We start from the raw sequence: 144,179 nt of genomic DNA on the forward strand, positions 1-144,179 counted from the left end.
CTTTCAAAAATGAAGGACCAATGACTTGCACACGTCAACATAGACAAGGAGGGAACTGCACTCAAGATTATTTTATTGCATTTCTACTATGTTAGTTAGCACTTAGTATCTTTTGTTAACTGTTAGACGTCTCCTGATTGCTTAATTTTTTTCCCCATCTGGGTGGTAGTGTTGAGCCCATCTCTAAAAGTACAAAAATATTTATAGCAGCTTAAAAGTGGAAACTAAAACGGTGTTCTATTGGGGAATGGCTAAACAAATTGTAATTCATAAAGGTGATGGAATATTATTGTGCTCTAAGAAAGAATGAAATGAACAATTTCCATGGATGCTGGGAAGATCTTATGGACCAATGACCTACAAAATGAGCAGAGTTAGAGCAATTTGTGTAGGAATAACCTTTGCAGAAAAAACAACTTTTAAAGACCAGAAGTCTCATCACATGTTCAAAAGAAAGAAGAAATATACCTGTCACTTCATGACTAGAGGGGTGATGACCCCCCCCAAAAATGCAAAAAGACATGTATTTTAAAATATATTTGTTCACTGGGGAAGGTTAGAAGGATAAGGGACATGACCAGAAGGGTAAATTAATTTTTAAAATATCTATTACTTGCAAACTAAATATAAGTATGTATATAAATATATATGTACTTTTACTTACATACATGTCTGTGTATATATATGCATATACTATGCAAGTGTGTGTGTGTGTATATATATATATATATATATATATATATATATATATATATATATATATATATATATATATATATATATATATATACAGCTATCACTTTAATTCACGCCTTCATTACCTCTTGTTTTAGGCAATGGTATATTAGCCATCTAATTAATTGATCTCCCTGATACTGATTTCTTTTTTAATCTATCCTTCGCACAACTGTAAAATGAATGTTTCTAAAATGCAGATGGGACTATGTCACTTCCCTATTGGAAATTTTTAGATAAACCCCAGTTGCCTTAGGTTATCATTTAAAGCTATCCATAATATGTTTCTTACCTACTTAACTAGTTCTATTTCATCATCATATGTTCATTATTCCAAATTGTTTGACCATCTGCCCTCTACACAAATTCCATCTCCTAGCTGTGTCTCAGAGGAGATTGTAAAGGAATCTCTCCTCACCTCTGAAGCATCTCTAACATCCTTGTTTTGATCAAGAAGAAGGTGTTGAGGCTTTTTATGATTACTCCTCTTCCCCCCTCCCCAGGTATGTTAATTGTATTCACTAGTATTAATAAAAACTAGTATGTTACAATGGACAGAGAGCCAACTTTCGAGTGAAAACCTGGGTTCTAGGCTTGCTTTGGATACATGCTGGTTGTTTGACTACACTTAAACATTCAGTTCCTCCAAGTAACTCTAGATAATGAATTGCAAGAATATTGCTAATTAGTTTTGCTAATTAATTAGATTGCTAATCTAGATAAATTATAAGGATAGAATTGTAGGCCTATCTAAACTCTCTCCAATGTCTTTTTTTTTTTTTTTTTTTACATTTTACAATTTACAAGAATTTACAATTCTTTACATGAATTAGCACTCTGGGAAACTGAGGAATGAGGACCTTGGGGTTATTTGGGGGTTTGTTCCTCTGTTCCTTTAATGGGTCTAGACCAATGCTTTCATTGATGTCAGAAATTCCTTCATTCAAAGTGGTTCCAATTATTATGCATCTTAAGGAATGGGTTGGGGATCCTGAGATATTGGGTGACTACCCATACTGAGATAGCTGGCATGTTTTAGGTCTTCTGATTCTGAAACCACTATTCTCTACTTTTATTCTGTCTCTCACTTTACAAATAGAAAATTATAAATAAGTGTTTGTTGAATTAAGTTGCTTTAAGTCACACAGATAATGAATTGACAAAGTCAGGAGTTGAGTTCATGTTGCCTGATTCCCAAATACAGAACTCTTTCCACTTCATGTCTATAGCTGGTGATGAGCACAGCAAATTTGATCAACTGCTTCATAGTATCTTTAAAGGGACCTTTTAGTTTCTTGCATTCTGCCCTAGTTCAAGCCTTTATTACCTCTTTGTTAGATTGTTTTAATAATCTCCTAATTGGTCTCTGCCCTCTTCCTTTTCATCTTCAAAATAATCTTCCTAAAACAGTTTTGAACACACCCTGCTCAAAAAACCTTTCATGGTATCCTGTTGCCTTTAAGATAAAATACAGACTCCTTAACTTGGTTATGAGGCTTTCAGAAATCTAGTTTCAACTTACCTTTCCAGGCTTACTACATATTTGTCTCTCATTCACACCTTCCATGGGTTAGCCAATCTATCCATTTTGAGTTCTTCCCTGGATTTTCCATTCTGTTTCCCACCATTCTACATTCACACAAACTGTCATGCCCAGAATACATTCCTTCCTCTTAACCTTTCACAAAAGCTTAGTTCAAGAACTACCTTCCCATAAGGAGTTTTTCAGGATATCCCTACTTATGAATACTCTCCTCTAAAAATATTTTGTATTAATTTTTCTCTGTAACACATCTTGCTCATCCTCATCACCAGTAGAAAGTAAGCTCCTTGAAGGCAGAGGCTATTTCACTTTTGTCCTTCTACCCTTCAAGCCTGCACACAACAGGTAGAAATACGCTAGACATGTCATTTTATTGGATCACAGAACCACTTTTGACAATTTGCACCCACCCATTCTTCTATCTCATATCTACCATTCCTTGGATGGGAGCATTATGGAGGAGTATTCCTTGCCATTTCTAGAAATGAGGGGGTTATGCTAGATGATCTCAAATGTTCCTGTCAATTGTAAGTCTGCACAAAACTTAGGAAGTTGCTCAAATGTTTTGTGGGTGGCTCTACCAAAATCCTACACATAAGAAAATGACTATCCTTCTATGGAGGTAACATCAGGCCACATTTCCCCACCTTGGTTCTTATTTCTAATAGAATTTCAGGCATAGCAATATTAGCAATTGAATCTTTAATATTATGTGATTGAAATTTCTGTATAATACAGAACAGCAAGTAGCTAATCCTTATATACTTCATGCTTTATGGTTATAAAGTGCTTTATATTTGCTATTTCTTTGGGCCATCAAGAGGGAAAGGATAGACCAGACCTGTGATTTCACTAGCATAGGTAAGAAAACTCTTTCTTCTAATGCAGACCTTTAATTTCTCTGTAATTTATAATCTTTTAGAAATGCCTTGAACATTTGCCCAAGGGAAGAAAAGCATGGAAAAATGGCACACACACACAAAATTTTTACCAACACTATTTCTTTAGAGTAATTTCTACCCAATCTATAAGAAAAGAAAGCTTTACTCTTCTCAGGTATTTCTGCAGTTTTGAAATGATCTTTTATTGAGGGTTCAAAAACAGAAAATGTACCAAGCAGGGGAAATAATTAGTCCTTTTGTACATTCCTATTAAAAACACTAGAGAATATAGGAATAAATAAATAAACTTTTCCTTCAAATGGTCAGTAGCATCTATTTAAAACCATCAGCAGGCATCATATTTTAATGAGGATAAACTAGAACCATTCTCAATAAGATCAGGGGTGAAACAAGGTTGCCCACTGTAACGTGCTGTTGTCTCCAGACAGTTGCCATTAATTCTCGTCCAGAGAAGTGACTTCCCTTCCTGCAGAGAGCCGAGTCAAGCCTGGTCTAAAGCAGAAACTCCCTATCTCCTCCATAGCTGCCCTCTTTATCCTCCCAGAGAATGAACATGGGATAATGCAAGGGCTTCTGGGAAGAATTACTCCAACCAATGAATTTGCTCCTCCTGAGCATTCAAGCTCTTCTCCAGGAATTCACAAGTAAAAACTACCAGGAAAGGCCGGAACTAGAAAATTGTCAAGTACCGACTTAGCACTTAGTAAGAATCTAACATCTCCCCCTTTCTTTTGATTTAGAACATAGGATAGTCATGACCTTGAAACATAAATCCATCAATATGGGAGGCATTATACATAATTACATAGATTACATAAACACATAGTAACATAATAACATAGTAACATTTTACATACTAGAAGTATGTAACAAATAACATGATCAAATAATCATAAATTGAGAATTTATAAATGTCCATAAGTCCATTGTCCATTAGTCTCATCTTGTGTTAGGAAGTCCAATGATTCCTGCTGGTTTTTAAAGTTCTTTAACAGTCTTCTTATTAGCCATGCTCTTTCAGTATCAGATGTTTCTTAGATTTTCTCCTTTGTTTTGAGGTCTTTCTCTTTTTCTGTCTCTCTCCAATGGACAAGGCGAATATGACTCCTTGGCACCCATCTGATTCCTTCTCCTTCTGAAGAAATACAAGCAAACACTCTCCCCCAGGCAGTTAACCTATCTTGTCCCTTCCATTCACCATTTTCTGGATCTCTCCACATTACCTGGCGATTATCTAAGGACAGTGGAGCTGCTTGCACTGGACACTGCCCTTCTGGTGGGTTATAAAACCTGTCTTTTGGAGCCAGTGCATCTTTGTCAAAAATTAAAAAATTAATGGTATAGAGAACTAAATTTAGAAGTTCTCTAGGGTTACCCGTGGCTCCCCCTTTCTTTTGTTTTTGGAGGAGTGTCTTAATATCTCTGTTTCTTCTCTCTACTATTGCCTGCCCTTGAGGATTAAAGGATATGCCCGTGGTATGTAAAATCTTATACTGTGCACAAAAGTGTGTAAAATGTTTGGACGTATATGCAAGTCCATTGTCTGTTTTTATTGCTTGTGGCACACCCATAATTGCAAATGCTTGTATAAGGAATTCAGTGGTCACTGTCTCTTTTGCTGCTGGCATTGCAAATGTGAATCCTGAAAAGGTGTCTACCACAACATGAATAAAAGGTAGACAACCAAAAGATTTATAATGGGTCACATCCATTTGCCAGATTTCACTGGGTCTCAAACCACAAGGATTCTTCCCTGGAGGGAGTGTAGGAGCGTGGAAAGGAAGACAAGCTGTACAGCTTTTTACTATGCTCCTAGCTTCCTCTCTTGTGATTCCAAATTGTAAACATAAAGCTCGAGCAGCCTGATGATATTTAGAATGAGATTCTTGTGCTTCCTGAAATAAAGGACTACTGGCTAACATGGTTAGAAGGCTATCTGCCTTTAAATTTCCATCAAAAATAGGACCTGGAAATCCACTATGTGAGTGGACATGCAAGATATAAATCTTGCCTGGATGTTTTCTTACTTGCTCTTGAAGTTCCTTAAAGAGCTGATAAATATTAGAGGCTGCAAATTTTATTTGGGCTGTGGCAATTCTTTGTACTACACCTACTGAATAGGCTGAATCAGTAATTATATTTACATCTCCTGGGTAATAAGTAAGAGCTAGCATGATAGCAAATAATTCATTATGTTGAGTGGACTGAAAAGGAGTCCTGACTACTCTCTTTATGGTTAAATCATGAGAGTATACAGCACAAATATTTTCTTTCGAGGGGTCTGTAAGGATTGTTGGTCCTTTAAGAGGAACCTTAGAAACCTTTTCTTCAAAGATCCATCACCAATTATGTAGTAGCCGGGTTATCTTTAATGGAGATCTATGTGCAAAATTTGGAGCAGTGGCCAATAAAATTTGCCATTCTGGGATGGTCTCACAGCATACATTAATTTGTGCATGAGTATAGAATGTGTATATTTTTTCAGGACTTATTCCAGATAATTGTATTACTCTCTTAATTGCCCTTAATAAAATTCTAGCCACAAGCACTGGGTAAGGAGTAAGGCTTTGTTCTGGTTGTGCTGAGAGGTTCACCCACTCAATCACACTGTCTCCTTGATGAAGGACTGCTGTGGGTGCCTCTTTTGTAGCAAAAACTGATATTTCCAAGGGTTTTTGAGTGACTCTTTCAACCACATTAGATAAAGCCAGTTCAACTTCTCTCAAAGCCTCTTGTGCTTCTTTTGTAAGCTGGCGTGGTGAATTTAAAGCACTGTCTCCCCTTAAAATGTCATATAGAGGTTGTAGTTGATTGGTAGTTAAGCCTAACACTGGACGCATCCATTGGATATCTCCTATTAATTTTTGAAAATCATTTAAGGTGTTCAACTTCTCTGTTCTTAAAGAAAGCTTTTGTACTGTGAGTGTCTTAGGATATACTTCATATCCTAAATATTGAAAAGGAGCATGCCTTTGAATTTTTTCTGTAGCTATATGCAGTTTGTAGTACTTTAGTGTTTCCATGGTCTTTTGTAGACATGCTTCTAACATTTGTTCCTCAGGTGCACATCCCAAAATATCATCCATGTAATGTAACAATATTACTTTTGGAAATGCTTTTCTTATTGGAGCAAGAGTAGCAGCAACATACATTTGGCACATAGTAGGGCTGTTTTTCATTCCCTGTGGCAAAACTGTTCATTCATATCTTTTATAAGGCTCAGCCAAATTAACACTAGGCACTGAAAAAGCAAATCTTTTCATATCCTCCTTACCTAGAGGGATAGAATAGAAACAATCCTTAATGTCTATAACCCATAGAGGCCATTCTCTTGGCAACTTAGTAGGAGATGGAAGTCCAGGCTGAAGAGTTCCCATAGTTTCCATCTGTTCATTTACTCTTCTTAGATCAGTTTACATCCTCCATTTTCCAGATTTCTTTTTAACCACAAATACTGGGGAATTCCAAGGACTTAGAGAAGGGCGCAAGTGTCCTTGGTCAAGTTGTTCTTGCACTATGTCTAATAAGGCCTGAATTTTATCACTTCTTAAGGGCCACTGTTCTACCCACACTGGTGAATCAGTCTTCCACTGAATAGGAACCGGTGAAAGTGCAGGTAGGCCTTCGACAGCAGCCCTGCCTAAAAAGCCGAAGTGCTTATTTGTAATCCTATCTGCTATAAAATGTCTCTTCCCCACAGATTGATGGGGATTTTTTTCAACCACAAAAGGAGTAAAAACTCCTGTTTCTCCTTCAAATATCCATCTCAAAGGCCTAGCACTAACTTCTGCTGCTATTGATCCTCCTACCCCAGACATGTAGGTGTCTGCCTTAATCTTTGGCCAATGACTAGGCCAATTGGCACCTCTAATAACTGTACGATCTGCACCCATGTCTACCAATCCTTCAAATGGTATTCCATTTATATAAATAGTAAGCATAGGTCGGTCAGCTGTCACAGCTGCTGTCCAATATATTCCTGGATTTTGTTCATTGGAGTCAGAATCTGGGCGACTATCACCAGGTTGCTTATTAGGGGTACATAACAATAAGCCTGATGCTACTACTTCTCCTGGTTGATAAATCACACGTTGTCTACCTGTGTTAGTGACTGGGATATTAGCTACACGTTCTCCAGTTTCCCACATCAGTGTATGGATAGACACTGCTTTGTAGGCACTCTCAGAAGGTGAAATGGTCAAGCCTATTGTGCCTGGAGGCAAAGGATCCATAGGCTCAACAGGAATAGATTTCACTTCTCCAGGGAGTATCTCGGTAGTCTCTACTGCACACAACTCTATTTTTCCTAATTTCAATCCCTTTCTTCCATCTGATTGCCTTTTGGCTTATTGATCATGTCTTAAAATTCTCTGGATGTAACCTCTGCTGCCATCATGCCCCACTTGGGGGGGCTGAAGCTGGGCCCCACCTCTCATTTCCCTGGGTCAATCTACATTTGGAGGCCCAGTGGAGACCCTTGTGACATTTTGGACATGGAGTTTTAGGTCTTCTCTCACCCTGTCTTCTCACTGTATCTCCATATCTACACTGAGCTCTTAGATGTCCAATTTTTCCACATTGAAAACATCACCAAGTTTCTCTAGAAGTCCCTTGCCAGGAGGGACCCTGTCTTTCTATGTTCATCATTGTCCGGGTGTAAAAAGCATTTGTTCCCACTGTAGGACAATGTCTTATGATCTCCTCTAAAGGAGCATCTTTGTCTAATCCCCATATAATTCTTTTGCAAATCTCATTGGCATTTTCCTTAGCCAGATGTCTGGTCATTATTTCTGTAGCTGCATTTTCTCCAATAGTTCTTTTGACAGCAGTTTGCAAACGTCCCACAAAATCTGCAAAAGGTTCATTGGGACCTTGCTCTATTTTAGTGAAAGCCTCTCCCCAATCTTTCTGTCCAGGGAGGACACCCCAAGCTTTTATTGCAGCCTTAGCAATTTGCTCATATATTGTTATGGTATAATTGATTTGTTCTGAATTCTCTCCAGCTAAGTGCTCAAAAGTGAATTTTGTGTTAACTCCTATTTCCAAATTGCATCTGACTTGGATTTTGCATAATTCATGAAACTCCGCAAGCCATAACAAATTTTCTCCAGGTTCCAGGCATGTCCTTGCTATGGATTTCCAATCATTCAGGGTTAGGACTTCATAAGGCAAACCATCTAGTAACATTTTAACATAAGCTGATGTAGCCCCATAAATGATACAACCTTTTTTCAAATCTTTAATTTTATTCAAATCTAAAGGTGCATATTTTCTCCTTTCATGACCTACAGAGTCAATATCTTCAATCATAGGATATGCTTGTATAAAATCACTTATATCCTGTCCTTCTCTCTTAGCTTTAACCAATGCTTTTTCTAATCTTGTCATAGGCTGCTTCACAGGCAATTCTGTTTGTATTTCTGCCTCTTCCCCTCCTCCTTCTTGCTCCACCCCTGAAGGGTTAATTGAGGGAGGAGATGAGCAATGCTCCTGTTGCTCAGAATTGTACTTAACTTCATTGTTATATGATTCATCCTTTTCACCTAGTTTAGTTGACACTTCCCCATTTTTCTCCTTCTTCTCTTCCTTTAGAATAACAATTTTTAAAGCCATTTGGATTAAATTTTAGGTATGAAGTATGTCTTTGGAAACTGAGTTTGGTCTGGAATTGTAGTGTTCACCTAATTGCTTTCCTACTAATTCCCATTCATCTGGATCCAATTCTTCTTCCAGAGAAAAACAAGGACATATGACCTTCACAGTTTTTAAAAGATTTAAAAAATCTCCTCCAAAATTATAATCAATCCTTGGCTTTTCATAACCTTGATAATGCTCTCCAAATATTTTCCTTGAACAGAAGGCGTTTGCCCCATTTCACTATAAGAGATTGCTGGTTTAGCCCTTAGCAAGTTAAGTTCCTTATTTATCTATTAGCACACTCACTTAATCTTTAACAAAGTTTCCTTGTTACTCATGGTTCTGGGTCAGAGAGACTGAGATCTGGATGGGAGGGTTTTCCACTGGAATCAGGACCGTGTCTGTGTCTGTTCGGGCGCCAAATTGCAAAGGTCCAGGCTAGCTCCTCTGAAGGGCTCAGAATAAGTCCTTGTCAGGATAAAGAAAAGTCCTTGCCCCACATTGGGCGCCAATTTGTAACATGCTGTTGTCTCCAGACAGTTGCCATTAACTCTTGTCCAGAGAAGTGACTTCCCTTCCTGCAGAGAGCCGAGTCAAGCCTGGTCTAAAGCAGAGACTCCCTATCTTCTCCAGAGCTGCCCTCTTTATCCTCCCAGAGAATGAACATGGGATAATGCAAGGGCTTCTGGGAAGAATTACTCCAACCAATGAACTTGCTCCTCCTGAGCATTCAACTCTTCTCCAGGAATTCACAAGTAAAAACTACCAGGAAAGGCCAGAACTAGAAAATTGTCAAGTACCGACTTAGCACTTAGTAAGAACCTAACAGCCCACCATTGCCATTACTATTCAATATTATAGTCAAAATACTAGCTTTGGCAATAAGGGAAGAAAAAGAAACTAAAGGAATTAGAGTAGGTAATGAGAAAAGCAAATTATCACTCTTTGCAAATGATATGATGGTATACTTAGAGGACCCTAGAGAATCAACTATAAAACTATTAGAAGTAATCCAGAACTTCACCAAAGTTGCAGGATACAAAATAAATCTACATAAATCATCAGCATTTTTATACATCACTAACAAAATCCAACAGCAAGAGATACAAAGAGAAATTTCATTTAAAATAACTGTTGATAGGATAAAATCTATCTGCCAAGGGAAAGTCAGGAACTATATGAGCAAAACTCCACACAAATAAAGTCAGATCTAAACAATTGAAAAAATATTAAGTTCTATTGGATAGCTCCAGCGAATATAATAAAGATGAAAATACTACCTAATCTATTTAGTGCTATACTAACCAAACTCCCACGAAACTATTTTACTGAATTAGAAAAAAATAACAACAAAATTCATTTGGAAGAACAAAAGGTAAAGAATTTCAAGAGAATTAAAGAAAAGAAAATCAAATGAAGGTGGTTTAGCTATACCAGATATAAAACTACATTATAAAGCAGCAGTCATCAAAACCATTTGGTATTGGCTAAGAAATAGACTAGTTGATCAGTGGAATAGGTTAGGTTCCAAGATAAAATAGTCAATGATTATAGCAATTTAGTATTTGACAAAACCAAAGACCCCACCTTTTGGGATAAGAATTCACTATTTGACAAAAACTTCTAGGAAATTTGGAAACTAGTGTGGCAGAAACTAGGCATTGATCCACACATAACACCATATACCAAGATAAAGTCAAAATGGATTCATGATCTAACCATAAAGAATGATATTATAAACAAATTAGAAGAACATAGGATAGTTTACCTCTCAGATGTGTAGAGGAGGAAGGAATTTGTGACCAAAGAAGAACTAGAGATCATTATTGATCACAAAATAGATAATCTTGATTATATTAAGTTAAAAAGTTTTTTTGTACAAACAAAACTAATGCAGACAAGATTAAAAGGGAAACAATAAACTGGGGAAAACATTTTTACAGTCAAAGGTTCTGATAAAGGCCTCATTTCCAAAATATATAGAGAATTCATTCAAATTTATAAAAAATCAAGCCATTCTCCAATTGATAAATGGTCAAAGGATATGAACAGACAGTTTTCAGATGAAGAAATTGAAACGATTTCTAGTCACATGAAAAGGTGCTCCAAATCACTATTCATCAGAGGAATGCAAATTAAGACAACTCTTAGGTACCACTATACACCTGTCAGATTGGCTAGGAGGACAGGAAAAGATAATGCTTAATGTTGGAGGGAATGTGGGAAAACTGGGACACTGGGGGAATTGTGAATACATCCAGCCATTCTGGAGAGCAATTTGGAATTATGCTCAAAAAGTTATCAAACTGTGCATACCCTTTGATCCAGCAGTGTTACTACTGGATTTGTATCCCAAAGAGATCTTAAAGGAGGGAAAGGGACCTATAGGTGCAAAAATGTTTGTGGCAGCCCTTTTTTGTAGTAGCTAGAAACTGGAAACTGAGTAGATGCCCCTCAATTGGAGAATGGCTGAATAAGTTATGGTATATGAATGTGATGGAATATTATTGTTCTGTAAGAAATGACCAGCAGGAAGACTTCAGAGAGACTTGGAGAGACTTATATGAACTGATGCTGAGTGAAATGAGCAGAACCAGGAGATCATCATACATGGCAACAACAAGACTAAACAATGATCAATTCTGATGGACGTGGCTCTCTTCAACAATGAGAGGACTCAAACGAGTTCCACTTGTTCATTGATGAAGAGAGCCATCTACACCCAGAGAGAGGACTGTGAGAGCTGTCAGTGAAATGACAGGTTTAGACTCTGCCTCTTATCAAAAAAGAGCAGAGAGCTCCTTAACATACTCTCACTTCTGCATGTACATCTCAATTCCTGATTGCTAAAGCATTCCAGATGCTGTCTCCTGCATGACACATTTGACTAGTTTTTAGCTTTGGCAAGTTCAGTTGCTACAAATTATCATTATGATTTTCATGTATGTTTATGATTCTTTTTCATTGAAGGCATTCAAGCAAAAGCTGAGGGACCAATTCTTAGGAACATGAAAAAGTGGATTGCTATATTGTTGAAGAATGTGGATAATATATCTCTAAACTATCTTCCAGATCTAGAATGCTGAGGTTTCAAAACATTTTTTGTTTACCAGCTGTATCAGACTTTCTGTGTTTCCTGTTTAAAACACTAAATCCAGGTTTTTGAAAATGCAGATGGCCTTTCCACAAGGGTTTTGTTTTTCAAGGAGCATTGAGCTAAAGGGGTCTGTCTACTCTTTTCACAAGAGAGCACACAGACAGAACATCATCTGGTCCCCTAATTGGGGTAGGTGCATTGTTTTGTGCTTGAGATGACGTGAACTCTGCACAGAATTTCAATATTGTCCTAGTAAGGATACAGGGAAGCTAGAAGAACTAGCTTTGTACTAAGCCATCAACATTTGTCTGAACTTGACTTGTTTCAAACAACATTCAGAAGTGAAAAATTTAAATCAATTATTATTGAAAGAAAAACTTATATGCCCCCTCTGTTTCTGCTGACATGTATCAAGTCAAATTGGTGAGTATTTATTAGGCACTAAGTGCTAGGCACTGGGCTAAATGCTGGGAATTCAAGGATAAACAAACAAACAAACCCAAAAAACAGTCCCTGCTGTCAAAGAGCTCACATTCTAAGGAAGGAAGGTGATAAGTGAAGTGAAAGAACAGGTTCACAAGGTAAGAATTAATAAGAGACCAGACTACTTTCTCAAAGGAAGGGGCTTTCTTATCATAAAAACAAATGGAACAAAGCAGAATCAGAGATCTAGTTTGTCTGAAGAGATAGCTTGTAATTAGTATTTATTTCTCCTCCCAGCAGAGATTACCCTTCACCCATAGGCCGGTTCTTAAAATTAACAAGACGCTACTGCAGACCCAAATTTGACAACTTTATCCTATATCCCACATCCCAAAGCTCCTGCATCTGAATGGTTAGGCAACCATATCCTGCTTTTCTGTTTCCTGTGGCCAAAGACCCATGCAAGAATCCATAAATGGCCCTGCTGGGACCCACTTCAATAAGTATTATTTATGCACCAACTATGTGCCAACTTAAGTTCTTTACAAATGGTATCTCTTCATTCTCACAAAAACTATGCAGAGTAGGTCTTATTATTATCCCTATTTCACAACTGAGAAAATTAAGACAGATATTAAGTGAACAATATATAAAAGAGAGAGAAACTAAAGGGAGAAGGGAGAACGATTTCTAGCCATAAGAAGGCCACGGATTAGAGACATGTTCCAAATTGAGAAGACTGCTGAGATATGGTAGAGAAACCTAAAAAGTTAGGAGTGAAGCTAAGAAGGGAACGTGGACATATTATCATACATGCTTTAGTCCTCTGCTACAGCCTGACTTAGCTTTGTGGCTACATATAGCAAATTCTGCCTCCCATTTTCCCCAAGTTGTGGAATTGTACTAGTTGATGTATTAAACAGGCTTTCAAGAGCCAGTGGAGTCAAAGGAGTTATGTATTGCTCTATCATTCATTTTACTTTCCAACAAAAACACTTTTTAGAGATTTCAGAGAATATTTTTCCAGGTTCTTCATCTAATCCCCTTTCCCACATCCCTCTTCCCAGAAAAGACAGAAGAGCTGTTTTTTTTCTTTTGTCACTGGCCCTCTCACCATCAGAGAAAAACCCTATCCCAATCTGCTTCCTTTTTCTCACTTTTTTCTCTGCTTTTCTTCTTCTTCTGACTCCTATGTTTCTTATATTTCTTGAATTTTGCTCAATGTTTCTGGCCTATTAAAACTATCAGTAGACAATTACAGGACTCTTCTTCTAGCTGGTTAAGTGAACTTACTAATAGGGTGTCAGGATATAATTTTCACATGTGGATTTGCTGTGTGTGTGTGTGTGTGTGTGTGTGTGTGTGTGTGTGTGTGTGTGTATGTGTGTGTATGCTATGCTGTTTTGGTACTGAGTACTCCCAAGAACAGTAGAGGTGAATTTCCCCTTAATTTATGTCAATTCCTGCTTCTGTAAGCCCCAGCTTTGAACAATGGGACCAGAATAAACTCCAATATGATGTATTTGATTAGATGTGACCTTGGACAAATCACTTTATCTCTACAGACATGTCTCCTAATTTCTTTCTCCCTCTATACTAATTCATTCAGTTATTTCATCAATCCCCATGGATTCAATTATCTTCTCTATGCTGATGATTTTTAAATCTATTTATCCAGTGACCTCCAGCCTAGTATTTCTAACTCCTATTGGACAAATGGACCGTAGATTTCTCATCCCATCTTTTTAAAGAAGCACTTCCTGATCCCTTTGAAGTCTAATGCATTCCCTATGAAATTATCTCTAATTTATCTTATATACATCTTATTTGTCCAGAGTTATTTTTATGTTGTCACTCCCTTTGAGATTATGAGCTTGAGAGCAGAGGCTTGTGAGTGTGTGTGGTTTTTTTTGTTTGTTTGTTTTGTTTTTTTTCAGTGCTAGGAATACAGTAGGTGTTTAATAAATGTTAGTCAACTGCCTAATTGTTTCCCAAATATAACATTCTACTTTCTATCTCTATGCCTTTGGAAAAACTATTCTGCTTTCCTGAATCTACTTCCTCCTTTCCTAGGCTGTACCTGTAGGAAACTTATTCTGATTCTAAAATAATCATGCCCTCTCCTCAGAGATGACTTTCTATTTACTTTGTATATGTTGGGTTTTCTTTGCTGTGTTCACTTTGTTTCCCTTCAATAGAATTTATGTTGCTTATGGGTCGCCACAATTTTATCTTTATATTGACAGTGTCTGGCACATAATAGGCATTTAACAAATGCTTGTTGAATGAATGGGTGAATACATGTATTAATAAAATGAGGATGTTATATTATAAAATCCTTGTTCAGTATCCCTTTCATCTCTGATATTCTATTGTTCAGATAGTTACATTTTCAATTAATTCTCCAAGGAAATTTCATAGGACAGAAAGTTATAATGAAAAGGATTATTATGTATATTTATAATTTCTTCTCAAGGAACTTATATTTTAACTATTTTGCTCTCCTGCCATCCCTTGAGGGGTATAGCAGAAATTACTCTTTGTAGAGCTGAAAATGCACATGGTAGTGAAGAGAGTACATAATATTACCAGGGTTAATATTGTGGAGAAAAACATGGGACAAATGGCAGTGCTGATAGGACAATTCCTAACTTTTCTCTTTCAGGGCTAATCTGAGTATATTTCTTGGGTGCAGGGGAAGACAAGAGGAGAGGAAAGTTTGAATCTCAATTTGGACACTTAGACATAAACTTTAGTTATGCTTTAAAGCATGCCTATATCTGCTGAAATTATTTTATGTCTTGTTATTCTTTGACTTTTAGCAGAAAAAGCTCAAACTAGGAGTTATTAACCTTTAATATATTATGGACTCCTTTGGCAGCCTGGTGAAAACTATGGACCTTTTCCCAGAATCATGTTTTTAATTTAAATGCCTAAAATAAAACTCATAGGATTATAAAACATTAGTATGAACAGATTTTTATTCACTCCCCCAATACTGAAATAAAGATAGGCTTTTTCTTCCAATCAAAATTTACAGATCTTCTAAAATATATACCTAGAATTCTTGGAGGGGGTGATCTGTGGCTTCCAAATTATCCCAGGTGGAGATGGGGAGAAATGAAGGAAAAAAGTTACAAGATAACTTTATTATATATTTAAAAGATAGCAAGTTGTACATAATAGATTTGTAGTTTCATATACAATCACTCCCCCCCCAATTCTGTTGTGTTATGGAAATGTTTGCTTTATTTCTTAAGTTTAAAATAAAATAAATAATTAAAAAAATCCAAATCCCTTAGGCTAGACTCTGTTAGATTTTTTGATTTCACAGTGAATGAAAGTTGCAAGCAACAGAAAATATTTTCAGTTTCTCTAGTATTCAAAATGAAAACATTAAGAGGAAAAATATTTTAAGTTTTCCTAGTAATCAAATTCCTAAGGAGCAGATAAATGATCTTTCCTTTGAAATAACTTTAGTTACTCTTTTCTTCAGTACCAATAATAGATAAATCTGGTTTTCTTCCAATAGATGGAATACTGGCAACCTCATGACATTTGAGTGTGTGGTAAGCATTAGGCCAGCCAGGGTTAAATGGCTTTTTGGAATTCTTGTTCCGTTCTTGTGGCAACCTGAAAAAACAGAGCCATATAAAAATGTAAATTAGTATGAATGACATAGGCCAAGACCATAGGAAGCCTATTTCTTATCCTTAGCATTATCTTCCCAAATAATCTCCTTCCATGCCTTTCCTGTTATAGAAATAGTCATCAGTAGCTGTGGAAAAATAGCCTTGGCTATCACTCCAATGACCTCTTATTTCCTTTCCCCCCCAATCATTTCAATCTACCTTGAAGAACAATTGATTCTTATTGCTATAGATTCTTATTTAATACCCTACTAGATTCCAAGAAAGTCTTTGCATTCCACTAAAATTTCCATGATAGTTTTCATTAACCTCTTAAGAATCTTTATCTTAGAGTTTCATGTGATACTTTTGATCATTTCTTTTTCTGGATATGTTCCTTAAAAGCTGTAATATTCTATAGTTTTGTCTTTTACTCATTGATCTTTATTTCTTCAATTTCTCCTAGAGACTCCTTTAATCTATCATTTCCTTTTTTCCTCCATATTTCCTAATTGAGGTGTCTTTCATAAACATATCTTTGATCCTTACTTCATTCATTCAATCAAATCAACAAGCATCCATTAAGCACTTATTAAATGCCAGGCACTATACTAGGTTCTGGGGAGACAAAGACAAAAAAAAATGTAATTATATCTGATCTCAAGGAGCTTACAGTGTTATGCATGAGCTATCTCATTTGAACTTTATGGCAATCTGGATGAGGAGAACCATGCCATAGCAAAATAAGGATTTGAAGAAAACTAGGCTAAAATGGCCTTCAAGTTTTTAAAAGGCTATTATGTAAAAAAGAAACTAAAGTTTTTCTAATTGGTTCTAGGACCAATTATAGATCCAGGAGAAGTGGGTATAATTTGAAGAAAGATTCATTTTATTGGAGAGTTAAATCCATTATCATTTAAAATTGCAATTACTGAGTTTATGTTTTACTTCATTTAAGTATTTTGCATTGACTTTGTTCTTCTCTCATTTAAGGAACCACTTGGTCCCAACATTTTGTTTTGTTTACATTACTTTGAGATCTCAGTTTATTCCCATAGACTTTTCTTTCATCCTTAAGGTTCTATTCTACCACAAGTTCCTTAAATTTATTTTATGTTCTTATTCTCTTTTTCTTTTAGCTCTTTTCTCTTTTGTTGTTGTTGGTCAGTCATTCCATCATTCTTCTTGATTCCATGTGACATACTGTCTGGAGGGTTTTCTTGGCAAATAAACCATTGAAGTGGTTTGTCATTTCTATCTCCAGTGGATTAAAGTAAGAGGTGAATGAATGACTTGCTAAGGGTCACACATCTGGCACAGCACCTAGCACAGTGATCTATACACATAGTATTAATAATAGCTAACATTTACATAGTGCTTCAGGGCTTGCAAAATGCCTTACAAATATAATATCATGCCATCCTCACATCAACTCTAGGATATAGGTGTTATTATAATTCTTATTTTTCACATGAGGAAACTGAGGCTAAGGTTAAGTATGTTAGGCATGACTAGGATCACACAGTGTCTAAGGTGGGATATGAATTCAGATCTTCCTGACTCCTGACCCAGAATTCTATCTACTATGTCACCTAGCTACTTCACAGTAGACATTTATTAAGTACATACTGGTTGTCTAAAGAAAAAATGGGCAAATGTTGGTGAGAAATAAATGATATATAAAAAAAAATAAATGGCCTTCGCCATTCACATACTTTGTCCCTTAAGATTTCTATAGCCACTGGTAAGACTGAACAGGTGCTAATAGCCCCAGGGGTTTTATATATGAGGCAATAAAATGAATGTTCAACAACTTTTTACCAAGTCAGAATTATTAGTGAGGGGGGAAAACAACCCTAAACCAAAGATCAGAACCTGTGTTTGGGGAACTTTGAAGGCTTTTAGAAGCCCAGGATGTTTGAGGTTTTTTTGTTTTTGTTTTTGTTTTCACTTTGTATTTACTCACCTTGTTTGCTGAGGAGCTTGCATGTGAATTTCTTTGTCTATTTCAAGATCAGTGGAACGATCTTCAAGGATGCTGATGCCCAAAGCCTGTTCAGGCTAACAGAAGGAATACAAATCTCACCATTCCAGTATCAGGGAACATGAAAAAGCCTTGAGGTATGTAGATGAAAGCTGGAGCATTGTGGTATGTGATTGTATTGTCATTTCAATCTATCAGCTTCTACATGATATAGTTTACCAGTCAATTGTTACAGTAAAGTGAATTGCATTGAGTACATTTGGAGTCTAATCCTAGTTTAGCTGCTAATTCATTGCATGACTCTAGGCAAATGATTTAACATCTCTGGCTTAAGTTTCCTCTGGAAAACAAATAGATTGGAATTCGAATAGAGAATTTCTTACATATGTCCTCAATTTGAAAAAAAAATAGGATTTTTTAATTCTAAATGCAATCTTCTTTTCCAAGGGAATAATCAGAAAATACTAATCTTCCTGCCTCAATTCTGGCTCTAATATTAGGGGATTTACACATACATATTGATGGTCCCTCAAGGACTTCAACTTTCCAGTCCTTCAATCTGTTCAATTCCCAGGATCTCCCTCTTCCACTCCACCTCAGATACACAAAGAGATGGTCAAAACCTTGACCTTGATAACACACATACATTTTACTTTCACATTCATAAACTTTGAAATCAATTTATTTGATCATAACCTTTTAGCATTTCATCTTTCTCTCTGCCTTTAAACCCCTTGTTCTTCAAGCTTACCATGACTGCCAATCCTTTCATTCCTTAATTCTTTCCCAGGCCATTACCCCTTTCCTTGGCTGCTCTCTGCTCATTTCTCTGTCTCAATCCCTTTGTGAACAAAGTCAAATCTACACTATCTTTTGTAATCCCTTGTCCACTTGTCTCATCACTGATGATATCCTTTCAAATGCCAACATAAAATTAATCTTATCATTTTCTTTTATACCCATATTGCTAAACTAATCTGGAGAAAGCCATAAGAATAGCTGTCCTCAAGCTTTCACCCCTTCTATTCTCACTCCTCTCAGTTAAGGGCCATCATATGTTACTGGAAAAATATGATATCATTCAACAAGAGCTCCCTCTTCCTCCTTATTTCATACATCTCAGACATCTGTTTAACTGGGTTTGTTTCTCTGAAGGATGTATGAGATTATAATTCTGTTTAACAAGTTTTTTCAATTTTTATGGCATGAAAGGCTATATTGTATTGCTGTATGTTAAGAATTACTTCTCTGTCTCCCTGTAAAAAGCATCCTTGAATACTAATAAGTGTTCAGGGTCATTCTTCTACCTCCTGAACATGTGTTAATACCTAAATGTTTACCTCTGTAATATCTGCATTGTTATAGGTTTACTCAGCAGCAGGAACCTATTACATGAACTCAAAAAGGAGGTATTTATTTTAGAACAAATTAAATATCCTAAAAGTATCTCAAACTGAATATATCCAAAACAGAACTCAATACCTTTACACCTAAATTATTCCCTTCTCTAGATTTCCCTATTGTTGTTGAGGGTACCACTGCTGTCCCAGTCACCCTGTCAAACCCAATGCCATCCTTAATTCCTCTCTAACTCATTCCAATCTGTTTCCAAGGTTTTACTTCCCATCATTCCCTACTCTCTGCTCACAGTTACCATTTAGTGTAGGACACTATGTAATGTTCTGTGGTCTCCAGAAACTGCCAATTGCTCTCTGGGAGGAGATCTGCTGTCTCACCTCAATCTCTTGGCCGCCAACTCTGACCTAGAGCCGAGACTCTTCTCAATCTCTCGAGTGCCGTCCTCTTTTATCCTCCCACAGAATGGGCGTGGGATAACGCAAGGTCTTCTGGGAAAAAATACTTCCACCAATGAACTTGCTCCTCCTAAGCATGCAAGCTCTTCCCCAGAAGTTCAAAGGGGTAAAACTCCCAGTAAAGGCCAGAACTAGAGAATTGTTAAGTGCCGACTTAGCACTTAGTAAGAACCTAACAACATTATTACTTCATATGTGTCAAACAGTAACTTGCCAGTTAGTCTGCCAGCCTCAAATCTCTTTCCACTCCAATATATCCTTCATTGAGCTGCTAAAGTGATTTTCCCGAAGTCTGCATATGACTACTTCTTCTCCTTACATACTTCTCATGCCTTCTCTCTGAGTATATCTAGTATACATATTCAATCAATAAATTGACCAATTAGCATTTATCAAGCATGTCTTATGTGCTGAGAATACAAAGAAAGGCAAAAAAAAATGTTCTTTGTTCTGAAGGAACTCACTGTGTCTGTCATAGAAGTTTAAGTTCCTTCAGGGCAACAATGAATTTTTGCCTCTTTTTTTTGCATCCCCAGTGTTTAGCAACAACAATGACAAAAAATCATTTAGCACTTATTATGTGCCACATACTGTGTTAAACTCTTGGAAATACTAATACAGAAACAAAAGCCTCCAAGGAGCTTACATTCTAAAAGGAAAGACACAAAAAAGAAGCTAAAAAGCCCTTGAGGAGGCAAGGTAACCATGAGAGCTATGATGGGAAAAAAAGTGCAGCAAGTCAGGAGCCAATCCTGAAAGAAATGAAAAAGTGAATGTGACTGCCCTGTGTACCTTTCTTAAAATGGAGTTTCCAAGAGAAAACTGACCAATTGACTGACCAATGAGAGAAAGAGACTACAGGGATGCAGTGACCTTCCAAGATTAGAAGATTTCTGGGTTATTAACCCAGGATGATAAAGTACTTAACATGCATTATTCAATGCATCACAATAACACTATGTTGTTCTATTACTATTCTTATTTTATATATATAAGGACATTGAATTGAGAAAGACTTGTTTAGGCTCACATAGCCTTTAAGTGTTTGAGAAGAGACTTAGAGCTTCCTGATCTCTCCAAGTTCAGTATTCTTTTGACTAGGTCATGTTGCTTCTCTATTTTGCCATCTTTAGAAATTAAGGGTCCTAGAGGTCCAAGATTGCATAGCTGATTAATTAGGGACAGACTAGAATTTAGTTCTTTTGATTGTCAGGCTATATACATTAATGTTTTTTTTTCTTTCTTGTTAGAAGAGATAGATTCCTAATGACCAAGCCAACTAGTTCTAATCAGAGAATGATTTTAAATAAGAATATTTCATTTTTCTTTACTTTTCTTTGGAAGGAATTTGGAGAACGTTCCTGAGGAACATCAGGCCAAATTGGGCAGAACATTGATGTGATTCATTCTGTTCATAGATTCAAAGAATTTCAGAGCTTTATTATAAAGCACCTCAGGAACCTGGTAGCCCAGTAAGTATCAGGACAAAGGTCCCCTCTGCAACATCCTCAACAAATAAATCTTTGATTGAAGGCTTCCAGAATCTACCTATTCCATTTTTGGATAACTCTATTAAGATGTTTTTCCTTTCTGTCTCTTATACCTATTTGTATAGGACAGGTCTTCCTTAAGACTTTTCAAACACACTTAGAGACAGCTTTTCCATCCTCCCATGTCTTTAATTCTCTAATCTAAATATCTCTCATTTTTTCAACTAGTGCTTTTATGGAAACAATGGCGGTCTTTTGCCATTCTGGTTATATTCCAAAGCAAAGGCTCTCAGAATGGCTTATCCATCAATCCATTATATTTCTGGCAAAAAATTATAGAAATTATTTATAATCTAGTTATATGACTCCCAAACAGGGACAAGAAAAAACGACAGCATTTGAGAGCTTTTTGTGAGTAGGATCATTTTCCCAGAGTTTCTTCAGAAACATATGGGGAAGGAAAGGGAGAAGAGACCCAGTAAGACTTTTTTAGTCGAGGTAACACATCAAAGGGCCAAGCCAGGAGACTAATGAGAGACTTAAATGTCTGTTCTGACTACTGTCCTCTTCTCTGTTTGAAAGTTTACCTCCATGACATCTCACAAGATCAATACCTGCTATAGTGCTACCCAGAGGTGATAGCGCTGCTTGCATTCCTCATTGTGTGGACTCAGATAACAGCAAATGCACAAACTTACTAACCATGCTGTGGGGGAAAACAATTGCATCTAAAACAAAAAATGGGGAATTGTTAAGGACCATGCCTAAGTGAAGGGGCAGGTCAAGTCTCCGAGAGTCTCCACAGCTGTGGATCATAAGATCTGAAGGAGTTGCAAAGCAGCCTTTACTGACCCAGGTGTTGCTTGTGGACTGGGAATGAAATAAATTGGAGATAGAGGAAGGAGAGAAGTCAGACAATGCAATTGCCTCTCAGTGGAGAGAATAGTCTCCTTTTATGGTCACCTTCCTCTCACATGAAATCATCCATTCTACAGGTCTGAGTTAGATCTTCAGCAGCCACTGGTAGATGGCTCCCATATCACAACAGTTATGGAGACAAAACTTAGAGGAACACCTGGGTCCTGAGGTGCTTTATAATAAAGCTCTGAAATTCTTTGATTCTGTGAATTAAATGAAAGCTGGTACATTAAATGTAATTGCTGAAATTCTTCTCTCTAGCTACAACCTCCTTTCTCACTCTTCTAAAATATGTTTGAGTTCCAATTTTTCCCTCCCTTCTCTATCTTCCTCCCCACCCCAAGACAGCAAACAAACTGATATAGGTTATACATGTGCAATACATTTTAAATATACTTCCATATGAGTCATGTTGGGGAAAAAAATCAGAACAAAGGGGAAAAATTACAAGAAAACAATAACAAAAGGTGAAAATAATATGCTTTGATCTACATTCAGGTTCCACAGTCCTTTCTCTGAATGTAGAAGGCATTTTCCATCCAAAGTCTATTGAAATTGTCTTGGATCATTACATTGCTAAGAAGAGCTAAGTGTATCATAGTTGATCATTACATATTCAGTTGTTAATGTCTACAGTGTTTTCCTGATTTTTCTCATTTTACTCAGTATCAGTTCATATAAGTCTTTCCAGGTTCTTTCTAAAATTAGTCTGTTCATCCTTTCTTATAGAACAATAATATTCTATTACATTCATAAACAACAACTTGTTCAACTATTCCCCAATTGATGGGCATCCCCTCAATTTTCTAATTCTAATTCTAATTCTAAACTCCAAGATTTAGAATAAGCTGATCTCATTCCTGGAATGAACCCCCTCCTCTTCTTCTCGATTTCATAGAATCCTTTCTGCTTTATTTTAAAACAAAGGTCATGTGCTACTTCCTATGTGGAACCTTTCTTGATTCATCAGTTATGACTGTCCTCTATTCTTTTTCCTATAATAACAAATATTTTTTCTATTTACTGACTATATCCCCTAGTAGAATATAAGGTTTTTGAAGACAGAGTTTGAGGGTTTGTTTGGGTTTTTTGGTTTTTGCATCCCTAATGTCCTGCAAAATACTTTACATATTGTAAACACTTATTAAATTCTGCATATTTGGTCTTTACTTAACTATTTGGCTTCATTTTTTTCTTTTTTCTTTTTGCTTTTAAATCAATTCTTTCATTTGAATTTGTTATCTAGTTTTCCTCAGGCCTAGTGTATTATAAAGCTGTTCAAAGTGAAAAGTTTATTAAGAAATAAAGCCCATAATTTGACTAATTCTGTTTAACCCTTGCTTGTGCTTATTCAGAGTTTCTATTTTTTGTCTCTTTCTCTTCACCCTCTCTTCCCCCCCCCCCCATCCTGTTTTTAATCTGTTCTGGTCTCCACCTCCCAGCCTTTTTTTTTTCTTTTTTTTTTCCTTTACTTTCCTTTTTTCTTCATTTTTTTCCTTCTTTCTTACAACCCACTCTCTCTCCCTCCCTACCCCTCTATATCCCTCTCCTTCTTCTTCTCTCTCTTTTCCTCCTTCCCCTTCTCTCTCTCTCTCTCTCTCTCTCTCTCTCATCATCATATTTAAAATATAAACGCTGTCCATAGTGTTGCATACACAACTTCTCAATCTCCTCCACTTCTTTTCAACCTTGAGAAAATGTCTTAAGCTTGGCATTATCAAGGGTGCAGTGTATCTGATGAGTTGGTAGGTTTTCTTAAGCTTTGCTTGCTCAGTAACTTTGTTTCCTATTTTGACCACGTTTTGGGCTCCTGACAGAAACACACAATCAAGGTACACTCTGTGATCTGAATTCCAGAAGGCCACTTCACAGTATACTCAAGAAAACTAAAGAAGCATATATATTTTTGCTTTGATATGCAGTACAAGTGGAGAGGACCAACAGCTTGTAAAATGACCTTCTTTGCTGTCTAGGGTTTCTTGAAATTTCTTGAAAAGCTGATATGAATTTAAACCACTAAATCTATCCAAACCCAATTGTTTAGTTGTTTCAGTCATATATGATTCTTATGACCTCATTTAGGATTTTCTTGGCAAAGACACTGGAGTGATTTGCCATTTCCTTCTCCAGTTCATTTTACAGATGAAGAAACAGAGATAAGCAGGATTAAATGATTTGCCCAAGGTCACACAGCTAGGAAGTATCTGGGGTCAGATTTTAAGTAAGAAATTGAGTCTTCCTGTCTCCAGACTTGGTGTTCTATCCACTGTGTCCATCTAACTGCCTCATCCAAATCTAGAGTCCTCTTTAAAAAGTCACATCCCAGCTTTTAGCTCTTCTATAACTAATCTGACAAAATTTATAATCTTGACACAGCTTAACATTAAGATTCAGTCTATGTATACTTAATATTTAATTCCCTGAGTCAGAGACCTTGTATTAAGTCTTCTTTGCATTCCCTACTCTGCCTAGTGAGCTCGATACCTAGATATAATATACATTAAATAAATGCTTGCCTATGATGTGAGAACTCTCTTTGCCAATATGGGAACTCCTTCAATCTACTGCATGCAGATCTCAAACTACCAATAACTTATAGCTTTAGACTAAAGACTTTAACTTTTTCTGAATCATGAACTTCTTAGGTACTCTGTTGAAGCCTAGAGATCCTTTCTCACAACTGCATTTTTAAATAATTGAAGAAAATGTTAAAAAGTTAGTGAAAATAAACATCTTTTTTTTTTTTTTGCATTTAAATTCAGGAACTCTCTGAAATCTATCCATGACTCTTTGAGGGTGGTGGAAAAAAAAGATTCTATGAACTTCCTTTTCAAGCTACTTATCTTTGAGGGATGACTGAGTCACTGCAAAGTTTAAGTGCCAGATGATTAGATCTTCCTTACCCCAAGTCTAAAACTCTATTGATGTTTATTGAATTAAAAACTGAATGAATTGAGTGATTGATTGGAAATGTTCATTCTTGGTAGGAGTCCCCATTTCTATATTGGTTTAACTCAGTTGATTTAACATGGTGTTAATGAGATGTCAGGGTCATGAATATACTCCTATGTAAAACTTTTAAGTTTCTTCTTCAACAGAGTAGTAGGCCCTAGCTTACAATCTCACCAGGAAGTAAAAATTGTCATCAGGGAAATTGAGCAAAAGAATCCCTAGTATGAGAAAAATGACAGGAATCATGCGAGCTACTGATGGTGGATTAGTAATTATATCTTTGTGTAGCAGCAGAATTTGTTTGGATCTATGATCCAATCGGTGAAAAGAATCTGTGCTGTAGAAACTCCCTTTCTGAGGCATATTAGTAAGGTACTTGTCACTATAGCCAATTATAGCTTAATGTGGATGTTCGGTAGACCTGCTGTTGCAGGTCTTCCCATGGCCCTGCCCCTTCTGAGGCTCGGCAGCCTCAAAGCCCACCAAGTGAAGGCTGAATCTAAACTGCTGCTGTCACCTGCAATTTGCCTATTTGAATTTACCTTAAGTGAAAACCATCTTGTTAATAGTATTGGAGTTGCCTGGGAGAACTGAAAGTAAAATGATTTGTCCATAGTGAGTACATGTCAGAGACAGGACATAAATTCAGGTCTTCCTGATATTAATGTAAATTTCCTCTATGCTTTACCAGTCTGACTCTTTAAAGGAGTGACCTAGTGTGTCACTGTTCTGGAGTCAGGAGGATCTGAGTTCAAATCTGACCTCATACTTACTGGCTGTGTACTTTGGGTAAGGCACTTAATCTCAATTACCTCCAAATAAAGAAATATTTGCATAGCATTTTAAGATTGATTTTATACATCTATTATCTTATTTGATCCTCAAAATAAACCTCTGACATAAATGGTATTTTTAACCTTATGTTACAGATAGGGAAACTTATGGGATTAAGTGACTTGTCTAGAGTCACACAATTGGTCAATGTCTGAGATAGAATTTGAACTCACAGTCCAGTACTCCACCAACTATCTTCTGTGATATAATACTAATTATAAAGTTTCCCTAAAGTGAAGACAAGAAGCCTGGAAGTTCGAGGACCAACCTTAGTGCTGGATTTCTCCTGAATTATTTTGTCTTTCTCCACGTAATTAATTTGTAAAGTTGAGACATCTTCTGCTAAAATTTGGACTGGCATACTCTGTGGATCCATCAAGATTTCATAGGGCACCATAGGATGTTTCCAGGAGGCAGATGTAAAAACATCCCAGAGCTCACTCTGCCCAAAAGTCCCTAAGAGGAAGAAATATTATTTAATAAGATGACAGGAAATCATCTACTCTTTAATTGTAGAAGGCTCAGTGCTAAGATCCCATGTGCCTCCTTTATAATCCATTAAGGTTCATTATTTGACCACATGGAAGTTTAGCATATGTGCTTCTGTATTTAAAAAATCCCAGAAAAAATAGTCTAAGAACACCATCATAGTACACTTCACTTACAGATCAAGTCTTTCAACATGTCTGCTGAATAACTATAGCATTAATGTAGTAGAACAGAACAAAGGCAGGACATCAGGAGATCCCAGGTACTATATGTCACTTAACCTCTCAGCATCTTAGTATCTCATTTGTAAAATGGGAATAATAAATGATCTTGTCTGCCTTATGGGGTTGATAAAAGGCTCATAGAAGGTGATGCTTGTGAAAATTGCTTTGCAAGCTATAAAGTGCTACACAAATATGTGATTATGATTATTCTCAGTGGGATGTGATAGTGACAGATGTAGTCATGCAGCCAGGCGACAGAAAGGATAGAGTGATGGATCAGAAGTCATGAAAACTTGAGTTCAAATATGACCTCAGATACTTACTAGATGTATGATCCTGAGCAAATCACTTAACCTTGTTTTCTTCATCTATAAAATGTGGATAATAATAGCACCCACCTCCCAAAGTTGTTGTGAAGATCAAATGAAACAATATTTATAATGCCCTTAGCATAATGCCTGGCACATAGTAGGCATTATATAAATGCTAACTATTAATAAAGGAAACAAGACAATCTACTTTCAACATGCACACAGATCTTCCACACCGAGTTAGCATCTTTAATTTACCTTAGTCACATCATTCTCTTTTCTACCTCCTTACCTTTGTAACTCTTTTATGCTCTCATTTGCCTATAACATTGCATTATTTCTATATATATATATGTGTTTTCTCTCAGTTCCATGAAGATATTTTATTTGGTTTTGTATCTAGCATAATACCTTACATGTAGCAGAATTTAAATATTTTCTAAGTTAAATACTGTAGTAATTAGGTCAAGTATTGCATATATTTGAAAAGGGGCAGAATTAAGTAAGGAAATCTTCCTAGACAACAAACTTCTAAGAAATTAAGGAAAAGAAGAATGTGACATGCTATACATTTATAAAAGTATGAGGAAAGATCCTAAGGAAAACAAGAGGCAAGCTAGGAAGCAAGAGAGTTTGAACTTGGGCATAAGAATGAGAGCAAATATGCAGAGCTGTAACAAGTCATTATGGCAAAAGTCAAAATTATCTCAGGGACAAGCAGCATAGAAAGGTACCTTTCAAATGAACTTTAAGACAAAATTCAGTTGGAGTGTGAGGTTACTTAGAAAGAGATTTCAACATTAGATTCAGATAGATGGTACAGTGGATAGAGAGCTAGACCTGGAGTGAGGAAGGCTTTGAATTCAAATCCAATTTTAGACAGTTACTAGCTATGTGATGCTGAACATGTCACTTAGCCTTTGTCTGCCTCAGTTTCCTCATCTATAAAATGGGAATAAAAAGAATACCTACTTGATTACTAAGAGGATCAAATTATCTGTAAACCTTAAAGCTTTATATAAATGCTATTTGATACTATTGTTTTTATCATTGTTACTCCAGGACACTGCCTCATGGGAAGCAAGGCCTATAGAGGAAGATAATTAAAGATACTAAAAGACACTTTTGGGGAAGTTGTAGCTTAGTTGGGAAGGCCAGCTCTGGGGAATGCAGTAGAGTGGTGCTGGGTTGCTGAGAAGATCAGCTAGAATTTTTGATAATCAGTTTCTAAACTCATTGAAGAATCTTATGTGCTGTCAATGTCATCTCAATTTCAGCACCCATGGGTAAAGTTCCAGTAGACCCACTTTAGTTATGGTTCTGCAGATTACTGAAAACTGCCATTATTAATTTTAAATCTATAATTCCTTGTCTACTTTGAAGATGTTTCAGATTAACTGAAATAGCAACAAATATTTACTAAGTGCTCCCTATTTATACTGTGATGGATTTTAGAAGAGATTCAAAGATGAAAGAAGGAACTTATACTCTAATGGAAGAGGCGGTGACATATGTACACAAATAAAGATGACACAGTATAAAATATAATTTGACAAAGAAGTAATCAAGTCAAAATTTCAAAAGTTTTTATCAGACAGACATATCAACTTCCCAAATAAGATAATGGTTTTAATAAGATGTTTTCTTAAGTTCTTTCTAGGTTTCAAATATTGTTATCTGGAAAAATATAATTACTAGCCAAATGTATCACTATCAGTCTAGCTGGATTTCTCAGTTTAACAGTCCAAAGAATTTCCAATTTGGCCAAGTGAAATTAGATATTTTTTCCCCAGGAAATAATTTCCTCAGATCATTTTTGATTCTTCTTCCAGGAAAGAATGTATGTGTGTTCCACACTATACCTATGCAGAAGATTAGGTAGGTGGGGAAATTCCATACCTATATACTCTCCATCCATGCTCCAAAGACGAACTGTACAGTCAATGGAGGAAGACAATAGAACCTTTTCTTTCTCCATCAGTTCTAAACTAAGGAAACAAAAGAAAACAGATGATAAATTCACTACAAGAAAAGAGAGTGATTTTCTAGGATGATGACAGTCCACTAAATTGCATTGAGAATCAGAGGATCATGAAGTCAATAGCTCAATAGCCCTTTAACAATAACAATAACAATAATCATGGCTGAAACAAAAATAATGCTTTAATCTTTGCAAAATGTTTTCCATACATAATCACACACGAGTTTCCAAGGACTCTGTGAAGTAGTCATCCATTAAAGTTGTCATGATCTCCATTTAAAAGATAAGGAAATGGAAGTCCAGAGATTAAGAGATTTGTCCATGTTCACACACAGCTTAATATATCCCACAATACAAAGAAACATAGGCCAGTTTGTGCAATTTGCTTCCTCCAATTATATCCTGACCTCAAATTTCAAATGATCAAGGAAAGTACACCAAAACAGACTATAGTTGTTAGCCAAGAAATGGTCTTCTTGACCAGTGGAAAAGATCCAGAATTGGGAATTAGTTAAAGCTTTGCCACTGACTCTTTGTATAATTCAACAAATTTCATATAGCAAACATTTATTAAATATCTTCTATATTTGAATCCCATAAAATAGTGGAGAATACAAATGTTCTTAAGGAGATTAACATCAAATAAGGGAGATAAAATAAATCACTTAAAATGTCCAAAGTTAAAATGAGATAATATTTGTAACACATTTTGTAAACATTCAAGTGCTATATAAATACTAGATATTACTACTATTACTTCTACTACGGCTACTATAACTACTACTACTGCTGCTGCTGCTACTTCTACAACTCCTCCTCTTATTCCTATGCCAATTACTACTACTGCTACAACAATAATTAACTACTATTACTACTATTACCATCACCATCATCAAATATCTACTCATTCAGAGTGAGTCAGGGAGATAAAATACATTGTTAAACAAGGAATTTTAATGTAGAGAAAAGTTTTTTGTCAATTTCTTTATCAGAAAAATAAAGACTAACCCCTCCTCCCACACACACACACACACACATGTTTATTGCTGTCATTCAGTTCTTTCCAACTCTTCTTGACTTCATTTGGGATTTTCTTAGCAAAGATATTGGAATGGTTTGCTATTTTCTTTCCCAGCTCATTTTACAGGTGAGGAAATTAAGGCAAACAGGATTAAGTGATGTGCCCAGAGGTCACATAGTATCTGAGGTCACATTTGAATTCAGGTCTTCCTGACTCCAGGCTCAGTGCTCTAGCCACTGTACCACCAAGATGCCCTTCCCACAAGAGAGATTTTGAAATGATAAGAGACAAGCTGAGACCATTCTTTTAGCTGCTAGCTAGTTGGTGCAGTAAAGTATGTGACCATTGTAAAATATGGCACCTACCTCCCAGGATTGTCATGTGGATCAAATTAGATACTATTTATAAAGGGCTTATCACAGTATCTAGCACACCTAGTAATCACTTAATAAATGCATGTTTCCTTTCCCTCCTCGTAACAATAGGATATTATTTTCTCTAGCTTTTCTAAACTCTAGATAGATACTCACCAAGTGACTGCATTAACATGGGCTCTCCAGATCTTGACATCTGTAGCAATATAAAGAATAAATCTATATAAAACCCTATCATTTTATTTGTTTCTTTATTACAATCATCACATATGGTCATTTCATATACTTCATCTTTGGCTCTAAAGGCAAAGAAAAATGGAAGTAAAATCTGGACAAAATAAAAAGAACAGAATATTAAGATTCAGCTTCTTTAGAGAAGATTTGGACTTACATGGACTTAAGGTCTAGTCAGGCCTTCCTCATGGACATCGTGATCAGAAACAACAATCACAATTTCCCAAGCAGACTTTCTGGGCTGAGCCTCTGAAATTCAGGGTCCATCCATGAGAGGAGCCTAGGGCCATAATCTAGGATTCCTAGACCATATTTAAATTGTTACTCTGAATCTGCAAGACTTGATCAAAACCAAGTGAGTATATAGGGGGAATAGCCAAGGAGATAAGGGCAGGGATTAGGCAAATGATAAAATTCTCCTACATTCTCTTCATTCAACATTATTTATTTATTTTGCATATGTGTATGTGTGTGTGTGTGTGTGTGTGTGTGTGTGTGTGTGTGTGTGTGCTTTATACACAACACATAGAATGAGGTCAGAGAGATACAAAGAAGTATGCAAGAAATCTCATGTTCTCAAGATGCTCAAATTCTAATTCTGGTCAATGATGGATTTTTTTCATTACACATTAAGTTGTCATTTAACAAAAATTTCTATTTCAAAAATAATCTTGGAAATAGCCATATGCCAGAGGTGAGTGAGGGTGAATGACAGAAAAAAAGGCAGAATTCTAAATTCTAATTTGAATAAGTATTAGGGATAGTCCCTAAATTACATAACTGGATAAAAAGTGAAATGAATAAACTGGGAAAATAATAATTACAGTGGTTAAAACTATACACACATACACACACACATATATATATATATATATATATATATATATATATATATGTACATATATATATATAAACAAAATAAAACAATAAACTTTAGTTATAATAAGAAAGTTTGGGCCTAAACTAATTTAGAATATGTTCCTTTCTCCTTTCTTTGAAGAGGTGAGAGACTACTGTTATAGCACATAGCATACACCATCAGACTTAGTTAATGTATTGGTTAACTTTGCTGAACGTCTACTCTCTCACTCCTTTCTTTTTCTACCGTTTCTGAGAATAAATATTTAGGTAGGGGAGGGGAAAAGATATATTTGGAAATGAAGGTTATGTAAAAATAAAATATTAGTAAAAACTTATCAAAAACACTATGACTATTTTCCTTGAAGAAAAGAGGAAGATAGGAATGGCAATTATAAGAAAGAGAGGTCTGAAATTCAGTGTTCTCATCTCTGCCCTGGTTTATTGCAATAGATTTCTAAATTAGATTCCTTGCCTTGTCTCTTCACGTTTCAATGTGTCCTCCACTCAGCTGACAAAGTGATTTTCCTGGAGTGCAGGTCTCTCTATGTCAATGCACCCTCCCCCCAATTCAATAAATTTCTTTGACTCCCTATTATCTTCAGGATCAAATATAAAGTTTTCTGTTGGACTTTTAAAGCCCTTCATAACCTGGGCCCTTTTTTACCTTTCCAGGCTTTTTATACTTTATTCCATTCCCTATAACTTTGATTTAGCTATCCTGGACTAATTGTTATTGTTTGTATAGAATACTCCATCTTTGATCACCATGTTTTTGCAATAGTTGTCCTCCATGCCTTCAATACAATCCCTCCTCATTCTTCCTGGCTTCTGTCAAGACTCAGCTCAAATATAACCTTCTACGGAAGGTATTTCTAGCTCTCCTCCTTCTGGCTGTTAGTCCTTTCCTTTCTGAGATCACCTTCCATCTATCCATATTTTGTCAGTATCTAGATATTTACATGTTGTCTCCTAATTAGACAGGGAAGGAACCATGTTTTTGCCTTTTTTGTATCTCGAGGACTGGAACATAAAGAGGACTTAATAAATACTTCTTGACTGACTGATAATCTGCTATTTCCTTTCAAAAACTACTTGGACCAGACAATTCCAAGAAATTCAGGCAGGAAAGTGCCATTCACATCCCAAGAGAGAACTATGAAGATTGAATGTGGATCGAAGCATAGTGTTTGTAGTTGTTTGGTTTTTTTCTTATTTTCCCCCATTTAGTCTGATTTTCTTACACAGCATGACAAATATGGAAATACGTTCAAAATGATTATACATGTATAACCTATATCATATTACTTGCTATCTTGGGGAAGGGACAATAGAGAGAGGGAGAAAAGTTTGGAACATGAAATCTTATAAAATTAATGTTATAAACTATCTTTACATGCATTTGGAAAAATAAAAAAAATATATATTGAGAAAAAAAAAACTACTTGGACCATAATATTCTTTTAAAAAAAATAAGACTGTTGGAAAAAAGTAAAAGCCCTACTTTTGGGTGGTTCTTTCTCAGGTCCCTCCAGAGCATAGTCCTTGATGTCATAGGTATACACATACCCCTGGTGGTCTGCCACATAGGCACAGGTATCTATTGTTGTCACCACAATGCTACTGATCTGGGATTTTCCTCTGGACTAGAATGAATACAAACACATGGTGATTATTAAAAGACTGTTCATTTTACCAAACAGTGACATATTAAAACTTTCTGAAACCACTTAAATAATAACTCATTGCTATGTCTGTATAAGTGCTGAGGAATCAGGAAAAATACTCTCAAGTTCAAATAAAGCAAGTAGTCTATAGCCTCCTGAAGGCTGTTAAAAGCCAGGCAATTCTGATTAAAAACAACAACAACAACATTCTTTAAAATGGTTTTGTCCAACTTACAGGTATGAAGCTGGCTAGGAGCTGAGCCCCACCGAATAGACTCCAGAAGATAACAGAACCTGTGACAGAAGGGGAATAAAAAATATCAGATGAATTTTTATGAGTTTATACAGAATGACTCTAGGGTGAGCAAGCATGGCACATTGGGCAAAGTGAAAGTTTCAGAGTTTAAAGATCTGTGTTCAAATCTTGCCTCAGATTTTCTGGCTCTGTGGGCCTGAATAAGTCACTTAACCCCCTCTCAATCTCTGGTAACTCTAAAACATCAATTATAGACAGGCTCCAATCTATAGAAGAGGAAGTTAGTTCTCTCCCATGTGGATGAAATTCCATGTTCTTGACTTAGTGGAATACCCCCTTACATTGTATGACACTGAGCAGTTCACAGAGTGTCTTGTTCTTCTCTCACAGTATCCTCACTACAGTTCTATAAGGTAAGTATTATAATTTACATATCAACTTAGAGATGAGCAAATTGGAGCTTGGAGGGAATAAACATCTGTCTATAGCTAATACACTAGATAGCTAATATACAACAAAGCTCTTTCTAGAACTCAGGTCTCCTGATTACTTCCTCATCTAGGGTGCTTTACCCTCATGTGATTATTGAGTTCCTACAATGTGCAAGAGGTTATTATGAATAAATGATACCTGGGCCTTGTTAGTTCCTAAGAAGCTTATATTCTAATGAATCAAGATGGAGAAGAACCTCCTTTGTATTTTTGGTTTATGTTATGATTTTTCTTTTTTTTTTTTTTTTTTTTAATAAATAGAATTGGAGTATAGACAAGCTCTTTATCACTCATGATATGAAATTCTGAATCTCTTGTCCCTAATCCTCACTCCTAAATATCTTGGTGCTTTTTGTTACTGTAGGCTGTTACAGAAAAACTCACTTATCTATATATCTATATCATATATATGACATCTATCTATATCATTTATATATAAGTATATACATACATCTATTTGTGTATGTGTATACACATATGTACAGGTGTACTCATATATATATATATATATATGTAAGTATATATATATATATATTCATGTATGTATATAAAAATACTGTTATCCCTTCACGTGATTTTTTCCCTTTACAGTTTTGATATATCTCAAGTTAGCATAAGAAACTAAATGGGAATTTGGGGAGACTTTTGTGTAAGCCATGTGAAGATAAGTAGGTGACAAAAAGTCTAAAATCAAATAATAACCCAAATTTTATAATAAAGTACTGTAAACACCCAATAAGAGAAAAATAAAAAAAATTGAGACTTTTTTCTTTAGTACAAAGGGAGGGACAACAAATTTTACATGGATTTTCCAGGTCTAGAAACACCATACCCTTAATCTCTTTGACATGGAAGGTATACCTGTTCCCTTACACATATCTATCTATCTATTATCTATCTATCTATCTATTCATTTACTCACTCGCTCATTTACTTATTCATTCATGCATATCACAAACATTCTCCAGATGGTTTTGTTCAATTGTAAACCTTGGAATCAAACACCAAGCATTTACTAAATACTTACTATATCTAGTCACTGCTTGACAAAAGTGAAACAGTCCCTGCCCTTGAGAAACTTCCAATCTATTTAGGGGAGACATTGTGTACATGTAAAAGTATAATCAAAATATACAGAATATCTTAAGTTGCAGTTTTAAGTAGTAACTGAACTAAGACTTTTGGAACACTGTATATAATTATGAGAGGTATAAGTTAATATACCTTATGTTGATAATGGAGATATCAGAAAAGGCTTCCTTAAGTCAACTTTATGGAGGTTGTCCAAGCTACTTCTTGAAGAAAGCTAGGTATTAAAAGAGACAGAGATAAGAAAGGAGGAAATTCCAGACATGGAGATATAGAGTGTCATAAAAGGCAGAAAGACAGTTTTGTTAGATTGTAGAATATGTGAAGGGTAAAAGCCCCAGAAAGTAGAATGGGCACATGTAGTAAATGATTTTAAATGCCAAACAGAAGTTATAATTTATACCTACAGGTAATAGACAACAACTGGAGCTAGTAAGTACGGGAATGCCAAAGTCTGACATGCATGTTAAAAAAAAATCATTTTGGCACATGTGAGATGGTGGGTTGGAGAGGGAAAGACAGGAGATTTCAGGCAGGAGAATTAAAGATGAAGGCAACTCAAAGGCAAGGGTAGGTGTAAGTAGACTGCAGCATATTTTCCATGATAATCCATGCACAGGAAGTGACATAAAGGATATAATCCAGAAAATGTATGTTGGGAAAAGAGCTGAGTTCATAGCATATTGTGTACAAGAGGTAATAATAGAAGGACACCATAGATGCTGAACTGGCTTCCATAGAGTGAAAAAGAACTAGAGGACAGCCTCCAGCACTATGGGTATTGAACAAGTATTATACAAGATGAAAAGCATAGAGAAGTGGCAATTTTACCATTGGAAGGCAGGTGCTGGCATATACTCCCAATTAATCAGGATATGTTTCCAGAAGGAGATAAGTTCTACAATAAGTTTCAGTTAGAGGCATATAAGAGTGGGATTAATTACCTGACATTAGTTTATTTTTACAGTTTCTTACATAAATGAGCTTTTCAGTTGTGTTCCAGAAATGATGGTATACTTTTAATTTTTTATCACTGATCATTTTACTTCCTCTGCCTGGATCTTAGTTTCTTCATCTGTTAGATGAAGATACTAGGACAAGATTTCTAAGGTCCCTTCCAGCTGGCATTCTATTACTTTGCATTTCAAATGGAGAGCTTGCCCTCCAAAGAGGAAACTCTTCCTAAAGAAATCCTCTGAAGAAGCTTTGAGACTAATTAGCCTTTTATTTAGGGTTTTATTTATCAGGTTTTTCTGAACAGGAACAATTCCAACCCTGATACATGCTCAGTGTTTAGCTGGTCATTCTTTACCCTCATGCTACATAAAAATTCTCTCCTCTTTTTAGGATAAAAACTATTCTTCCCAATTCAGGTTGGGCAGAAATGCTACAGAGCAGGGACTGGAGCTCAAGCTATCTCTGGCATATACAATTTGTGCCTCCACCAAAGAGTAAGTGCTAGCTAAAATCTCCAGCCCTAAGCTCTCCCATTATCGCCAAGACAAAGAACCATGATACCTTGTTACTTGCCTCTTTTATGTTCATTCCTCAGGATACTTTTGGTCCTCTTGTCACATCTTTCTCCCTGTAAGTCTACCCTTTATGCTATACAACTTGGTATTCAATTCACTCTGTTCCTGCCCAAGGATAACCGGAAGATAGATATATGATTCTAAGGCAATTGGACTTGCTCATCAAGAGACATTTGATGTGAAGGGATGTCATGTGAACAGGCCCCTAGAATTAACTATCTTCTTCCTGTTAAAAGAGGAATCTAGCCAACCATGATTCCATCAAAATAGGATGGGCCATAGCAGGAAATCAGTGGGGAACTAAGGTTCAGGGCTGTTCCTTGTAAAATGTATATCTGTAAAAGTGTCTTTGGTAAACTGCTCCAAAGAAAATCAATTTATAAGAGAAACACAGCTATATTGATGACAATTTCTGTTTTTACCTTGGGGCCCATTGGAAATGAGAGAAGCAGCTGCTGATTCAAATTTGGCTGCACGGGTCTTTAGGAATATGAGATGAGAAACACTTCTGTCTGTAACATAAGAGAGGGGGAAAGGCATTAAACATACATCTCTCTGTAAACAGAAAAATTGCTTCCAGAATTTCCTCCTATAAATATGATAGCTATTAAAGCTGAGGAATGGCTCCTTTTCCAATGCTGACAGATCTAATAGTCTGACCAATAGTTATTTGCCTAGTAGCCATGGGGTAGAGCCAAAATATGAATGTGCTAATGTGCAAAATTGGGTTGAGAGGCATTCCTAGCCCCACTATTACCATCCTCAGTCCTCGTGCGAAGGCTCCAGTTTTGGACAATTGTAATTCCCTTGGATTTTTTCTTCCTTCAATGGAAAAAAGGGATAGAATTCAAGGGATACTATAATCAGTAGTTGAATTAATGTTCAATACAAAAGATAGAAATCCTTCAGGCTTTTCAAATTTCTTTTTTAAGAATGTAAAAGAGACTGAAATTTCTCTGGTTGATCTCAGATGGCAGAAATAGGAGCAATGAATCAAAGCTTCAGGAAGGCAGATTTAGGCTCCATGTTCAAAAGTGACATGGGGTGCCTTCGAAAGAGGTGGGTTTTCTATCATCAAAGGTCTTCAAGAATATTGGAGATGTTGAACCCTGTTTGGGTATGGGTTGAATTAGAGACAGAGATCCCTTACAAATCTGTGATTTTCTGAGATCCTGGTTCATGAATAAGAACTTGGATACTTTCACAGATTATAAATTGCTGTAGAAGGACCTGGAAAAGGCCCATCTTGATTTGGATGCTTTTGTTTTTCTACAAATAAAAACAATGATAAAAGCAAACCAACTTCAAAAGTCTCTTTCCTCAAAACAAGTCTCTAATGTGGTTAATGCGAATATTATTATTTCTACCTTGCAAATGAGAAAACTGAAGCCCTGGAAAGGTTGCCATGATCACTTGTTTAGTAAGTATCAGAGCTGACGCTCAAACCAGATCCTGGGACCCCATGTGCAGTGTCTAATTCACTATACCATAATTTGATTGGCTTGGGACCCATAATAGGGCCTTCAAAATTTTCTTAGACCTGCGGATTCTTTTCAGAAGAGAACTAGTCATGGGAATGGAAATTTAGGGAATGATAGCAAGCATTTATTAAGACCTTACTCTTCTCAGTATTTTATAATTATTATATTTGATCACAAGAACAACTCTATAAGGTGAGTACTATTATTATCTTCATTATACAGATGAGGAAATTGAGCCAGATAGGTTGTGTCATTTACAGGGTTACACATAGCAAATGTCTGAGGCTAGATTTGAACCCAGGGCCTCATGACTCCAAGTCTAGTGTTATGTACCATGCTATCTAGCTGTGTTATCACCCCCATTTTATTAACAACTGTCATATTTTTTTCTTTTTCTCAGTTTTTTAAAACTAATTTGAGTTTTCTAATGAGTCAGTGCTCTGACTATTCACAGATAGCTTACTCAGGGATAACTCCCACATAAATAACGAGTCTTTTCCTGTTTGTTAATATAATATTAAATGTAATGCATGATTATATTATCACTTTAGTAGAGTGTTGGTTAGTAGGAGATGGGGGGTTAGAACTTTAGTCCACCCAGGGAAGGTGGAGTAATATGGTATATCATGAGTTGGGGGAAGAAAGTACTAACCAAATGAGCTTCTACTAATGAGAGATCTCAAGGGGCAGGGCAGTAACTAAAATAGAATGCAGCAAATAATGAAGACAAATTTCACCTACTTCACAGTAGTGTTAATAACTCTTTATCTTTTGAGGTTTTTCTCCCCTTGTGTTTTATTATATAATATAATTTTAGCAATAATATAATAACTTATATTTCTTCATTACTATAAGGTTTATATATACCACTTTCCTTACAACAGCATTGGGAAATAGGTCTTGTAAAGATAGCTACTTTTTATACATGAAGGAGACTTAGAGAGATGAAATAACTCCAAGGTGACTCAGGTAATAAATAGCAAGGTCAGGACTACAAGCCAGATCTCTGTACTTTAGAGGCATTGACATTTTTTTTTAAATCTCCATTAAATTTATGAATTTTGTCTTCTCCCTGACAGCTACTGTTGCCAGATATGGGCTGTCAGTCAGTCAGTGAACAAGCACTTATTAGGAAGTTGATATGTACTAAACATCATGCTATGTGCTAGGGATACAAAAAAAGGGCAAAAAATAATCCCTGTTTTCAAGGAACTCCCATTTTAATGTAGGATAAAACACACAAACAGCTATTTACTAGAATTTGAGCTAAGATTTAAAGAAAGTCAGGAAATCCAGGAGATAGAGATGGGGAGGGAGAACTTTCTAACAATGAAAATTCCTGAAATTAGAAGATAAGCTTGTATGAGGAATAGCAAGGAGGCCAGTGCCATCATATTAGAGTGTGGTGGGATTGAAGGGGTAAGAAGACTGAAAAGATAGGAGGGACAAGATTATAAAGAGCTTTCAAAGCCAAACAAAAGACTTTATATTTGATCCTGGAGGATAATAGGGAACCACTGAAACTTATACTGACTGCCTTAATCTCACTTTTCTCATGAGGCTAACATTCCTGCCACCTCCTTCACCATTGTCCAGGTATGAGGTGATGAGGGTCTACACAAGGGTGGTTGCAAGTATCAGAAAAGGGTCTATTTCAGAGATGTTGTGGAGGTAGTTGGCAACAGATTGGTTACAGGGAGTAAAAGAAAGAAAATGAAGATGACCCTTAGATTGGAAATTTATGTAAGTAGGAGAATGGTAGTATTATCAACAGTCATGAGGAAGTTGACTGGACTCTACAGAAGGTCCTAGTAAACCAGACAAATTTGATCCAAATCTGAATCTTAAGAGGTAGCTAGTTGGTTCAGTGAATAGACCACTAGATTTGGAGACAGGAAGACCTGAATTCAAATCTGATCTTAGACACTTCCGAGTTAAATGACCTTGGATGAGTCATTTAACTTCTCCCATCTCAATTCCATCGCTCATTAGTGGGAAGAGTGATAACAACAAAGGATTATTTTGAAGATCAAATGAGATAAGACATATAAGGTTCCCAATAAAACCTTAAAGCACTGTATAAATCCTGGTATCATCTTATATTCAAACACCAGGCTTTGCTCTTAAACATACCTTCTGAGTCTTCAGAGCAGAGAGTAGGGACAGGTATATTTAGCTTACAATAAATGTGTCCTGAGATCATATTCCAAATTATAATTTCTCCATCATAACTAGAGGTAGCAAGAAGAGAAGGTGGGCACTGAGCCACACATAAAATATCATCCTTATGTCCCCGGATCTATAAGAATAGGTAGAAGACATAAAAAGTGAGACTGACCAAATAGTCCATCAATTCATAGACATTTATGAAGTGACTATTATGTGCTATGCCCTGTGCTAAGTACTAGGGCTACAAAAAGAGGCCATATAGAAGAGATTGAAGAAGATCAATCTCTTTCAAAAAATCAATTAAAAAAAAAAAAAAGAAGATCTCCTTTTACAACTAGCCATATGTTAAGACAATGATTTTAGACTAGAGACAACTTGGTATGAGGGAAAGAGAATTATAATTGGACTCATAGCATCTTAATTTAACACAAGTATCTCTGGGCATGGAGATGGTCTTGAGGGGCCTTTGAGCATGATCAGTTTGCTTAATGTGGAGCCTACCATGGTGGGGGGGGTTGGGTAACTTCCTTTGATTGGCTGTCCATATAAGCTTAAAACTGGTAAGACTAAACTATTTACTCTTTTCCATCTTTTTTTTTTTTTTTTTTTGCTATATTCTTTTGAGCAACTTGTATTTGCTTTTCCCAGCATGGATACCATGAATTGAATGATTAGGAGGGGAAAGGAATATCTTTTCTATACTTCCTCTCTTTTATCCCTGTTCCAAGAAATGGACTTGGGGATATTGATGTTTGATGTTATTTGTCCTCAGTTTCAAGTCAAATTGGCAATCAATCATTAAAGACCTATGTGTTTGAACCATGATGATATGGGAGTCATTGGGGAAGGAAGATTATACTTCCACATGTTGGGGGAGTTAAGTTCTTACATTTGTGATAATTTCTTTTAGTACATATTCCTTTGTAAAAGGTTCTGTGTTACATGTGGGAACTGAACGTTTTCATATTAGAGCTTGGATGCCCAGATTTGAATTCTGCCTTTAGCTATTTACCTTCTACTACCTCTATAATCTTGTGGCTTAACACCACTCTGGACCTCAGTTTCTTCATTTGCAAAAATGGAGGTACATAGAGGATTTCCACAGTTCTTCCTAGTTCTAAATCCCATGATATGCCTTAATCTCACTTTTCTCATGAGGCTAACATTCCTGCCACCTCCTTCACCATGTTTGCTGACTTGTAGTATTCACAGGGCACTTGAGCTTTTTGCACAAAAAGAATGAATGGAAATGAAAACTCAGCTGCCTTCTTTTCCCCCAGCTTGGTTGGCCATGATTTGTCTTGCAGACTGCCTCAGAGCAACATACATGGAACTCTCCAAGGTAGTCCAACTTTCAGAAAACAACCTCAGCCCTTCATCTGCATGCAAAATCTTGATTACTAAATCTTTTCATCCTTTCCACCTGGTCACCATGGTGGTGAGTGCATGCTGATCAGAATTCAAATGATCTGCCCTTTTCAGAAGATGACTCTCAGGAAGCTATTAATTATCCTGGGCTGAGCCAGATGGCAGGCAGCCCTTAAGAAAGAAAAGACATTTAAAAATGATCTTTCAAGATTGTCACTGCAGAGTTGTAAAGATTTCCTATGACATCAGGTTTAAACTTTAGCTTGATTTAGCTTATGTCTTCTTTTCCAATAGAGATAAATTGAGTTAGGTTATTATATGTTAAGTTATTATATGTCTATGAAGATCTTATTGGTTCTGAAGAGACTCCAATTTCTTTCCAAACACACTAAAAGTCTACCAATGATTGATAACTTACTGAGTATTATGGTAACCGGGTAACAAGTTTTGATTCATTTCTGCCACTAACTTGTGTTTTTGTGAATGACTTTTCCTAAATGAAATTTTCCCTCATCTATAAAAGTGAATGAGTTGGACTAGTTGATCTCTAAGGTATATTCATGTCTATAATTCTAGTTTGGGGTGGGAATGGAAGAAGACTAAAGAAAGAAAAATGGGAAGAAGAAGTAGTTTATTTATTTTCACTCAGCTTCTATACATCTCCTTATTTCAGTGCTTCCCCCTTCCCTTCCACTCCATCTTCCTCTTGCCCAACACTGCCCAAGTTTATATGAACAGCCATGTTTATATCCCCTGATATATTCATGACTTCACTGGACTTGAACATCCCAAAAGGAAAATTAATCATTTGCTTCATAGTCATGGGTCAATCTGTATTTTTTTCTAAGAGGAAAGGACAGGTAAAATGAGGGGAAAATTGGGAAGGAGAGAGAAACAGAGACAGATGGAGAGACAGAGAGAAAAAGGCAGAGACAGACACACATAAAGAAGCTGAAAGAGAGAGACAGAGGTAGAGAAACAAAGAGAAAAATTTATGGGAGAAACAAAGAGAGGGAGGGAGGTAGAGAGAGAATCAAAGAGACAGTAAGAGTGAGAGTGAGAAACAGAGAAATGGAGAGACAGTGACACATAGAGAAATAATGTGGCAGAAACAGAGAGAGGTAGGGAGAAACAGAGACAGAAAGACAGACACACAGAGAAAGAGAAACAATATCCTGTTCTCCTTGGGACTCATCTTAATGGTATGATATTCCCCTGTGGTAGATTTCCCCTGAAGAGTAATAATGTTACCAACTGAGAAATAAAAGGGGCCTACTATTCTTATAAAGGAGAAAACTGCAATACAAAGTTTGGTGACTGAGTCAAGGCTATACAGGTGGCAAGTAGAAAATAAGTTTCTCAAGGGCTAGTTCCATATTGCTTAGAACAGTGCTTAACAAATATTAAGTCCTTGATAAATGCTATTTGGTTGATTGAATAGCAGAATCTCTATTGAAATCTGGCCTTCTTATTGCCAAATTCAGGACACTTCCCACTGGACCACATTGCTCCTCCTCAGATGGTCAGCATGAAGGTCATTTTATTCTTCTAGGAACTTGGGGATATTTAGAGTCCTTATGGAAATCATAAGGACTTTCTCTGGAACTGGGCTATTGTGTCATGGGGTCTAATATTTAGAACTGGAAGGAGCTTCCAACAACATCTGGGTGCAACCTCTGAGGACACTGAACTTCAGAAATGTTAGAAGACTTGCCCTATTTCACACTAATAGTAAGTATCAAAACCAAGATTTGAACCCTCATTTTCTAATTCTGAATCCAGTGTCATTCCCAGTATATTCTGTGACTCTAGCAAATGAGCAGGCAGCCAACTTGAAATTCTTGTGCCCTATAAGTTTGGGCAACTGTTAAAGGGTAGAACATTGAATTGTTGCAATTGTACCCTTGCTGGGGAGCCTTGAAGTGGGTATGTATACATATATATATATGTAGTTCATAATTCACCTAAGACATCCTCATCATTAGGTTCTAGTTCTGTCGATCAACACAATAGGTCAGTCCATTTGATCTTTATCTTACTAGGCAACAGCTCAATGTGAACAATTATGTTCAAAGATAAAATATATTTAGCAGAAGCTTCTTTTAATAATAATGTATTTGGATTTGGATGACAAGCCATATGTAAGGAATCCTATTAAGTAAGGAATTTTAAGTAAGTCTCAGCAGTCTTTTGTGTAACTTTTTATTGAAAACATGAGAACGTGCTTGTAATTATCTAATAGAATTTCAGGAAAAGCATGAAGAAGGGTAGGCCATCCTTTATTGTGCATTAATCAATGAATATCCTTTATTGCAGAACTGTGTTTATCCCAGAAATCTGGCCAGTTCTTTGAGCAAACACAGTCCTCTCAAAGGAATGAACAAATATTCTCCTTGGTGGGCTTCTTATAATGGCATATCCTGTACCTGGAAGGTTGCTAAGTCTTAAGAATCACATATCAAATGAGTCTATTTAGTGTAGTACTCTCTTTGTTCTCAGCCTATTAAAACCCCTTAGTGGAAAAGGACTTTGAGGATTTGGGCTAGGAAATCTGGCACAAACTTGCCTGGAAATGCCTCCTCCCAGATCATTATACTTCAACAACAATACTGTATGAGGATGGATTCTGATGGAAGTAGATATTCGTTAACAAAGAGAAGATCTAATTCAGTTCCAATTGATAAATGATGGACATAATTAGCTACACCCCAGAGAAGGAACACTGAGAAATGAGTGTAAACTGTTTACATTTTTTTCCTCCCAGGTTATCTTTACATTCTGAATCCAATTCTTCCTGTGCAACAAGAAATTAGGTTCTGCACACATATATTCTATCTAGAACTACTATAACATATTTAACATGTATGGGACTGCCTGCCATCTAGGGGAGGGGGTGGAGGGAAGGAGGGGAAAATTCAGAACAGAAGTGAGTGCAAGGGATAATGCTGTAAAAAATTACCCATGCATATGCACTGTCAAAAAAAGTTATAATTATAAAATTAATAATTAAAAAAAGAAATGACTCATACCCAAGACCTGATAGCTGTGACTGTCCTCCCCGCCAAGGAATTCAGATGTTGGTGCTTCCTCGGAATGGTGATGCTATATGTTGTATGTTTGTTTTTTTTGCTATAGTGGCCACTGTGTTTGTTAATTATGTATTACTTTTGTGCTATGACTGCTTCTTTTATATTTGTGCTTCTCTTATATCTTATTTAAAATGAAGATTCTGAGCAATAATAAATGTGTGCCCATCCTCTTTAAGACTATGCCTGTTGAATGCAAATTCCAAACCTTATCTTATACAACACCACCATATCAATTCTTCTTGGACATTTTTTCCTTTCCCAGGTGAAGTTCTAAAGCTCTTTTAGACAAAGGAAGCATTCCTTTTTATTCCTACTTATTAGGGAGTAAATAAGAACACACAGTATAACTTACCAGATCATCTGGCCAATGTGGCTGAGGCTTCCAAAAGTGACGAAAGTCATGAGGAGAATCCTGCACCAAAAATCAAATGAGACAAACTGTCTATTACTAGAATGATGAGCAGTCAACATAGTTACAAGATAGACAGAAGAATCTGTTCCGCTTCCTGGGTCCCATCATTGATTTAAATTCTCAAAATGTCAAAGGAAAGTCCCTTTGAGCTCATGCAAATGAGAAGCAAAGCAGCACAAAAGCAATAACGTGATTGTATTTCAGTAAATCATATTTCTGGTGACAGCTTTTGCTAGGATGCTGATGAAAGAGTGAGCCAGTCACTGTTCAGTCTTCATTTAAATAGCCTATACCTATTTTTTGCACTTCGTGCTACTTCAAACAAAAACCCAAAATACATAACTGAAATATTAGTTTTACACTAAGAAAAGCTGGATAATCAGCTTCCCCAATAAACCTGAGAACAAATGTAAATTTGTTTCTCCTCAAAATACTATTTGCCTTACATGTTATGTGAAGAGAGAAATGAAGTATTCATATCTTAAAATAAAGGAACATTTTTTCAAATGAATAATTAAGTTAAAATTTGGAATTAATTTTCTATTATATCTGATTGTGTTACGAAACCATGGCATAAGAGGCTAGACATTTGTTTTGGTCATTATTTTTAACCTCTCTCATTTTCTCTACTTAACCTCACTGGGTCCCACACACAGAAAAAAATGGACAAGGCTTTGTTCTTGGCTATTAATGAAGCTATTAACTGCTGGAAGTGGTGGAGAAACTAACATATATGTGTTTTCTAATTCTCTTAATTTTTAGTGATTCCTCCCAGAATCTGGAGTCCCCTTGGCCACATTGTTACCCATTTAAAAAATGAAGGAGTTATACTCCACGGCCTTCTTGATCCCTTCTAGCTATAAATCCATGATCTACCTCTCTCCCTGCCCTTACCAAAAAATATTAAAACAAGAAATAAAATGAGCATCTTTATCTCACAGCTGCTACCTAGTGGCTAATAGATTTATTTGAGCTTACTTTCTTCATCTTTTCTGGGACCATCTTCTGATAGTGGGAACAGCAAGCAATAATATGAACAAGAGGAAATAAGGAAAATTAAAGAGCCCAGATAAATTATAGTCTTGATAATAAACCTCTGAATATTCTTCAGTTGGTTATGATCAAACGAGAGGCAACTAAAGCTGGTCTTGTCCCTGAGAAAAGTGAAATACTGCCCTCCAGCTCACCAGTTGCCTTGCCTTTGATTGAGATTGCCTTTGGATAATGGAATGGGCAAGTTCAGAGCCCTCTCTCAGGAAATTCTTCTTTGCTGACTATAAAGGGCTGAAACTCTGAGTCAATGCACTGAGATTGGACAACGGAGCACTTAAGGCTAATTGCCAATTGGACAATACTCTATTAGCATATGCTTGAAAAATGGCCCTTCCCACTATTCTGTGCTGGTTGAATCTTTTGGTGTATACAAAGAATTGTGGGAAGGATTAGGGGTGGACTAAGACAAGCCAGAGTCATTTTTGGCAGTAGACAAGGAAGAAGGAGGCCATGGAGATCCTATGTCCATACAATTCACTTCTACCCCTAAAGACCAAGAATAAAGACCAAGGACTTTTGCTTATCTTGACTCCGGCTGATTCTAAGGTATCCAGGGTGCTAACTCGGTCTTCACAGTTGACCCAGATAGTTTCTGTCTTATATTTGATTTCCATTCCACCCTTTGCCCTCACCCTGTACCAAGTTGTTGTCATTTTATCAAAATATTTGAGATAGAAAGACTGTGTCTTTGACTGTGTTGAATTCCAAAAAAAATTCATAGTTATTTCAAAGAGAAAAAAATTATTCTCCTCACTTTTCTTGCACCTGCTTTCCATCAAGACATGTATGAGCACACAAGTAGGTAATATACATATGTTTTCTACTTAACATTTACTGAGTATATAATATGTGCTAGATTCTGTGCCAAACTATGACAGAGAGAAAAAGATGGACAAGGGTTTTGTAGGAGAGGGGACCCTTCAGCTCAAGCCTCCACTAGCTATGTTTCCCATATTTTAGGGGGTCATTAATTAAGACCCAATTTCCTTTAATTATTTGACATTGGGTAAACTTTGACAAAGAAATATTTACTTAAGTGTTATAGCTAGAACAAAGTACAAACATTTTCACAAACACTTTGGGGGCATAATCTCCCTTTTATTCCCCTATATATAGCAAGAGGTCAAAATATTAGACTCAAAATTGATCTTAGTTCTTACATAGCATTGATCCCATGCCAAGTTGAAACAGGAGTACTGGATGAACCTGCCTCTTAGCTGCCTATGGGATAGGTTCCTCAAAGTCAATCAGCCCAATCAACTAGAATTTAAATATCTGGCACTGTGCTAAGTCATGGAAGCAAGCTCACTCCCCAACACTACATGTTCTTAAAGACACAGATACTGAAAAACTGAAACTCTGGAATGACAGGATTCTGAGGTTTCCTCTATGACTTCAGAGTGTACCAGATCACAGACTACACTCTCCTTAACTCCTCCACTCCTTCCAATAAAGTGTTATAAAGATAAAGAAGTAGAAGATGAAGATGAGAGGCCATTTTTAAATTAATCTATATTCAATGAAGTACCTTTTCTTCTTCATGTGGTAAGCTGACTGAAACCAGTTACTACACATGTTTCACAGTCTACCTTTACAAGATGATTCTCAAATTATCGAAGCAGTGCCCTGGCATTCTCCAAGTGAAAAGATGTCATTTGCTCCTTAGTGGCCTCTATGTTGAGATGTCATCTGAAATAATCTGAGCATGCACTAGATCATCTTTATATTTTATAGACATATATCTAGGATGTTCCATGAAAGACAGTGCTGTGATACTACATATTATCTCATTTAGGATGATGTGACTCCTGACTGGCTGAGAAACTGCTGAAAGAAGAAAAACAAAAGAGAAAAGAAGACTTTGAATGGAGAGTGGAAGGCCCCCCAGAGGCATAGGCATTTAGGGAAGAGCTGGGATTCCATTATATTCCTCTAAAGCTGGTCTCTGGACCTCAGGGACTGCTAAGAACAGGCTTTTTAAATGAGGTCATTTATTCTTCAGTTGGCTAAAATTTCATCTTACTCTCTGGGCATAGAGCCCCTTTTATTCTTTCTTGTGTGAACTAATCTCTATAGCTCCCTTGTTATGGCTTTCCTTGTTTGCTGTGGTAAATATGCTTTTATAATAATCATTTGATAGAAGGGTTGAGAAGCTGGTCCTGGCTATGTTAATCGTTACTCTCCATGTCTGAGATGGAATTATTTCCACTCTCTACCTCTACACATTAATCACAGGGAAAATGGCTATCATTCTAAACTCCCCCCCCTTATATCCCCAGACTACAAATAACTGATGTGTAATAGATATAATTCTTAGTATTTATAAAGTTCAAGTTTATCTCTCTCTTAGAGGAAATGAAATATTGCATTTCTGCTCTTTAGGTTTTTGAGTAGAATGAAGTCTGTATTGGAAGAATGGAAGAGTTTCTTGGAGGAAATTAAGAAAATGTCAAAGGGCAATCCTGAATTATGTCAGGATACTAATGATGGAAGAATATGGCATAATAATGACCACTGAATATTTAGAGTTTAATAATAGTGTTGGGTTACTTAACATGGAGAGGAGACACAGATCATTTCAGGAAGAAGCACCTTCCTATCCTACAAGAAAAAAAAATTATATAAACCATAGATATTAACTGAAGAGGAAGAGTGGTTGTTTATGACTCCCAAATAAGGGATATTAAGGATATAAATAGTACTAGTTGTCTTGAAGCATATTTCTGGTTCATAATGGAAATTTTTAAAAGTTGTTAAATATGATGAGCATTATCTTTTTTATGATTTATGCTTGAACAAACTATACTACCAAGAAGCATCTATAAACAAAGACTAAACATTATGAAGGTCTGGGGGAAAAAACTAAAGGTCTTAGGGACAAGGTGATATTTTCAACAATATTACCTTTTAAAGGTAGGGAGTCTGGAAGATGAATGTAGATTTCAGGAGTGAATAGAAGATTTAAGAAGATAGTGTTTAAGAATGAAATTTGGATTTTTTGAATTTTATTTTAAACTTAGGTATTGAGAGATGAAATATGCCTGATTAAGTTATTCTAGGCTCATTTTCTTAATTGATACTATAAAAATCAAATTGGGTTCCCCCCAAGCATGTCTGACTACATATCTTTATAGGATCCTAAAGATAACCAGAGGGATTAGGGTATCTTTCTATGTATTATTGTTCATGATCCTCCATCTACCTAATATCTTCTCGGTATCAATTAACCAATCATTAATACCATGATATCCCCAATGATCTTCCTTGGTAACAATGCATCAATTAATATTAACTAGCTTTTACAAAAGAATATTTACAGAGGTTATAAAGCAAGACCTGAAGTACAAAAACTTTTAAGACCTGGAGTACACTTTCCCCTCCCACCTCAGCCATTAGAAATCTATATTTTTTTTCTGACTTTTCAAAGTTCACAAGGTCAGGGCCTGATCCATTGAGTCTGACACTTATATATCTAAAACCAAGAAAGAAGAGACAGAGCAGATACAGAAGAAATAACAGGTCCAAGTGTTTGGTTCTACATAGCAACTAGGTAGAGGAAGGACTCCCCCATCCATAGGTTTACAGGATTTTTCCCTCCTCACTCAAAAGTTACCAGGAGAAAAAAAAGATCATTGGTCTATTTGTGCTTTTGAATGTACACACTCAGTTCCAGCAAAGAGACTTTTCTTCACTAGGAAATAGTCACAGATGACTTATATGTGATTTGAATCAGGGTTCAGATTTCTATTATGTACAGACTCACCAATTCTTCACATAGATACATATCAAGTAAAGAAAGTGCACCGTGCATGGTCTAAAACTGGGTTCTTCTTGGCCAGTCATACATTATATTTCTAAATCTGTTTAGGACTTTAAATTGAAAGTTGAGAGAGGAAAGAAAAATGTTCAAACAGATCTAGATATTATAGAGATATATTATAGATATTCCTAGTCACAACTAGGAAGGATAGCAGAAGAACCACTAATTTACAAGAAACAACATACAAAAAAGAGGAAGAACAATAAAACTCATGGCCTCAGATCCATAAATTCACAAAATATGAGTAATAAATACAGTGAATTAGAGACCCCAATGCAAGATGATAAATATGAACGCATATAGACCATTGAAATTTAATAAGATATGACATGATTGGACTACTTTACTCAAAAGGAATAAAGTAGATTTAAAAGGTAGGGTAGAATGGCATTGTTTATTAAGAAGATAGACTGATTTCAGGAAATATAGGATGTAGGAAACATACTGAAATTTGGGCAAGAATCAATGGAGGTAGAAACAGTATCAACAATGTGATAGTATTATCAGCTGGACAGAAGAAAGAATTAGATAAGTTTGCAAAGCACATCACAAACTTAGCATAGACATGGGAGACTTCAGTTAACTATATATCCTCCAAAACCTCTCTCTCCCTAACAGTAGAATATCTGACAGAATACCGATTTGCCTTAATAATAACTTCATTCTTCAAAAGATAATGAAAAGCTGTAAGAACAGACATTCTGGCTCTAGTTAACCAAAAAGAGGGTATTTGTTGCTAGAGTAGACATGGTTGAAATTCTGGCAGTAAGAAATAATTCCATTTTAAACTTCATTATAGAGAAAGAGAAGAAAGCTAGACATAATCTGACATGCAAAATGTATTTTAGGACAATGGATTTTAAAGGGTTCCATGAAAAGATAGGTAAACAAGTTAGCAAATAAGCATTTAGTAAATGCCTACTATGTGTCAGGTACTGGAGATAAAAAGATAATGAAACAATTTCTGCTTTTAAGGATATTACAGACTAAACAAGGTAAACAACATGCGTATATATTTATATATATATATATAATATTACATATGAGAGAGAAAGAGAGAGAGAGAGAGAGAGAGAGAGAGAGAGAGAGAGAGAGAGAGAGAGAGAGAAAGTTGTCTAATGACAAACATCCATAGGGCAGGAGTCCTTAACTTTCTTTGTTTATGGATCCTTCTGGTCTGATGTGACCTATGGATACATTCTTTAAAGTATTTTTAAATACATAAAATAAAACACAGAAGATTACAAGAAAACCAATCATATTGAAATGGTTATAAAAATATTAAGCATAAAAAGTTTGCAGACCACAGGTTAATAATTTCTGTTTCAAAGTTGCTCAGATTCATCTTTTCTTGTGGGTTATAAAGCATACACAGATGTTCTCTTTCTAATTTCAATTAAATATGTAGAAATTTGGAAGTTTGTTTCCAGCCACAACTAAGAAGCTAGTATTATATGATTGATGAAAATCATCTAATTGGTTACAAAGCCAGAAGAACCAATGACCCAGAAAATGTGAACTGAAATTGAGTCCACATACAAAAAGGACAATCCACTGGTATCTCAGTCTCTTTCCTTCCCGGCAACAAAGAAAGTAAGAAATTCTATGAGCTACTGGATGGGAGGTTGCCCTATCCCACATGGCTACTATGTGAACACAAGAATATGGTACTGCTATTTTTTGTGTGTTTATTCATTCCAAATATTAGGTGAATGACATTTCTGATATGGTGGTACCTTGGCAACCTCATCAATTTAGGTGATCCATCAAAACCATCAGTAATCTTCTTGGAATTTGAAGTCAGACACAATTCTAGATCTGGAGCTAGGAAGATCTGAGTTCAAATCTGACCTCAGACACTTATTACCTATGTGACCTTGGGAAAGTCATTTAACCCTATTTGCCTCAGTTTCCTCATCTGTAAAATGAGGAAACAATAAACCACTCCAGTGATTTTGCCAAGAAAATCCCAAATAGTTGGACATGACTGAAGAGACTAAACAACAATAAAAATATAGAGTCTAATAGTAGTGCATGACAATAGAGGTAATATCATTTTACTCTCCTACATGTACACTGTTTCAGTCAAACTGACTTTCTAGCTCTTCTTCATTCTTTACCTTTCTGCCTTTGGATACAAATAAAGCTACTTGACCATGCCTTAAAACCAAATCACTTTGGCTATCACCCATTGGCCAATAATATGTCCCAGCTCAAGCCTCACTTGGTCATTTTTGGGGTTTTAGTGGCTCAGAATCAATGTAAATAGCAAATGTTTCTGTTCTAGACAGAAACTCTGGGGTCTTACTTTGATTTTGTTTTTGGGAAAGCAAACTAGGCCATCTTATGCATCATTTCTTACCTAGACTTAAATAACAGATTCACTGCATGGGTATTGACTTAGAACACCTGAGACTTAGAAAATACCTTAGCTTAAAAAAGGCCAACGTCAGGGGTCATCTCCAGTCATCCCGACTTATGTCTTTCCACTAGACTCAGATGACTCTGGAAGAGTAAGGCTGATGACTTTGTAAAATCCTGCTTCACTTACATCCAATTCACTTGCAAGTCAAGACAGCCCCCTCCTGATGTGATTGGTCCTCTTCAAGAATGAGGGAGGAAAAGCAATATATAGTTCTCATGTCTGATATGTATTGTGAGAAATGCTGAAAAGTTGGGTTTCTGCAGTGTTTCAAGCTTTGAGGTAGTGTGGGATAGTGGATACCAATGACCAAGAGGTTTTCAAAATGTGAGAAGTTAAGGAAGGTTAGGATTTATAGAACAGTTAAGAGCTCAATAGAAGCCTTGAGCAAAAAAGAAACTGAGGGCCTAGGAAGGCACAGGTGGATTCAGCCAATCAAAAAAGACTCTTGTGGTTTTGAGTCTTAAGATAACAGCTGATCCAGCCCAAACTAGTTGGGGTTAATGTATGATGGGGGGCATATTTTATACATATTAAGGGAAAACATGTAGGGGCATATCAGAAAAACTGTAACCCGGATAAAACGGGCCAATCTGTTCTATGAAGGGAGGAGCTGCATCACACAAGGAAGTATAAAGTTTCCTCCATTTCTGTACTCCCTGCTCCCTCTTCCCAAAGAAAAGTAGGACCCCAGAAGCGTTAAGAGGATTCCTTAAAATTCTTCTTTAATAAATTTTCCTTGATATCTGATTTTTCAATGTTAAGAGTATTATTTCTAACAGTATCTATCTGGTGCTTTCAACTGATAGAATTCTTAGTTTCTTCAAAGCTTAGGTACACTCTCTATATGAAGACTTTTCCTAATTTCCCCAATTATTTGCATTTTCTCCCTCTTAAAACTATTTTTAATTTATTTACTTGGATAAATATTGTATTCCCTTAGGAAATAATATAAGTTCCTTGAGATCAGGCACTCTCCCCTCTCTGCCCCACTATAATCTCAGCCTTTGTAACTGTGCCTTCCATAAAGGGTTTAATATGCATGTTGTGAATGGAGAGTATTAAAAAGTATAAGATTTTAAGTAGGGAGACCAATTAGGATAGTAGAACTTGAAGGCAGGAACTATGTATCTCATTGATTTTTTTTTATTTTCTACTGAAACTATCTCAGTGTCTGCCATGTAACAATTCAATAAATGGTTGTTAAAGTGAATAGATTCTAAGGGTGGCCCAATGTGACTCAGCCATGTCTGCCACTTACTGTCTCTGTAATCTGTTTTCTCCTGCACCCAACTGAGACCATGAAGAACAAACAACAGGAGTAAAACCAGAACAAGAAAAATGTTTCCAGAAGAGAAGCTAAAGAACTCTTTCCTCACTCAATTTCTGCTTCACTGGCCAGGTATGTTACCAGGTTAAAAATACTAAAAAACACCCATATTGGCCTTTCCCCAATATTTCTTTGTAAAAGGAAAATAGTCAACTGATACAAAGTTTATTCTGAAGCAGGGAGGTGAAACTGTTTTATTTTGCTGTTCACTTACAAAATACATGTTTATTCTTCTGTCCCATCCCACAGCTATGATGTACCTAGAACAATAAAAAATTCAGAAGTCAGATATTTAAGCACTTATGAATTGCATTAATAAATCAAGGACCCAGGATTTCATCACACTAATATGAATTGCAAAACATCTATAACTTAGTGGTCAAGTTTTAGAAAGTTGAGTTTGTTGTACTAAATGACTTCTAAATATTAAATCTAAAATCTTATGAACTCTAACTCCAAAGTCCCAAGTTAACAGACAATTACTTCTTTCACATTACAGAATTTGGGGAATTTGTAAGTCTCAAGTAGAATGCTGAGCTTAAGTTACTCTGGGATGGTAAAAAAAAAAAAAAAAAGCATTTGAAGGGGCATATTATCCCCTAGTAACTTATTCATATTGAAAACAGGCAATGGTGTTATTATTTACTTTTATAGTATTTTATGGTATGGTTTCTCTTATTTGATACTTATAAGTTAAATATTACCTTATAAGTTAGGTTATTAGCCCCATTTTATAAATGAAAGAAAAGAGGCTTAAAAAGGTTAAGTAACTTTTTAAGTTCATATGCCTAACAGGGAAATAAGATTCAAATCTCAGTCTTCTGACTACAAGTATTCCTTCCACTATTCCATGATATAATAAATTGTTCAGAAATATGTTGGAAATCCTGGATTAGAGAGAAGAAGATTGGAAGTAGAGAGACCAATTAGAATATAGTATCTGAAGGCAAATTGTTCATGGTAATCCTTGAAATATTTGAGGACATTTGTAATGTCCTGTCCCTTCCACCAAGTTAACATTTCTGAAAAAAAAAGTCTTAGTGCTTTTGATATAACTTACTTATTTTGAAAAACTTCTACATAGGTACAGTCACAGACTTCATTGTGTTTTTCATCTGGAAAAATAATGCAATCAGCTTGTATTCTCAAAAACACATTAAATCAATCAGTTGGTCAACAAGCATTTATTAAGTGCCTACTATTTGCTAGGTAGTTATACACATTAAAGATATATAAACATAAAGAATAAAACAATTCCTGTTCTCAGGACATTTTCATTTCCACTATATACACTTGAATTGTTTTGATTACTTTGGGTCTGATTCTACTTGTGAATAGAGTAGAAACCACTGACTTTTTAAAAAGTTAATGATAACTTCCAGGCTCCTATTCAAAGACCCTGCAAGTCAGTAGAGCTTTGTCAGTTTACCAAACTGGACCTTAAAATCAGAAAGCTAATTTTCTGCTCTTCACAGTACATAGAGTCCTGGGCCTGGAATTAGGAAGACTCGAATTCAAATTTGTCCTCAGACAGATACATACTGGCAGATCTTTTGCCTCATTTTTTTCAACTTCAAAATGAGGGAAATAATAGCATCTACCTTCCAGAGTTGTTGTGAGGATCATATAGCTCATAGTACATAGAATTAAGCCTAGTGCTTTGCACATGGTAGGTACTCAGTAAATGTTTATTTCTTTCTTTCTTCCTTCCTCATGAGTAGGTCTATTACCTAATAGCAAAAAAACCTACAGCAAAAAGGAGGATCAAGATTTATGGTTTCAGGATATTTTTCATGCACACCCTCCCCAAATATTTTACAAAAATTCTTGTAAAACTTTAAACAAATCTTTAACTTCTTTTCAGTAGCCATTCATCACAATATTTTTATCAATAGACAAAATAAAAATATATTTGTAGTAGAAAAACATGACAATGATTGTAATAATAATGTAAAGAACCTATCTTACATTATTAATTATCTTTAAGTCTTTTAAGAAGTTTAATGGTATCCACAATATTGATATAAATAATAAGAATCATGTTTACATCAATAGATGCTGAAAACGTTATTGACAAAATTCTATACTCATTTCTTTCTTTCTTTCTTTTTTTTTTTTTTTGAGGCTGGGGTTAAGTGACTTGCCCAGGGTCACACAGCTAGGAAGTATTAAGTGTCTGAGGCTAGACTCAAACTCAGGTCCTCCTGCATTCTAGGCTGGTGCTCTATCCACTGCTCCACCTAGCTGCCCCTCTACACTTATTTCTATCAAGATTATATAAAGCATAAGAATAAATGAATATTTACTTCAAACAATAAATTTATCTAAATCTAACAACAAACATAACATGTAAATAGAAAAAAATTAGAGGCCTTTCAGTAAAATCAGGGGTAAAGCAAAGATGCTTATAATCACAATTGCTATTCAATAATATAGTGCTAAAAATGCTAACTATAGCAATAAACAAGGGAAGAAGAAGAAGAAGAAGAAGAAGAAGAAGAAGAAGAAGAAGAAGAAGAAATAAGCACAAAGAGAAAATTATTACTTTTTGCAAATCTACCAAGATTCATCTAGAAATTATACAATATTCTTTGCTAAATAATTGTGAAAAATTAATCAATAGGATGAGCTAATATCATGACAATGTTATCTAAATGAATTATTTGGTGCTATATCAATTAAACTAACATATTTTATAGATAGAAAAAATAATGAAATTCATGTGATGAACTAAAGATTAAGAATCTCAAGGCTAATAAAGGGAGAAAAATAAAAAGAAAAGGGGTTTTATAAGGACCAGATTTCAAATAACACTACAATGTAGTAATCATAAAAACAATTTTATATTGGTAAAAAGGAAAAAAATTAAAAAGAGAGAGGTTGATCAGTAGAACAAATAAAGTACATGACATGCACTAACAAATAAATACAATGGTATAGTATCTGATAAACACAAAGAACTCATTCAATAAGGGAAAGGAATTACCATTGGCAAAAATGCTGAGAAAATTAGAGTTATGTGTAAGAAATTAAGTTTAAACCAACACCTCACACTATACACAAAGAAAAGATACAAATGGATAGATGACCTAGCAATTTGGAACCATGCCCCAAAAGTTACCAAATTGAATATACCCTTTAATCTACTTATACCATGACCAAGTCTAGACTTCCAAGAATTTTTTAAAAAGAAAGATCTCTGTATGCTCAACTATTTATAGCAGCATCTTTTGTGGTAACTAAAAATTGGAGATTAAGTGAATGTCCTATGGGGAATGACAAAACCACTTGTGTTTTATTAAGGCAACGAAATATTATAGTACTATAAGTGGACAATTTCTGAAAAATAATTGTGAATATCATTATGAATTGATACAACATTATAGAGAAAAACAATTTTGAAAGACTTTGGAACTCTAATCAATACATCAATTAATATTAGAACAAAAGAAATGCTCATCTTCTGACAGAGGTAATAAATTTGATGCAGAAACATATTTTCAAACATGACAAATGTGGGAATTTGTTTTGCTGGACTCTGTTTACATGTATTATAGAGTTTGTTTTCCACTTGAAAAAATTTGCTTATAGAAGAGAAATTAATTAATTCAAAAACAAAAAATTTGAACAACAACAACAAAAAAGAAATCTGGTTGTACAAAGGAGAAGGAGAGACAGAATGATTGAATGAATTAGAAATAGCTATCATATGCATTCATTTAAAAGTAACCTCTCTTATTTAAAAAATAAAAAAGTTCAAAGTCACCAAGGGAAAGGACACGATAAATTCAACAGAGGTTATGCTTATGACCATTGTAAAAATCATCTAGATGAAAGGAATCTTAGAAGAAGCTATTTAAGAATTAACATGGACCACAGTTAGCATAATGGAAACAGGAAGAAGTTAAGAGAAAATTTTATCTTTAAGTCAAAAAGTAAAGTAGTGTGAGGTCCTGGTAGCTGAACAAAACGAAAGGAATTAAAAGGGCAGACAATGCCCTTATTTGATTAGTTATGGCCCAGGTATGAATTCAAAGAGCTGAGAGGCTCTAAAAGAATTAAAAGAAATCATAAACTCCTGTACAGATCAGACCTTATCAAAGCTAAAGCCAGCACTGCCAGCAAATGATATACCAAGAATAATCCCATTCACAGAGAGCCAATAGAAGAGAGTAGAGAGCAAAAAAGAGCCTAACAAGATTGTTGGCAGTTCTGCAGGAGAGCAGCTACATTAGAGCTGGAAATTCACTGGGAACTAATCCTAGTAATATGAATTGTTCCACACTGTGAGCTCATCTGTGCATGATCCTTAGATATACATCTTCCCTCCCACCTATGACATGGGGATCTGTGAAAAAGCCACTCCCAACTGGAAGAGGAAAATTTTTCTTGTCATTAATTTTGCTGGGCTGTCTTTTGCTTTGACTTGAGAATTTAGTTGGTCTGGTAAAAGAAATATTGGTGGGGGCTCAGAAGTTTTAGTTTGTTTTGCTTTGTGCTTTTGAACCTGAAGTATCTTTCCATTGTAGCTTCCTTAAATTTTCTGGGATTTATTTAAGATTTTTATTTTTTTTCTAGCTATGATTTTTTTAACATATGATTTTTAGTGATTTTAAAAACTATTATTCTGTTCTGTGTCAAGATGTTGCTGTGTTATTTTTGCATTGTATTATAGCACCATCGTTAGTCAGATATTGAATATCTTGTACACAGCAATACAACTTGACGCTCATTAAGTATTGTTAAGATAAGTATGATTTGACTATGAGACAGATTACATTGCAAAGACTCTGCATCATACTATGGTCACGGAGGGGGTAATATAAGGGATATGAGGATGAAGAAATAGAAGCTATAGTTTGTAAACTGAAACAGCAATACATTCCAGCTTGTTTAAAGTAATAACTGTTAATGAGATTGTTTGATAACTAGTGTCTTGACTTCCTACCCCGAGATGGTGAACATGGTTAAAGACATCTTAGTGAGAGGAGATTGGATTGTGGATGATATGAGAGGTTTTCTAGTAGAAACAGCACAAATCCCAGCAATTAAGGATACAAGAGTAGTAGTTATACCATCTATAAAGTCAATGACCAGGAATATACACCTTTTCTCCACAATCATTGATCCTGTGGTAGTTGTTACTCATGAAGTCTGTCTACTTAATAGAGCACTACTACATGGGTCTGAGATGTAAAACAGTGATCCATCTTAGAGGAGCATCCCTTTCTACCCAATGTGAAAACCTTCAACGTCTTGCTAGAAACTTGCACACAGATGGCATAGAGCCGACATGAAATTGGTATAGAGATATAGGGACAATTACTAGGGATCCTTAGAAGACCTTTTTATGACATTATGTTTTATCACCCCAAGTTCATGGGTTTTTAAATGTCTGTGGAAGTGGGGTAGCCAATTTGGCAGTATGAGAAGGAAACCTGTGTGAAATACTGTCGTTGACTATTTTTTAGTCATTATGCTTAGAATATAATGCTAAACACTCTAAATAAGTTAAATCAAGTCTTTCCCTCAAAACACTGATCCACAGAGAAGTTGAGAAAGAGAATAACACTTGACACTTTCATAATATTTTTAATCCTTTTGGCCCATAATACTCACTAAGTGCACATACTCTTATATTATGAGGCCCAGAAAAATGGAAATCACTTGCCTTGAGTCAGAGTTTTCAGACAGTGTCCACTGTTATAGTTCCAGATTCTTAAACATCCATCTCTGCCACCAGTGATCAGTCTGAAGTGGAATTATTATTTATTAAGATTCAAGACCAAAAGGTTCAATGCAGTTGAAAAGACAATTGAGAATGAGTGTACCTTCTCCCACTGGAATCAAATGTCAAGCAGGTGATTTCTGCATTGCCATGAGCTGCAATAAATTCAGACAGAAACATTCCTGTTTCAAAATCCCACACTTTAATAACCTGTGTAAGAGAAAAAGGAAAACTCAGCAAGTATTTGAAATAGGGACTATAATGATTATGAATATAAAGGATTTTTCCATTTAAAGACAAGAATCAAGTATATCAAAACAAAAAAGAGATACCACCTTTATCTATAGTTTTTCTGGGATGGTCTACATCAGTAAGAAGGTTGGAAGGTTTTAGTCATTTTTTAAAGAAACCATAAAGCAAAAGTGACCAAACTTTATCCTGCAGAGACAGAATTTGAATAGATTTGAACCAGTACAATTGGGTAGTCATCTTCCTAATGAAGATTTAAAGAAATTAGAAAGCTTCTCATTTTAAAAATTTTATTCTCTCCATTTGTATTTTTCATTATCTTCATTATCTAATGTATTCCTCATTCCCCTAATCAAATGACATATAGATAACACATATAACAAGTTTTAAATCAGTTCAGCAAAACTGATCAACACATCAACCAAGCAGGACAATGTATGCAATGTTCCAAACCCATAGAGCTCTAGTTCTATAAAGAAGAGAAAGAGATGCATTCTCATTTCCTCTTTGATATCAACTTTGGCCATTTATTATAAAATGTTCAGTTTCATTTTTTTGTTATTCTTTCCACCTATTTTATTATGAGGTTTTACTTTTATTTGGAGTTTGTATAATTCTTATGATTTTCTGTATTCACCACTTTTTACAGCATAAGTGATATTTAATTACAATCTTATAAAATAATTTGTTTAGCAATTTTCCAATTGATAAATTTTACTCTGTTTCTAGAATTGAGAAAAGTTCTTGCTTTTCAAAAAATGATAGTGGTGGGTTTGTGTTTTGGTTTTAGTTTTTTGGTTGGTTGGTTGGTTGGTTTGTTTGGAATGGCTTTTGTGGAAATGGTAGTAGCATTTTCTCCTATAACTTTTGACACTGTTCTGCCATTTGGCCATATCTATTTCTGATTAGATGTTACTATCTTTTTTCATTATTTGATTTTTTAAAAAATCCACTAAAAGAGATTAGCAGGTCGAAATCAAATAGGTTTAGGTAGGATCATTTCAAAAAGAGTTGGATGGCCACTTATTTTTAACTGGGAAAGGAATTAGCTATCTTCAAGACCAACTTCCCCAAGGTAACCAATGTGACCAAAGACTTCAAGACAGTAATTTTTTTTAAATTAATCTTTTATCAGTTCAAATATTGTCATAAATGTTAATAGCCCAATTCTCACCAGTGATTTTATAATACAAGCATGGCCTCCAGTGGTATTCCAAATAAGAGTTGTATAAATTATTCTCTTTCTCATACATGCATTGCAAAATGCCATGAACAGATCTCCAGATGAGAAAAGTTTCCTTTTCTGGGTTACCCTATAAGACAGGGACTGCCTTGGCAGTGGTTATACCTATAATAAATTCTTTTAATTCTTTTACTCTATATGTTGTGAATTATACCATTAAATAAAATAATTTCAATAATATGATACATTCCTAAAACTCAAGAATGGATTGGTTTAATAGAAAAAAGTCCCGGCTCAGAATCAAAAGACATGAATTTAAAATCTATTCCCACATATAACTTAAAATCTTACTAATAATAACACACATAATGCTTAAAGTTTAACAAAATGGTATCTCACAACAACCACATAAAGTAGAAAATGCAAGTAATCCAAATTTGTAACTTATTATCCATTATTTTCTTTTACTACTCTACCTTCCAGACAGATTAGGCTTCTTGCTGTTTCTCACCATAATGTTCCTTTTGTTAGTCTTTTCAAAGAACCAGTTTTGGAACGATCATTTCTATATCTAATTTATCTATTTTTCCTCTTTTTTTTTTTTTTTTTTTTTTTTTTTTTTTTTTTTACTATTTATCATTTCTATTTGTTAGTTTTCCAGTTTTCTTGAAATTAATATTCAGTTCATTAATTCTCTTCTTTTCTTTTCTTTTTTTTAATGTATAGGGATATAATTTATCCTTCTCTAAGGACTGCTTTAGCTACATTCAAGAAATTTGGAATATTGTTTTATAGCTTCCATTTTCTTTCAATCAGCAGATAATAATCAAATAACACTTATCTACTTACTCTGTGACTATGCTAAATACTGGGGATATAAATGCAAAAAAGACACTTCCTGACTTCAAATAGCTTACAGTTTAATGAGAGAAGACAACAACAAAGGGAAAGGAAATGGGGAGAAGGACTTCATGAGAGAGCATGGTAGAAAAGTCACAGAAGTCCCAAAGTAGTGCAGGCAGTTTGAAAATGAGATATCTGTTCCAAGTGTCTCTCTTAAATGGATGTTTTGGAGTTCAATACTCTGCCTTTTAATCAGAGGATAATAATGATAAATATATATAAAATTACTGAAGTCATTTGATCTAAGAAGTACCAATATAGTGCCAACTGGGAAATAACCATTAATTTTTAATAATATTATTTTTTATGATCTATTTTTATTTTGTGAGGCAATAAGGGCTAAATAACTTGCCCAGGGTCACATAGCTACTAAATGACAAGTGTCTGAGGCTGGATTTGAACTAAGGTCCTTCTGACTGAAGGGTTGGTGTTCTTGTCACTGTACTACTTAGTTGCCTTTATGATTTATTCTTTAACCTATTCATTATTTAGTATTTGCTAAATCTTCATTTGTATTTGTTTTTTGTTTTTGCTCCCTGAACTGACCAAAAACAAAATAAAACAAAACAAAATAACAACAACAACAACAAAAATACAATTACAAATGAAGATTTTTGAGGGTTTTTTAAATTTATTTTTTCACTATTTTTATTGTGTTACAATCTACAAAGCATATGTTTAGTCTCCTTTTTTTCATTTCGGCTTTTTAAAATTTATTTGAAATATATCTTTGCCTTACTACAGTCAATTTTTGTAAAAGTTCCATATTTTCCAGGAATTGTGTACATTCTTTAGCATCTCCATTTAGAAAATGCCAAAAGCTTTTTGTTTTAATTTCTCCAACAATTTGTTTAATTTTCCTTTTTGATTTTCTTTCTGTCAAATTTGTTCAAAACTGAGATAAGGTTCTTTAAAGTTTCCTGTTATTTTTATATTGTCTCTTGTAATTCAGTTAATGTTTCTTTTATGAATTTGATATTAAGGCATTTGAAACAATAGGTATATTGGTTCATTGTCTTATAGTTTCCTTATTTATCTCTTTTTTATGTTTGGAAGTTTTGTTTTTGCTTTGTCTGATATAGTGATTATAATGTGTACTTTTTTTGGATTCATCTAACAGATAGTCAGTTTTTTTTCAGCCCCTCCTTTTTATTCTGTGTATATCATTTTAGTTCCATTTTTTATCAGTAACAGATTGTGGAATTTTGTTCTTTCAATTACAATTTGTCACTTTCTCTTTATCAAATGGCTTAAATATATTTACATTTAAAGTTATGAAAAGTTGGTCTATATTTTACTTCTTTAGTCTCTAATATTGTTTTGTTTTATTTTCTTATTTTATTTTTGTTATTTCTGTTGTGTAGAACACAAATTCTACTTTTACAATTCTTATTTTTCTTGAATCATTTGGGAACATCTTCCTGTGGTCCCATGTTTTCTTTGGAATACATGGGTCCTCTACCTCATCAAATATTGATTGATTTTCCTTCATATTCCAATATTCATTTTGAGATGGTGAATTTATTTAGAGGCTCTCTAGACTATTTTTCTTTTTTTGTAATTAATATTTTGTCTACTGGCTTATGTGTTTGTACTTGAGTTTTTGAACTGATTTGTCTTCCTTCTGGGATTTTTTGAAATTTCTATCTTTTTCTCTTATGTTTCCTTATTGCTCAGTTCTAATTCCTTTCTCTTTCTGGATAGATTCCTGCACCTCCTCCCCACCCTCACTTCTACCCCAGTCTGATTCTCAGAGTTATCTCAGTTTACTCTCATGTTAGGGGAGTAAACTGGCCTCAGTCTCTGTTCCAGGTGACTGCAGAGGAGGGCAGAACCACCTTTAACTGGATGCCAGTCCTCTTTCCTTCACGTCTTGTACCTGTTGGTACCTGTCTTATGTGCTTCTATTCCTTAGTGCTCTGACTGTGCACTATCATAGAAAAATATGCACTGCCACCCCCAGTAGAACAAACTCTCTACTTTTCCTATATCACCACTCTTTTTCACTGAGTTGAATTCTGTTGTTTGTTGCCACAGAATTGTGAGGAGAAGGCAGAATTGGATGAAGGGATTCTGGTAGAGACAATAGCTGCAGGAAAGATCCTGAGTAGATCCTAAAGCATAAGCCCATGGATGCTGATGTAAAACGGCTAAAGCATGGAGGCCAGTAGAGGGTAAAGGGGGTTATACTGAGTGAACACATTAGTGGAATATTGCCTTCTCTATTAATTTATTAGAGTATTAACTCATTAAAGATCTTAGTGTTTTAGTCTATGGAGATAACTATAATTGCTTTATCTCTGCATAATTCTTATTTTGGAAAATTCTTTTTTTGAAAGGATGTAAGGACTGAATGTCTAGTCTCCCACCTTTTTTACAATGTGACATAGAAGTCTACAAAGAGCTCTAAAGGATAAACAGAGCTTATATTTTACAGGGAACCATTGGGGTTTAATGTGTGTGTGTGTGTGTGTGTGTGTGTGTGTGTGTGTGTGTGTGTGTGTGTGTGTGTACGTGCGTGCAAGCATGCAGAGTAGGGGGAGTGACATGGTCAAATCTCTAGGAGAATCATTTTCACAGTTATATAGAAGCTGGAAGGAAAAACTTGAAGTAGGGAGATGACCTAAGAGACTATAATAATAGTTCGAAAAAACGAGTAATGAGGGATTAAATTAGAGTGATGATCATATAAGTGAAAAAGAGGACACATGTGAGAGATACTTTGGAAACAGAAAAGAAGAGATTAGACAACTGATTGGCTACACAGGGTGCGTGAGAATAAGGAGTCAAGGATGACATTGAAGCTGCAATGAATAGGAGACAGTAGTGAAAATCTGGGAAACAGTAAAATGGAAGTTTAAGAGTATGCATTTCAAAGAAAAGATTATAAATTCTATTTTGAACCTGTTGATTTTGAGGTATCTCAAATCCAGTTTGAAATGTCCAATTTTGTTATTTTGTGTTATCCACTGTCATCTAGGAAGTCTCATACCCGGAACTTAAACGCAGGCCTTCTGATTTCAATGTCAGTGATTTTTTGATGATAGCAGTCTCCTATCCTATTTGAATATAGGAATCCATTTTTAAATAAAAAAAAAGAATTCTGAGCATTATCCCTCAGAAATTAGCTATACTATTATTATTAATTATTGAGAAAATCAATGATGACAAAAAGCTGCCATGATATAGTTATCTTTAAGTTTTTCTTTTACTAATTAAAATATTTATATGTATTTTAAAATGCATATATATATATATATATATGAAAGAAACAGTATTCAGTCTACAAAGGTATTACAAAGGCATATTGGTCACTCTACATATTTTGTTAGAGCTAAAGAAAAATCAAAATGACAATCTTGTTGCACCTAATGGATTGTCTGACCCTTGCTCTGAAAGACTGAAGGCTGACGAATTCTGGGTTCTATAAGGTTCTTACATAGTAAGAACTCTATAGAATTCAGTGACCTTTAGCCTTCAGCCTTTTGCTTATAAACTACTGCACTAAAGCATCCTGCTTCTATAAAGGACAATACTTAAGGCATAAAACAGTATAAGACTGAATATAATCATACCTCCCCTTCACCACTAATTGGTTTAATAACCACAAAAAACTATTTTAAATGTATGTTAAGTGAAATAATCATGTAGAAAACATTTGGCTGTGATCATTCAGTTTGTCTTGTTAGCATGGCATAAAAGAAAGGGCACAGAATTTAGAGTCTGGATAATTCCAATTCTACCATCTACTGCCTTTATGACCTGCCCAAGGTCTCTGAACCAGTTTTTGTTTTTTAATCTGTAAAATGGAGAGGCTGAATTTGCTGAACAACTCTAAACAAGTCAAGTGTTGAGTGTCAATAAGCACTATGAGTAGCTAGCCTGATGACATCACAGTGGATTTTAGTAATAGTGTATTAAAGAAAGTATTAAAGTATATTTTTAAAAAGTAAAAACTACTGATTGGAACAATTACTTATAGTAAATGCTCAAATATGTAATATAGTACTATCTAAAAGCAGGAATAGGGAGAGATTGGATAATGAGGGTTAATCATGGAAGGCTTCATGGAGGGTATGAGACTTCAGCTGGACCTTCAAGGTTCAACAGGATTTATAATGAAGAAATGAAAGATGAGCAAGCACAAGAAAAGGCATGGAGGAAGGAATGAGCGACAGAAAGCAGATCATTTCACTAGAACTGATTACTCATATTAGATAGTAGTGGGAGAAAAATAGTTTATTGTATTTATAACCTCAAGAATGTACTAGAAAGCCACTGTTCTAGGATATATAAATCACCTCCCATTTGAATGTAAGCTCTTTGAAGGCAAAGCTTATATTTATATTTCTAAACTTTAGCACCTGGGAGCACCTGAATGATATTAAGTGCTTAATAAATGTTTGCATTATTTTTGTTTTGGGCTTTTAATTTTTTCATACTACTCTGAATCTTTCCTATAAACATAAGTTCTTACTTGTATTTTAGATATCAGTGAAGGTATTTTTAATATTTTTGGTTTGAGAAAATTTTATTATTTTAAAATAAAAGTTATTAATATTAACATGTAATGGGTTTATTATTATTTTTAAAATAATAAATAAAAAATTTCAAATTGGTACATTTTATTTGCAATATGGTAAATATTGGTAGATATAACCCAAATAAAGAAAAGTTCTTTTTTAAGAATATAAAGGAATCCTCAACAATATTTAAAAGTATAAAGAAGTTCTGACCCCAAAAAGTTGAGAACCTCTGTAATACATCATATTGCTTCTCTAATGTATCTACTGTTAAATAAATAAGATGTGTGAAAAAGAAAATTGTCCCAAATTACTCACTTCCATTGACATAATGGTAAAATACTGAGATCTTGAAAGACAGTACTACTCTATTTCTTCTATTCTATTTCTTTCCTTTTTTTTTAAAAATATATTTCACAGAGGGGTAAAGAGTGAGTTCATAACAGTTGCTTAAGAAATAATTCCTTGGTTTCCTCTAATTTAGTCACTAAATATTCATGCTCAGGTTTCTAAGGGGAAGTTTGGCTGTGAGAGTCTATGCTGGCTACCTTCATCCCTTACTCTAGGTATCTCACCAGTCAGAGAAATCATTACCATTTTTGGAATGACTTGATACTTACAGACCCTTTTGAGCAGCTAACCACATGTCCAAATGTCTTGTTGTACCTGCAGCACACTACAGGTTCCTTATGAGAAACCACCAGGTGAGGCTCAGGGCGAGCTCTAGTTCATGAAAAACAAAATTAGCTCATGATAACCAAAACCAATCTCGAGGCTTCCGTCCACCATCATGTTTACCCAGTGACTTGGGTCACCCTGCCATCCACTTTCAAAATGAATTGGAAAATACTGGGAACTGAGAAAATGCATGCTTTAAATACTTTGTACTTGTTAAATAGTATGAGACAAAAATCTGAATTATGACCTTTTCCCTTGATCTCTCTATAGAGACAAGGAGATATAGATGGGGACACACATACACATACATATACATACAAACACAGAGGGAGGAAGAGGTGTGTGGGGGGGGGAGGGAGGGAAAAAGGGAGGAGGAGGAGGAGGAAGAGGAGGAGGAGGAAGAGGAGGAGAAGGAGAAAAAGAAAGAAAGAAAGAAGAACAAGAACAAGAAGAGGAGGAGGAGGAGAAATAAGGGAGGAAGGGAGAGGAGAAAGAGAGAGGAGAGAGAGAGAGAGAGAGAGAGAGAGAGAGAGAGAGAGAGAGAGAGAGAGAGAGAGAGAGAGAGAGAGAATGTATGCCTGTCTATGATAATGAAGATGGGGAGAATCACTAATTTTCACTGTATCCATTCTCTTTCAGATCAAGACTCAGTGCACAGCCAGGAATTACTTCCCTTCTCATTGGCTCTGGTATATACATTGACCTACTTTCTCCTTCATTCTTCCATATATACTCTGTGAATTCAACTTCATCCCAGATTCACTTATTTTTCTACTCCTTAACTCTCTCCATGATCCTTCCATAACTGCTGTATCTCTGTGTTCTATGTATAAACTGAGTCCTTCTTATACCCCTTAACTAACTCTTATTCCCACTAGTGTTCCATGTCACTGTGTCCTGACAAAGGCACTGTGACCACCAGAATTATGTCTCAGTCATTGTTCCTTCTTGAAGAGCTCCTATCCAGAGTACTCTCTTAATTTCTGAAAACCACACATCAGCTCTAAAATTTCTTCCTGACTCCATAAAATAGGCTCACCGAATAGCAATCTCTCACTAGGGATACAAGGTGATATTTAGTGCTTCTGAAACTTTAGGCAGATACAAAAATGATTTCTACAGGGATCCACTCCAAGAATTTTATATTGGTTAAGAAAAACTAGGCAAAGGCTGAGGAGAGAAAAGGTTTGAGCAAAACATCAGTCCAGAAAAGTCTGCTAACTAAGCAAGTTTTATGTTAAAAAGGTATGGTTTTAAATTTGTCCTCTTAAGCATTAATAATAGCCTGCATGTATCCTTTAAAATTTGCAGGTCATTTTAATATGCTATTGTGTTTGATCAACACAACAACCTTGTGAGACAATTTAATTTTATATATGAGGAAACTGAGGCTGGGAAGAGTTAAAGGATTTGTCCAGAGTTACACAATCAGTGTCTGAGGCAAATTTTGAACTTAGATCTTTTTAACTCCACTGTTCTAATTAGGTAAGTATAGGGTGAAAATCTGACAAGTAGAGAAATAAAGGCCTTTCTATGAGAAACTGACCCATTATTACAGCAGATATCTATGAGGGGAACATTAATGGAGAGATAGCCACAAAAAGAAAGCCATAAAAAGAATGTATCATCAATGAAACCCAAGGTAAGATTGATGGCTAGAAAAGAAACTCAGTACTAGAATGAACAGAAGCAATCATCTTCTAATCTTGACCAGTATCCAAGATAGGACATATGCAAAGCTATGCAAATTATAGCAAGTAGCAACTGGTTTCTGTCTGCTACAGAAGAAAGGAAACAATCATTTAAAAAGTTCCTACTAAGGAGTCCTGTGCTGAATGCTTTATAGCTATTATCTCACTTGATCTTCAGAACAACCCTTGGAGGTAAGAGTTATTATTATGCCTATTTTATAGCTAAAGAAAGGAGGCAGACAGGGGTAAAGTGACTTGTCCAGGATTATGTAGCTAGTAATCATCTGAAGCCAAATTTGAACTCAGATTTTCCTTACTCCAGGCCCAGAGCTCTATCCTCTGCTACCTAGCTGCCTCAAATGTTTAAGTGGAATTTAGCCAGGAGTGAGGGAGGGGTGATCTGAGAACATCATCATCATCAGACAGGAGTGAGACTGAAATCTTGGAAGGGTAGACTGTACCCAATATTCTCTGCAGGAGACCTGAACTCTTTGGGTTGACAAGCCAAGTCACATACCTCATCCTTAGATGCAGTAGAGAGACAGAATCCGTGGCAACACATAATACTTTGATGTTGGACAGGTAATGACAAGCTGTAAGCTCCCCCTGGATGCCGGTGGCTTTGGGGCAAGCAGTGAACAAGCAGTTGTGGTTCTCGAGATCCCAGATCTGGGTGGGAAGACAGAGGGAGAGTGTCATTTACAGCCATATGCCCCTAAGGGGGTGTTCATCTCAGAAGCAGGCACTTTGTTCTGGAAAGGCTTCCACTGTGTTCATACTTATGCAAAGCAGCCATCTGTTATATAGTAGAGGTGAAGGTCTAGCCTCTGTCATAAATTTGCATTTATAAACCCCCCTGCCCAAAAAAGAAAGAAAAATCAAATAAATAAAAAATGTTCCCTTAGTTCTTGTCCATTGCAAATTGAACAGATTTCTGAGATCTTCAGTGGAGAACTTTACTCTCCATCCACATTCCCACCTTTTCATCCCAAACTCTGAAGAATTCCTTTACAATGCTGAGATTACTAGGGATTACTGACATTTAAAGGTCTAGTTCAATCAAGCAATTTACTAGTACCTATTGCATGCCAAGCACTATGCTAAGCACTAAGCATTATGCTCTCAAGGGGCTTTCATTCTAATGGTTGGGGAGGGGACAAGTAGGTGCATTAAGATGATATATATATATACATATATATGCACATATGCATATTTATATAATATAAATATATATACACATATATATGCACATATGCATATTTATATAATATAAATATATATATACAGAGAGAGAGAGAGAGAGAGAGAGAGAGAGAGAGAGAGAGAGAGAGAGAGAGAGAGAGAGAGAGAGAGAGAGAGGATAAGTATAAATAAATACAAGGCAACTCAAGAAGAAGATTTGGAGCAATCACTTAGGCCATAAATTTAATTTTTCATCATAAAGAAGTTATTAGTTAACTACCTCAAATCTAGAGAAATTATTAGTGTTTTCTTTCTCTTTAAATGATTCCATTCAGAAATCCTTGATGCAAAGGCTACTTATCCACCTACTTGCCTCACACAGATTAGATTTTTAAAACTTGGTATATTCTGGAAATAAGTTTTGTATGACTGAATATGAATAATCTATATCAAATTGCCCACCTTCTCAAGAAGAGAGGAAACAGGAGAAAGGGAAGAAGAGAATTTAGGACTCAAAATAAAAATTTTAATACAGATAAAAAATTGTCTATATAAAAAAATCTGATATATCCATTTTAATTATTCCCCTCTATGCACACTCTCTAATTCAACCTCTCTGAATATATGATATTCTTATGCCTTGAGGCTTTTGATTGTGTTGTTCCCAGTTCCTGGAATGCCTTCCCTCCTCCTCTTCTCTTGTTGAATTTCCATCCTTCCTTTAAATATCCGTTCAAAGGCCAACTCCTCCAGAAAGCCTTTCCAAGTCTGTTTATCCCCCTTTTTTCCCTCCTCCTCCCAACAACTTCCCCTATTCAGGCTTCATATAACATTTTGTTTTATAATTCTCTAATGAACTTAACATGATTACTCTAGAGATAGCCAGTGGTTTAGTATAAAGTATATCCCACCGTTGCTCAGCTGTGGACAGAATGGGAATCTAGCGTTATATCCCTGGCTTGTCCTCAATTCATTCTCTGAATTATCGATATTTTATGTCAATTGACCAAAACACATTGGTGGTTGAACTGGAGTGTCAAGGGAAAGTTAATGCATTATAGTTATCTGAGTTACTGTCTTATCTCTGTGCATGACTGGAATCTTATTGAAGGCAAGAACAGTGTTTTATTTAACTTTGTATTTTCTCTCATGCTTATCACAGTGTTCTGTCAATAGAATAAAAGCTCTTTGAGGATAGGGTTTGTTTCATTTTTGCCTTGGTATCCTCAGTTCTGGGATTCTCTATGTCAGAAAGATAGATAATTAATAAATGTGGAAGCAATAAATTGTAGATAACTAATAATTATGTTTGTCACAATTGCTAAAAATCTTTTAAAATATCATTTAGGAAAAAATTAAGTTATTAATCAAATTAAGATGACATGGAAAATACTTTATTATCTTATAGAACTATATAAATTATTATTTTTTATTATTATCGGTTATTTACACTTCAGGATGGATCAGCTCATCATTGACGGAATTGGAGGGGATATAATTTCAGAATGGATGGTATTACCCTGAAAGGGCAGGGTGAGCAGTCTGAACAAAGGAGGAGTAACCAAGAGTAGTAGAAAAGGAACAAAAAGAAAGTAACAAACTTAAACTTAAAATGTTTCCTGGGACTAACCTTAGTTAGTTGTTTGAACATCTCAGGAATAGTCTTCTTTCTGGTCTCACACTGTTTCCTATGTGATACTTCCTTTTTAGTTACAAATAGGAATATCATAGATTTAGAACTAGAAGAGATTTTGAAGGCTATCTGATTCCCCTTCTAATATTATCCTTTCCCCCTATATAGGTAAGAAAGTTAAAGTCCAGAGAAGAGAAGGGACTTAATCATGATCACATGATAGGATTTGAACCCTGGTCTTCTGATTCCAAAATCAATGTTATATGTTGCAAAACAAAGTGAAATTAAAAATTCAAGAAATTGTGTGTACTTTTAAGAAGGCTAGGAGAATTCAGGAAATTCTTATAAAGAGGTTTCCATGAATTAGCAAAGTGGAGCATATGGACTGAAAAAAAAAATTAAAAAAAAAACAAAGATGCCAGATTCAGCTGTTTGGGCCTTCTATGATTAACGTATTGAATAAAAATAATATATTAAGAAGCAACTTACGTACCATATTTCAAGGATATGATTTTAGTGAACTTAAAATAAATTTTAGGCAGTGATTCAAATGTGCCTGAATCATCATAGACATGATGTTAATCTTGTAATGATGGATACAGATTGGGAAAATGTGGAAAGACACAGGAGAAATAAAGTAGAATACATGACACCTACCCACACAGAGAGTTTTCATAATTGGAGAGCAAAAGCAATTTTAGGGGAAAAATACTTCTTTGGAGTGTTTACAAAATGAAGCTTTCAAATTGAAAGCTGAAGGAAATTGTTAATGCCTTTTCATGAATTTAATTTTTAATGATCCTTATCAAAACAAAGTCTGTAAACTTACCATATTAGTTATGTTTTCCCAGAAGATTGAGGGGGAAGGAGTGTTTTTTGCTTTATGAAAGAATATGTGACTTTGGGCAACTAAATTTAGCCTTATTGGGGCAGTTGGTAGTGCCATAGTGCTCAGAGCGTGGGGCTTGGAATCAGGAGGACTTGTCTTTATGGTTCAACTCTGGCCTCAGGCACTAGCTATGTGATCCCTATGTAAGTCACTTAACCTTGTTTGCCTCCATTTCCTCATGTGTAAAATGAACTGGAGAAGGACATGGCAAACTACTTCAGTTTTTCCGCCAAGAAAACCCCAAGTGGGGTCATAAAGAATTGGACATGACTGAAATGAATGAGTAATAACAAAAGAGATTTAATCAATATTCCACATCTGGAACACTGTTTTTGGCCAAATTTTAGGAAGTACATTGGTAAACTAGAGTATATCCAAGATAGTGAAAAGTCTTGAATCTGTATTATATGGGAACTGCAATATTTAAGTTGTAGAAGAAAAGATCTGGCAGAATAGTTTAGTCCAATCCCTAGGATAGAATAGGGTAGGTTGAAGTGGTTATAGTTAGAGGTATGCTAGAATCCTCAAGAATCAATTTTTTTTTTCAACATGAACATTTATATCTTGAAAATCAGGACATGCAACAAATCCAGGCTTCATTGATTGTTTTGATGATTGTCTAAATGTTAATAACAATTTCATCTTTAAGGTATACTATCAACACATTTTTCCAAGGGAAAGCCAGTTGTTAGAAATTTATCAGCACAACACTGGCTGTACAATAGTATATAAGTGCTATAATGTGATAGAAACATTGTTTTGCTTGATCTAAGAGAACATAGGAATACCAGGTAGAATTTGCAAAGAAGAAAATTTAGATTTGATATAAGAAAAAGTTTCCTAATCATATTGTTATTGTTGAGTTGTTTTTCAGTCATATCCTACTCCTCATGACCCCATTTGGGGTTTTCTTGGAAAAGATATTGGGGTGGTTTGCCATTTCCCCCTTCACTTGTTTTACAGATGAAGAAATTGAGGCAAACAGGGTTAAATGACTTGTCTAGCATCACACAGTTAATAAGTATAAGAGATCAGAATTGACCTCAAGTCTTTTTGACTCCAGATCCAGCACTCTATCCACTGTGCCACCTAGCTGCCCTTTCTACTCATAAGAGGTATTAAAATATGGAATGAGCTATTCAGGAACTTTTTCTTATTAGTGATCTTAAAGTAAAACAACTAGATGGCCACTTGCCACATGGATTTTGGAGAGGAAGTCTTGTTCAGATGTATGGCTTTCTATGATGGCTTCAAGTCTTTTCCATTATGAAATTCTATGTATCTGTTATATATCCCTTCTAGATTCTAAGTCTTATTTTATCATCATATCTTTCTTAAAACCTAATAATGTCACTTAATATATGTTGAGTTGAATCTTTCTCTGACTGCCCCACTCGTAATCCTGGCCAGTCATAGCCACATGCCTGGCCCATAGTAGACATTTAACAATAGCTTATTGACTGACTAGTTATTGTGTTCTTAATTAGTGACAGCATGGCTGACTAGATAGAGGGCTGAGCTTGGCATCACAAAGACTTAGGTTGAAATTCTACCTCTGCCTTGAATTATCTGGGTGACTATAGGCAAGTCAATTAACTTTTCAGTAACAATTTCTTAAGATTGTTCATTAGAGAAAAGTTGCAGATCAGCTTCAGTGTAAGGAGTTTCCATACTGGTAATTTGCCTCACCTTGAAATCCCAAGTCTGCTCCCCAACCAATCCAAATGTTTTAGGCACTGTCCTAGGTGCTGATGATAGAAAGAATGACAAAATAGACTCTTCCCTCCAGAAATTTATATTCTAGGAGGAAATGGGACAGGCACGCAGTTATGGAAATACAAATTATATATTAGAGAGAAAGAGACAGAGACAGACAGACAGACAGACAGACACACACACACACACACACACACACACACACACACACACACACACACAGAAAATGAATGGTAAGGGAATCCTTAACTTGAGATGAGGAGATTCTCAACAATTTGGCATATATTTAAATTCAGGGACAAATTTTCAGAAAGATTCCCTTTTTGGATTTCAATATATAAAGACCACCACTAGCAAGAGCCTCTTCTTTTCTTGGGCAGTGGAGATCTATATCAAAAAGTCCTAAGAGCCACCTCCATGCTTCACACTTAAGATGCCCCAATGATATCATGGGTTGGGTGAAAAGATGGAGCATACTTTATTGAGAATAAAAGGAATGAGGAAAGAGATCTTTTCAGAACTTTGTGGCTGGGGAGTGGTCTTGCATTAAAGGCAAATAGGAACTTAAGAGGATTATATGAAGAGTAGAAGTAAAAATATTCATTCTCCAGGTGCCAACTGGACTTTCCTTCCACAAGCCCTCTCTTCATGCTCTTCATTTACATTGCTACAGAGAGATTCCCCAAAGCTGACAATAGACAGGCCCTGTACAACAAAGCTCAGATGCTGATCTGTACACCTTGCTACATGTAATGCAAAAAGGGAGACCTTGATTGTATTGTCAGTTGACATCGAAAATATTCTCTTTTCCTCTGCTGATATGTGGAGGTAAAAGACTGGAGCTAGGTGGCTTTTCAGCATGCCTGTTGGTTTTCTAGAATGTAAAAAGAACAAACAATTGTGTTTCAGTCTCACCTGTTATTTCCAAATGAAAACATCAGACTAAACATGGTTCTGATCTGGTGCTTCTATTCAGCCTGAAGGAGGGTTCAAGTATATTTCACTGTGGGATAAAAAGGCTGAAGCAGATAATACCCAGTTAGTGCAACATAACTCAGTGTGAGATGAAGCCCTGAGCTCTGTTGCTCCAACTACAGACAAGGTTGCTACAAAAAGCAGAAGGCCCAGGAGGTAGAGAGAAGAGGGTTGGCTTGGGCTGAATTCCAAAAACAGGTTGTTGTAACTTCACAAGGCAGGTGTTAAATAGTATTTAGAGAGCACACGAAAATGCCAGTGTAAATAAGGGCATCTGAGCAAGATGTGTTCAGTCATTTGCAAGAGTTTCCAATGTGCTGCTGCCCTATTCTCAATGATATCATGATATAGGGGCTGGGTGGCAGGATGGGGTGGACCTCACCAAGGATAAAAAAAAAAAAAATGATAAAAGAGATCTTTTCAGAACTATGTCTGGGGAATGAATTAATGATCTTGCATTATAGGCAAACAGGAACTTAAGAGGAATATGTGGAGAGTAGTTATAATAAGCATCTCTTGCTCTATGGAGTGCAGGATGTAGAGATATAACTTAAAATCTCTGTAACTTGTATAAATTTCAAAAGCTGTACTTGTTTGTTCCCACCAACACCCACATCTCTAGACCAATTTATACAACTAGAAAATACTCTCTTCCCAACCCCCATGACTCACTAGATATAAATTAGCAAATTGTTAGTTGACATTTACTGAAAACCTGCTGTTCACACAGGTGCTGGGCGGCATACATAGAAGGTATGGTTCTATCCTTGATGAAAACTCATGAAGAATATGATCTAATGACTCCCTAGGAGGAGGTGGGAATTCGATGATAAATAAGGGAGAGTTGATGGCATTCCACCCACTTCTGGTATAATAGCTTCTATTGTCTAGATACGCATCTAAACAAAGCCTGGATTACTCCTTGTCAGGTAAGTTGGAGTGGGGATTCTTCTCAGATATGTGTTGGTCTAGAAATGACTTCTAAGGTAGATGGAGTAGCAAAGTAGAGCGCCAGACCTGGGGTCAGAGAGCAGGGGATTCAAATCTGACTTCAGGCACTTATTAGTTATGTGATATTAGGCAAGTCACTTATTCTCTGTTTCCATATTTGTAAAATGGAGGTAATAATGGTATCTACCTTTCAAGATTGTTGTAAGGCTCAAATCAGATAATTGTTAGGTATTTAGTACAGTACCTGGCATTTAGTAAGCACTGTATAAATGGTTGTGGTAGTTGCCATTGTAGCTATCCTGAGGTGCTTACCAATTCTGAAATTCTATGACTCTGATTCATCCTAAAAATGAGAGATACAGACCTAATCCCAGTTGATTAAGGTGACCCATAGATATCAATAAGACTAAGGAAAGGGAAAGGAGGTCTTAATGATTAATAATATCTCAGGGACAATCCATGGAAATACTACCCAGGGAAGAAATACTTAGGTATGGATATATGCATTCTTATTTATTGCCCTTGATTAAGACAACTACCTAAAAGATCCTCCAAACCTCTGTGAGACTCAGTCAAAGAGAGACCTGTCTAGTAAGGGATTCTCATGTTCATTTGATGTTGGGAACATGGGAAAGCCTTTAGAGTTTGACTGTGCAGAATTGTGAATTAGACAAAGTTTATCTCTGATACCTCCCTTGCCTCTTCTTTCTACTGCTATCTCCAGTTTCTTAGTTTTTCAGTGTCTTCCCATTGTCTGCCATTGCCCCCAGCTAAGATGTTCCACCTATTCTGCTCTTTCTATGAAGTGTTATACTCCTTTATAACCTTGATCCCTTCCTGCCTCTTCTTTCCTAGTATTATTACCCACACTCTAAATAGATCTCAGTTCATTGTTAGGAAAAATCAAGATTGATTTAACCAAAGTGCACTGAATTATGAATGACTCAACATCCTTAACTCCTTCTCTTTGATACTGTCTCTTCTCTGGGCTTTTGTAACATTGCTTACTCTTAGTATTTCTCTTACCTGTCTGACTCTTCCATCTTTGGTTTTTGTTTTTTTGTGTTTTGTTTTGTTTTTGTTATGTTTTGCTGATTCACCTTTTTTTATTTCCTAAGTAAAATAAGTTTCCTTCTTTTATTCCTCAAGTCTCTCAAGTCTCTTTTCACTTGATTTTATACTCACTTCTTTGGTGAGCAATTTCTGTGTAATGAATTCAGTGATCACATCTATGTATATCTCTAAAATCCACACATGCAGCCCAGATCTTTCCCTAGGTCAGATTCCACAATTCCACTTGCTGGATGGACAGCTTCACTTAGATGTCCAGTTATCACCCCAAACTTAACTAATAATTCAAACTGAATTCAAACTGAACTAATAATCTTCCCTACCCCAAAATCTGCCTCTTTGCCAGCTTTCCTATTTTTATGGATGGCACTTCCTGTTCTTACCAAGACTTGAAATCTTGTAGTCATTGCTGATTCTTCTTCCTCACTTCCCACATATAGTCAATTGCCAAGTACTGTCAATTATCTCTTAATTCTGTTCCTTCTTCTCATCTTAGATACCTTTCAAACTTAGACCCTTTTTACTTCTCAAATAGATTATCAGGATAGTTTTATAAATGTTCTTCCTTCTTCAAATTTCTTACCTCTCTGATTCATTGGTCATATCACTTCTAGAGTAATTTTGTAGTTCATGAATGTGACCATTGTGACTTCCCTGCACATAAACCATCAGTGGTTCCCTATTACCTCCAAATAAAATAGAAGTTCCTTATTATGACATTAAATGCCTCTTTCCCTCCTCTCCTATTGTCCTGCTTAAAGCTCCCTTTCCAGTCCCATTCTGCAAGACTATCTTTGTACATGTATATTCTGGTCAAATTAGATTTCTTGCTATTTTTCAATTTCATCCCACTCCTACCACTTTTATGTATTTACAGAGACCATTCCCTGTTTAAGATGCACTCCTTCCATATCACTATCTATTAAAATCTTATCTCCCTCTAAATTCTCTTCCCTTTAAGTTTTTCCACTTGAATTTAGCTCAGGTACTACTTTCTTCTTGAAGTTATCTCCATCAATCCTATTATTGAAGAGGAACTTTTCCTTCCAAAATTTTTCATGTCACATTTTCTAAACATCCCATTTACCCTTTTCATAGACCTGCTAGTAACAGACATAGGGTAGCTTGCTATACTATAAGAGTATCAGGCATGTTTTAGTAGCAGAAGTAGGTTTGAGTTCTTTAATGTATTTAGCACCCGGGGTCTTGGGCAAGTAATCTTATCTGTTTCCTTGTTTGTTAAATAAAGACGAAAACACAACAACAATAACTGGCATTTATATAGGAATCAAAGTTAGAAAAGCATTTTGCATTCATTATCCCACTTGGGCCTTACCCCATGATGTAAGTACTATAGAATCATTACTTCCAAGAAAGTTGAAGTTTAGAAAGGTTAAGGGAACTAATTGTCCAAGCTCAGAGAAAGTAGGTGAGTTTTGTTGTTGTTGTTGTTGTTGTTGCTGTTGGTTTTTTTTTTTTTTTTAAATGATCATACAGCTAGTGACAAAACTGGGATGAAAAGAACTTATTACTATGAATATATCTTTCCTCTTTTATTAGATTCTAAATTCCTTCAGGGTAAAGATTATATTGGGCAGGAAAGTGGCATAGTGAGGCCTGGAATCAGGAAGGCTTGCATTCAGAGTCATCTTCTAGCCTCAGACACTCATTAGCTGTGTGACTCTGAGCAAGTCACTTCACCTAAATTTCTTCCTTTGTAAAATTGAGAAGGAAGTGGCAAACCACCTCAGTATCTCTGCCAAGAAAACCTACAAAGGGTCAGACACAACTGAAAAAAATGATGGAAAAAGACTATATTGTTTTGAACATCTCTGCATCTAGCACATTGTCCTTCATAGGATAAAAGCTTAACCAACAATGGATATTTCTTAAAGAAACTTTCCAGAATATTTGCATTTTTAAAAAAGAGCTCCTTAGCCCAAAGGGTTGAATTTTTAATGATCAGAGAATAAAAGATTATATGGTAATTATGAGATATTTTTGGCTGCAAAGGGACTTCGGGAGATACTTAAATTCTACATAAGAAACATCCAGGCTGTTATTTGTTAATCTGGCAGCATATAGTATGCCCCAGAGTTGATAGAATCAGAAATCTTACCCTGGAACATAGGGGTTCCAGATTCGAATTACTCGATCCATTCCACCTGTTAATAGCAAGTTGTTCCTTTTACAGAAAGAAAATGTTTTGACTCCTTTACGCACTCGGAAAACTGTCTGATCCCCCTCTGCTCGCCTCTGAGGAAGCCCAAGGGATGCTTGGTGCCATTTTTTTACTTTTCCATCTTTCTTAACAGCCCTTATTTCCTTCATCTTTTGCTCCACATTTGTTGTTCCAGTGGTACACCCTGAAAACAAAAACCAAAAAGCTATTGTTAAATAAAGCTGACCAATTTTCTGCTGAGTTGACAGCTCTGAGCTTGCATTCAGAGAGGACTGTCACTGTCATCTTCTGCCCCAGGTTATTAGAATGTAGATATTCTGAGTTGGAGACTATTTCCACAAGAAAGGAAACCATTTCCCATATGTCTTCCAGAAAGAGGCAACTAGCACCATGTAGGGAGTGAGAGGGCATCAAGAAGGAAATACAGTTCCAATTAAACCTTAAGCAGGGACATGCTGTTAAGCTGCAGCCTGAGGAATTTTTAGGAAACATTTTCCAGTCTGTTAAACAGTGAAATGGGCTCTTAGGGGAAAGTTATAGAATCTCCTCTGGAGAACTTTAAACAAGTTAGGTTCTTATTACTATAATAGCTAATGTAGCTAGCATTTATAGAGGGCTTTTTTTAAAAAAAAACTTTATTCTCATATGATCCTCACAATAATCTTGTCAAGCAAATGTCGTCATTATTCCTATTTTATAAATAAGGAAACAGAGGGTAAGAGGGATTAGATGATTTGCCATGGAGATACAACTAATAAGTAATCAAGGCAGGATGTGAACTCATATTTCTTACTCCAAGTCTCAGAGCACTTTATCCACTGTGTCATTTTCCTTGGAATGGTTTAAAGGCAATCTTGCCAGAAGGCACAGATCCAGACTGCATGACCTCTTAAGGTTCTTTGCAAGTATACAACTCCCTATTTCAAGAAGTGTCCCTCTTCCATCCAATTAATATTTTATTTCCCCATAAATTATGTATTTGGATGGATCTGTGATCTCATCTACTGGTATAGATGGTGATCCTTCAATGCCTTTTCTTCCTGTATAATTTTTATGCATGTCTTTTCCATAACACTTTCAAAAAGATCTCTCCAATGTGCTGAAGAACTTGCTCAGGCTGTTAAAGAGTCACAAGGAATATATACATTTAATGTTTGTGTGTTATTTATTTCCTCTTACTGATAGAGAAATGGAATACAGAGAAAAACAAGGAGTTATCTTTGGTGATAGAGGGTCCTCTAAATAAATGCAGTATCTACTTGACTTACTTGGTTCCATTGTTTAATTGCTATGACCAGAAATTCAATCAATTCAGTCTTAGGGATAGGTTCAACAAATAGCAGAACTGTTGGCCTTACATAGGCCACTGCCATAATTTTCAGATATATGCCTTACTGCAAAGAAGACTAGGAAAAGAGAATTCTATGTGCTAATGGCCATGTACACATATCCATAAAATAAATCAGTTACTTACAAAAGCCATAAGGGCAACTAGGTGATGCAGTGAATAAAGCACCAGGCCTGGAGCCAGGAAATATTGAGTTCAAATTTGTCCTCAGATATTTGCTAGTCATGTGACCCTGGGAAAGTCACTTAACCCTGTTTGCCTCAGTTTCCTTATCTATAAAATGAACTGAAGAAGGAAATGGCAAACTACTCCAGTATTCTATCTTTACCAAGAAAATCCTAAATAGGATCACAAAAAGACAGACATTACTGAAATGACTTAATAACAACAAAAGCTGCATGGTATAATGGAAAAAGCACTGGCGTGGAGTGAGAAGATAGGAGTTCAAGTCCCAGGTGTACCACTTATTTGCCTATGACTTTATCAATAGCATTTACCCTTCTGAGCCTCAGTAAACAGATTTGTAAAATGGGGATAAGATACTTGTATCACTGCTGGTAATAATGACAACTGACAACTAACATAGCAATTTGACATTTGCAAAGCATTTGGCATACATTATTTCATTTGACACAGGGTTATCTTTAGAAAGTGTTTCATAAATCTTAAAGCCGTAAATGTGAGTTATCATCATTCTCTTTCCCAGTTTGACACTTGCAGATTCTTGCACCCAATTGGTGTTATTCAGTCATTTTTCAGTCATTTCTGACACTGTACCACCTTCCTGAATCCTTTTCAAGGGATTTATTTGGCAGGGATTCCTAATGTAGAATCAATTTACTTGTTTCCTTAATATTTTGAAAACTATATTCTGAAAAAAATTGTCCTTCAATATGATTGGTTTTCTTTGTAATCTTGTGTATTTTATGCATTTAAAAACATTATCCATAGACTTTACCAGACTGACAAAACAGTCTATGACATAATAAAGATTAAGAACCACTGGCTGATAACAAAAAAAAAAAAATCTTAATTTCTTAATCTTTTTTGAAGGTAACTATCTTTATAATTAGTGACTTCAGCAATTATTTGGGTGTTGATTGGCCTTATTTGGATACTGCACCTGTTATTATAAACTACAAGTCTGACACATTTCCCAGCAATTACCCGTAAGATTCCCTAATCAAGAGAATTCCAACAAAGGGAAAATTACCTGATTGGAGCACATAACTACTGATTTAAAATACATGATTGGACTTGCAGTGAATTTAAACAAGCCATTCTATAATGATTAGAAGAGACTTAGGGAATCAAGAAATATTAGGTTGTTCCTGCTATATCATCAGCACAATCAAATAAAATGCAAAGTATTAGAAATCTGGTCTCAAAGGACTAAAATGATGGGAACATCCCTTCAAATTCATGGAATTTTAAAAATAACTATTCTCTTTGATCATATAACTTGATATTGAAGCATAGCTCCTGTATCTGGATTTTTAGAAAGTAACAGATCAGCTTAAATATGTTGAATTCAACTATTATATGTATGTGACCCATCAGTTCCACATTTGAAAGCCTTGGAAAAGCAGACTATTCTCAGGAATCTTTGAACAAATAAGTATTTTTTTCTTCTGCTTCTTAGATATCCTCTAATTCTATTATATTTACTTAGATACCTTAACCTTAACTTAGCAACTCAGCTTATTGACCTCTGCCTCTGTTTTTGTACAGGATGTCCCCAATACCTGGAAATTATTCTCTCCTCACTTTTTCCTCTTTGAATCCCCAACTTTCTTCTCATCCTAGCTTATGCGCTTTCTATGAGAAAGCTTACTGATCCTCAATGTTGCTAGAATGCTTTTTCTCCTTCTGAAATTATCATGTATATAATTTTTCAAAATAAAATTAGATTTTTTTAACTAACAAGAATTTATTTTCTTTCTTTCTCACTTTTCTTCTTCTTTTTCACCATGTCCATCTAAAAGAATTAATGAATTACACCCTTGTAACAAATATGCATCATCAAGTAAAATAAGTACCCACACTAGTCAAGCCCAAAAATGTATGTCTCATTTGATATACTGTATTCATCACTTCTCTGTTAGAAAATGGTTAACATTCTCATCATTGGTTTTCTGGAATCATTGTTGGTGAGTATCTTGATCAGGATTCTTACGTCTTTCAATATAATTTATCTTTATAATGTTATTATATAATTTTTTCTCCTGCTTCTATTTACTTTACTATTTACTCTGTATTAGTTCATACAAGGCTTCCCAGATTTTCTGAAACTATCCCTTTTTTATTTCTTAGAGTAAAGTAGTATTTCATTATATTCATAAAGCATAATGTGTTCAGTCATTTCTCAATTGATGGGCAATTCCTTAGTTTTCAATGTATACACTTATGTGTGTTTTATTCTACTACTAGAAGGTAAACTCATTGAGGAAAGAGACTATTTTTCATTTTGTCTTTGTATCCTTAGCATGTAAGATGGCTTCTACTACCTAGCAGTTTCTTAATAAATGGTCATTGGATTGGATTACAACATATCTTATATCTGAATTCATCATACCATGTCATGGAGTAAATCCTTTACAAATACTGCAGGTAGCATGATAAATGTGGAAATATGTTTAGAAGAATTGCACATGTTTAACCTATATTAGATTACTTGCTGTCTAGGAGAGAGAGAGAGAGAGAGAGAGAGAGAGAGAGAGAGAGAGAGAGAGAGAGAGAGAGAGAGAGAGGAGAAGAAGAAGAAGAAAAAAGAAGAAAAAGAAGAAGAAGAAGGAGGAGGAGGAGGAGGAGGAGGAAAAATTTGGAATACAAGGTTGTTTTTTGCAAGGGTTCATGTTGAAAACTATCTTTGCATATATTTTGAAAAATAAAAGACTATTATTATGAAAGAAAGAAAGAAAGAAAGAAAGAAAGAAAGAAAGAAAGAAAGAAAGAAAGAAAGAAAGAAAGAAAGAAAGAAAGAAAGAAAGAAAGAAGAAAGAAAGAAAGGAAGAAAGGAAGAAAGGAAGAAAGGAAGAAAGGAAGAAAGAAAGAAAGAAAGAAAGAAGAAGAAAGAAAGAAAGAAAGAAAGAAAGAAAGAAAGAAAGAAAGAAAGAAAGAAAGAAAGAAAGAAAGAAAGAAAGAAATGATTAGCACACTGATTTCAGAAAGGCCTGGACGGACTTACAAGAACTGATGTTAAGTGAAGTGAGTAGAACCAAGATATAGCAATAACAAGATTATGTGATGATCAACTGTGATAGACTTGTCTCTTTTCAACAAGGTGATTCAGGTCAATTCCAATAGACTTGTCATGGAGAAAGCCATCTGCATCCCGAGAGAAGACAATGGAGACTGAATGTGTAATATAACATAGTATTTGTTGCTTTTGCTGTTTATTTCCTTGGTTTTTTTCTTCCTTTCTCATTTTTTCCTGTTTTGATCTATTTTTCCTTGTGCAGCTTGATATATGTGGGAAAATGTTTAGAAGAATTGCACATGTTTAACTTAGATTGCATTACTTGTTATCTGGGAGGGAGGGGAAGGGAGAAAAATTTGGAACACAAAGTTTTGCAAGGATAAATGTTGAAAACTATCTTTGCACATATTTTTTAAAAATAAAAAGCTATTATTATTTTTAAAAATAAGGTTTTGTCTTCTACAAGAGAAAAAAAACTGCAGCTTAGACTTGGTAACATCTGACTGTCTCTTTCTTCATATTCTCACTTATATTCTCTGTCCTATTGCCTTTCTGAATGGACTTCCGAAAACTCAAATTCAAGAGGCCTTGCTCAAAACTGTCTGCAGTATAAGTTGGAGGTCATGACACTGTTACTATTATTGAGCAGATGAGACAACAAAACAGTAGCCATCTATTCTAGATTTTCCTGATCTCTTCATTTTAAAGGAAATGAACATAAAATTATATTTTAATTAGGCTTTGCAAAAGTACTATTCTTGGTCAGATTTTTGGTTCTGAAAATGTAGTCAATACAACCATTAATTATGAAGCACTGACTCACAAGATCAAAACATTTCAGAGTTTCCAATGAAGCTTAAAGGGTACTTTGGCAATGTGTCAGAACTGGCATTATATCTTCATTTCTTCAGTCTAGTGTAAGATTTCATGTGGTACATAAAATGACCATCTTTTTAACTCTCAAAATGGAGTAATAATCTCCAGCTTTGGCTATGCTTTCTGTAATGTGCTAAAGCTATACTACTGTTTGACAATAAAGTGTGAAAAATACTGAAGTGATGACTACTACTTAGGTGAGTTGTTTGTGCATAAGGTGGGAGTGGGGAGTCATGAGAGAAGAAAGTTGGGAATCATTTGACCTTTTAGAAACTTGTAGGTTCAGAAGTAGAAAAAGATAGAATGAGGAAAATCAGGCGAGCTGGAATACTGAGGTCTGGTGCCTAAGAAAGGGAGAGAAAATTAGTGTTTTCTTCCTTCTCCTTTCTTCTACAAAGGCATAGGCTTGTGGCTGTGAATACCAAACTCAGATTTCTTCCCTCAGCTTTCTAGGCCCTAGCAACTATTGTAGTTTCTCTTTGATTTAGGTGGGATGTGTGACTCTATACATTTGCAGGTCGTGTGTTGGTTTAACAGTGTGGGCCAGTTTAAATCACAGATACCATAGGAGGCACAGTGGATGGAGTCCTGGGTCTGGAATCAGGAAAACTTGAGTTTATATCTAGCTTCACACATGTGGTAATCACTTAATTTGTTTGCCTCAGTTTCCTCAACTATAAAATGAGAATAATAAGAACACTTACTACCTAAATTTATTGTGAGGATCAAATTGAAGGGGGGGGGAAACGAAACTATAAATCTTGAATCTGTAAAATTATCACTCTGAAACTGTGTTCCCTTTGATCTATAAAAGAAGGGAGATTCAGGGTCTCTGACTCCAAAAAGTCTGAAAAGAAGCATACTTTCCAGACAAACTTGTTCTAAGATACCACATTCATTCAACTTCATTTAACTGGAGATCTTGGGCAAATAACCCACCATTGATCTTTTGGGTAGCTGGATCTTCAGGAATTTCATTCAGTTGGAGATTTGAGCCTGATTATTGAGTGGCTTAAAACTCCAACATAAATAGCTAGGCCTGAGGGCATTGGCTCTCTTTTCAACTGGAAGCCTTAACTTCAGACTGTTATAAAGGACAATTCTAAACTCCATATCTTTGCAGAAGTCCAATGTAGGAATTATACTTTGCCAAGGGACCCCTCCTCTTTGGCACAGCTGCCTGCCAGGACTCCTGCTCGCTGTGAAGAGATCTTCTCAGTGATAACCTTTGTTATTTCTCTGCCAGGACCTTGCCACTCAGAAATCTGTTTTCCTAGCAAAGCTGGCTTCTCAGTCAACAATAAACTTCCCTTTTGCCATTCAAACTTTTAGGATTCATGAATTCTTTTCACATTGGACCTCCACTTCTGACCAAAGAGGGGATTCTCACATCAATTTTCTACCACTAGAACAGCAAAAACATGATATAGCACCTTGCAAATATATATACATATAGTGCCTTAAATATACATATATATGTTTATATTATATGTATATATAGAGAAAGACATAGCTATATCTAGATAGCTAGCTAGATGCATGTATATGTCTATAGTTTGTTGTTGCCTTCTTCTCAAAGAGAATCAAAGTGACATCACTATGTTACAATGTATTTAACTGTGGCTGATCAGACCACTATGAGTTTAGAATGCTCTACCACAGGTTGGACACAAATACATATTATATATCTCTGTGTGTGTGTGTGTATGCATACATATAAAATTTTATATTTGTAGTATATACTATATTTTGTACATGTATATATAATTTATTAGCTATTATTACTAATTAGGAACTTGATCTCATACATATACTGGCTATATGTCCTCAGGCTAGTCCTTTAATGTCTCTGCCTCAGGAACTTAGCATAATGCTCAGGACATAATAGGCACTTAATAATTTTTTTTTCCTTTCCCTGTCCCCTGCTCACTCTAGCATACAAACTGTTTAGTAGTCTCCTGTACTAGATCTTATGTCTATAGTGCCTAGATAGGACCTAGGCACTAGGTAGAAATTATTGGCTAATTCCATCCTGCTTCAATATTCATGGAAAGAGGAAATGGCCTTCATTGTGCAGCACTAACTAAAGATTGGGGGGGGGGGGAGAGAAGATACAATGAGGAAAATATATGCTAGATTGAGTGATTATTTAAGAAAGCAATCAAAGTCATTGTACTCAGACTAACTTCTCACTATAAAAAATCAATAAAATAAAATCTCTTTGAAAAAGCAATTCAAGAGTTTCATTCTCCTCAATAAAGAGTAGAGTTTTCCAGCATTAAGCAGGTGTTTGGGGTTTTTTAGAAAGAGAATAGAGAACAGACAATTCATTTGCATGATCTCTAGCAGTCCTGTTCCAACAAAGCCAGACAGAGATACATGTTTAAACGGTTCCCATGGAAACCAGAAAGCCTGGATCTACCCCAAGGTCTGAATGAAGGATGATGAAAAGTTTTAGCAATCTCCATGGAAACCTAAAGCAGATTCAAAGTGTTGTCTAGTTTCCTTGAACACACGGACTTGCAGGTAACTTAAAATGACCAGTTGGCTTATGCAGATACTATCATACAGTAATCTAGCTGTAGGCAGGACAGGGGTCTGGAGACACATCACTTCAACTCCTGAAGCTGTTGTTACAGCCAAAAGCCATCTCTGATTGAACTGGAGTTAGAGCTGGGCTTTTCCCAATTTAGACTTCATCTCCTATTTCATCTTCCTTACTGTGGGTCCTTCACTTCAGCTTCCTTTCTTTAATCTCTTTGCCAACTTAACATCACATTGCTCAATGGAAAGAGCTCTGAATTTCGGAATCCAAGGAGTTGGATTTGAATCCTAGTTCTGTCATTTTAGGCACTTTCTGAGCCTAGAGCTCTTTAAAACTTCATTTTCTTCATCTGTAAAATGAAGGGATTGGTTCAGATGAATTCCATGTCATTATAGGATTTTGTGACACTGATTCTAGAATTTGCCCTGGGTAATGATGGCTTCAACCCCTAAACCCTGTGAGCCTCAGAACTAATTTTACATCTCAACAGATTTTCTATTTGCAAATAGTGAAACTAATTTGCCTCCTATTTACCTGAAGTAAGCATGATTCTGCTCACAAAGAACTAGTGATTTGACAGCAGTGATTCTAAAACTCCTAGTTGCCCTAAGGTCATAGAATTACAGATTTAAGACTGGAGGTTATGTAATCAAACCCCTCATTTTACAGATGAAGAAAATGAAGTAGAGAAAAAGTGGTTTGTCTGAAGTCCCACAATTAATTCAGTGGCAAAGCTAGGATTAGAACTCACATCATTGGATCCAAATCTGGTAGATTTTCTACTACTCCGTAATAGTTTGAAACATGAGTGGAATAAACAAGCTTCCTTTGCTTCTCACACATTGTGATCCAGCTAAACTGAATTTCTTTCCATACCTCAGAAGTCCATTCTCCATGTCTCACCTTTTCACTGGTAATCCATCCTCTGTTGCTGGAATGTTCTCATTCCTTACTTCTGTCTCCCAGAATTCCTCTCTTTCTTCAAGACTCAGCTGAAACATCTCCTTCTACAATTTTCAGGTCTTTCCAACTATTAGTGCTACCTTATTTTTAAAACTACTTCGTATTAGCTTAAGTTCATTCTATATATAGTTACATATGTACTTATTTCCTCTGTTGGAGCATAAGCCCCTTAAAAGTAGGAGTTGTATCATTCTTTGTAACTCCAGCATCTAGCACAGTGCTTGCTTTCTTATTAGGTGCTTAGTAAAATCTTGTTGATTGATTAACTCAATGAATCTTCTTCTCTTTCTATTCACTTATTCAAGCCTTTAAGTTGTCTTTGCTGCCAAAAGGTGGTCAGGAGTCATGGCAGTACAAGCTTATCTTGGGAAGGTAATTTCCATAAGAATTTAGTTTTCTCCCTTTGTACATGTTAAATAATGTTATGGGCTAGGAGGAGTTTAGTGAACCCTTGGAGCTTAAAAGGACATTAGAAGGACTAAATATGAGAATCAGGACTATAGGAAACTTCTGAAAATCCCCTTCAGTCCAGTGATCACCCATCTTACATGAAAGTGAATAACTATTTTAATTTGTATAGAGCTAAATCCTTAGAGAGATGATCAGTTATTAAGATTATTGGTCATAGTTCAGAATGCACCATTTGGATACCAGAAGGATCCTCAAATATCCTTTTTTCCTTATAAAATCCATGGGGAGAACTTGGTGTAATCCAAATGTTAACACGTTTTGTCATATTTTAAACTAAATGGACTGGATAATTAGTGCTGAATGTAAGCTTCTTGGGATTCATAACCATTGTAGTTCTAGAAAAATACAATTTCTTAGTTCTGAGAAAGACTTATGAAAAGTCTCAAGAAGCTTCTTAATCACCACATCTTCTCCCAACATTTTGGTGATTTAAAAATGAGTGAATCAGAAATGTGCGACATGAAAAATGAAACTTCCCTCAAAAGATAACATAAGTTTAAGGATTTAGAATCATAGAATTGAAGTCATGGAATCAACTAATCAATCAATAAATTGACAAGTATTTATTAAGAGTCTACTATGTTCTGGGTACTGTGCTTAAGCATTGAACCCTAAAATAAATCTTTAAAGAGACTTGACCACTTTGCACTAATATTTACAAACTAGACTGAATTCCTACATAGTCCCTTAGAGGCAAACTGTCCCCTCCATGATGTTTAGAGATATATGGGAAGCTGGCTTTGGGAAAAGGATGGGAAGTTTAGGGATCTAGTATTTAAAGCCCTTAGCTTTTCACACTCTGGCTCGCTTATCAGTTAAATCAAGTTAATCCCATCACCTTTCCATATTTTCTTGTTTTCTCTTGACAATATTGTAAAGATAGCTAGAGTCAGAACCATAAGCTCAGTAAAGAAGAAGTAAACAAATATTACTTTGTACCAGGCACTGTACTAAGTGCTTTACAAATATCTCATCTTTATAACAATCTTAAGAGGTAAATGTTGTTCCATTTACAGAGAAAACTGAGGCAGACAAAGGTTAAATTATTTGCCCAAAGTTATACAGCTAGTGTGTATCCAAGACCATATTTGAACCTAGGTTGTAAATCCAATGCTGTATTTATTATACTAGATAACTGCCTCTATTCAAGAGCCGACTTAATCGGTTGTTGTTAAATCTTTTCAATTGTGTCCAACTCTTAATCACCTTATATGGTGTTTTCTTGGCAAAGATTATAGAGTGGTTTGTCATTTCCTTCTGCAGCTCATTTTATACATGAAGAAACTGAGGCAAACAGGAGTAATTCACTTGCCCAGGTTTACACAGCTAGTATGAAAAGTCTGGAACTAGATGAAAATTCAGGTCTTCCAGACTCTATTTATTATGCCACCTAGCTGCCACTTAATTTTTCTAGCCTATCCAGATCCCTTGTGTCAAAGAAATTTGGAGACCTGTTAATCTAGCCCTAAAGAGTGAAGATGAAAGCTAATGATAATAGTTATCATTGCTGAAATTTATATAACACTTTGGGCATTTTCCACATCATTTCATCCCTATAAGAGCCTTGGATGTTAAGTATTATAAGTATTTTAAGCATGAGAGAATTGAGTTTCAGAAAGGTTAAATGATTTACCTACAGTCATATAGTTAGAAAGTATTTAAAAGCAGTGTTTAGGGGGATAATTTGGAAAAATGAATACAAGGGATAATATTATAAAAAATTTATTCATGCATATATACTGTGAAAAAAAATTCTAAATATATAAAATATAAAAAAAGAAAAAATGAAATGTTAGTTCCAAAATTAAATATTTATTTTCTACTAAATAATAGTATTAAATGACAAATGTACTTAAAAAATAAATAAATAAAAAATAAAAGCAGTGTTTAAAATCAAGTCTCTCCAGGCTTCAAGTCAGGTCTCTTCTGATTTCATCATACTACACTAAAAATAGGTGAGGAAAGCATGAATTATCCCAAAAATTGAGTGACCCAAAGATGACAATATTTTTCAGGTCTCATTAGTATTTTTTTCTTACAAATAATAACAAATACTCAACAAAGTTACTTTCACTGGATTCCAAAGAGGCACAAAGGCTCCTAAGCTACGGTAATTTGGGAATAGAAGAGCAGTGGTTATTATTGGCACATGAAACACTATACTAGATTGAATAAATGAAGATGTCACATGTCACTGCTGAAAATTTACCAACTGCTGCCCCAGGATCAAGTTCTAAAACTTCCTGGCAACTCTAAAATTTGTCTTGATCTTGTGAGACAGACCAGTGTAACTAAAAACTTTGGTGATCATATTTTCTGGACCCAGAATATATTTTTACAAAGCCTCATTACAATATAATTTCTTTTCTTTGAAATTTGCATGATATTCAATAATTTGAGTTCAAACTGATTTACTGTTTGTAAATTTATTTTATTTTTGCAAGATACATGGGGTTGAATGACTTACCCAGGGTCACACAGTAAGTATTAAGTGTCTAAGGCTACATTTGAACTCAAGTCCTCCTGACTTTGGGGCTAGTGTTCTATCTATTGCATCATCGAGCTGCCCCTTTGCAAATTATTTTTTAGAAGCATTTGACTCAGGGCAGCTAGGTGGTAGAGTGGATAGAGCACCAGCCTTGAATTCAGGAGGACCCGAGTTCAAATCTGGTCTCAGATACTTAACACTTCCTAGCTGTGTGACCCTGGGCAAGTCACTTAACCCCAGCCTCAGGAAAAAAAAAAAAAAAAAAAAAAAGCATTTGATTCAGTAGAACAAAATGCAGCCTTAAGGCCCTCCTCCAACATATGTCTACACATATGTTAAAATTATACAAGATAATTAGCTGCAAGAAAACATTTATTTAATAATTTTCTATTCAATAAAATAATGAAGCATAGGAAGAATTACACTTGTCCAAAGTATTTGACACTGTCACAGAGGGCATTCAGCATGGAATCCAGATTGCCATTGAAGGTGAGGTTCTTCACATGCTCATGTGTTTGGATGATTTTATACTGATTGTACTACCCTGCAAAACAACTGAGGAACTACCTAATTGAGATCCATCATCAATCAACAGTTTGATATAACAATCTATATAAGAAAAAATAAGGTGATTGAAGAATGCACTCTATTTCCACTATCACATGCAATTAAACAGACCATCCATATGAGTTAATCCATTAACAGCTTGGACAGGTGCCCCCAAAAGACAATAAACTGAGACCAGAATTGGTTAGAAAAAAGACCTGCTCCTTTTTGTTACTGTTCTAGGAATATTTACAGGAGAATGATGTGTGTTACCTAATATTGTCTTTTGTACATATTATAATACAAAAATATTTTTTAAAAGACCTGGCTGGAATGGAGATGAGACATTTTATAGTTCTTTTACTGACCTCAAGGTTTGTTGAGGATTTTTTTTTCTGACACAAAGATACATATTTTTGTCATCATAACTTTTCTCAGCTCAGGCATTCTTTCTGCTTTTCTCCCCATGTCTGGAATGTTCTCCCTCCTTCACTCAGATTACTGAGTTTCCTGGCTTCCTTTAAATCCCAACTAAAAATCTCACCTTCTACAGAAAGCTTTTCTCAACCTCTTTTAATTCTTTTAATACTAATCCTTCCCTCTGTTAATGATTTCCTATTTATCCTGAATATAACTTGCTTTGTATATATTTGTTTGCATGCTGAATCTTCCCTTAGATTATATACTTCTTAAAAGCAGAGATCATCATTTATTTGCCTCTTTTCTATCTCTAGAGCTTAGCACATAAAAGACACTTGATAAATGTTTATTGATTGGTTGAAGTACATTGAAGCATAAGAGTTCTTCTATTGGTGTTATGTCATTGCAAATCATAGAATGTAATGTTCTTGTTGGTTTTCTGGAAGAATCTGGACCAACCTTCCTTTTAGCCAAGTAATCACCACAAGAATACCCAGAATTAAAGTCCAAATTCATTAGTGTCTCCTTGCCTGGGGCCCCAGGCTAGCTTTGTCTCAGTGGAGGAAATGCAGGAGGCTAGCCACCATGATGGGGTGAGACAGAGTGAAGCTTGGCTCTTGGCTCCTTGGCTCCAAGAGCTTGAGCTCCCACTTCCAGTCCTCTGTCTTCTCTGGCTCTGACCCTGGCTGAGTTTGTCTCATTTTATATGCTCTATTTTAATTACATCATTGTAGGTGTGAATCTTATAGAACTATACTACATACTAAGTACATGTATTGAAGTAGAAAACTATTAATCACCTTGCTAAACTAGATAACCATTGTCTTATCAATTCCACTGAGTTAGTACCTTGTAAGAATCCTTGTTTCAAGTACAGAGTTCTGGCCCATAACAACAGAATACCACAAAATCTAAAAATTCAAAAATTTCAGGTGACCCCAATAGCAATGAACATCTGTCACATGAAAGAAGAACTAGACTTATTTGCTCTAATTGACTTCATGTGAAAGAACCAATAAAAATAGGTAAATGTTACAGAAAAGTGGATTTTTAAAATTAAATTTAAAATTTTCAATGAATATAAAAATTTTTCTCTTTTGCCCTTTCCTCACCATCATTAATACAAATAAAAATAAAACCCCTGTAATAAATATCCATAATTAAGCAAAACTTTTCTGCATTGGCCATGTTCAAAAACTCTGTGTCTTTATTCTGCTCCTTGAAATAATGATCTGTCAGGAGGCAGTTAGCATGCTTCATCACTGACCTTCAGATGCGCAAATATGATGAAAAACTTCTTAAAGGATGAAGTGACTTAGAGATAGAGCTGTCCTTATGGAGCTCACACTAGTTTCCAAGCTTGTGGTGAAGGGGGTTGGTGTAGAGGTGAATCATTATGGAAAAAATAGAATGAAATAGTGATAGTTCATCCTTGAAAAAAAAAAAAAAAAGGTCTAAGACATATCTATGTAATCAGTCTATAAGTCTATCCTCCTCCCTAGGGACTGAAGGACTGAAGTTCACCATCTGGCATCAAACACCTCTGTTTGCTGTTCTTGTACAGCCCTCAAGCTGCATGTTACCCTATGTTCTCTTTCAAGGTCATTCTTGATGTTCATTTTAACCAGATGACACTATTGTATAAGAAACAAAGGGATTTGTCATTTACCCTGGGCTCTTTATCTCTCTAGTGATGGCCTTGGGGTGCAGGAGGAGGACTTGGAAGGGATGGTTGGGCAGCAGCTATTTTTCCATCTAAAAGTTACCCATTTCCTAGAAAATATAAAGTATTTTTAGGCAGAATATCATGACATCGGTGCTCTATTAGAATCACATATGCACAGGCAGATCTAAGAACTCATCTATGGGTTTGGGCAAGTATTCCTTTAGGCCAAAATACCATGATAGTTCATTATCTAGTTTATTAACAATTGGCAAATTTTTAAACTTCTGAGGGGAGATACTCCTGCTTATTTATGGGAACAACCAATGCTAGAAGCCCTTTGAATATTTACACTAGGGTCTGCTGACCCATCAAAACCTCTCCACTCATTGGAATAAAGAGAAAACTGTGACCTTGGGTATCAGTATTGTGATGAAATTTATTTTTTTTAAATGTGTTTTCCAAGTTCATACCAGAAGACAATCAGAATTCAGTTCAGAATTAATTAATTATTTACTATGTTACTAGGTTCTATGCTGGACACTGAGGATCCAAAGACAAAAATTAAACAGTACCTGAGAAGGAAGGAAGGAAAGAGATAAGGAGGAATGAATGAAAGAAAAGAAGAAAGGAAGGAAAGAAAAAAGGAAAAAGCAGGGAAGGAAGAAATAAGGGAGGGAAGGGAAAGAGAGAGGGAAGAAGGAAGGAAGGAAGGAAGGAAGGAAGGAAGGAAGGAAGGAAGGAAGGAAGGAAGGAAGGAAGGAAGGAAGGAAGGAAGGAAGGAAGGAAGGAAGGAAGGAAGGAAGGAAGGAAGGAAGGAAGGAAGGAAGGAAGGAAGGAAAGAAGGAAGGAAGGAAGGAAGGAAGGAAGGAAGGAAGGAAGGAAGGAAACATTTTTAAAGATACATTATGTCCTAGGAACTATACGAAGCACTTTAAAAATTTTTTTTTCCTTTGATTTTCCCAACAATATTAGCAGATAGGTTCTATTATTATTATCCATATTTTATAATTAAGAAAACTGAGACAAAGTCTTGGCCATAATCATACAGCTAGTAAGTGTTTGAGACTAGACATGAATTCAAATCTTCCTCATTTTGAAGCCAATGTTCTACCCATGTGCCACTTAAGTATAAATATAGTTGATATCACTTGAGATAATATGTATAAGGATATATTTGCTCTATCACTATAACAAGATCACTAAGAAGAAACTGGGAATCGATGGCAAAAGAGAGAAGGAAGACTATTAGGGTAGACTATTATCAGATTCAGTCATAGTTATCAGGTAATTTTGTTTAAAGTTTTCTTTTTTGTTATAATAGAGCATTTAATTCTGAGGATGAGAAATTCCAACTTCCAAAGATGTGGCACCCCACTGAATGGGGAATGACCAAACACATCTTGGTAGCTACTTATAATAAATAAGAAAAAATGAACACAAAGAATTCAAAAAACCTTATATGAATTGTTGCAGGTTAAAGTGAGTAGAATCAGGAATAATATACCTGACTACAACATAAATTAGACAAAGAAAAAAGTCAGCTCAAGATTTTCTAATCATAATAACCAAACATGTACCTGAAGAAAAGATGAAAAAATATACCATTCCTTTCCTTCTTTACAAAAATGGGAGACTATAGGTGTGGAACATAAAATATACTGTCAGGCTCAATTGATAAATTGGTTAATTTTAATGAATTGCTTTTCCAACCACCCATCTACCCCACCTACCCCATCCTCTTTTTTTAAAATCAGGAATGGCTTAGAAAAGGGGAAGAATAGTCTTAGAAATGAAGGTGATATTGAAACAAAAGATATAAATAGAATTTTTTAAAGGCATAAATAAAACTGAGCATTTTTGCAGTATAAATATACTATAAAATATAACCTATTATTATTATTATCTTTCATAATGGTATAGGAATGAGAAAGGCAGGAGACCCAGGGCTTGGAAATAAGAAGCTAAAAGAACATTGAAAAGGATTAATATGAATGGATAAATAATACCTATTACTAGAGCAGTGGGCTCATGGATAGACGCAGAAATGATGACTTGAATGGAATCATAGTAGTTCAACTATAAAAAAGAGAGAAAAAATGTCAATTAACATCAAGATCAAGGGTACAATTTAATAAGACTGTGTAACAGTATTTTAAAATTCACTGGAAATGTGTTTCTGGAGAGAGGAAACCACTTGTTAAAAGCATGAAGAACATTTAAAAAAACATGTGTGTGTAGGTGGATAGGAGTGGGTGTATTGGCGTGGTTGCTGATGGCAGTATCTTCCTTTTACGCTTTCTCATAAAGCTAAAACCAGAGCAAACAATTCTTATGTATCATGTCTAACAGAACATGTTGCAGTTTCTATTCTCTATTTTAGGATTTTCTGGGAAAATCTGAATGTGACCCACATAAGAACTCCAAGGACTTGAAAGAGAAAACCATTTTATTGATTTATATGAGTTACCTTCAATTTGGAAGCAGAGTGGGTAACAAACTCCTGTGACATGTACACCCAGGATTATCTATTTTTGGAAATAGAATGCAGTGATCAAGACCTTCCATTATAGTATGGAAAGCTTGAAGTATCAATGCCCAGAAGTAGGTTGTAGTTCCACTGAACTGCATTCTAACCCTATCAGCTCTGACTACCCCATTTTTAGGAGAATGATGCTAATGTGGAGAGGTTCTTAAGTAGGGCAACCACATTCATGGTTAGAAGGGCCACAGTTAGCCTTACACATAGCAGAACATTCATTCATTCATATAGCCAATAAAACACGTGTTTGGAGCAATGCTGTTATAGTTCTGCTATCACCCAGCTTCCAAATATCTCTCCTAACATTCTATCACCTTGATGGAAATATCTGGATGATCTTAAAGTATAAAATCATTTAAAGTAGGTTATTTTTGGATAGCTCAGTAGTACAATGGACAAAATGCTGTGCCTGGAGACAGGAAGACTCATCTTCCTGAAATCAAATCTCGCTTCAGACACCTACTAGTTGTGTAATCCTGGACAAGTCACTCAACCCTTTTTTGCCTTTATTTCCTTATTTGTAAAATGAGCTAGAGAAGGAAATGGCAAACCCTAAGAGGATCACAAAGAATCAGAAATGACTGAACATCAGGGGTTAGAGCCTAGATCCTGATGCCATGGTGTACTATGGCAGATAGGGACAAGCTCTCTCTAAGAATATTCCCCTCTCATGCTTTGTCAGGGACTGATAAGGTCTTTATTCTGTCTCAGCAGATTTGAATGCAGCCATCTCTGGCTGTTGGATCAAGTCAAGCATTTGTTAAGCACCAACTCTGTGCAAAGCACTATACTAAGTTATAGGAATTCAAAGATAAAACACATCCAATGATCTTGAACTTGCACAAAGGACAAGAGGACTGGTAATGGCCCAGGATGCAGTGGATGACCTTGAAGTCTTCAGGGTCTAACCAAGCTCCAAGCACTCCACAACACCTGCTTCAGCCACCTTTGTGGCCATGGGAACAAACTGCTCTAGTCTGCCCATTCCACAAAGGTAGACACCCCCCTAACCCCCTAATTGGCTTGTGGCCCATCAGTTACCTTAAGCTGATTTAGCCCTTCTGCTAAGATGCTTTACTGAGAAGTCACCATTGTGCATGTTACAGCTTCATGGAGCCACTGGTGACAGGTGAGTGCCAGGTGGGTACCAAAGAAGGATGAGCAGCCCTGAAAAGGCCTCAGGATGTCCCCACACAAAAGGTACTAGTCCTTGAATATCATGAACTCTGGGGCACAAAGTGGTCAATGAACAAATGCTTACTGATTAGATGATTAATTAAAAAAAAAAAAAGAAGAAAGCAGCTCCAAGGAGGGTGAAAGTTGAGAAGAGCTGCAAGGGGGTCTTATTTTAGAAGTTATAAAACACCTTGGGTCTAGTTATGCTTTTCTATGAAATTGAATAAACATTTATTAAATGCCTATGATAAACAAGATACTGTGATAACAGTTGGGTTCTTCATCTATTTTATACCATTAAGAAATATGAGATTCCTTTTCATTTTTACCTTTCAAAAAAGTACACTCTTCTTTAAAGGCTTAGCTTATGTTTCACTTCTTCCAGGAATCCTGAGAGCTTCTAAAATTTTCTTAGGACACTTTTCTCCATCTTTCCCTGTCCTCACCACATTTTACTTTATCCTCTATTCATTTGTGTGCACATGCAAGTTCCTAGCAAAATATAAACTAGAGATAAGAGGACTAACTTTTTTCCATTAAAAGAAAATTCCTAGCACCTGGTGCTTAATAAATGTTAATTGAATTTTGCTGAATTGAATTCATTTTCTTTTCCACTGTAGACTAACCTATTATTTATTCCCTTTTCTTTTGCTTATTATTTTGTCAATCTCAATTGCCTCTATATTATTGTCGGTTTTTTCTTAGTCCTGCTTTTCTTTTTATTCCCTATTTCACCTATCACGTATGCCTTGATGCTTTTAATGTTTATTTCCTCCTTCTACAGTATTTTCTCATGCTCCCATTTATTCTCCCTTCTCATAAATAAGGCTATTTTTATTACTACTCCCCATAATCCAGTTTAACTGTTGTTTTGTTCAAAGGAGACTTAGAAATTTAGGCAGAGATATGTAAGAGCCAGTTGTGTCCAATTCTCATGATCCCATTTGGGTTTTATTGTTTTGGTAGAGATACTGGAGTGGCTTGCCATTCTTTCTCCACATCATTTTACAAATTAGGAAACTGAGGCAAACAGGATTAGTGATTTGCTCAGAGTCACAATCTAGTAAGTATTTGAGGCTAGATTTGAATTCAGAAAGATGAGTGTTCCTGACTCCAGATCCACAACTTGATCCACTATATCACCTACCTGTCCTGGGTCAGTTTACCTTTCTTAATAGATATCACCATTCCTATTGTCCTGAAGTGCCCATGCTCAGAGAAGCTTTTGCTCTTCTTTGCTGGATCAACAATTCTCTTTGGAGCTAACACCAGCATGGAACATGAAGGACAACACCTTGCTTTCACAAGACCTTCAATTACACTAATACATACCACCCCAAAGATGAGAAGTCATGGGATTATATCATGCATTCCACAAGCACTAAATAATTTTAACCAATTCATTCCCTGGGATAAAGAAAAAGAAAGGCCCTCTCCAGGCACGGGAACCACTTTTAGCATAGCAACTTCAAATATGCTGATAAAATGAGAGCCAGCAAAAGGTATTAAATGTTAGTGGCCAGGCCTAGGGAAGGCTGACTGACCTTACACTCATCATCTTATGAATATTCCAATACATATCACATCTCTTGGAATGAGTTTCATATATGTCTTGGTCTCTTTTGAACAATCAATGCCTATTCAATCAATGTTGGTTGAATAAATAACTATTTCTAATATAATGTAAACTTTTTGAGGGCATTTTTGTATTTCCAGCATCTACACAGTCTGTCACACAGTAGGTCTTCAATGAATGTGTATTGATTGCTAGACTAGTGGTAATTTATATGGAGTCAATGTTATTAAAAATGTGGTTTTTGTTTATTCATTTATTTAAGAATTGCCTGCAGAGGGAAGCTTGGTAAGTTGTTGCTTCTTACCTGAGTCACCCAGTCTTCATGAACTTTCCAACGAACATATTTAACATTGGGAGAACACACTGCATGTTCAATTCTAACAGTTGGCATGTTTTCAACTGGAGGCAGCTTCTTCCAAGTTCTAAAAAAGAGTTTAAAGATGCAAAGCAGGAGATAATATTAGCCAAATAAAGGGTTATGAAGAATAAAATAAAGGCTTCTTGAGATCATATGGTCTTTTCTCTTTGAGTTTTCAATATAGTGCACAGTGTCTTGCACAAAGTAAGCAGGTGCTTATTAAATTTCTCTGGCCTAAAGAAAGCATATAAAACCCTTTATCTATAATTGATGCTTAATTTATATCCTTACATCCCTCTTTCTTTGTTTCTTTGTTTCTTTGTTTCTTTCTTTCTTCCTTCCTTCCTCTTTCTTTCTCTTTCTTTCTTTCTTTCTTTCTTTCTTTCTTTCTTTCTTTCTTTCTTTCTTTCTTTCTTTCTTTCTTTCTTTCTTTCTTTTTTCTTTCTTTCTTTCTTTCTTTCTTTCTTTCTTTCTTTCTTTCTTTCTTTCTTTCTTTCTTTCTTTCTTTCTTTCTTTCTTTCTTTCTTTCTTTCTTTCCTTCTTTCTTTCTTCTTCTTCTTCTTTTTTTTTTTTGCTGAGGCAATTGGGATTAAGTGACTAGCCCAGGGTCACACAGCTAGGAAGTGTTAAGTGTCTGAGGCTGAATTTGAATTCAGATCCTCTTGACTTCAGGACTGGTGCTCTATCCACTGTACCACCTAAGTGCCACTTACATCCCTCTTTTACATTTTCAATCCCTCATTTTTCAGGATGCTCAGATAACTCTTCTCATCTTAAAAAACAATTTTGTTTTACCTTGTTTCTTTTTAAATTTCCTATCCCATCTCAAAATATTTTATACTCATGGTCTTTGAGCTTATGGACTGTAGCTAACATATTAACTTTCTAGTCATGTATTCCCTTTTTTCCTATCTTGTAATGGGATCCTGTCTTTATTGTGCTCTTGAAAGTCATTACTCAAAAAATTCAGTGGTTTTTCTTTAGTCCTCATCTACTTGACCTCTATGATATTGCATTTATTTCATGAAACTCTTTGCATTGTTCCTTCAATATAGTAGTTTTCTTGGTCTTCTTTGTTTCCTTTGCTTATTTCACCCCCTAATAATGGTTTTTCCCAGGGCTCTTGTCCTCAGTTCTTTGTTTTTATCTGAGTTTACCCCCTTTCATATTTTTGGATATCTATCCCAAATCTACATCTCTCATTATGAGCTTTGGCTTCTCTACCAGTCCCAGTGGAGTTAAGAAAACCAAGTCTTAAACATAATAGATGACCCTGGGTATGTTCCTTAATTTTTCAGTATCCCAGGTAACTCTTTAACAAAATAAGGTGCACAAAAGGTGCTGATCTGTATTATTGATAAGTGCAGTTTCCTCATCAGGAATATCAAAGAAAGAAAAAAGAAAACAAACAAAGAAACAAAGTTTGGAAAGTGAGAATTAAAGGGTGTGACTTGCTTAAGGTCACAAAGTTTAAGTGTCTGGGTTATTATTCAAACAGCTATCTTCTGACACTAAGAATAGTATTTTTTTCCAATTTATGAGATGTCTAGATAACAGATAACATTTTGTAACACATATTATATTATATGTTATATTACACTGTATTTAAACAGCATATATCATTATATAACATATGATTATATTATATGATATATGTGCATATATATATGTATACATGAAATGTATGCATATACATGTATATATATGTATACACACACATATTCTAAGTGGTGTAGTGGATAGAGTGCTGGAACTGGAGTCAGAATCTTCCCAAGTTCAAATCTGGCCTCAGACACTTACTAGCTGTGTGACCCTAGGCAAGTCACTTACCCTCTTTGCCTCAATTTCCTAATCTAAAAATTTAACTGGGGAAGGAAATGGCAAATCACTCCAGTATCTTTGCCAAGAGCCCCAAATGGGCTCACGAAGAGTCAGACACAATTGAAAACAACTGAACAACAACAAAAATAGATAAGAATGTATATATATATATATGTGTGTGTGTGTGTATATATATATACATATATGTATATGTATATATGCATATATATATGTGTGTGTATAATTGTATAATAATGCTACATCTCATGTTTTTCAAGTCATAGTGTTGGACTTGAAGTCAGAAGGTTTTTAGTGCTAACCTGGCCTCAGACACTAAAATCCCAGAAAGTCAGTCTATTTCCATCTCAGTTTCCTTATTGGCAAAATGGGAATAGTAATAGCACCAACCTCACAGATCCAAGGAGATAATATACGTAAAGTGCTTTGCAAACTCAAACATCTATATAAATGTTAGCCATTATTAGTATAATTATCATTATTATATTTGATCCTTACAACAACCCTATGACATAGGAAGGGGAAGAACTATTATTTTCCTTTTACAGATAAGAAAATTGACATTCAGAGAAGTTAAATGACTTGCTTGAGATCACACAGCTGGAGTGGGGTTTAGAACCCACTCTTTTGGCTTTTCCCATCATTTCATATTTTCCTTTCCTTAGCATCTCTTGCTTCTCATCCAATTCTCCTTGTCTTATATCTATTTTTCCTAAGGTTTCCTAAGGTCCTAATACCCTTTAGGTCTAGGAATGGAGTAGAGGCAGCAGAGATAACTCATACAACTTTCCAGATTTCTCATATAGCCTCGTCCCAAAGTCCAATGGTATGAGATTGATGGAGAAGAATGCCTTGTTCTGTATGAGGGGTGGAATGGAGTTGGAAGGAATGGGAGAGGAGAGCTTCTTAGTCTTCTTGGAATTCTTCTAAGTCTCTTTGGATTCAGCAGTTGTTTTGAATGCTTCTGGCTTCCAACTTTGAGGCAACTTCAGGTTGATGAAGGAAAAGACTCTAGGGAGGAGCTGCCTGGAGAGGGGCTAGCAGTCTTTATCATGTCTCCTAAGCTTGTAACATTAGAGACTAGAGAATTTCTCTTTGTATGAGATCTAAGACCCCTGAGCCAAACTACCTTGCTCCCAATGGGTGATTATACATATATAGATAGATAGATGGATGGATAGATTAAATATAGATAGATAGATAGATTATAGATACATACATAGATGTGTGTATGTAGGTATATGTATATGTACATAGACATACATTTCTTGTATACTTTCTCTGATTTCTGTTTTGCTACTGATTTAGATAAATGGGTTTCTTAGCTAAGTGTTATTGCTATTGCTAAGTTCATTGTGGAACTGGAATTTGGTAGACAGGGAGTCAAACCATGGAAATATAGCTTAAGGTCTTACTCTCCCTCCCACCAATAACTGAAACAGTGATCAGAAGATCGAATCCAATCATATCCTCCTACACAAATATTTAAGGGTACAGACAGATGTAATTTTGTAGCCTCATTCTTTGAAGAGAAACATCTGGCCTCAACTTCTTGCTTTTCCTTTGGCAGGAATTAAAGTCTCCCTTGGAGAAGTGGGGAGGGAGAAGAGGCTGGAGATGTCTATTCTTTGAGTCAAACAATGATACTCCCATCCTATCAGTCAAGAGACAAGCGTCTCTATATATGGATATGTATATCTATATACACAAATGAATGGAGAATTCAGATTTTGAGGTTGTTCAGGCTATTACAGGAAAAGTAGCAACATCACCAAATACAATTCATGTTACCTGCCCTCAGTCCCTCCTCCCCATAGGAATCTAGGATTCCCTCTTATATTGGCTAGGATCAAATCCCCGCCAACTTCCCCTCCAAACCATGAGCAATCCCTCCTTCCATCTTTTCTATCTGCCCTTTATTTGTTGTCTTTCCCTTGTAAGATGTAAGCTCCTTGTGGGCAGGTACTATTTTGATGCTTGTATCCCAAACACAATTCCTGGCATATAGTAAATGCTTACTAAATAGGTAAACAGATAGCTCTAACTACTTGCACAATCTTTTCTTTCTAGCTGTCTGCTAGAATGAGGTAATAATGTTCATTGATCTCAAATATAAATTAAATCATTAACAAATTAATTAATTGAATCATTAATTGAATGAATTAAATAAAATCATATTTATAAATATTTTTCTATTCCATTCCATATAAACATATACAAACACATACTGACTGCAGAGCAGGGCACTTTTAAATATGAGTTTTTCCTTTTTACATGTATTTTTCCAACTATTGCATTTAGCAAATTTGACTTGGACTTTCAGTAACAACATCCTAAGAAGGCCAATCCAAAGTGTTTTTTTTTAAAGGAAACATTTTAAAAGAATGCTTTTTGTCATTTAATAAGGTACCTTTTTATTCTCCAACAATAGACCCAATTAAGCAGGGCTCAGCCGAGTTGCCTCATACCTTCGGGTTGCCCCCTCTCTCCTGCTTTCCTGACACATTCATCTTGTTTCCTTTTCATTTTCCCTCATCTAAAAGCTCTCCAGCTCCCTTCTCCCTCCCTCAACTCTACTTCCTTCAATGATACTGCTCATCATTTGCATCTCCCTTCCCCAGGAAGCATTCAAGATTCAGTAAAGAGGTTTTGTGAAAGGCTGTAGTGGGGGCTGGGAAGAACAAATGTCCAGGATACATTCATGGAGAAGCAGGGAAGTAAAAATAAAGGGGCATTGATGCTTTGTGAAGCATATGCTAACCCTTCAAGAGAACTATGTGCTGAATTCTCGAGAAAGCCTTAAACTGCTCCCTACTGCTGCTTGGAAACCCAGGGCCAAGCTCCATTGTAAGAAGTTAATTTTAAAGGGGAGGAGGGGAGAGCATCATATAGGAAAGGGAAGATCTGAGGTAAGGACTGGCCTCTGATTTATATAATGTCATTATTATAATCGTTTCTAAATTATCCTCCAATCCTTTCTTAATTCAGCCAAACCTCTTATTCACTTTTATGACCAGCAGCTAGTGAATAGAAGACGTTCCCTGGGTTACCTGTGACAAAGCCAGAATTTTTTCCTGCTCTCTGGAAAGGTTATAACTAATTCAGAACTCATCTGCAGAAAGACTTTTCTGCAAGTCTCTCCCTTCCCCCAGTTTTTCATTTGCTCTGACATTCCCTGGGTCAAATCCCTGTCCGAGCCCTTCCTTTGAAGAATTTGAGTAAATTTGTGTCATCAGCAAATTGTCCACCTTGAATTTCAGCTTTCAGCTTGCTGAGGAATACATCAGACTCTAGTGCTCACTGGCATCAGCATGAATCCCTTGAGGAAGCAGACAGATGGAAGGAGGCAGTTGCTACATTATGGTCCTTAGGTCATCCCGCATCTTAGTGGGACACTCCTTACAGTCTGGGATAGAGCCTTAGTAAAACTGTCCATATTATCCCCAAGCACTCTACTCACGAAAGTAAGAACTGCCAAAAAGATTCCAGCCTTGTTGTCCTGATCCCTGAATAGTAGGAGAACTGAAAAGGATCCAAGTCCAATGGGGACTTCTCTGCATTTATTTGTACTGCAGAATGGTTCTTCACTCTGCAAAAGGGTTTATCTAGGGGATTCCTGCAAATAGAGAAAGCTTCCCTATGGCATTCACAGGTTTGTTCAGATAATACATTATTTGACAGAGGGTAGGAGGTGAAAGTGGAGAGAGTGGGATGTAATGAGAAACTTAAAGCTAAAGAGAGAGCCACTTTAACTGAACATCAAACAGAAATGCTCTTTGAAGTTACAATTTAAGTCAATGAGTTAATAATTTTTGTTGAGTCACTTCGAACTCTCCATGAGTTTGGGGTTTTCTTAAGGATACTAGAATGGTTTATCATTTCTCTCTATGGTTCATTTTACAAATGAGGAAACTAAGGCAAACAGGGTTAAGTGACTTGCCCAGGGGCACACAGATAATAAATATCTAAGGACAGATTTGAACGCTAGTCTTCCTGACTCCAGATTCCAGCACTCTATACCCTATATCACTTAGCGGCTAACATAAATAATAGCAATAATGAGACACATATAGCACTTTAAAAGTTTACCAAAAAAAAAAAAATACCATGCATATGCTTTCACACTTGAATCTCACAACAAACCTGTGTACTAGACAAAATAGACATTATCCCTATTTTATGAAGAAACTAAGTCTCAGAGAAATAAACGATTTTTCTATGTTCACACAATTAGTGTCATAGGTGAGGTTTGAATCTTCACACCAAGTCCAGTATCCAAGTTCTTTTTATATACAACTTTTGAGGAAAATATCTATGACATAAGTGATATTATGGTACTCCTGAGATGGACAACTGAATAATATTCTCACTTAAAATCTTATAAATAACCCTTCTTTTGCAATAATGGGGGGGATAAACATTTATATAGCACCTACCCTGTGTAGGTCATTATGCTGAGTATTTAAACATATTATTTCATCCTTACAATAATGTTGCAAAGACTATTAAGATCCCCATTTTACAACTGAGGAAACTGAGGCAAACAGAAGCGGGGTCATATAACAGATACAACTAGTTTCTGAGGTCAAATGCGAACCCAAGCTTTCATCACTCTAGAATCAGAGTATCACCCAGCTGACTGAAATAAAGGGGAAAATCATCTTCAAGCAAGACCTAGTTTAAAATTTTGACATTTTTGTACTTTTTAAACTATACTCTTCTCTGTTGAACTTTAAAGACAAGTATTAAGACTGGTTAAGACATATACATATATAGATATAGATATGTATGTAGGTATCCAAAAATTCATGCATATAAAACCATAACTGAAAATTCTGCCATCTGGGACAAATTTAATCAAGGTAGTGAAGAGACAGAAAAAGTTACCAAGATACTCCAAGACTAGTCCATAGCACCATCACTGACAATTATAGGTGATTATGTAATGTGGGTTCTTAGTCCAGAAGGCACATGGGCAGTCACTTTGTGCAGAGTGGGCAAGCTGGTCACCAACACTCAGAGTTTGGTGGGGGGAGGGTGGGTATTGCACTTCTTTCTTACAATCACCTTCCAGATATCAACCCTCTCTCACTCAAGGAATTATATCTTCTTGGGACCTTGGTACCACTGAGGAAAGAAGTGCATCTCATCATGTTAGTATGCTAGGGCAAAACCCTTTCATCTCTTTCTTTCTTTCTTTCTATCTTTATATCTACCCATTTTCTTTCTATCCATCCCTTTCCATCTTTCTTTTTCCTTCCTTCCTTCCTTCCTTCCTTCCTTCCTTCCTTCCTTCCTTCCTTCCTTCCTTCCTTCCTTCCTTCCTTCCTTCCTTCCTTCCTTCCTTCCTTCCTTCCTTCCTTCCTTCCTTCCTTCCTTCCTTCCCTTCCTTCCTTCCTTCCTTCCTTCCTTCCTTCCTTCCTTCCTTCCTTCCTTCCTTCCTTCCTTCCTTCCTTCCTTCCTTCCTTCCTTCCTTCCTTCCATTCAAACTCTCTCTGTCAGATTCCTATGGATTTCACTAAAGAGGCCCTATAGTCTTTCAGAGTTCATTGTAATGAATGCAATGTCACTTTGCCCGTGAACAAAAAGAACCATGCCAAAAATAGAGGGCTTTTCTTTAGCTTGTACTCTGTGTGGGACATTTCCCATGAGACTGACAAACATTTTAGGTGAACATGTCTGTTTTATAGTTCCCTTGATATCATTACTGAACCAATAAAAGAGCAAAGCTATTCCTATAGTAAAATCTGTCATTGGGTGGTTTCCAGTTTTTGACACATGTCTCATTTTGAGAGAAGTGTCATACTGAGAGACACCTTATATGAGAAGGGTCTTAAAGGCTGGAATTTGTTCTAAGTCAACAAGCAATAAGCATATATCATTATGTTTATATGCATAAACACGTACATATATGTATTATGTATCTCCAAATGCCTAAATCTTTGAATCAACTTCATGTATATTTTATGGAGATGACAAAATAGGTCCACATGAGCCAGTTGGTGTTAATATTTTTTTTTAACAATCTATAATCTCTTCATTCTTTTGATCTTTTCTGAGATAACTTCAAAATTGACCTCTGAGTATCTTTAAAATTTCATCACCTCCAGAATGGATTTTTTATGTCTTTCATCAGGTCTACTCATTTTTTTCAACTTCTGAAGAGCCACTACCATTGTTACTTACTCTCATTGCACATTGGATACTGAGAAGGCAAAGTTCATATGTGATGTGATTCCACAGTTGATGAAAATAAGTCACTTTGAAAAATGCCAGCAGATCTGTTTGATTTCACTTTGTTTTGTTATTGCTAATTAAAAAAAAAAAAAACTTTTCACTTTGGCACATAGGAGATTTCAGAAGTTTCACTAGGTTGTAAAAGTCTTGAGTATCAGGATTAGAGAAAAGCCATAATGTATTTATTATTCAAGGGGCAATTCAACCAAGTATGGAGAGATTCCTTATCAGAAAATTGGCTATAAGGTAATAGATTTATTGTTCTTGTTGTTTTTACCCTAGATGACTCAAACAGTTTCCTAAATTTTCTTCTTTCTTTTTCAATGATAAAAGTAGAATGGTGGGTAAAGATAGGAGAAAAGGGTATCATGAATGACACAGCTTTAAAACCTTATACAAATATCAATTTAACCTTTTGTACCTTTAAGGGTACAGATTTATGTCAACATAAAAATATGTGTCCACTGATCTAGATTCCTAGAAAGACTTAATGATATCCATGTTAATATTTTCAATGTAACAAAACCAAAATTCATAAAGAAGTTGTATTTTAATGGAAAGATGATTCAAAATCAGACTTTAAGCATAAAAGAATCTTTCATTGTATGCTCCCTATTGAACAAGAAATAAAATTTAATGGGACATTTGGTGATCTTGCCTTCCAGGCCCTCATCATTTTGCAACAGACCACCATGAAGATCATGTTGTTGTTGTTTTAATCTTTTTTAGTCACATCCATCTCTTTGTGACTCCTTTGAGATTTTCTTGGCAAAGATATTAGAGTGTTTTCCATTTCCTTCCCCAAATGTTGATGGTTACCACATATTACAGTGGATTCAGACATAGAGGTTTTATATTAAGAATATTCAGTGACTTCAGTAAAGAAACACATGAGGGATGACACTGAAAACTAGTTGGGAGAATATTTAGGTCATTTAGGTCTTAGCCTGAGGTCTTTGAACTTGTTTTTAAAAAAATTTTGATAATTGTATTTCATTGTTATTGATTTCTTTTGCTAGCCACCACATTTATGTGAAACACTTAAAATAATTTAAGAATAATTTAAAATTATTCTGATAAGAGATCCATAGGCATTACCACACTGCCAAAGAGATCAATGATACAAAGAAAAAAAATGGTTAAGAACTTTTGGTTTAGGGAAGAAGGACTAGTAGGCTGTTTAGAAGAATTAAATCAGCCACAGCATTCACAAACAGGAAGTTGATTACATTTTAACAGCCAGGAAATGCCTAACTAATAATTATTTCTTAACTGATTAGAACAAAGGTCAAAATAAATACCAAATTAGAAGACAACAATGAAAAAAAGCAATTACAGCAACTCTAATATGATTTTTAGTAGTCCCGGAGAATGGGAAAGAGACCAAAGTAAATATATTGACTCTGTCACTAATTCTTCAAGAGTAACCATGCATCACAGTTGCCACACTGAAGAGGCTTAAAGAGCCCAAAAACTACCTCACTTAACTCAATGACTTCTGAAGTCTTGGAAACTTCCTGGCTAAGAAGGTGTTACAGCTAAAGTAAAAAATGACTCAATATTTACTTGAATTACAGGAAGATGGAAATTTTTGAGTGTTAAAACAAATCCTTTAGAGAGCTTGGCATGAAGTCCAGTTGAGCAAGATTATTATTTTTGATAAAAAAAAATACTCTGTAAATATGAATTATTATTTTGCTACATCTATCCAGGTATCTTCTACTTTTCCTTATAAAGGATTTTTCTGAGTTGGCTTACCTTGTAACAAATTTTGTTGAAATATAAGTCCCAGAGAATCCACTGGAATTATGTGTGTGTCTGTGTGTTTGATAGGTAAAACTGTTTCTTCTCCAGCTTCTTGAAACAATAACCATATTTTATGATAAACTGTACATTCTCACTAAAAGCTCAACTACCATAGTTTCCATATGGTTTCCAGCTGGTTCAGGTCATTTGTTGCACCTTAACCATTTAATCTGTTCTTGTGATTTTCTTTTTGATCTCCGTTTTTTCCCTCCACCTCTTTAACTCTATTCTTTTTATGATTGACAACATCCCATATTTTCTAAAGGAAAGAACTGGGGTTCCAGAGATATTTTCTTCTACTCACTGGAGAAAACAGAGGCACAGAAAGTATTTAATATTTTAGAAAGAAATGAGATATGATTTCTTAAGTAAATATCTGACTTAGTAGAAGGGTGCTAATCATGATGAATTTAGCTTTGTGAATGAAAACCATGGCATAAATGGGCATAAATGAGTTATGGTCCTTGGCACTTGGGATATGAATGGAATCTTAGTATTTCAGAAAACAGCTAATCCTTTCTAACTGCTCCCATTACTCTTAAATGGCATAAGCTAGATAGGTTTTTCCCTACTGGCTTCCCTAATGGTTACAGCTGATGTTGCTAGAGAATGGAATCATTTGCTCTAATTCAAGCTATTTTTTAGCCTGTTCTTCTATTACTGGAGCTGGGTTGCTGATGGTAGTGCTACATTCCCAGCTGTTTGTAATAAATGGTTTTCATTGATTTTTTTTTTCTTGGATCAAACCTAGAAGAAAAGATTTGTCACAATGAGAAGGTGAAAGACTTGGTGATAAAGAGCTTGAGAGGAGTTACATAAGTTTTATTTGTTTCTTGTTTGTCACTTATATCTCCTCTCAAGCCTTTGATAGGTGTGGAGTCTGTGCTATGCAGTTTCCTTTGTTCATTGCTAACCACAGCACATACTATCAGCAATTAGCTGCTTTAAAATACTTCTTAGTTTTGAGAATTATGAAAATATCAAGAAGAGTATGACTATTAAAAAAACTTCTTGACATAATGATGAATGTTGGAGGGAATGTGGGGAAATTGGGACACTAATACAAGTTGATGGAGTTGTGAAATGATCCAACCATTCTGGAGAGCAATTTGGAACTATGACCAAAAGGCTATAAAACTGTGGATACCCTTTGATCCAGCAGTGTCTCTACTGGGCCTATATCTCAAAGAGTAACATCTACATGTGCAAAAATGTTTGTGGCAGTCCTTTTTTGTAGTGGCTAGAAACTGGAAACTGAGTGAATGCCCATCAATTGGATAATGGCTGAATAAATTGTGGTATATGAATATTATGGAATATTATTGTTCTGTAAGAAACAACCAGCAGGATGATTTCAGAGAGGCCTGGAGAGCCTTACATGAACTGATGCTAAGTGAAGTGAATAGAACCAAGGGAACATTGTACAAAGCAACAAGAAGATTATGTGATGATCAATTCTGAGGGTTGTGGCTCTTATCAACAATGAGATAATTCAGGCTAATTCCAATAGACTTGTGATGGAGAGAAGACTGCATCCCAAAAGAGGATTATGGGAACTGAATGTGAATCACAACATAGTATTTTCACCTTTTTGTTGTTGCTTGCTTGCTTTTTGTTTTCTTTCTTATTTTTCCCCTTTTTGATCTGATTTTTCTTGTGTAGCATGATAATTATGAAACTATGTATAGAAGAATTGCACATATTTAACATATATACTGGATTACTTGATGTCTAAGGGAAGAGGTGGGGGAAGAGAGGGAGAAAAAATTTGGAACACAAAGTTTTGCAAGGATGAATGTTGAAAACTATCTTTGCATATATTTTGAAAATAAGCTATTATTTTAAAAAAAAATCTTGACATGTGTTTACCTTCTCTCAGAAGAAGGATGAAAGGTGTCCAATTATCAGAATTATGCTCATGGCATTTGCTTCCATTTTCAGAATGTGAGTGCTGACATGACAAGGTGAAAAGATCATGATTTGGAGTCAGTGGACATAGGTTTAAATTCTATTTTTGATACATGTTCTATGAATGACTTTAAACCAATAATCACCTCATCTCTATGGCTGTCTGGTTATATGTCTTTAAAGCTAGGGGGTTACAAGCAGTCTTAGATTTTTTAATATGTTTTATTATCTTTTATCTGTCTTTGGACTTTGTAAGGAAGGGGTTTTTTTTTGTTAATTTTTGCCTTCTCTGAAATGCTTTATGTGCTACTTTGCAGAGCACTGTACAATTAAGTTGTAATAATGTAGAGTACCTCCACAAATTCAATAAAGTTTTAAAACTTGAAAAATATTGTGTGGCCTTCAAAAAAATAAAGCTAGAGGGTTAGTTCAGATGATCTCTACCATCTGTTCCAGTTCTAGATCAAGGGTTCTTAACCAATAGTCTAAGGGGGTAAAGTGGTCCTGCATCATTACTGAAGGGGTTGTTAAAGGATGAAGTAACTTCAGAAGGAAACTATTACCTAATGAGAACCAAAAGATGGAAGAAATGTCAGAAGGAAATATCAAGAATGAAGGAAAAGCTGCTTGGTTGGATGAAAAGAACACATGGAGTCAGAATTCAAGAATCTGGGTTTATATCTTACTACTGAAAAGATCATTTATATTTTCTGGGCCTCAGTTGTTTCTAATATAGAATTAAAGGATTGGACTACATGGCCTCTGAGATCCTACCTAGAGGTCTTTGATAAAGGGAAATTTTTTACACTTGATTAAGAAGTCCAGATGAAATGGTGAGAAAGAAACACAGGATTAGGACTGGGAAGGTCTAGACTTGAGTTCTCCAAGACTGAGAGTTTCAAGAAAGGTACTGGGGCAAAGAGATTTTTACCAAGGCAGACAGTAGTTTAGAATGATCAAGATTACTAAAGTAGGAATTAGGAATTTGTCAATTGTGATCTCTCTCTTCATTGCTGAACAAAAATGAAAGTTTCATGCCTAGAAATTTGTTAGTACTCTCTGTATGTTGTAGATAAGCAAGAGAGTATAGAGGTTGGTGAGGGAGCTGAGAACCATAACCTATCTTCCTATGATGACCTCTGAAATATGAAGTATTTCAACATTGACTAAAATTTCAATATATTTCCTCCACCGGGGAATCATGCAGAAGGTTTTCTTCTCTATTAAAATAAAAGCTTTCCCACAGAGATCATACCTAACTTCTACAAGCAGTTTTGAAGTCAATAGCATTGCTAATTCAAAGCTATTTGGTACCTTCCTGTCAAGCAGACATGGCAGGCAAATCAAGTTTTATATCAAATGTAAGCCTTTGGTATTCTTCATTAATAATTAAGTCTCCTTGGCACCTCTGCAGCATGCTGTCAGTATTTTGATCCTAAGTTTACAAAAGAGGAGAAGCAGAGAGAGGTTAAATTTCCTGCCTGAGTCCATGTGACAGCCCAGGTTCTCCAAAGGGCTTTCTGATGAATGAGGGCCACTCACACATCCCTTTCATTTGCTGAGCCTTCCAGTGCCTCCTATATTCATTTCCAATTAGCTTGAGTCATATTCCAAAAGGGAAGAGAAAAAAAGCTAATGTAAAAAAGCCAAATCTCATAAGAAGGGATCCCAATGTGAGTGCATCAATCCAGGTGAAAAGGTTGCTCAATATAATCATGCTTATTTTCTAGGGTATTTAAATGTTCCTTTAAGCAAAACTTTAAATTTCCATGATGGACTGATTTCAAAGGCTTGAAGGGGAGGTTGTAGAGGAGACTGAACAAAATGTTATTTAGTCATGTTTAAAACTAAAACTCAGAAATGTTTTATTTCCTTACCTACCCCTTATTTTCCAAGAAATAATCTTCCATTTTTTAAAGATGGGTACATAAAATAGCAATATGTTCTGTTCTTGGTTTTGCTAATGTGACAATGCTCTTGTTGGTTTCTTAGTTGCTGTACTAATATGCCTCTCTTCTTATCGTAAACCTAATACATTTCCTTCTATTGATAGTGAGTGAAATCACTAGTATTACTTTGCACTTGTGCTTTACACTCTCCAAAGAATTCTTGAAAAAACACGATTTAATTATACCTTCAAAGTGAATAAGAATATGTATCTATATCAATCAAGTCATTCAAGCTCTACTTATATATGTATATTTACAAATGCATATATGTATATAGAAATGTGTGTATGTATCTTATATATATGTGTGTGTGTTTATGTATGTAAATATATATATATATATATAAATAGCCACAATTAATGTCAGAATCTAGTCTAGTAGCCATATTTCTTCTCTCTTTGTCCAAAGATCACTCACTCACTCCCTGATTTATTCATTCAATAAATATGTTCTGATGCCTACCATGTCCAAGCCATTATGTTCGACAATGTGGGACTGAAAAGAAGTTCAAGACATGGTTTCTGCCTTCCAGAAGCTAATAATATTGTTAGAGAGATGAGGAATATACACAGATAACTAAATGCGAGGCAATGTGTAATAGGTGAATAAGAGCCATTCAAATTTAGAAGGGAGAAGGATTGCTTTTAGTTATTATGACACAGGAAAGCTTTATTAAAGAGATGAAGTTTAAGCTAGGTATGGAAGAATGGTTAGGAAGTTGATAGGTAGGTTAAGGCAAGAAAGTGTTTCCAGATGGGGAATGGTATGCACAAGAAGAAAGGAAATTTCAAAGCATATTTGTAGGTTTGGGGGTAGATTATTCTGGTTGGAGAAGAGAAAAAGCCAGGAGAGTAGGAGAAAAAGTTAGAAAAGGCATTTTGTATGAGCTTGTCTAGAACATTGTATTCCAAGTCAGGAGACTGAATTTTGGGGAAGATGATGGGGAATCACTGGAAATTTTGAGCAGAGTATGGTTGAATTATTTGCCTGAGATAAGCAGAATGGAATGGAGCAGGAAACATGACAGAGTGAAGGCTTAAGCTTAGGTGGTGGCCCAGGGCACAGAAAGTAAGGAACAGAAAGGAAAATGCCATGAAGGAAAAATCCACTGGCCTTTGGACTGAGGTGAGGTAGAGGATGCAGAGAACTCCTGGACTTCAAGTCTGAGTGACATAAATAGAAATATCCAAGAAAACATACAGCCCCTCCCTTTTCCCCCTGTTTGGCAGGTTAATATTGTCATGCTTGTCATTGGCAGGGGAAGGGGGGATGAAAATGACCTCAATTGTTTCAAATTTGGTTGTAATTTTTCAAATAATTTGTTCTACATCTCATTTAGGTTTCCTTGGTAAAATCGGCACCATAATCCTCTCTGAGGAAGGTTACTGCAGGCAAAGACCAGAGTAGTGAAACAAAGAGCTGGAGAACAATGGTAAATACAGAAAATTAAGGGATAATTATGAATAGTCAATTCAAGATGAAAACTATTTAAAAAGTAGTTGCTTGGCAGATAGATCTTCTCTTCTCTGGCAATAGATACATAAAAAAGAGATTCTATCCTTTCTCAAAATGAAATATTTCTCTCATTCCCAAATTCTATTTAAGCTTCAATATTTACCTTAATAGCTCTCCTACAGAAGCCAAAAACAGAATGTTCACACATCCCTGCAAGACAGGAAGGAGAAAAAAAACACAGACTTCAGGGGACAGAAAGTAACTGGAGCCTTTTATTTCCTGTTCACCCAAAGCTCATTTTGTCTTAACAGTAGTAACAAACAATATTTCTCCCAGTTTCTAAAGGCACAGGATCGTTTTTTTCACTTGTTTTCCCTACCTAAAAGAAATGTGGGAACTTGGGAGAAGTGACGCTTCTGTAACCTTGGGCAGGAGATAAACTTGGACAAAACAAACTGCTGTTTTTCTGGATCTAGGGGTTAAATGAGGCATAAAAACTAGACTTGATAGTAAGCAGGTTAGAGGCATGATTTCTTCTCCAACCTGTTCTCCCACAAAAGCCTACTTTGGGCTATACCTGACACATAGGAAAAAACATGCCTTACAGATAGTTATATGATAAATAATAATAATAATAACTGACATTTACACAGTGCTTTAATTTTCATGCACACTTTCATTTGAGCCTCATGATAATCCTATAGGGGGTATCATTAACTAGATTTTTATTGGAGTGGAAATGGAAACTCAACAAAAAGACTTGCCTGTAAATCCTGTAGTGTCTGAGGATAGATTTTAATTATTCTTCAGCATACCACACTATCTTGGTATGATAGGATCATAGATTTAGAATGGGAGAGACATTCAAAGTTTATAAAGCCCAATCTCTTTATGCTACAGATAAGAAAACTGAGACCTAGAAAGGTATCTATCTGTATCAACTTCACACAGAGCCAAGGCCTCTGCTTCCCAACTGAGAGATCCTTTTATTTCATCACTGATTTAAAAAAAATAAACAAAGCCTTTTATCCCTTAGGAAAGCATGGAATAAATTCTTCTGATTTAGTTTCTGGATTCAACCATCCTGAGTGCCTATAAAATATGTCTCTTCTCCTTGAAAGGTTTTTTGTTGTCTTTGATGTCAGTTAGATAGAAAATAAAAACTCAAGCACTGATTTTTGTACACTCATGGATTCAACATCAGGCAGATTTACAATTTCTCAGTTGGTGGTAAGAATGGAAACAGGAAATTTAGCTGGATACATTCATTAACATAGCACTTGAGAAAACATTGTTACTCTGGTCATTAAGGTTTTTTTTTTTTTTTTTGTGAAAGATATAGCAATATAAGGCCTGGACTGTGAGGTATAGGGCCTGGTCCTAGTCCTGAATCTGCTGCTAAGTAACAATAGGAAGAGGAAGAAGAAGAAAGAAAAAGGAGGAGGAGCAGAAAGAGAAAGAGTGGAAGAAAAGAGAAAGAAGAAGGGAAAGGAGAAAAAAGGAGAACAAGAACAAGATAAAGAACTGGCTTCAAATCTGACTCCAAACACTTATTAGCTGTATGACTTTGGGCAAGTCATTTAATCTCTGCCTTCGTTTCCCTTGCTGTAAAATGGGAACAATCCCAGCCCCTATCTCACAGAGTTGCCATGAGGATCAAATAAAATAATATTTGTTAAGCATTTAGCTTAGCATTAAGCACATAACAGGTGTTTAACAAATGCCTACTTCCTTCTTTCCTTTAATCCTTAAAACAACCTATAAGATAGATGTTATAGTTGTATCCACTTTATAGGCAATGAAACTGAGATAAGTCAAGTGACTTGTCTAGAATCTAGATGACTAAAACAGGATTTGAATTCAGTCCTTCCTGACTCCAAATCCAGTTTTCTGTCTATTATACTATGATATCTTGATTCACTATTACCTGTGTGATCCTGGGTAAGTAACTTAGTTTTGAAGGCACTCAGATTTTCATTGATTAAATGAGGGACCAAATACACCCCAAGGTCCCTTTCAGTGCTAACATTTTATGACTTTAGATACTACCTGGGCATTTAACTACCTCAGAGAAAAACATGCATCTTTGGGTTAGTTGGATTTTTAGGTCATTAGAGTTTCATTTGGAAAAATACTCTTAACTTTAAAAAATGTTTTTTTAGTTATTTGATTTTCCCACCCTTCCCAAATGCCTTATTATGTATCCTCCCTTTTCAACTAAACTTCCTCTGTCTACAACATCAGGTTGGTTTTTCCCCACACACTCTCTCCTTAACCCCTTGGATGCAGCCTCTGCCCTACTCCCTGAAATTCTTCTCTCTAAGGTTAGTGAGTGAACCTAAGAAATCCACTGATCTTCCATCCTCATGATGAAATGGATCGACTGCACAGGTTGAATATATTGCTAAATAAAGCTATTTATTAGTTTGTTTGCTTGCCTGCTTGTTTTGAAAAGGACCCAGGACTTATAGTGGGTTGAAAGTATGAATTAATATCATGAAGACATTCTGCAAAAAGCTAACATGACATGGGTTTTGGTGCAGACCTGAGGTTTCATTTACATATGGAACTTCCAGTAAGAAAGTTCCCTCTTTTGATACAGTTCAACACTTGCTGGACAAATTAATGATTTCGAGAAATGGTGGAGGATTTTCTCTCTAACATGGTGAAGGATTTTCTCTGGGTTCTGTAATGTTCTTTGGGTACCAGTGTGGCTTATCAATGTCCCTTTTAAATATAATTGGATACAATACCCATAATGTGGCACCAGATCTATGAACTTCTTAGCTCTAGCTCTAGATTTATGATTTATTTTTTTGGCTATTTGCAATGTTTGGTTTCTTTTACAATGCTACATATTTTTATTTTATATGTTTAAAAATATTATTCTGCAAAGGGGATCTACAATACAAAAAAGTTTAACAATGATGCTCCAGATGTTACATTTCTATTGTTGCCAAACTGAGGTAATATGAGAGGAAGCATAGCTTAGTAGCCAGAGAGATGATACTTAAAGCCCTCTGCAATATGGCTACCAATCAATTTAACATTTATTAAGTACCTACTCTGTGCCAGGCACTATGCTAAGAAGGGGGAATATAAAAAGAAGTATATGACAGTCTCTGCCTGTCTCTGTTAATTAAGGGAAGGTTTCCTGTAGACTTTCCCAGAGTCACACACTAACAAATGTCTGAAGGCAGATTTGAACTCATGAAGATTGAATCCTCTTTATTTCAAGCCCAGTGTTCTATCCACTGCACCACCTATCTGCCCTATCATGTCTCTTATTTAAAACATCCTTCCTCCTCATTAATACCTTTGAATATCTGGTATACCTTCAGTGCTTTCCTTCCATAGGAAGCCTTTCTTGGTTTCCTGAGGCCCAATAATGCTTCTCTCTGAGAATACCTTCAATTTATACTATATGCATCCTATACAAATTTGCACATTGTCTCCTCCATTAGAATGTAAGAACAGGGACCATGTTTTTGTTTTTCTTTGTATTTCTTGCCCATAATAGGACCTGGTTTATAATAATTAGATTTCTTGCTCACTGACTGACTGACTGGACTCACACAGTACAAAAGGAATATTCATGACAATCAATTCATTGAAATATTGAGTAAACAGGACAGGGATTGAAGCATGACAGTAGATTTAAGAAACCAGAGGTCAAGAATCCCCTCCTTCTTGGCACTTGATATTCTCAGAGAGCTATCTAGAGCAATGGTTCATAAAGCATAGTCTGAAAGCCCTTAGGATTGCCAAGACCTTATCAGGGAATCCATGAGATCAAAATGACTTTCATAAAAATACAAAAACATTTTCATTCCTAATAAAGTAAATATTGAAAGATATAACCCATACTAACAAAAATTCTTTATTGTACACAACAGCAAGATTATGTGATGATCAACTGTGATGATGTAATGAACTTTACTCTTTTCAATAATGAGGTGATTTAGATCAATCACAATAGATTTGTGATGGAGAGAGCCATGTACATCCAGAGAGAGGACTATGGGGACTGAATGTTGATCAAAACATAGTATTTTCACCTTTTTTGTTGTTATTTGCTTACTTGTTTTTTTCCTCTCATTTTTTCCCTTTTTGAACTGATTTTTCTTGTGCAGCATGATAAATGTGGAAATATGTTTAGAAGAATTGCACATGCTTAACCCATATTAGATTACTTGCTGTCTAGGGGAGGGAGAGGGAGGGAAAAATATGGAACACAAAATTTTACAAGGTTTATTTACATATATTTTGAAAAATAAAATGCTATTATAAAATTCATTTTGGGGAGTAGACATCCTCAATAATTTTTAAGAGTATAAAGGGATCTCAAGAATCCAAAAATTTGACAATCACTGAAATTAGGTACTGAGAAGTTGAATGACTTGCCCAGTGTCACACAGCTAATATGCTCAAAAATGAAACTAGACTAGTCAAGATCTCCTACATTTGAAGTCAGTTCTTTCTATCCACCTGTGCCCTTATTAAATGAAACATTTTAAATTTGTTTTAAATGAAAATAAAGCGTGTTATTCTTTTTTTAATTTTAATTTAAATTTAAATAAATTTAATATCTATTATATATAATGAAATTAATTTAAATTAAAAAAATAATTTGAGATATTTTAAAATTTAAGATTTAAAATTTATCAAGAGTGTCTCAGAGTGTATAAAGAAATGAAACATTTCTATCTGATCTTCTCTATCATTTTATTTCCAGCTTTATCTGTTATGACTGTTACAGAGAGCCTCCATGATCCTCATAACTCTGGTCACTGGGCCCTTAGCAGTCAGCCATTCCTCCTCTGGCCCCTTGCTCCAAAAAAAGGCTTTAAGCTATGAGACAGGGCAAAGGTAGAAGAGAGAACTCTCCCCTCAGAACCTAGGATCAGAAACTAGAAAATTCTCTGACTCTGGAACTTGTGTTAATTTTGAGTGAGTGGGAATGGAGAAGGTGAGGAGAATAGAAGGGAACATCAGGCAAATGACAAACAAAACTATTGGACAAGACACCTCTGCTTCTGTTGGCACTGACTTCTAGTTTGGTAATTCCAACTGCAAGTAAGACATCTTCATTTAGATATCCCAAGATCATGTCAGATTCATAACATCTTAAACCAAGCTATTTCATCTCTACCAAGCCAGCTCCCTTTCCAACCTTTCTTATTTGTGTGAATAGCACAATTCTCTTGGCTTGCTAAATTGTTAACCTTTTTTCCTCTCTCCATCACCCTTGCCCAGTCATCAAGTCTCATCCAAAGCAGAACAAATTCTCCAGCTTCATTCAGAATTCTCTATTTCCACCTTGGTACAGACTTTCATTACGTTATGTCTGAATTCCTGCCACAACCTCCTAACTAGTCTTGAAGCTTCCAGTTTTACATTGATGCCAGATAAATCTTCCTAAAACATTGCTTTCATTATGTCATTATCCTGCTTAAGCATGGTGACTCCCAGTTGCCAACTGGGTCAACTCCAAACTCCTTAGCTTGGTATCCAAGGCTTTCTATGAATTGGCTCCATCTAACCTATTTTGTTGTTTTCTCTTGCTATTCCATCCCTCCTTTCCCCCTAAAATCTTTTCTATAGATGGGTATCAATGGGTATGCACACTACTTTTTCACTTCCCTCTTCTGCTCATACATGTTAATTATAAGAATTCCCTGCTCTTATTATTATTATTAATAATTATATTATATTAACTATAAAAGCTCCTGCTTTTATCTCCCCCTGAAATGTCTCCCACTCTTTATTCCATCTACTCAGATTAAGATCCAATTAAAAGTCCATCTCCCCCCAGCATTCCCTGCCTGTCTCACAGACAGAATGATTTCCCTTCTTTGAATTGTAATAATAAACACCATCATCACTTGGCCTTATATACTTCAATATTTAATAATTCATTAGGTTGTAAGCTCCTTCAGGGCAGGACCATCTTTTCTCGCTTTTTGCATCCCCAGGGTTTAGCACAGTGCCTGGAGTACACAGGCAGATTTTATTTTATGGTGCCTCACTTTATCATGCTTTGCTGATATTTAATTTTTTATAAATTGAAGGTTTGTGGCAGCTCTGCATTGGAGAAAATCTGTCAGTACCATTTTCCCAACAACAAGTGCTCACAATGTATCTGTGTGTCACATTTTGGTAATTCTCACAATATTTCAAACTTTTTTCATTATATTATATCTGTTATGGTCATCTGTGATCAGGGATCTTTAGTGTCACTACTGTAATTCTTCTGAGGCATCACAAACTGTACTCACAAGACAGTAATAAATGTTGTATGTGTTCTGACTGAACCACTTCCTGTGTCTCTCCCTCTCTTTGGACCTCCTTATTCCCTGAGACAGAATAATACTGAAATTGTGTCAATAAATAACCTTATAATGGCCTTTTAAGTGTTCAAGTAAAAGGAAGAATTAATTGATGGGATAGACTTCATTATTATCTTATTTTTTTTAAATTGTTACAGCTACCCAGCCTTCAACAACCACTATTCCTTATCAATCAGCAGCCAGCAACATCAAGACAAGACCTTCTGCCAACAAAAAAAGATTCATTTATTTTTAGCAATGAAGCATTTTGAAGTATTATTTTTAATTAAGGTAGGTTCATTGTTAGTTTAGACATAATGCTATTGCATACTTAATAGACTATAGTATAAAGTAGACATAACTTTTATATGCATTGGGAGGCCAAAGTTTCACATGACTCACTTTATTGAGATATTTGTTTTATTGCAGAAGTCTGGAACCAAACCCGCAATAACTCTGAGGTATATCTACAGTGGGCACCTAATAAATGTTTATTGATTGATTTCTAAAGCAATTAGCATAGTGCCTGGAACGTAGTGTAGGATGCTTAATGAGCGTGGAATGATTGATTTCATATATTCTTCTGGGGTTCACTAGCATGCTTGACTTTGGTCTTTCTAGACCAAAATTCAAATCTGGCCTCAGACACTAGCTGTGTGACCCTGGGCAACCTGCTTAATCTCTGTTTGCTTCAGTTTCCTTTATTATAAGACAGGGATAATAATAGCATCTATCTCCCAGGATTGCTTTGAGTATCAGATAAAATAATATATGTAAAGGGCTTTGGGAACCTTAAAGCACTTTATAAATTTTAGCTATTATTAGGAGAAGAAGACTTTGATTCCTCACCCTACTCAGTTGATAAAATCACAAGATAATAAGGATATCATTACAATAATAATTATAAATGACATTTATATAGCACTTATTACGTGCCAGGTTAGGCAGCTATTAGGATCCAACTGAAAGTCCATCTCCCTCCATAGCATTCCCTGTCTATCCCACCGACAGGATGACTTCTCTTCTTTGAACTATAAAAATATAATAATAATCACTTGACTTTATGTACTTCAATATTTAAAAATTCATTAGAGTGTAAATTCCTTGAGGTCAGCTAACTGGCTTAGCGGATAGACCACTGGCCCTCGAGTCAAGAAGACCTGAGTTCAATTCCAGCCTCAGACATTTATTACAAAGTAATGAATTTAAATGAAAAACACCAGATTTGAAGTTCAAGGAGACCTGAATGTAAATCTCATTTCTTACACTTAAAAGCCAACTGATCTAATGCAAAAGACTTACTTTCAATCTGTTTTCTAATCTGTAAAATTGGGATAAAAATACCTATAGTGCTCACCTCATAAAATTGTTGTGAGGAACAAATGAAATAATATTTGTAAAAGTATTTTGTAAATGAAATGCTACATATATAGGTCAGTAATCATATACAGGTCAGTAAAACAAGGGGATTAAACTAGATGTTCTCTAAGGTCCTATAGGTCCTTAGTATTGAGGGCAAAAAGATTCTAACTTTGGATTTTGTATCCCCCAAAACCTAGCATATTAGATTAATTAATACTTGTTGAGTGATTACAGAGTGTTGTGGCTAGTCGTAAGGGAAATGAAATTTCTTTTGATAAGGTACAGTTGCTGCTTTCTGGGACAAGACTAAAACAAAAAAAAAATAACCATAATCCACAACATTATATGGTAAAATTTTAAGTGCCAAAATAAGGAAGGAAAAATACCCACAGCTTATTTTTAAATTTAATCTGTATGTTAAATATTTTCTCTCTGGATATCTTAAGTCTAGAAAATCAAGAGAATAAGTCAAGCCCTAACTTGTAGACTTTGCCCATTTTCCTAAAAACCTAACCACCCTAATTAGAGCTGACTCCAGTCCACCCCAGGTTCCAGAATTTATATTCTATGATTTCATGCTTGTTCCCAGGTTCTTTCACTTTACCCAACCCCTGGAACGCCTTACCACATCACCTCTGCCTCTTCAAAGAACATCCAGCTTGCTACAAAGTTCTACTTAAATGCCTCCTACATGAGGTTTTTCCTCACACCATCTCTGGGAGTACTTGTGTCCCCCACATAATTTTGTCTATATTGTGTATTTAATCAGCCACGCGTTTGTTGTATTCCTCCCCATATTCCCCCGTAAGCTCCCCGAGGGCAGAGATAGTTCATGGTACGTGGTGCTTAAGAAATGGCTGAGGTGAGCCAGCATGTTGCCGGTCCTGAGGAGGTCTTGGCCATTTTTTCATTTCCTTTTACAAAGGATTAACTAGGGCTAGAGATTGGAAACTTATTGTCACCCTATAATCATTTGGCTATCAGTCTTTATTCAACTCATCTTAAGGCGCTCCAGTAGGACTTTCCTGATGGAGAAAAGCACCAAACAGCCAGACCACATCATTCATGACAGCGTGGAACAGGGAAAAGTCAATCAGTGAGCCAACGAGGATTTTTAATTGCCTACTCTGTGCCAGGCACAGTGCCAGGAATACACAGAGGCAAAAGACAATTCCTGCCTTTAAGGAGCCCATGGTGGTCTAAGAGAGACCACTATGCACAAATAAATAGGAAGCAATCAGTAGGGGTAAGGCACCGTAGTTAAGAGGGATTAGGTTAGGCTTCCTGGGGGGATTTTTATCTGGAACTTGCAGGAAGCCAGGAGGCAGATGCGCTGGCAACAGGCTGATCCAGCAAGACTTGCCACCTCATCCTCACCTTTGACAGTGTCTCTAACCAGTAACATTTAAGATGGATGCTGGTTGATTTAGGTTCTGGAAAGCTTGATGTGATTCTTCCAAATCTCAGCCCCCTGGAGTGGACGACAAGCCGCTAACAAGGTGTCCTTGCTTGTGAAGAAAAGACAAGCCAGAGAAAGATGGATACTTCTCCTTGGCTTAGAAATCAGGAAGGTCAAGTGCCTTGTCATACAATAACTGTCTTTCGAAGTTACTAGGCAGATTGAGAGGAACAGCTCAGATAAATGAGGGAAGGCAAGCCTTCTGATATTTCTTGGTAGTGTAAAGGCTGAGACACAGCAGCTGCATTTAAAAGGAGCAATTTACTAAATGAGGGGCTGGCTACTTTCCAGATGGCCATTGTTACATAGGGTTTGGATGAATCTTTCATTCAATCATGCATCTGTCTAGACTGAGACATGAAAAGCCAGGTTCCTGCAGCAGATTCAAAACCCTTACATAAAACATGCATCGTATTGCCACTGAGACAGCTTGGCTAGAGACCAACAGGAGAGGGTTCGGCATTATTGTATGCTATAAAATCTTTACTAAATCCACTTTCTCCGCTGAACTACAGGTAGGTGTGTATGCGTATATGTGTGTATGTGTGTACCGAAATGCATTATTATTTTACTCACTCATCCAGGATTGGGGCAGATGAGTATAATAGGATATTAGCAAGATGGTCCAGACATTTTAATCAGCAAGCCAAAACAAAAAAACTGGCTTTGCTTTATAGATTTCCTTTCCATGCAATCTTCAGCCATATTCACTTGTGTTTGCCATCTCAATTAGAATGTAATATTCTCAAGTTCTGGGATCCAAGATGGGTTGTGTATTGGCAAGAGTGCCATTTCTGGAACCTAAAAGATTTGAGCTCAGTCCCAACTCTATCACTACTTACATGATTTAGGCAAGTCATTTGGGCTTCTGTTCATCTTCATCCCTAAATCTCTGGTACCAATAGATTAGATTATACACACCTTGAGGCAAGGAGAATTTTTTTTCCTTGTCTTTATATCCCTAGTGTCCATCATAGTGGCTGGAATGTAGATTTAAATATTTATTAATTTTAAATATCTATTTGTTTTTTTTTTAATCCCATTGTAGACTCCAGTTCAGCCATCTGCAGATCCTGAACTCTCCACATTTTCCATTCATCAAAAATTCTTCTGACAGTCCCTTCTACTTTGGAAGATTCCATGATCCTATGATTACATGTTGACTGACTTTGCAGCTGCTCCATGGGATGACTGAGTAAAATGGAATTATCCAATTGGATTTGGCTAAGATCCCAGAATTAACAAGCCTTTGCTTAGGAAACAGGTCACTACTGTACTTCATGTATAAAATCCTCGCCCTTTGAACAGGGAATAACAAAATAATCCTGCCCAATTTTCTATCCCTTAGTTGCCCCTAATCTACCCTAAGGGAAATGAAAATTGGCATTATCTTATTTTTAAAGTTTTCCAGGAGAGAAGAGTTTCTTAGCAACATAGCCCTATCTCTGTGGTCAGGAAGACCTCTTTTGTGTTCAAAAACCAATACTTAACTGAGTTCTATGAACTTAAATTTTTTTATAATTGCATTTCAAAATAATTGGTTTTCTTGATAATTCCATGATTTTAAAAAAATTTCTTGCATTTAAAAACATAATTCTGAAGATTCCATGGGATTGCCAAAGCAATCTACAACTCCCAAAGGGTTAAGGACCCCTGCACTAGAGCAAGACCTAGCCAACAACAGCCTTGTGCCCTCCAAACACTGGGCAAGACCCAGAGTTAATTTCTGACTCAGAGGGAAATGTTCCACCTGATGAATCATCAGCAATACTTCCTATGACATCAGGAAGATAAAACTGGACTGCTTGTGTTGAATTCCTAAGCGGTTCACCTCCTGTGGTCACTGACCTATATAGAATGGAAAATTTAAAGTATTGCTCCATGACTAGTGAACTAAAACCCTGTATCCACATGTGTTTGCCTTTTTAACCCCCAAAGAAGTATCCTATCCACTTGGGTAAGTTTGTCCTTTAAAGGGCAATAAAATGAATGACTATAGTAGCAAGTCAACATGGGACATTGGTACAGCATTGAATCTGGATGTCAGTCCTAACTTAGACATTTGCTAGCTGTGTGATACTAGTCAAGTCACCTGATAACTTTGCACCACAGTTTTCTAGATTAGTGTATATATATATATATATATATATATATATATATATATATATATATATATATATATATACACACACACATATATAAACTATCTCTGACAGTTGTAGAATAAAATATTTCTAAACTTTAAATTAATATTTCTAAATTTTCAATCTGTCTGACTCTTCATGACTTCATGTGGGGTCTTCTTGGCAAAGATCCTAAAATGGTTTAACATTTCTTTCTCCATCTCATTTTATAGATAACTGAAGCAAATAGGGATAAGTGACTTATCCAGGGTCACACAGCCAATAAGTGACTGAGGCCAGATTTTAATTCCAAGTCTCTGAACTCCAGGCCCAGCATTCTGTCCCACCTAACTGCCCAAATTCTAAACTTTAAAACATTAGGTTATGATAATAATTTGTTGAACATCTACTTCATCCATATTATTACAGCAGTCTCTTACCTGGTTTTCCTGGCTCAAACCTTGCTCCATACTCATCTTTCCTCCATATAGCTGCTAAAGTGGTTTTCCTAATATGCAGAACTGACTATACCACTTCCTTAATCAATCTCATTGCCTCTAAAATTAAATAGAAACTCTTTCATTTGGCATTTAAATCTCTTTACATCCTATCTTTGGTCTCTTTTTTAAAGCCACCATTTTAATCTCAATGACAAGTTACAACCTTTCATACATGGTATAGTTCAGTCCAACCGGACTTCTTCTTGCTCCTTAAACATAGCACTCCATTACACATCTGTACATCATTGCCAAGATGTTCATCATACCTGGAATGATCTTCCTCCTCTCCTCCAACTCTTAGAATAATTCACGGGCCTCTTTAAATGAAGACTTCTCTGGTTCTCCCCCAATTATTGCCCTCCTTACCCTAAAACACCTTTTATCTATTGTTTTCTTTGCTAGAACTTAACTTTACTGAGGGCAAAAAGCTTCTAACTTTGGATTTTGTATCCCCAAAAACCTAGCAAAGTGCCCAACATATTAATTAATTAATATAATTAATGAATTAATTGTTACTTAATGAATACTTGTTGGGTGATTATATAGTGCTGTGGCTGGTCGCCAGGGAAATGAATTTTTTTTGATAAGGTACAGTAGTAGCTTTCTGGAATAAGATAAAAAAATAACCATAATCCACAAAATTACATGATAAAATTTTAAGTGCCAAAATAAATTATCATTAAGAGGAAAAGCACAATAGAACCAAAAAAATTGCTTTGAGGAAGAAGGCTACTACCTACCACCAAGCAGCATCTGGGAAAGCTTCATGGAAGAGGTGGCAATTTTAAATGATGGGTAAAATTTAGCAAGTAAGAGGAGATGAATGTACAGTCTAGTTATAGGTATTTGGTATTTGGAGGGGCAGAGAAAGATAGACTTTAGAGTTTAGTAAGCACTGGTATTCAATAATTTAAAAAGTCTTGAATGCTGGGTTTGAAACTTTACTTAGAGGCAATGGAAAGTAAGATTTTTTAGCAGAAGAATAATGTAACCAGATCTAGCTATGAGAGAGATCATTCTGACAGGGGTATATCCATGTAAGTCTCCCATTGGTATAGACCTTCTGTTGCTCATCACAAGTAGTCCCAGTTCCCAATAGTCCCTTGCCTCATTCACTTTTGGCAAAAATGATGGGAACTGTCATGAGCATTGTCAGAGGAAGACGGTGGAATTCATTAGGCTCTACAAACCAATACTATGTAGAAAGAGTGAAATCATTCAAAACTATGAATGGCATAATTACTAACTTGGTCAAATTCTGCCATAGAGGGGCTGCAGAGGAAGAAATAGAGCCTACTATAAATGTTAAGTCTATTTACATTCTTAAGAAAACATGTAAGTTTATCAAACCTCACCATAAAGTGATTTTTATTGAGCAATTGCTATGTATACAGCTCTATATCAGGTATAACAGCCAATGTTCAGGAAGACATCGACTTAATGAATATATGTTAATAGTCATCAGAATATGAAGTTCCTTCTACTTTGTCTCGATGTGCCCCTGATTTCATGGATGTTGAGAGACTATCAAGATTGCAGAGGTTGAAAACTGTTTCTAAACTGTCTAAGGAATACATAAAACATAAAGAGTAGGATAGTAGATCAATAGGGGTATATAAGGGAAGGGGAGGAGAATCAATGCCCCAGAAGTATGCAAGCTTGTTTTGTTTTTTTTGCCCCATGGTGCTAATCATCATTCCTGTGACTTCCTAGAACCAATACTGGTCCCTCATCTATATGTCATCTCCTACTATTAGAATGCAAGCATCTTGAAGGAAGGTTGTCTTGTTTTCTGTCTATGTATCCCCAGTGCTTAGCATAGTGCCTAGCACATCTTAAGCCCTGAGTAATTGGGTTTTTATTTCATTCATTCATTTTCCACAGTATTTGTTAGTTACTGAGTGGGAACATTGTGTTTTTCTATTATATTTACCTTTTTTATTGCCATGTAGAGAAAAAGAGGCATTTTTCTAAACTATAATCAAGTACAAATAGCACTTCTAAAGATGGAAAAACAATATTTAGTCATGAACTTTACTTAGAATGATGTCTTTGTCACATTCTACCTAGTGACCTCAAAATGATTCACTTTTTACTTCTTTGTGCTTCATTTTTCTGAGCAGTCATTTTATTGGGGGTTTGACTAGGAGGCCCTCCACAGATCTTCGATCAGTTTTAAATTCTGCAATCTGATGGATGAGAATTGCCCAGGACAAGAACATGAAGGTCAGGGAGCAGAAGGAACCTACAAGGAAGGAATTGTAGATTCATCTCTAAAAATCTGAGAAGGGTAAAGGATAAAAGCAGATATCATATGTCAGAATGCCATGCTTGGGAAGGCTTATAGGAACTGATGAAGTTATAGGAACTGATGAAATGAGATAATATTTGCAAAGAGCTTATGTGCTCTTCTTTCCTTATGCATGTGCCTGGCATATAGTGGGCACTATATAAATATGTTCCTTTTCCTTCTTTTCCCCCTTCTCTTTCTTCTTCCCTTCTCATTTTCCTTCTTTCTTTCCTTCCCTTCCTTTCTTCCTCCCCTTTCCCAAAGTAAAAAGACCCAAGAAAACAATGAATGTTGACCTCAACAATAATATATATGAAAATAATACCAAAAAATCAACAAGGAACACTATAATTATAGCGATCAAGTTTAGCAGGAATAAAAGATATAAGAATAGTACCTCCCTCCTTTCTTTGCAGGGATTGAAAAGGAAAGAGGAAAGGGAACTATGGTTTTGGAATATCATGGACTATTGTAGATACTGTTAGAATTGCTCAATTGATTTTTCTGAATTGCTTTTAGCATTTTTAAAAATTCTTTGTTATGAGGGATGACTTTATGAGTGTGTAAAGGGGAACAGATACGCTGGAAAATAAAGGTGACATAGGAACAAAAATTAAAACACATATAACATGTGTGTAGATACTTATCTGTATATATGCATGAATACATACATATATACAAACATACACATTATATATAAATAATGTGAGCATATATGTATATTGCTGTCTTTTATTCCTACACCATCCTCATTTCCCGAAATGTCTGTTTCCAATATATACACATATTATATGTAAATAAATTCTACATACACAAATAATTACACACATGTGTATGTATGTATCTAAACATCTACAGCTCTGCCCTCAGAACATTTCGAGTTTTGCTTTATTCTTAGGCACTCTAAGTCACTGAGGGCTGACATCCTTTCTGAGCTCTTTGGCGAGTATTCCAGGCATTCAGAGAGAAGGCACAAGCTCAAAGAGCAGAAGCCCAAACAGTCTCCAGATGCAATGCAGTCCCTCTGCTCAGAGCCTCCTGCATCCCTCTGCGTGGCTCCCTCCTTCACCACTGGGGGGCACTGTGTGACAAAGCCTGCACGGCGCAGAGCCTTCAGCAAGGTTACTATATATATATACACCTGTTGTGTGTCAGGCTTTTGCCTATTTCCAAGTGAGCAGCTCCTGTTGTGACAGGCTGGGCGAGCCAGCCAGTTATTGCTCCCAGCACATTCTGGGAGAGGGACAAAATAACAAGAACCATTTGCATTTCCCAAATGAACCTGTATCCTAATGCACAAGGCTGCTTCTTTCTCTCTGATCCCCCACCTCTCCTAGGGCTGCGGGCTTCCCATTCCAAGGAGAAGAGGAAGAAAAAGGACCCTGTAGCATGCAAGACTGCATCCTTCCACAGCATCCTGGTAATAATCTACATTTCTCTGAATCAAATGCACGCAAAAACCTTTCCATCCCATGCACGAGCAGCACTTTGGAAGAGCAGCCTGATATGCTGGAAAGGAATACAGGATTTGGTACCAAAAGACCTGGATTCCTATCCTGGTTGTGCTGCTTATTATCTGGGTGACTTTGAGCAAATTTATTTAACCTCTCTGGGATACAGTGACCTCTGGCTGCAAAAATGAAGGGTTTGAATTAGATGGTTCCTTTTGGCCATAAATCTCAGAACCTGTGAAACAGGGTTTGAGTATCTTAGCAGGTGCCCATATACTGCCTTCAGGAGATTTCAGAGATTCTCAAAGTTTTCTGGATGAAAGGGGTCACCGTGGTCGATTGGGACTCCAATAAGCATCTCCCCCAGAATGTCCCCAACAAATGATTATCCAGTCTCTGCTTGAAGACTTCCTGTCATGGGAAAATTACTGTTTCATTCTCTATTTGGATAGTTCAGATTATTTGGATGTTTTTTTTCTATACAATAAATATTCATGTCTTCACAATTTTTATCAGATATCCCTAGTTCTACTCTCTGGGGCTAAACTGAAAAAGAGAGGTTCTTCTTCCATATAGCCTTTTAGATATCCAAAGAAAACTATTATGTGGACTCTGGGTCTTTTCTTCTTCAGGTTCAATAACATCCCTAGTCCCTTGAATTGATTTTCTTATTATTGCAGGTGTCAAGGCCTCCACTATCTTTGTTACCTTCCTCTGGATGTTCCTTAGTTTTTCAGTGTCCTTCCCCTATGTTTTAGATACTCTGGTGTTTCTAACATAACCTAATATCAATTAGGGTTTTTGGCTTTTTTTTTGTTAGGATTGATTAGGAGGACTCACTAACTTTAATAAACTAAAGGAATAAGGGCACAGTGTGGGTTTTGACTGCATGGAAGAAGGCTCTTAAAGTTATCTAGACTCTACTGATTTCCTTCAGCAGCTAACATGCCTTTTTGGCTTATATTAAGTTTTTCATCCTTCAAGATTCCAAGGTTGGTGGTGGGAAGAGAGAGAAAGCAGGTCAGCCCTGGACAAAACTTTGAAAGGGTAAAAGTTTCATTTTGGTACATTGACTCCTTTTTTTTTCCCTTCATGAGCACATTTATTTCTCCTTCCCACCTGATGTACTCAGCAAAATCCTAATCTTTCCTCCATACTAAAACTCATTTCCACAAAATGCTCTGAAAGTCTGATAATTTACTTCCTTTTTTGCATTGTAGAGTTTTAAATCTGGCGAAAATTTTCTTTATATCTTCTCTCTAATTCTGAATTTTTTTAAAAGGCAATGCTCTGTTAAAAGACTTTTAGGCATCAAAGAGAAGATGAACTTTATATTTTGGGGCTAGTGCTTCTTGCTTGGTGATCCCTGACAATATACTATAACCAGTATGAAATAAAATACATAAAACAGGCAGCTCCTTACTCTGTTTATGCCTAAGGTCCATCTTGACAAGGAGGTGTAGTTTGAAATAATAATAAAGCTTTCTTTTCCTTATCTCTCTGACTTGAATGCCTTGAGTATCAGTGCCTTTCTTTACTTTTCCTTTTCTTCAACAAGTTTTTAAAACTTTTAAATCCTGGATTAAAAGCTCTGAAATTTGTATATTTTCTCTACACTTTTATCTCTGAAAGGAAATCTGATGGGCTTTCTCTTCTCCTGGATTAATATGTACTCCAACCCCAACCCCGCCACAGACCCATCCATACCTGGTCATCCCCATACAAAATCAAGCATTTGTCCGGATCCACGTAACTAAAGCAAAGAAAATAAGACAAAAGAAAAATCTTTAAAACTCAAGAAAGATTATAAAAGATTTTTAAAAAGTGAAACAATGTTTGAAAAGTACTTTCATTTTCTTCTTCAAGTGCTATACATGCAATATATCATATATACTTTATATACATGTACATATGTGTAGTATACATGTACTATATATAGGATACTATACACATCTAATATATACTATACATATCTATCATACATATATTCTAGATCTATAATATATACTATATTTATATAATGTACTATATACATATACATGTATATGTATATATATATATATATATATACACATACATATACATATATATTGTAATATGTATGCATATGTATAGGCAGCCAGATGCCACTGAGTGTCAGACCTGAGGTTAGGAAGATTCAACTTCCTGAGTTCAAATCTAGTCACACCAATTAGCTGTGTGACCTTGGGCAAGTCACTTAATCCTGTTTATCTCAATTGCCTATAAATTGGGCTGTAAAGTGAGCTGGAGAAGGAAAATCACTCCAGTATCTTTGTCAAGAAAATTCCAAATAGAGTTAAGAAGAATCAGACATAACTGAAATAACTGAAACATCTGAACAATAACATAGTGTAACATATAAATGACATAACATATATAACATAGTGTTGTCCATATACAACATATTTGTGCTTATATCTATTTATATCTTCATAGCAAAATAAGCAAGATAGAGAATATTACAAAGAATGGCATAGTCAATGATCAATCAAACACTCTATGCCCAATTATACACTTGGAGCTTTTAGGATTCAGAACTGGAAAGGATTCTAGAGAGTATGTAACCCAACACCCTTAGGTAAACTGAGATTCAGTTCGAGGTCAGTCAAAGTCACTGAACAAGATCCAAGACTGAAGCCAAGATAACTACCTCCAAATCTAGTATTCTTTTCTACTAGTTATCCCACTCAAAAGCTTTTCTATTCCAACACTTTGTATTAAAACCCTGGTTTTTTATGTATCTGATGCTCACGTTGGCAAAAGGGCTGTAATACAAAGAAAAGATTATCTCACAGGACAGCCCCAACATCATCAAATGTTCCTTAATGAAACTATTGTCTAGAACCCACTTAAAATAAGTTCCTCTGTATTATCCCCTTTTTTTGGAAAAAGGAAATTTGACAATATTCTTATCAATATTTCACATGTTTCATAATACATTTCAGATCAATGAAACAAAAACAGTTAATTAATTGTTTTAACAAAACAGTTTTAACAAAAAGGATTGTTAATCCATTCATTCATTTATTTGTGCATGTGTGTGTATGTATCTACTATGTTCCAGGCTCCATACTCCCTTCTGGAAATATGAAGTCAAAAGTGAAACATCTCTGTTTTCAAGGAGTTCATATGTTAATGAGGGAGATATTTTTCCCCTCATTCTGCTTATTTTGATTTGTATTAATTTATATAAATCTCATGCTTCTCCATTTTCATAATAGTCTCATTTCTTATAGCAAAGGATATACCATTACACTAGTGTATTGTACTCTGTTTACTACTCTGAATAAGTGTTTCTAATATCCTGAGTATATAGGTAGAAAGTAATCAACACCTATTTCCATCTCAGCTTTGGCTAACTTTCACTCTAAGAACATAAATACAAGGTAGTTTGGGATAGAGGATACCAATAGCTGGGCAGGTATGGAGAGGTATCTGGAAAAGTCTGATTTAGAAGGTGATGCTTGATTAAAGTCTTAAAGTAAGTAAAGGATCCTACAAGTCTAAAGGGAAGAAAGAAGCATTCCAAGGATAGTGGAAAGCCACCACAAAGCTACAGAGATGGAACTACTGAGTGTGGGGGAAAGTTAGAAAGTCAGTTTGGAAGGCACGTGACACTATGAGAGTCAGGTCAGGACTAGGCTGTAATGGGCTTTAAACAGCATATAGAGAGAAATTTATATTTAATTCTCAAAGAAATAGGGAGTTATGAAAGTTTATTGAGCAGGGAGTAGGTTGACCTTCACTTAAAGAAAATTCTTTTGCAGCTTTGAGAAAGATGGGTCTAGGATAGATTTAAGGCAGATTCTCATAGATTCCAGAAAATAATATATTCATAGTTTTATAGTTGAAAGGAACTTTAATGATCACATCTAGGGGTCAGGAGACTATGGCCCATGGGCCAAATCCAATCTGCTGATTGTTTTTGTATAGCCTGAGGTTGTTTTTTAAAATGCAAGAACTCTTCTTAGTTTGCTGGTCATAGTTATCCAATTCTTGATCTAGTTCAATCCCTTTTTCCATTGAATTGAGTACCAGAGAAGCTGATGATTTTTTCTAACAAAGGGAAGGGATGAGAATAAGCATTTATTATAAGGTGCCTCCTTTGTACTAGATACTTTTTACAAATATTATACCATCTGATCCGCACAACACACCTGTGAGGTAGATGCTATTATTATCCCCATTTTACAGTTGAGGAAACTGAGGCAAAAAGAAATTCAATGACTTTCATAGGTAGTCACATGGCTAATAAGTGTCTAAGATAGGATATGAACTTAGATCTTCATAACTTTATCCACCGTACCATATTAACACTAATACAAGTTAGGAACAGAGCTGAGATTTAAATCTAGGACTTCTGACTGCAATATGACAGCAAATAGTTGCGTAGCCCTTGTAAAGTTTTCAATAAAGTGGCTATTGATTTCTTCCTCAAATCTAAGCAGGAAGTCATTAAAGCCAAATCCTTACTGGGTTAGCAGGCCATGCCACAGTTGGATCTTTATATAAAAGTACGGTGTTCTTATAGACATCAAAAGTCAGTTTTTCTTAGCACAGATAGAATTAGACATTCAAGTTGTTGAAAAAACAGCCAAATACAACATAGCTAATAAGCCATAGATGGGATGGTAACTGTTGTAAAAGGAGATAACTGACTTCTTTCCACTTCTTTAGATATTATTAAGGATAATATTTAGAGGAAATAAGATGTAGTAACTTCATGCATCTAGATAGATGGTGTAGTGGATAGAGAATCCAGACTAAAGTGAGGAAGATATGAATTCAGATCCAGCCTCAGATACGTACTGACTCTGTGAGCCTTTCTTGACTTGGTTTTCTCATCTGTCAAATGAGCTGAAGAAGGAAAAGGCCAAACACTCCATATCTTTGCCAAGAAAACCCCAAATGGGGTCAAAAAGGCAGACAAAACTGAGCATCCAAAACTTTCATATACTAGGATGTTACTTTACAATTAGAAGCAATGATTACTACAAATAAGAGAAGCATGGAAAGGCATATGAACTGATGCAAACAGAAATAAGCAGAACCAGAAAAATGAAACACATACTTACTACAACAATGTAAATGGAAAAAAGCAACAATAAAATAACTAAAACTGAATGCCATAAAACTGTAATGATTGAGCTAAACCTCAAAGAAGAGTAAGTGAGAAAGTGCCTCTCTCTTCAGCTTTTTTGCAGAGATAGGGAAATATAGGTGGGGGATGATTCATATAATGCTATACTTTTAATATATAGTTAGTTTTCCTGAATTGTTTATTTCCCTCTCCCTTTTAAAATTCCGTTACATAAGGAATGGATAGATCCCTGAAGGGGAAAGGAGATTGGGAAATATAGCAGATATAAAAATAGAAAATATCAATGAAATGTATTTTTAAAAACATTTTTTAAGAAAACACTTTTGTATACAGTCTATAGTTTTTTTTTGCCTCATCTAGATATATTCTGAGGCTACTGGTTCATTTTCATGAAGAATCATTTAGGATAAATACTATTATGTGTGGTTACTGCCATGATAGTAGTATCTTGTCACTTGCAATCATTTTGAATATTCTATCAGTCAATACAGATCACAGGAAATACCACATTTCACTCAATGAATATGAGTTGCAGCTAGGCCCAGCTCACAAGATATGGGATAAACTCGATCCTCCTTTGAGGTTCCTAACCTGTGAGTCCAATGTCCCCAAATCATAGTTTTCCCTGAAACCTAAGAGATCCATTTAATTTCTCTATCTGTCTATAGACCGTGTGATCTAAGAATCCCAAAGGGAATTCAGTAATTCAACTGTACCATTCCTCAGTCTTCCTACCATCCAGCAAGACTGACGATTGCTAGATAACTCTAACTAGGACCTCACTCCTCTTTATCCTTATCTTCCTTCTTCTCTCTACATTCAACCTTTTAGTTTTTACTATCTCTTGTTCTTAAGCTTTGTGTTTCATGTGTTTTGTGTCTTATTAATATTATCTTGACAGATCAACTTCCAGATTTGAAAAAATAAATAAATCAGAATATAAGAACTAAAAAGACTTAAAGAACTAAAAGCCATCTATCTTAATCCAAGCTTGGGGGAGAAAGTAATTAGTTGGAGTTCTCTTCCAAGGAGAAGTTAGGAGGTAGAAATGAGGAGGAATATTGTTCCAGGAACGGTGGACAATCAGAATCAAGAGATGGGTAGATGGAAAATCATGTGTGAGGATTATAAAGGAGAACAATGTTATTGTTCCCTCCTTCCCCCGTCCTTTTCTCTGAGATTATCTCCCATTTACACTGTATTTATATTGTATCACAAAGCTGTTTGCATGTTGTCTTCCCCATTAGAATATAAGTTCCTTGAAGGCAGGGACTGTTTTTGCCTTTTTCTGTATCCACATAACTTAGTAGAGAGTCTGGCACATAGTAAGCATTCAATAAATGCTTGTTGACTGACTGACACTGACCAAAACACACATATACACAGTCCACATTCTGTGTTCTTCAGAGGGAAATTCTTCTCACCTTCTATACCTGTTTGAAACAAATTCCATAGTCCTTTACTTTTTTAAAGTTGTTCTCTTGACTCAAATAACAAAAATATCAGCCAGCCACAGATTTCTGGACACTTTCCTCTGTTCTCCTGGACTCCAGCTTTTCTGGCCCTTCTTTGGGAGTTTAAAATTTGATTTAGAGGGTCAGCAGAGGCATACAAGGCACAAGACCATAGAACATAAGCATGGAAGTTGGAAGCTATTAATCTAATGAGATCATAACTTTTCCTCTACATCTGTGAAAGCTAGGCTCCTAGAAGGGAGGGAAATGATGGGGAAAGAAGAAATGAAACTAGTTGATCTTAGAACTCACAGAATCTATGATTCTCTAAGCCCCTCGAGTTTAATCCAGTGGGGTCAAAGCTGGTGACAGGTAGAAATTGGCACAGAGTAGGGTAACCATTGAAGAAAACAACCTAAAAACTACTTTTGCTGATCACAGGCCTTTTGGGAGCACAGAATCTACACAAAACAACAATTCCAGCTAAAAACTTAAATTGAACCATCAGTCAGCTGTATCAATTTGTAATTACTAAGTAATTCATCAGAGGTTCTTAATTTGTTTACTAAGCTACAAATCGATCAGCCAATAAGCATTTATTAAACACCAACTATGTGCTAGTCACTGTGCTAAATTAAGTCACTATAATTCCCTCAAGGACCTTGTAATCTAGTGGGGAGGTAAGTCATGTACTGAGTCAACCAGAATACCAAACTGAATAGCCTCAAGAACTTTACAGATAGTTATTAACTCCTCTGTGTGGCGTTTAAAACCCTCTTTAATCATACTCTTCCCTAGACATTAATCCTCTCACATACTCTATGGCTCTGCATATTTACACAAGCTATCCCCTGTGTTTTGAACATACATTCCACTTATCAGAATCACTTTCCTTCAAGGATTAGCTCAGATTGTATCTCCACCTCATGGCCCTAGCTGGGAAGCAGCTGGCTTAGTGGATGGAGCACTGTACCTAAAATCAGGAAGACCAAAATTCAAATCTAGTCTCACGACTGATTGTTGTCCTTTGTTCTTGAAGAGGACCAAAATGACATTACTACATTAGAGTCGAATTGCCGTGTGAAGTTGGACAAGTGACCTCAACTGTAAAATGGAGATAAGAATAGCCCCTATCTTCCAGGATTATCATAAAGATCAAATGAGATGATATTTGTAAGGCATTTAGGACAGTCAGGTAGTACAATGGATAGAGCATTAGCCCTTGAGTAAAAGAGACTCATCTTTCCTGAGTTTATGTCTGGCCAGAGACATTTAGCTGGATGACTCTAGGTGAATCATTTAACCCAATTTGCTTCAGTTTCCTCAAATAAAAAATGAGCTGGAAAAAGAAATGGCAAAGTACTCCACTATCTTTGCCAAGAAAACCCCAAGCCTCACAAAAAGATATGACTGAAACAACTGAACAACATTAGCACAGTATCTGGGACACAAAGTGAGCTTTTAATAAAAGTATTTCCTTCTTCCTTAAATATTCCTAGAGTACATTGACTTTAAATCCATTCCTTCCCACCTTGTATTTTTTTATGTACCTATGTACTATCATATCTCTCCACTTTTACCCAATATACTAAAAGCTCCTCAAAAAGGGAGATCATTTTTTTTTATCTTAGGATCTCAGCACTCTGAAGAATGTTTTGCATGTAGCAAACATTCAACGTTTGTTGAACTGAATCCACAAAGTGCTATGAAAGAATAAAAATCCAAGAGATTATGTCAATGGAGACTCATGGTTGTATCATCCACCTATGGATAAAGGAAAAATTCAAGAAGCTAAAAATACTCATTGATTCATGAGCAAAGGTTGATAGGAGACAGCATTCCAAAAACAGGTAACAAAACCTGTGAACAAAGGACTCTTGCCACAGATAGAGAAAAACATAGAATGTATTTTTGAAATAGTGATAATTTGACTCTAGTGTAGAGAGTATATGAGTGATTTTAATTAAGTTTTGAAAGGTATTTCCAGTTTTTGAAATGCCTTGAATGTTACATTAAAGATTTTAGACTTTGGTATTCAATGAACAAAAAGCTAAGGAGTTTTAAGCAATGGATTGGTCAGATCTGTACATTAGAAAGATTAATAGGTCAATGGTGTCAAGGATGGAGTGGAGCAAGAACTTGGAAGTAAAGAAAATAGTTAGAAAGCTATCTCAATAATCTCAATATCTAAGGTGAGGGTATTGGGATTGATACTATTGTGTTACAATCCAGTCTTTTGCTAAATTATATATACATATATATACATGAGAAGGGAAAGGGAAAAGAAAAGATGACTAATATTTGGAGCTTCAGTAACAGGAAGAATGGCAATGGCACCATCAAAGATTGAAAAGTCAAAAAAGAGGAGGTTTCATTTCATTTAAACCTGACATTTATAAAATACCTAGAATAAAGACTACCATAATAGGGGTTAAATAAAACACAGCATCTGTAACAGACATTGCCCATTGTTTCATATCCAATAAGCTGTGCTTTTGGCTAATTATTAAACTTTGCCATCATAGTTCGATGGCTTTCTTACACTGGAATATACCCCTTTCATGCAAGCTCTCTTCTCACATTGATGAAATCCTTCCAGGGCCCTTCATTTCATGAATAGACCTAGTCCAGCCATGCTTCATTCCTCTCCTGATACACTTCTAACTCTACACTTCACTGCCATATTCCTGCATGCTTCACCAACATGCTCTCCTCTCCTCACAGGGCACCTTAATCCCTCCTTCTCCTCCTGTCTCCCATTTTCAGCTTCCTTATATGTGTTGTCTTTCCCCCGTTAGAATATAAAACATTTGAGGGCAGCAACTATCTATTTTTTGCTTGTATTTGTATTTCAAACATTTAACATAAGATCTAACACTCAGTAAGCATTTTAAAAACTTCTGCCTTCCTACTCTTGCCCTCATGAATTTAAAATCTATTTCTAATGATCTACATGATGCATTGATAAATAATTATATTATAAAATTACACATAAAAGTGCATAATATAAATAAAGTGCTCTCAAAGGGAGAAGTTATTGTTTATTAGGAAGATTAGAGAAAGTTTTCTAGAGTCCCATTCTGAATTGACTCTTTTTGGATGAGTAGGAATTCTTCAGGCACAGAAGACCCAGAAAACCATTCAGGATATATCTACCTTCATAAATGAGAGAATAAAGATGGAATGTGGGGGGGGAGTCTGTTTCAAAAAATTATTAAGGGAAAAGAAGAAGAACCTAGATGTTCTAAAATATTTATGGTATCTCTTTGTGGTGGCAAAGAATTGGAAAGTGTGAAGATACCTATCGATTGAAGAATGGATAAACAAGTTGTTCTATGTGATTATGATGAAATACTACTGTGCTATAAGAAGTGACAAGTTAGGTGATCTTGGAAAAAACAAGGATAAACTTAGATTAAATTAAGAAGAGTGACATGAACAGAACCAAGAGAATACTGTATCTTAGTAACAGCAATATTGTTTTAAGAACAACTTTGAGCAAATAAGTCATCGCTATAACAAATACCCAAATTACCTACAAAAGACATATGAAGGAAGATGCTACCTGCATCCAGAGAAAGAAGTGATAAATAGAAGTCATATATATATATATATATATATATATATATATATATGTATGACATACATATATATATATATATATATATATATATATATATATATATATATATATATATATATATATATATATATATATATATATATGTATATATCTAATGGTGTCTAAGGTTATCAGTCTCTAGCCTAGAGTCTTGAATGTCAGGCAAATAAGTTGGAAATCAAAAGGGAATCCTTTGAAGAAGGAACAGAGCAGGAATAAAATTATTCGTAGAAAAGATCAGCCTTGGAATGGTGTCTAGAATGGGCTTATGAGGCTATTTCAGATGGTGAAGATAGATAGTAAAGAGAGCCCTTATTAAGATAGTGCAAATGGGAATAGTTAGGAGGGAGGAGAAGATAAATGAGAGATGTTGCAGAAAATGAATCATTAGGACTTAGAGACTCATTAGATATTTGAAGTGAGGAAGTAGAAAGAGTCCAAGGAAACACTAAAGTTTCAAACATGTAAAACTGAATGAATGGTGGTTCCCATGACAGTATTGTGAAGTCAAGAGGAAATTTGGCTTTTGGGTAAAAGTAGAATTGATCATGTTGAGTTTAAAGTGCCAATGGAACATGCAAGTGAAGGTTCCCTAAGACAGAGTCTAGACAACAGGAGAGAGTTCAGAGCTAGGGAAAATTTGGGGATTTATTTGCACCGAGGTGATAATTGTAATCATGCAAATGAATGAGACTACTCAGTGTATAAACAGAGAAGATGGCAGAAGACATGATTTTGGAAAATACCTTCTTTAAAGTATGAGGGAAAGAAAAGAAAGAAAAGTAATGGTTAGAGAGGTAGGAGGAAAACCAGGAGAATATAGTGTCTCTGAAGCTAAGAGAAGAGAGAGTTTGTATGTGTGTATAGTTCAAGAAAGTAAGAATGAAGAGTGGGGAGAAAAGTCACAGAAATAGGCACTTATGAGATTATTTGCAAATTTAGAATTATTTATGTAGGATGTTGAAAATTGAAACTGAATTTTTCAGAAATCAAGAAAGAACCAATGACAAAGAAGAGGAGACATTGGGAACAACCTTTTCAAGAAGTTTGCATTGCATTCCTTTGTCTCCCTCCTAAATCTCTTGATCACTTCCACAATTAGTATTGGAAGGAGTTTTCATGTCCAGTTTTATTGTCCCTTCTGAGCTGTATTATGATACCAATGACAATTTTCAAATATTAGCTTCTTAGAATGATGACAGACTATATTACACAAATTTGTGATTATTTATCTCCAAATGTCATAAAACTTAAAAAAAATCAATAGCAAGGAAAAATATCTGAGAATACAGGAAATGAGAGATATGATCCTCTAACTAGAAGGGAAAGAGGTTAAGGGAAGGCTCTTTTTTGAGGACTGGCATAATTTAACCATGTTTGTAGGTAGTTGGAAAGGAGCTTCTAGACAGGAAGAGTTTGAAGATATGTCAGATATAAGGGACGACAAGAGAGAATGAGACAGAAAGTATAGGTAACCTGATTATCCTTAGTTGATTATCTCTTCCCTTTAGAGAGAACAGATTAAATCATCCTTTGAGACAGCAAGGTAGAAGAGAATGAGTGATAGTCTTGAGAAGTTTTAAGAAGCATATGTAAAGTTTCAGGTGCCAAAAAACTATTTATTTGAAGACCAATAGGTAACTGGAAATATTTAACTGGAGTTAAAGACAAGTCAGAGCAAAAGACAAAGATTTCGGAATCAATGGCATAGAAAAAATAATTGAAATCATGGATATAGGATAAGGTTACCAAGAAAGAATATGTACATAGAAAAATGTCAAGAATGGAGCCTTAGGAGAACATTTAAATTTAGTAAATAAGAAAGAAAGAGAAGCCAAGGAAGGAGACAAGAAAGCAAGAGAAGAAGAGAGAGATAGAGACAGAGACATAGTGAGACAGACAGACAGACAGAAAGACAGAGAGAAACTATAGTTTTAATGATGAGAAAAGAATTGTTAGACTATAGAAGTCAAGGAAGGAGGTAATACCAAGAGAAGATGTCAAAAGTTGCTGAGGTTAAGAACGATCAGAATTGAGAGACTTCAGAAATCAAGAGATCATTCCTAATTTTACATAGAATTGAACTAAATGATTTCTCAGACCCCTTCCAGCTCTAAAATGGAAATAGAATTAAGAATGAAATAAGAAACAAACAAGGAGTAAATTAAGTAGAGAGGTAATTAGGAATAAAAGAGTGTTGAGGAAGAAAAGGTAGCAAGTATAAATGGCTCTTTCAAGATATTTATTTGACTGGGAAATGGAAGAGGGTAGTACAAAAGTATAAAAGAGTCATAGTAAGAATCATTTTGTTTTTTGGGGGGGAGGTCTTTCTCCTACTCTTTTTTTTCTCTTTCTTCTTTTCTTCTCCCTTTTTTCCTTCCTCTCCCTCTTTTTCTTTCTTTTTCTATTTCTTCCTTCCTCTTTCCTCCTTTGCTTTTTTCCTTATTCTAATTCTTTCTTCCTTCCCCCTTTCCTTCTTTTCTTTCCTTCATCCCTTCTTTCTTTTAGGGGAAATGTGGATATGTTTGTAGGTAGAAAGGAAAGAGCTAGTGAAGAGGAAAATATTAAAGATACATTAAAGAAAGAAGATGACTGATGGGAGTAAAATCCTAGAGAGAGAAGAGTAGGAGAAACTGAGACTGAGGTCCCAAGTAAAGGAATTAACTCAGCAGAGTGACTAAATTTTTTACTTTTCAATCCAAATTTTGACATCACATAGACACAAATAGTCTTTCCACCTCAATACTATTCATTGAACCACTTCCAAGACATTTTGAGTTCATTTTGCTTTAAAGTATGTCAGGGACTATAGGGGAAACATACCCTGGGAGAAGTAATAGTCTTATTTCCATTCACCATTTTAAAGAAAAAGGGCTACTACAATCATAAGTCTAAATTCCATTTCTGAAAGTATTGGCCCTAAAAATGCTTCATTTTCTCTGTTAAACCTTGACACAAGAATACAAGTTGAAGAACATCTCTACTATACCATGCTATACTAAAGGAAGCTTCCTCTTCTCCCCTCAAGCATTAAAATTATTTTTCTCTTTGTGATATAAACTCAAATAGTATTTCTACCAATAATAATATTGAATCAAAAACATTCTAGGGATCAAGGCCCAGAAATTATTCATATTAGTCTACAGTTGTGACATGATATCAGGATCCTAAAATTCAGGGATGTGAAGTATTTCAATATGTTACAGGATAAATGGAAAATGTAAATCACTGATAAGAATTCAGGAAAAGTTGAATTTTCCAAACAATTAATTTCAATTTCTTTCAATGAACAGAGGAGGACTTATTCAGAATAAATATTTTCAAGCATACCTTTTATCTTCATAAAGTTCTAATCTCTTGTCAATATAGGAATTTCTGCATTTTTGTTTTTAATATGTATGAATGACAAATAAGAGCTCTATCCAATTAAATAATAGCAAGTCAGTGAAATTTTCTGTCACTTATTCATTCATGAATTTATTAAGCACTTTCTTTATATAAGGCACCACTGAATCTAATAAAAGGAAGAGAACACAAAGGACTTTATAAAAGGCAACTAGTTCAGCATAGATTCTATAAATATACACACACAATAACAGAAGAGCTAGGAAATCAGAAATGTCTGAACTAAGTTTAGATTAATTCCAAATTTTACTACTTCTCAGAGCTTTTCTCTGGAACTTTTCCAAATTGCAAGGAATTATATATTATTGGTAGTTCTCTCTCCTGAATATTCTAATTTACACATAATCTAATGATTCTTCTATCTCTAGAAGATAGCTCTTCTATCAACTAGAGCTGAACTTAAAAAAGGCAAAATCTATTAAAGGAAACCCCTTTCCTTTCTCTCCTTGTAGTTTTTTTAGGCATTTTGAACAAATTAGACCTCTTCTCTACAAAGCAGGGAGAATTTGTGGTT

At 35.6% G+C, this 144,179-nt stretch overlaps 1 protein-coding gene across 1 annotated transcript; it reads right to left on the minus strand.

The window, feature by feature from the left end:
• Window positions 1–15,566: 15,566 nt before the first annotated feature.
• On the minus strand, window positions 15,567–114,755 carry LOC141559696 (cilia- and flagella-associated protein 337-like). The gene is made up of 21 exons (XM_074297430.1): window positions 114,712–114,755; window positions 99,301–99,418; window positions 95,712–95,781; window positions 79,121–79,367; window positions 74,773–74,878; window positions 69,102–69,253; window positions 66,836–66,938; window positions 59,461–59,567; window positions 59,301–59,380; window positions 54,690–54,744; window positions 53,844–53,889; window positions 44,945–45,004; window positions 40,100–40,265; window positions 36,908–36,997; window positions 33,353–33,411; window positions 32,955–33,096; window positions 30,515–30,554; window positions 28,882–28,970; window positions 26,227–26,414; window positions 17,933–18,027; window positions 15,567–15,970 (listed from the first exon to the last, which is right to left on the minus strand). Exons 2-21 carry the CDS (start codon window positions 99,385–99,387, stop codon window positions 15,814–15,816), a joined length of 2,139 nt encoding a protein of 712 aa, XP_074153531.1. The 5' UTR covers window positions 99,388–99,418; window positions 114,712–114,755; the 3' UTR covers window positions 15,567–15,813.
• Between the last annotated feature and the right edge of the window lie 29,424 nt (window positions 114,756–144,179).

Source organism: Sminthopsis crassicaudata, chromosome 3 (assembly GCF_048593235.1).
Source record: "Sminthopsis crassicaudata isolate SCR6 chromosome 3, ASM4859323v1, whole genome shotgun sequence".
NCBI classification, from domain to species: domain Eukaryota; kingdom Metazoa; phylum Chordata; class Mammalia; order Dasyuromorphia; family Dasyuridae; genus Sminthopsis; species Sminthopsis crassicaudata.

Bases quoted from the DNA above. Each gene is read 5' to 3' on its own strand.
- LOC141559696 (XM_074297430.1), bottom strand. From the start codon at position 99,387: ATGCCAACTGTTAGAATTGAACATGCAGTGTGTTCTCCCAATGTTAAA. The intron at 33,097-33,352 runs GTAAGTTGGACA...TATTCATTCTAG, and splicing joins TCCTAGCCAGCTTCATACCT to TCCAGAGGAAAATCCCAGAT. The intron at 15,971-17,932 runs GTGAGTAAATAC...CTGTTTTTTCAG, and splicing joins CAAGCTCCTCAGCAAACAAG to GTTGCCACAAGAACGGAACA.